Source organism: Mastacembelus armatus, chromosome 13 (assembly GCF_900324485.2).
Source record: "Mastacembelus armatus chromosome 13, fMasArm1.2, whole genome shotgun sequence".
NCBI classification, from domain to species: Eukaryota; Metazoa; Chordata; class Actinopteri; order Synbranchiformes; family Mastacembelidae; genus Mastacembelus; species Mastacembelus armatus.
Window position 1 is genome coordinate 24,564,063 of NC_046645.1, and position 119,618 is coordinate 24,683,680.

General features: G+C 43.7%; 12 protein-coding genes and 1 long non-coding RNA gene across 21 annotated transcripts; 5 read left to right on the forward strand and 8 right to left on the reverse strand.

The window, feature by feature from the left end:
* Positions 1 to 4,733: 4,733 nt before the first annotated feature.
* Positions 4,734 to 13,870, reverse strand: spint2 (serine peptidase inhibitor, Kunitz type, 2). The gene is made up of 9 exons (XM_026328703.2): positions 13,302 to 13,870; positions 10,731 to 10,901; positions 8,515 to 8,586; positions 8,345 to 8,416; positions 7,812 to 7,838; positions 7,158 to 7,319; positions 7,025 to 7,069; positions 6,637 to 6,742; positions 4,734 to 6,209 (listed from the first exon to the last, which is right to left on the reverse strand). The coding sequence occupies exons 1-9, from the start codon at positions 13,738 to 13,740 to the stop codon at positions 6,125 to 6,127; spliced, it is 1,179 nt and encodes a 392-aa protein (XP_026184488.1). The 5' UTR covers positions 13,741 to 13,870; the 3' UTR covers positions 4,734 to 6,124.
* Positions 13,871 to 15,078: 1,208 nt separating this feature from the next.
* Positions 15,079 to 29,697, forward strand: masp1 (MBL associated serine protease 1). 3 transcript variants are annotated; one of them, XM_026328682.2, is made up of 13 exons: positions 15,079 to 15,248; positions 15,691 to 15,893; positions 18,188 to 18,365; positions 18,866 to 18,997; positions 20,549 to 20,745; positions 20,821 to 20,968; positions 24,313 to 24,431; positions 24,973 to 25,051; positions 26,365 to 26,499; positions 26,729 to 26,803; positions 26,916 to 27,163; positions 27,632 to 27,820; positions 28,154 to 29,697. In XM_026328682.2, the coding sequence occupies exons 2-13, from the start codon at positions 15,729 to 15,731 to the stop codon at positions 28,622 to 28,624; spliced, it is 2,136 nt and encodes a 711-aa protein (XP_026184467.1). In that variant the 5' UTR covers positions 15,079 to 15,248; positions 15,691 to 15,728; the 3' UTR covers positions 28,625 to 29,697. The 3 variants fall into 3 exon arrangements, with proteins under 3 accessions (XP_026184467.1, XP_026184459.1, XP_026184476.1); XM_026328674.2 differs by having other exon boundaries at positions 15,084 to 15,248; positions 15,691 to 15,913; positions 28,154 to 29,696; XM_026328691.2 differs by lacking the exons at positions 26,365 to 26,499; positions 26,729 to 26,803; positions 26,916 to 27,163; positions 27,632 to 27,820; positions 28,154 to 29,697 and adding an exon at positions 25,339 to 26,065 and having other exon boundaries at positions 15,123 to 15,248; positions 15,691 to 15,913.
* An 879-nt stretch (positions 29,698 to 30,576) lies between these two features.
* Positions 30,577 to 40,203, reverse strand: LOC113124046 (coagulation factor VII). 2 transcript variants are annotated; one of them, XM_026296518.1, is made up of 11 exons: positions 40,043 to 40,203; positions 39,466 to 39,540; positions 39,014 to 39,186; positions 38,330 to 38,354; positions 37,690 to 37,803; positions 37,137 to 37,271; positions 36,683 to 36,993; positions 32,055 to 32,169; positions 31,502 to 31,698; positions 31,288 to 31,413; positions 30,577 to 31,026 (listed from the first exon to the last, which is right to left on the reverse strand). In XM_026296518.1, the coding sequence occupies exons 2-11, from the start codon at positions 39,530 to 39,532 to the stop codon at positions 30,784 to 30,786; spliced, it is 1,506 nt and encodes a 501-aa protein (XP_026152303.1). In that variant the 5' UTR covers positions 39,533 to 39,540; positions 40,043 to 40,203; the 3' UTR covers positions 30,577 to 30,783. The 2 variants fall into 2 exon arrangements, with proteins under 2 accessions (XP_026152303.1, XP_026152296.1); XM_026296511.1 differs by having other exon boundaries at positions 39,466 to 39,586.
* Positions 40,204 to 40,984: 781 nt separating this feature from the next.
* On the reverse strand, positions 40,985 to 61,291 carry dgkd (diacylglycerol kinase delta). Of its 3 annotated transcripts, none has more exons than XM_026320362.2 (31): positions 61,115 to 61,291; positions 57,290 to 57,400; positions 56,852 to 56,932; positions 52,296 to 52,400; positions 52,087 to 52,219; positions 51,816 to 51,922; positions 51,602 to 51,727; positions 50,704 to 50,806; positions 50,459 to 50,621; positions 50,256 to 50,364; positions 49,523 to 49,662; positions 49,136 to 49,220; positions 48,875 to 48,969; positions 48,689 to 48,788; positions 47,990 to 48,296; positions 47,746 to 47,910; positions 47,359 to 47,487; positions 46,873 to 46,969; positions 46,510 to 46,620; positions 46,338 to 46,434; positions 45,771 to 45,878; positions 45,571 to 45,684; positions 45,363 to 45,497; positions 45,090 to 45,253; positions 44,886 to 44,997; positions 44,716 to 44,808; positions 44,485 to 44,604; positions 44,274 to 44,391; positions 43,999 to 44,129; positions 43,733 to 43,832; positions 40,985 to 43,267 (listed from the first exon to the last, which is right to left on the reverse strand). In XM_026320362.2, exons 1-30 carry the CDS (start codon positions 61,250 to 61,252, stop codon positions 43,743 to 43,745), a joined length of 3,687 nt encoding a protein of 1,228 aa, XP_026176147.1. In that variant the 5' UTR covers positions 61,253 to 61,291; the 3' UTR covers positions 40,985 to 43,267; positions 43,733 to 43,742. The 3 variants fall into 3 exon arrangements, with proteins under 3 accessions (XP_026176147.1, XP_026176158.1, XP_026176167.1); XM_026320373.2 differs by lacking the exon at positions 61,115 to 61,291 and adding an exon at positions 60,567 to 60,803; XM_026320382.1 differs by lacking the exons at positions 56,852 to 56,932; positions 57,290 to 57,400; positions 61,115 to 61,291 and adding an exon at positions 56,006 to 56,759.
* Positions 61,292 to 61,808: 517 nt separating this feature from the next.
* Positions 61,809 to 68,003, reverse strand: LOC113138168 (S-arrestin-like). Its single transcript, XM_026320397.1, is given in 14 exon segments — positions 61,809 to 62,845; positions 63,459 to 63,468; positions 63,594 to 63,666; positions 63,863 to 63,944; positions 64,508 to 64,645; positions 64,871 to 64,943; positions 65,187 to 65,271; positions 65,438 to 65,573; positions 65,645 to 65,712; positions 66,080 to 66,139; positions 66,732 to 66,931; positions 67,515 to 67,559; positions 67,700 to 67,760; positions 67,875 to 68,003. Coding segments are annotated over 14 exon segments (1,173 nt in total). The 5' UTR covers positions 67,923 to 68,003; the 3' UTR covers positions 61,809 to 62,751.
* A 5,786-nt stretch (positions 68,004 to 73,789) lies between these two features.
* On the reverse strand, positions 73,790 to 78,449 carry ppp1r14ab (protein phosphatase 1, regulatory (inhibitor) subunit 14Ab). Of its 2 annotated transcripts, none has more exons than XM_026297325.1 (5): positions 78,331 to 78,449; positions 77,881 to 78,126; positions 74,958 to 75,038; positions 74,850 to 74,882; positions 73,790 to 74,729 (listed from the first exon to the last, which is right to left on the reverse strand). In XM_026297325.1, the coding sequence occupies exons 2-5, from the start codon at positions 78,079 to 78,081 to the stop codon at positions 74,667 to 74,669; spliced, it is 378 nt and encodes a 125-aa protein (XP_026153110.1). In that variant the 5' UTR covers positions 78,082 to 78,126; positions 78,331 to 78,449; the 3' UTR covers positions 73,790 to 74,666. The 2 variants fall into 2 exon arrangements, with proteins under 2 accessions (XP_026153110.1, XP_026153101.1); XM_026297316.1 differs by having other exon boundaries at positions 73,790 to 74,740.
* A 984-nt stretch (positions 78,450 to 79,433) lies between these two features.
* On the forward strand, positions 79,434 to 83,736 carry clrn1 (clarin 1). The gene is made up of 4 exons (XM_026297091.2): positions 79,434 to 79,897; positions 81,789 to 81,968; positions 82,306 to 82,619; positions 82,737 to 83,736. Exons 1-3 carry the CDS (start codon positions 79,645 to 79,647, stop codon positions 82,569 to 82,571), a joined length of 699 nt encoding a protein of 232 aa, XP_026152876.1. The 5' UTR covers positions 79,434 to 79,644; the 3' UTR covers positions 82,572 to 82,619; positions 82,737 to 83,736.
* A 4,906-nt stretch (positions 83,737 to 88,642) lies between these two features.
* mindy4b (MINDY family member 4B) lies at positions 88,643 to 93,806 on the forward strand. Its single transcript, XM_026332235.1, has 11 exons — positions 88,643 to 88,795; positions 89,353 to 89,496; positions 89,591 to 89,710; positions 89,812 to 89,909; positions 90,393 to 90,558; positions 90,642 to 90,707; positions 91,155 to 91,225; positions 91,321 to 91,393; positions 91,957 to 92,133; positions 92,563 to 92,743; positions 92,821 to 93,806. The coding sequence occupies exons 1-11, from the start codon at positions 88,733 to 88,735 to the stop codon at positions 92,961 to 92,963; spliced, it is 1,302 nt and encodes a 433-aa protein (XP_026188020.1). The 5' UTR covers positions 88,643 to 88,732; the 3' UTR covers positions 92,964 to 93,806.
* On the reverse strand, positions 93,101 to 96,461 carry tsen34 (TSEN34 tRNA splicing endonuclease subunit). Of its 2 annotated transcripts, none has more exons than XM_026332274.2 (5): positions 96,250 to 96,461; positions 95,553 to 96,164; positions 95,316 to 95,454; positions 94,976 to 95,239; positions 93,101 to 94,354 (listed from the first exon to the last, which is right to left on the reverse strand). In XM_026332274.2, exons 2-5 carry the CDS (start codon positions 95,802 to 95,804, stop codon positions 94,167 to 94,169), a joined length of 843 nt encoding a protein of 280 aa, XP_026188059.1. In that variant the 5' UTR covers positions 95,805 to 96,164; positions 96,250 to 96,461; the 3' UTR covers positions 93,101 to 94,166. The 2 variants fall into 2 exon arrangements, with proteins under 2 accessions (XP_026188059.1, XP_026188054.1); XM_026332269.2 differs by having other exon boundaries at positions 94,976 to 95,245; positions 96,250 to 96,447.
* Positions 96,462 to 97,173: 712 nt separating this feature from the next.
* On the reverse strand, positions 97,174 to 103,836 carry eif2a (eukaryotic translation initiation factor 2A). Its single transcript, XM_026332223.1, has 16 exons — positions 103,775 to 103,836; positions 102,642 to 102,711; positions 102,490 to 102,561; positions 102,239 to 102,357; positions 102,044 to 102,143; positions 101,152 to 101,234; positions 100,726 to 100,799; positions 100,487 to 100,631; positions 100,291 to 100,407; positions 100,015 to 100,171; positions 99,719 to 99,803; positions 99,177 to 99,509; positions 98,811 to 98,924; positions 98,450 to 98,563; positions 98,243 to 98,308; positions 97,174 to 97,850 (listed from the first exon to the last, which is right to left on the reverse strand). The coding sequence occupies exons 1-16, from the start codon at positions 103,800 to 103,802 to the stop codon at positions 97,785 to 97,787; spliced, it is 1,743 nt and encodes a 580-aa protein (XP_026188008.1). The 5' UTR covers positions 103,803 to 103,836; the 3' UTR covers positions 97,174 to 97,784.
* LOC113145493 (uncharacterized) lies at positions 97,746 to 99,314 on the forward strand. The gene is made up of 4 exons (XR_003297253.1): positions 97,746 to 97,872; positions 98,754 to 98,930; positions 99,025 to 99,066; positions 99,180 to 99,314. It is a non-coding gene; the product is annotated as an uncharacterized LOC113145493 (long non-coding RNA).
* Positions 103,837 to 104,737: 901 nt separating the features above from the next.
* serp1 (stress-associated endoplasmic reticulum protein 1) lies at positions 104,738 to 107,095 on the forward strand. Its single transcript, XM_026332096.2, has 3 exons — positions 104,738 to 104,966; positions 105,546 to 105,618; positions 106,384 to 107,095. Exons 1-3 carry the CDS (start codon positions 104,883 to 104,885, stop codon positions 106,422 to 106,424), a joined length of 198 nt encoding a protein of 65 aa, XP_026187881.1. The 5' UTR covers positions 104,738 to 104,882; the 3' UTR covers positions 106,425 to 107,095.
* A 1,266-nt stretch (positions 107,096 to 108,361) lies between these two features.
* mmp23bb (matrix metallopeptidase 23bb) lies at positions 108,362 to 116,548 on the reverse strand. 2 transcript variants are annotated; one of them, XM_026296280.1, is made up of 8 exons: positions 116,159 to 116,548; positions 112,712 to 112,836; positions 112,110 to 112,249; positions 111,560 to 111,727; positions 111,310 to 111,474; positions 110,832 to 110,942; positions 110,275 to 110,401; positions 108,362 to 109,712 (listed from the first exon to the last, which is right to left on the reverse strand). In XM_026296280.1, the coding sequence occupies exons 1-8, from the start codon at positions 116,228 to 116,230 to the stop codon at positions 109,520 to 109,522; spliced, it is 1,101 nt and encodes a 366-aa protein (XP_026152065.1). In that variant the 5' UTR covers positions 116,231 to 116,548; the 3' UTR covers positions 108,362 to 109,519. The 2 variants fall into 2 exon arrangements, with proteins under 2 accessions (XP_026152065.1, XP_026152074.1); XM_026296289.1 differs by having other exon boundaries at positions 109,679 to 109,797.
* Positions 116,549 to 119,618: the final 3,070 nt, after the last annotated feature.

A 119,618-nucleotide genomic window follows, 5' to 3' on the forward strand; every position in this document is an offset into this window, starting at 1 on the left:
TACCAAGTGAGACAAAATAGTCTCTATCTTGTAAGTAAGATTTTAGCCAATTTAACACTGAGCCAGTAACTCCCACCCACGCTTCTAGTCTATCAAGCAGCACATCATGATCAACTGTGTCAAATGCAGCACTGAGATCCAGTAGTACTAAAACAGAGGTTTTGGATTCATCATTATTCAAATGTAAATCATTTAAAATCCAGACTACATCTGGAGCTAAGCTGTTAAATACATTTTTTAAAAAATTTGTTGGTAAAATATCAAGGCAGCATGATGTAGATTTTAATTGTAGAAGAGTTTCTTTCAGAGCTCTGTGATCAAGGAGATCAAAATGTTCTAGATTCACTGGAGAACAAGGAGACACAGGTGATATTGTCATGTTCCTAGGACTGCAGCTAGATATAGTTTGTCTTATCTTTAATATTTTGTCTGTGAAAAAGGCTTTGAATGACTTTTTGGACAGCAGTTCAGAAGGAAGAGAGGGTGCTGGGTTTGTGAGTCTGTCTACAACAGAAAACAATGCGCGGACATTATTGCTGTTTCTATTGATAACCTCTGAGAAAAATGATTGCCTTGCATTTTTTTAGTTTTTGGTTATAGTTGTGAAGACTCTCTTGGTACAAGTCGAAATGAACCTGGAGTTTGGTTTTTCGCCACTTGCGTTCTGCTTGTCTGCATATTCTTTTCTGAATTTTAACCACTGTGGCTTTTCTCCAAGGTGACTTTGACGTTTTTCTTGCTGACAACACCTTGATCCTAATTGGGGCAATGGAATCAATAACAGTCTTTCCAGATAACTTTGGAACTGAAACTTCTTACAAGATCATCAACAGGGGCTGATGGCATGGTTGGTGATGGTGCATAAACCTGAATAAATAATGCACAGCTCTTCTCATTAATATTCCGCTTTTTGACTACCTCTGTTTCGCCTGTGTTCAAAACAGCAGGGGTGGTTGTTTTAAAAAAAAAAAAACACAGTAATGATCAGAAAGAGCAACATCGGTCACCACCACCTCAGAAATATTAAGACCTTTAGAAATTATTAGATCCAGTGTGTGTCCCTTGATGTGTGTTGGATCTGTTACATGCTGAGAAAGCCCAAAGTTGTCCAGGATGTTCAAGAGTTCATTTGCACTTGCATCTTTGAGGTGCAAGGGCACATAGGCGAGCTAGGGAGTATGCTGAGCAGAAGGCAGATGTGCGAAACGCCATACAAAATGAGAAAGTGTATTGCCCATCTGTTAAAATTGGTCAGCCAGTTTTTCTCCATTACAGACCAACAGGGAGGAATAAAATCCAAGATGCCTGGAGTCCCACAGTTTACAAGGTAGTGGACATACAGGGGACCACTCATACTCTTGAACCTGTTGAGGGGGTTCCCACAAAAAGAGTTCATCGGTCAGACTTGCGACCTTGTTTGCTCCCGGTCCCCAAGCCCAGGATAAAGAGTCGAGGGCAGATTAACACCCATCCAGTGCCTGAAGGGAAGGCAGAGCTGCCGGGCCAGCCGATCTGGAGTTTGTGATCATAGAAGAGGTCTGTGCTCCTGAATTGGTGGTGGGTTCGGACATTTTTGCTTCACCTTGGAAAAGTGACTTTAAAACTCCTGAGACTGATTTAACTTGTGTGGAAAACGTTGACCCAGAAATAGACAGTGTGTACGAGGCATTGCCTTCTGGAGATAGGGCCGGTGCCTCATACAAACAAAGGGACAGATCTACTGGACTGATGGATGGTGATCATGGACTCAATGTACCAGTTCCTGCAGTCAGGAGAAGCAAACGAGCCGCCGCTGGAGCTCATTCCAATCCGTTTCGTCTGCCAAAATCAGCTTGTAATGCTGTAGCAGTCAGCACAGACATGGTTTCACAGGTTTTAACAAGTCTGGGGACTGCTCTTTTTGAGAAGGCATTACAAGGAGCATTTGATTCAGTTTAAGTTTTGTACTCACCGAGGACGTTGACTGTTTGCAGGGGAGAATGTAGCCGGGTGGTAAACTTATGGTAAACTCATGTATAAGTAAATGACTAAGTAGTTTTCCACCTGTATCAAAATGTCCCCTAAACCAAGTTGTTATATTTTGTATTGTTCATGGTTATTTTACGTTATCACTGTTTAAAGTTGGTTTTCTGATGTGGGTAAATGTGCCTCAAGATGGAGAAAGCAGTGCATTACATTTGGTCACCAGAGGGCAGTATTGCATAGCAAAGGGAAAATCTGCAGCGAATTTCTCCAAGTGCACTCTGGGTTACTTCCTGTTTGGAATGTGATCCTAAAATGGAGACGTGCGGAGTATTACGCATGGGTTTTGTATCTGTAATGAGCCGCATGGTGAAGACCCCTGTGACGAGGAGTAGTGGAGCAGCGGTGTGAGCTCCCGTGTCGAGAAGTTAAGCCCACTGTCATATTTGTCAGATTTGTTTGATGAATGTGATTATCTTTCGGGATATTAGTTTTGTTTGCCATGTGTGGTTTTTGACGAAATGTCGCCCCACAGCGCTGTTTGAAATAAAACTGCAAGAACCCCAGTATTGTGTCTTGGGTCAGCTAATTACCCGGGCTACAAATATTTACGGTTTTCCTTTGACGGACCCCCCAGTTGACGTACGTTTTTGGCACTTTTGAGTTGTGGTAAATCGCACACGTTGTCGGATTTGAACCTGACCAATTGATGAATTTTAGATCCCGGGGGCCTGAATCCAGGTGATTGAACAAAATCACAATAGGCGCTATAGCGCCCCCTGTATAACAATTTGAAAATTTGCAAAAATTTTAATGGAGAGCCAAAAATTTAGTTTGTCAGAACATTACCAAATTTGGTACAAAAATCCTTTAGGGCATCCTGATCAAAAAACCCGTGCTCTATTTTCCAGGCTGTTGCTTTGGCGATGACCTAAATCCACCATTGTTTTTCTATGGAGAGCTGTAAAAATGAAATTACATGGAGAGCCAAAATTTAGTTTGTCAGAACTGTACCAAATTTGCTACAAAAGTCCTTTAGGCCGACCCGATCAAAAAAAGCCAATCAGACCCATGCTCTATTTTCCACACTGTTGTCTTGGAGATGACAGAAAGCCACAACTGTTTTCCTATGGAGAGCTGTACTGAGGGATGAAATGGAGATGACATTACATGGAGTGCCAAAATTCAGTTTGTCAGAAATGTACCAAACTTGTCTTAAAAATCCTTTAGGGCGTGATGATCAAAAAAGCCAATCAGACCCATGCTCTATTTTCCACGCTGTTTCCGTGGCTGAGATCCACCATTGTTTTCCAATGGGAGTTTTAAACTTAAAGGTGCAATAGCTGAATAAATGTCTGCTGCTGCTGCCGCCCTGCATTTCTGTGTGTCTGTATGTGCCTGTATCACTGTGGCTGCAGAAATGTGCCCTCTACAGCAGTTAACAAAATCCCACACCTCACCTTTTCGGGTGCAAATTCTCCTCTCACTTAAAAGGCTCCCAGTGAGGTGACAGGAACCACGCTTTGACCTTGGTATTGAATAAATCCTTTGTTTTTATGAGAGACAAGACTCTTTTCACTGTGATGCTGTGAAAAATGTGCCTTTTTGGTCCAAACTGTGGCCTCTGGAGTGCTTTGCAAAATCCCCCACCTCAGCTTTGGTACTCCTGTCAAATGAAAATTTACAATAAGTTTGCTGGTCTGTATGTCTCCACGGGTGTGTGCAATGGTGTGTTAATGTCTTAATATGTGTGTCTGTTTGTTTATGTGTCTCAGTACATCTGGAAATGTGTGTCTGTGATTACAACTACTGCTTTGGTTACCATGGAGTTGTAAAGTGTTTCAGTCTCTGTCTCTTAGACAAACAATAACCTGAAAAAATCCCCCACCGCAGCTTTCCGGCTTTGAATCCTGCTCTCGTTTGAAGGGATCCCGGTGAGCCGCTTCGTGCAGGAAGGCCGGCGGTCCGCTGGGAGAGGCTGTGCGCTCGACACGAGGGCTGTTCATCACCGTTTGCGGCTATAGGCTATTTACATTTACCCCAGTACATAGCAAAAAGCTTGAACCTTTAACAGGTGTGTTCATTTAATTGCCTGTAATTCTGCAGCAGGAGAAACTAGGCCTACTACAAGGCCACATTAACAGCCATTGTCATGCTTTAAGTCATGAGGCTAAAGTTCTGTCGGATGAATTCACTTATAAAATCAAGTCAGTAGATACGATCAAATGTCCGTTGAATGAAACCTCAGGAGCTAAAGTAAACTGAGGATGTGAGATATGTCAATAAAAGCAGTGAAACCTTGTTCATGACAAAATATGCATTTTTTGTCACTTCACGTTTGTTAGTTTCTGTTTAACATTAGTTAAAACAGTTTCACCAGTGTGAGGTAAAGTATTGAAATGTGTTAACAAATACTCCAAAAAATGTGTAATCTACTGTAGTCTTTAAGAAAAACAATCTCCAGCATTTTACTTTTCACGTGGTCATGATTTCATACTGGAATCCTAAAATATTTGTGTCATTTTCATTATGAAATAACTGACTAGTTTGTTGTTGGGAGGAACCAAATATTTGAAAGGACAGCTTGCAGCTGTGTGTGTGTGTGTGTGTGTGTGTAGTTGTGGTTTTCTAACTGAAACAGATAAAGATTTTAGAGGAAAATATGACACTGAGTTTATTTTTGGTAAGAAACTACTTTTTCATGCAGAGTTGTAGCAGTACCGTTTCCACTAAACTCCCCACAAACATGAAATGACGACGGGCTACCTGGAGCACAGGTGCATAAAACTTTATTGAAACACACCTGTTGGTAAAATCATCAGGTTTAAAGTGACTAAGATGATCCTTCCCTTTAATGATCAATAAAACACACTTCAATCAATTAGTAAAACAAAAAGGTTTGTACAGGTTACTAATGTGAGTCAGTGGTTCTCAGCCTTGCAGGGAGCAATCTGATAGCCCAGGTGCACCATGGGAAATATAGGCTCCTGTGTTGCTGTACACATCTGATTCTTGTATTTCATTTTCTTCATTCGGGTAAAACCAAAATTTTATTTCAGCAGTTTTTAAATTCAGTTAAGAATCAAAGTTTACTTGCACTAATACATTTTCCTCTTGTTGCTTCACCCTGATTCTGTTCCATGTGGCACTGTCTCCTCCTTCTGGATGAAGTTCCTTATTTTTAGACAGAACTAAACCAAATCCTGGAGCCTGAATAAAAAGCTTTGAAATGGTTTGTTTAAATTACAGTTAGTCTGTGACTTTGTTATGGCATCATACAAACACTATTCAACCTTAAAAATTAATTTCATATTTGTTCAGTCAAAAAATAAAAGATGATGCCCACCTGCTGTTATGCATTAGAGGTCGACTGTGAGTGACATCTGCATCTCACTGATTTAGTCAAAGTACAAAAGTCAAACATCCTCAGTTTATAAGACAGCAAAACAAAAACCTCTCAAATTAATTGGTTGAGTGTTTACTTAACAAATGACTTCAAATGGCCATTTAAAGCCATTTAGCTGTGCATTCCTGCTAATGATGAACCAGGTCCAGCAGTGCGGCTCAGAACCACTGAAATTCTCTAAACTTCAGGAAAATCAAATCAGGACAGGGAAAAAAAACAAAACAAAAAACCCCCTGAAACTATAGAGGTCAAAGTAAAATGTTAAAACAAATTGTTTCTGTAAAATGATTAAAAATAATCACATTTAGCAATGTGAGACTGAAATCTCTCTGAACATCTCAGCCTCAGAAAGGAGGAGACTAAAGTGATAAACTGTAAAATTGTATGTAACAAATGTCACTTCGTAAAAAGTTAAAGCATCAGATATTGAATTTCAGACCATCTTCACTCAGCTTAGAGACAGAACCCACCTCACAAGTGAAATCTTCATGTTGTTCCTGAAATTCCATCCCACATTCGGTTCCTTGCCACTGCTTTATCTTCTGTGTTTGTTTCCTCTATCGCCAATTTCTTTATCTTAGCTGTTTAGCCAGACTTTGGTTTGGTTGACCAATCATTTTCGTATTTTGCAGAATCACAAAAAAAAAAAAATCCCAACAACAACATCTTTGAAAATCAATTCTGAGGTGGAGCAAAACCATGAAACACCCCCTGGCCCCAGAGGCTCAGTGGCTCCAGGTGAGTCCAGGTGTCTCCTCAGGCCTTGTTTGGTTTGGGGCTCTCTGGGAGGGTTAGAGACTCCACAGAGCACTGCTCATCAGGAAGCAGCTCCTCCTTGTCACTGAAGGATCAGACAGAAGTAAATGTTAATGTCAGTGTAGCTGAACAACATTTCTCACAAATCACAGTTTCGGATTCATCTGCAACACAAATTGTTTCTTTGTGACTAAATCAAAAAAAAAAAAATCCTCAAACAGCTCTCAGCTCATGCTCCCACACATTTCAAGTCCTGAAAGCAGCTGGTGACAGCTTTTCTTTCTGCGGAGGACTTACTGTAGATTACTGTACTTTAGAGCTGGGTCCTGTAATCACAAACTGCACCACATCATTATTTTTCAGATCTGTGGAGCAGCTTGCAGCCAAAGAACCTTTGATTTATGTGACATCTTAAATTTTATGTTTTTTTTAAACCCACTGTGGATAAAGATGTGTTGAGAACACGGTGGCAGCACTGAGCCAGGTGTTACACACCAACACGTGAACATTACCTGACAGATGAAGGACGAGACCAACGGTGGCGTCTCAGAGACACGAGGACGAGTGCCACCAGCAGCAGAGCAGATATGGCGGCAAGAGTGACGAAGAGGAAGAAGGCTGGAGAGACCAGGGGGACAAGGATGAAGACCTGTTTCACAGCCTGAAACTAACTGGATCAACAAAAACTTCACTTCCTCACTTCAAACCATCAAACAGTTCTGTGTGTGTATTATATGAAATCCTGTATGAATGTGTCAGCCTTGACAAACCATTCCTCCCTGTCCGACCTTTTATTTCACAGGCAGAAAAGCATTATCATTTGAAAGAAGTCCTGTTTAAATATTTGAGTGTGAGGCCACCCACTCACCCAAACCTCAGACACTCGGAGCAGAAACTGACCTGCGGTCCAGTGGCTACGGACTTTGTCATGATGCTCCAACACACCTGAAACAGAAGAGCAACATTAGGACAGATGTTACAGGGGTCAGCGTCAGCACAGAGCTGTGGAGACACAGTCAGGTGTGTGACTCACCTGTACAAGCACTCTTGCAGCTCTCCTCGCTGACGTAGTTGTTCCTGTTGCCTCTGCAGCCGCCATAGATGAATGTCTCACAGCTCCCTGTCTTGCTGTTATAGTACCAGCGCTGAAATGCTGCTCTGCAGGGACCCGCCTTGGACTCCACCTCGCAACGCTCTGATTGTACAAAAGGGTGCAGTCCGGTGATTTCTATTTTATTTCTCCTTTAGTTAGATTCTTTTTTCTTAGATGATTTCATGGTATCACTGTCACGTGCATCACACCAGCAGAAACACCTGGAAACTAATTTCCCTCAGGAGCTGGATGAAAGGACGTCGATGTAGACTTAGTTTTGTAAAGGTCTGATTCTGTCATGACGTGGAATACGTTGACTTTCCAATATTTTTATATCAATTTTATGAAGAATATAGTTTGATATTTTATCAAAAACAAGCTTGGTCCATTTCACTGATGTTGGTTGTTGTGGGGACGTTTTTTGTAGTATTCTGATTTTAAGCTTAGATTGGATCTTCATAAAGCTGACCCATGAGGTTTCCAATTTGATGCAACAGTGTTTTATCTTTATGTTTGTCTGTTCCTGCAAAGTGAAGCAGTGAAGGGGATTCAACAGTGAAACAAGCTGAAAAGCGAAGATAAGCAGAAACATACCAGCGTAGTTGTCCTCCGACATCTTATCTGCAGCAGAAAGAGCAGAACACAGTTGTGTTTACTGACCGAGAGAGTCTGACCTCATTCTCACAAATGTTTATGAACAGGACAAAATGTTTCAACATCAACCTGCAGCTCTTCCTCTACTTCACTTTGTTTTTCTTTGACTTGTTGCTTGAGCATTTCTACTGTAAAGAGATTTCTCTGTATCCTGTAGATACTCTCTCTTAATTTACTCTTTCCTGTCTTTGTGTCTTCGATTTGTCTTGGTTTGCTTTAATTCCGTTCAGTTCTAACCTTCACATCTCTGTGTGAGCTAAAATGTCTCAGACATGTTCTCAGAAGTGAAACCACTTCAGAAACAGAGCAGAGAGTGTTTTATCGACTCAGAGCTGATATGAGGAGAGTCCTCTGTCCAGCAGGTCAGTTCTTCTGGCTGGAAAAACTATGTCAGGGAACTGACCATAGTTCACACACTGTTTCACTAAGTGTAAGGAACTTTCAGGTGTGCTCGTGCTCAGGTGTGCCATTACCTGTCTCCTTATTGTGAACGGACTTTGCAACTGCAGGTTCAGGTTTTGGATTCTCAACTTCCTCAGAAAGGTCTGGACACAAAGATAAAGAGAGATGTCAAATAAACCAGGGCTTGATAAATACTGCTACTACACTCTGCTGCTGCTGCTACAGTAAAAGGTTTGTTTACTTGAATCAAAGGATGGAGCCATCCGAGGAGCTTTAGGAGAAGGTGGAGTCAAGTCGTCAAGAAGAACCGAACCTGAACACAACCACACACAGGTCAGTTACACTGGTGGGACTGGTTTGACATTATTTTAACTTCTAAATAAAGATGGATTATGAAATTCACTCAACAACCAACAGATCAGCTGATATGTTGTTTCTAGAGTTCAGTGTTCAGGTCCAGAGAACAACATGATAAAGGGAGTGGTGCATTCCTGAGACAGTCCCTTTATTACACAACACTGACACACAATAACGCAAGAACTGATGATGGAATAACAAACTGAACAGATCTGACTGGACAAGATTTTTCTCAGTGTTGTAATTCTGTGGTGGAAGTGAACAAAAAAAAAAATCAAACATGATCTGAACAACAAAAACATGATTCACTGCACACACACACATAGGGTATTACTTCTGTCTTTGTGAGCACACTCACTGACATAATGCATTCCCTGGACCAGAGATATCAAACTCTAGTCCTCAAGGGCCACTGACCTGCTTGTTTAACAATACCTGCCCTGCCCACTGCTGATACCTGGTTCAGGTGTGTTCAGCCAATTAGAAGCTACGAGGGCAGGGAAAACAAGCAAGACAGTGGCCCTCAGGGACTGGAGCTTACCATAACCACTGCCTGCCTAACCCTAACCCCAATACCCTAGCACTAACCTCACCCTCACTTTAAACAAAGTAATCTCTTTAAAACTGAGTGGTTTACATAGTGGGGACCTGGCTTTTGTCTCCATGAGGAAGCCAAGTCCCCAGAATGTAAGAAAAACACAGTACAAACACACAGACACACAAAGTGTTGACTTTTCTGCCATTAATTCATACTTTTCCACCGACAGCTGGAACAATGAACAGAAAACTCTTTGTTCTTTAATACAAAGAAAGTTTTACTAATGTTAATGTAGGCGATTTAAATACGCTCAGTGTCTTTCATACAAAGGGCTTCATGTTACATGACACAGGTGAGATTATCTGACAGTTAACTCCAAAACCAAACCAACACTGTCCTGTGAAAACCACATCCCCCATATTCAGGTTCATTTGGACTGTTCCGAAGTTCTGGGTGGAGGAAAGTCTGTGTGGAAAAATTCTCTGAAACCAACGGGGTCCTTCAAAACGTCAGCAGCTGAATTGAGTGTGCTTACTGGCTGGTTGTAGATCTGATCAGGCTGCTGCTCAGAAACAAAAAGGGAACAGCAGGTACAAGCTGTAAACTGGGTTTTTGTACAGGTGTGTTCATGTGTGATTGTCTCGAGGATCAGAGAACTGGTCTGACCACATCAGCCTGAAACACACACACACATATATGTGCGTGTGTGTGTATATATACACACACACACACACACACTCTCTTGCATAGCTATCTTTGTGAGGAAACTCAGACATAATGCTTTACCTAGACCCTAACCAACACAGCCAAAGGCCTCACTCTAACACTAACCTAAACCTAATTTTAACTCCAACCCTAAAAACAAGTCTTAACCCTGAAACTGGAGTCTGAAAAACGTCAGGACCAGGAAAATGTCCTCACTTTGATAGAAATATGCTAAAAATGGTACTCACAAAGATGGCTATACAAGTACACACACACACACAGTGTTTATGAGAAACTTCATCCATCAGCCAGTCTGAAAACCAAATTTTTTTTTTTTTTTGTTTACACATTTACTGAACCAATCAGCTAAACTGTTTTTTGTCCACAGCACCAAAACCACTGTTTCCTGCAGCTCGATACAGTTTACTGGCAACACACACATCAACAACCTGTGTTGTAAGTCATGTCTTGTTGTCTGAGTCCTGTTAACGCTCCGTCTTGCAGCTCAGGACTTCACAGGTTGTGGGTTCGAGTCCCACCACAGTCGACGTTTTAAAATAACTCAAACATTGTTAAAATAATCATAATATTATTGTCCTCATACGATAATAGAATATTACTAAATGATTCAGCCTATTGGTGTTGTGGTCTGATAAAAATATGACTAAAAACAGCTGACAGTGTGAAAGGAAAACATGAACTCTGACATTTTGGCTCTCCCACTACATTACTCTGCAGCGATGAAAACAATGACCTAATTCACAGATTCATCGTTGGGTGAATACATGTTTGAAGAGCTCAGAAACCTGACACATCTGGCAGCATCAGCTGAGGAGCTGCTGATCAAAGAGTGTTACCTGTGATTCCGCTGCAGGCTGCCTCACACTCCTCCTGAGAGTCAAAGTTGTTGCCGTTGCCCTCACAGCCGCCAAAGATGAAGCTGCGACAAACCTGATTGGTCACATCGTAGTAAAACCGTGGGAACGCTGCCCGACATGAACCCACCTTCATTGGCCGACGGCAGCGAACTGAGAGGAGGGAGAAGAGAACATCATTGTGGGTTTGTCATGTTCAGGTTTTTGTCAGTCTGACTGATGTGGAGACTGAATGGTTAAAGCCTGAGCTGCTGTCCCTGCTGGTCCAGGTTAAACTATCCACAACTTCTTTCTCCAAATGGTCTTCTACTTTCCTTACTAACCCCTCTTTCTCTTACAGTTAACACCATCACAGGATGAAGCAGCGATGAGCGTGATGAGTGTGTGTTGATCTAAAAGAAGTCAAATGTTCAAACACCTGAACTCATCAGCAACCAGCGTTTTCCCTCTTCCACAGAAAAACTGAACTTCAGACTCAAGAACAATGTTTGTGAAGCCAAACATCATGATATTTATAATAAACATGATTTCTTCCCCTCAACTTTCAAATATGAACAATGACTAAAGCCAAATCCTTGAACTAGAAAACAACTTTAACTTGGTTTTATCTGGATTCTGAGCCTGTTAAACACAGATTGGAGTTCGGGCCTGTTCATTTAAAAGAGAAATGTGCCAGTGACCAGGAAACATATACAGACAGAAGGTGGAGGTGGTTCCTCTGGGGATTTCTGGAAATACTTGCGTGAACTGAACTCAGTTTTTACAGAACATTGCATCAGTCTTGTTATGTTCCTGTGTAGACACACGTTTCACTCAGGGGTCAGAGAAGAGGCAAAGGTTTTAATCCAGTGTTAGTGTGAGCGAGCAGGAAATGTTTTCAGTGTTTTCCTCTCAGGTGTTGAATTCACAGGTAAAACCAGACCAACCAGTCTGACCTGAAAGCCTCTAAAAAACAAAACAAAAAACACTGTTCTGATGGAGCCTGCAGATAACTGAGATGTCAGACAGGGAACCAGTTTTAAAACTACAGCCTGACCTGAAAACAATGACTGCGCTTCAGCCTGAGGTTCAGTCTGCACCAGCTGAACCATGTCACATCTGTGACTTGATAAATTAACTCCACATCAAAATACTGAGAGTAATTGGACATACCTCACCTGGCTAATTAAACATAAAATTATAACAAACCAAAATAATAATCAGCTCAAGTCATTTTGTTGTTGTTTTGTTCCCCTATTGTCACTTCCTGTTGGTGTTAACAGGAAACATCAGGCAGGAGTTTCACCGACACCAGTAAACAAAATGGAAACTGGAACCAAGGATTACAAAATAAAATCGAGTTAGTGAAACGCTAAATGAACCAACAGCTGCCACTAACAATTCACTTCATTATTGGCTCATTGTTTGGTCCATCCAGCAGTTGAAAAACAAACTGTCATAATAATAAAAAAAAAAAGTACCAGTTAATAAATTCATCCTGAATTAACTACATTTCAAAACATTTGATTTAAATATCCTGAAGCATCAAACCCCTTGATAAGGCAGACTAGTTAGCACTTAGCAGGTCTATCTGATCTGGTTTTCAATGACGTATTTAACATGTCAAACAATCATAACGAAAATACACAAGGGTTATGACCTTTATGACCCAAGTTAGTGACTCAGTTTATCAACATGAATCACCTCAACACATCTGCCCTTGACTGAACCTCAAAGCTACAACTAATCTCTGGAAACTAAAGGAGAAGAGAGAGGTCAACTACGACTCCCAGGGTGCACTTCACCTAACACATCCCATTACTGAGCTTATAGCTGTCATGTGAGAGGCTAGCAGCAGGTGTAAGCAACACGCTAATGTGGACAATGGTTTTAATTATAAAAATCAGCGGCAGCTGTAGGTGATTCTGGTAACCATGACGACGTGTTTACGATCTTCTGCAACAGCAGCAGAAGAGGTTTATGGGTATTGTAGTAGGCTACTTAGTTCCAGAAAACGACCAGTCTGGACAGTGATTGATTGATCGGTTGTTTGGTTGATTGATAGCCATGTTATCTGTCATTGCCCAGAAAAGCTTCAGCAACACGTGTTAAACAAAAATAACTTCCTCCTCTCAGACTTTTATCTTGAAACTTTTCACAGCTGCGACTCAAGTTTGAGTCAAACTTTTTCAGCTTCCATCAACAAAAAGCTAAACCCCAAAGACAAACTGTGACCTGAACTTTTCTGTTTCTTGGATCTGGCGGCTGATCTGAGTTGGAACATGGATCTGACTTTCAAACTGCTGAGATGAGACTTTTGGAAATGCCGTGTTGAAATTTTTAACATTTTATGACACAAACAATCAACTGGGGAAAATCCAATAATCAGTTAAAATACACAATGAGGATTTGTTAGTTTCAGATTTCCAGGAGTCTGAAGCATTAGAAATGTATGAGCTTTAAAGATTTCACTTCAACTCAGACCTGATCCGTTAACAATCAATAATCTTAATAAGCTTATTATCAAAGCAGGTGAAACTCTGTGTTTGTGCGTCTTGGGGGGGGGTTCCTTACTGTCGTTGGTCTCGTTGGCCCTCGGTTCCCAGGAGCCCATCAGCGGGACGATCCTCGGCTGATTCCCGGGGTCCTCCGCCTTAGGGCGGTTCTGGTTCGGCACCTTCTTGCGGTACGTCTTGTACTCTGAGCTGGACTGGAGGTCGCAGCCGTCCTGGCCCTGGCGCGTACAACTCACCAGGTGGCACTGCAGCTTTCCGCTCGCCGGGTAACTTATCCAGGCCAGCTCACAGTCCGACCTAGCGCAGCACGCCGCCTGGCAGCCCTCCGTATCCGACACATCCGCATCCCCCAGGACCTGCGCTCCTTTGCCCACAGAGAACAGGTCCAAGGTTTGGTTTGGATCGACGGTCTGGTCCCATTCACAGTCCAGAGCCAGACCGGACCAGACCAGGAAACAAAGCGCCAGCAAACTCATTCCGAATCCGTGTTTTTTCATTTTCCCTGTGGTACTTGGATAAGGTCGAAATCTCCTCAACAGACCTGAAACTGCCCCAGCTTCGCAGGAACAATAACCCACTTCCGCGTATGGCGGCTTTTTGTTGTCGCAGATAAATTTACCTGGGCTGCAGGTGAGGTCACTGTGACCACGCCCCCACTTACGTCATCCACTGACTTTTCTCGTTAAAGTTCAACACACACACATAAATCAATGTTTTCATTATACAAGTCTTCAGTCACTAACTTCATTTCCTTTTGATCGATTGTATCACGTGTTTCTTATTGATCAGTGAATTTGTAATAAAAATCTTCCTGGTATCTTTTTAAATGTCTGAGTAGGCCTATGTGTCTGCTGCGTAGTTCTGGACTCTGGGTCCAGAGGGTGAACGGAGTCTCAGATTGTGGACTTCAGCTGCTGTTTGTGGAGCAGCTGTAGGTCGTCCTGATTCAGACCTGCTTCCCACCTCAGGCTGCCGTCAGTGATCTCCGTGTTTCACTAAAAACCAGAGGTGGCAAAAGTACTCACATTCTATACTTAAGTAGAAGTACAGATACTTGTGTAAAAAAAGACTCCATTGAAAGTAAAAGTACTGATTCACCTCCTTTACTCAAGTAAAAGTAAGAAAGTACAGGGTCTGAATTGTACTTAAAGTAAAAATGGGTTTTTTTGTCATCAATGGCAAAAGTTTGACACAAAAAACAATTCTTCTTTTATTAACAACCTGCACAGTGCTGGTACAGGGAACAAAACACACATTCACCATGAATCATTCTTGAACAGTTCTTTTAAATCCGGCCATGGATGGGGAACGTCTGGCTTTTCCGAATCTCTTGCATCCTCGTCGGACTCGGCAACACTCCCTGGATCCCTTTCTTCCCCTATGTCGCACTGCAGGTTTTCTCGTTCATAACCTGTACACTCACTCTATTTCCTCCTCTAGTTAGTTACGTCTTTTACGTCGTGTCGTCATCCGCGGAGGCTGAAAAAGTAACGAGCCTGTTCTGATAATATAAGGAGTAGAAAGTACAGATATTTGTGTTTAAATGTAGGGGGTAAAAGTAAAAATGAATACTCAAAGTACAGATACCTGAAAAATCTACTTTAGTACAGTAACAAAGTATTTATATTTTGTTACTTCCCACCTCTGCTAAAAACTCAGAAACACAAAACGGAGCATTTCACTACAGATGTGCAGTTAGTCCATGTTTCCATTTGTTTCAGGGCTCTTACAGAAACAGATGTTGCTCATGTTGATTTCCAGATGTTTTGAATCAGAGTTTTAACAAGATAAAAATTATTATTGTTAGTGTTAGTAGTAGTAGTTTTTTGTCGTAGGTAGCACTAGTCAGGTGCTTCTACGAGTGTTCCGCACGCACCCCCCTAACCTGACGTGATGACGTCAGCCGTTCTCTCGCGTCATACGGTCTGCCAGCGTCCCTCGGTAAAATCCGCCAGACGGAGACAAACGGAGTAACGGACGGTGCAGTTAGTTTCTCCATCATGAGGTGAGTTTTCCACAAACCCGCAGAAACGTTTCTGACATATTTCATGGAAACGCTGTTAAAACTGAGAACGTCCAGGTCCTTATTCGCAGCTTTTGTTCAGGCTGCAGCTTGTTATTGATCCACTTATTGATTCAGTTATTGTGGACAGCTTCAGGCTGCACGAAACACCAGAAGTCATCAGTAACTCTCGATATTTGGGTCGACAGTTACATCACCTGTCAGAAGTTTTTATTTGTTCACGTGAACAGAAACTGAAGTAAATCTGAACTGTTCTTTAGATAATAAGTTTGAACAATGTAAAAACCATTTAAACATCACCCTAAAGAACAAAACCTACACATCAACTCTTATATTGGTTATAAAAACTAAACATTAGCGAGACTACAAACATTCCCTGCTGACAAGCAGACTGAATGAAACTCAAACTCTGTAACCGTTTCAGCCTCCTTCTGGCCCCGCTCCTCGTCTCAGTCGTGGTTGATGCTCAGCTGGTGTCTCTGGCAGGAATGTACGGCAGCCTGCACAGTCCAAACTTTCCAGAGCCGTACCCCAGAGAGACCGAGCTGCACTGGAACATCAGCGTTCCCGACGGCTTCCAGATCAAACTCTACTTCAGCCACTTCGACATGGAGCCGTCCTACCTGTGTGAGTACGACTATGTCAAGGTAAGGCACAAGGCATCATGGGACATTTTATAGTTGCTGCTGTCTAGTGAACTATCAACTGCACTTTGTGTTTTAGAGAAGATCCGGGTCCACAGGGAACCCAAGGGTCCTGGTTCATACATTGGAAACATGTCAGGGCATGAAGTGCTTTAAACTGCAGTGAAACAATTTTAAAATAGAGATGGACACTAACAACTTTAATCAGTATGGGAACTTCTGATCCTTGTCTGCACTCAGCAGCACCGTTCTGGATCAGCTGGACCTGATTTATAACTTTCCTATGTGGACCAGAGAAGACAGTGTCACAGCAGTCCAGTCTATGTCGCTCTCAGACAGAAGTGTCTGATAAAAACAGATAAAAACAGGTTTGGTGACAAACCTCTGATGAGCCTTAAAGCTCAAAGTCAAAGTGGACTTCAAGGTTTCGGGCCTGTTGTCACCCTGAAGTTCACTGGTTTAGACCAGCCTCTGGTCCCCGCAGTGTGATTAGAACCCGGCACACTCATATTCATATTCTAATGATGTCACTGGGCGCCACGACAACGCACTGTGGCAACACACCATGGCAACGCTCCGTGGCAACGCACTGCGGCAACCTGCTGTCAACTGCAAGTGGCTGTAACACACAAAAGAACCAGCTGACTTCCCACAGTGCACTGCTCTGAGTGTGTGTGGACTAACACTACAAACACACAAACGGTGCTCCTTTGAGTGATCAGAAGTTCCCACTGTCTGCTGAGGATGTGAATGCAGCACATTAACAGATTCACCAGGAGAAATTTTGTGGTTCTGCAGGTTCACACTGCTTACACACAACAACATGCAACCATAACACACACCACTTGACACTCTACCAGCTGCCCGTGACAGCCCCTGAACACACCACCTGACACTTCCAACTGCCTGTGATAGCCCCTGAACACACCACCTGACACTACCAACTGCCTGTGACAGCCCCTGAACACACCACCTGACACTCTACCAGCTGCCCGTGACAGCCCCTGAACACACCACCAGACATTAACTCTGCAGACTTTTACACAACTTCAGTCATAAAATCCTTATTTCTTTTTAATCCAAATACTGAATACTGTGAGTTCAGACTCAAGGTGCTGCAGTCCGATGGAAACAAGTCATTGTTACCTCTGGCCAATCAGCACCTGTGTTTTTGTCCTTATCAGCATCATTAGTTGTGATCGGCCTATCACTTACGCAGGAAAGTACAGCAACGTTTGTTGGGTCTGTTATTCACACAGGTGGTGGTTTGACTCCGCCTGTCCTGAGGTTCCTTACATGTTTCAGCTTTTCCTCAACGGTCTTCAATCCGGTCTCAAACATACATGGAAATGTTTGGACTGACACATGAAAACGTGTGACGTTATACGGCAGGTGTTTAAACTACTGGATCCCTGTTGTGATCTCACAGGGTTAATTTGAAGAAAACCTGTTACTGCTGCAGTGTACAGGTGTTTTCTTTTAAAGTCCTCACAGCGATGGTATTAATTACACTACAATTAGTCCAGACAAGCACAGAACGTACACACATTGTTCTCAGTAAGAGACACACACATTTTGCTGTGTGTGTCCTGCTGAACATTGACACTGAGTAAACTGTGGTGACCGTCAGATAAGCCTGGAGCCTGTTACGACACACACTGTCCTGCAGCTTTATCACAGCCTCTGACTGCAACACAGTCGCTTGTATCTCCTGACGTTTATGTTTTCCCTCCTCAGTCTCATGTGTGAACCAGGGCCTTTCCTCTTTCTCTTGTTTCTTTACGTTTCTTCCTGCAATAGAAGCTCCGGTGCTGCCTGAAAAACAGAACAGGAGCCAAGAGGAGACCATCCTGAAAACCATTGGAAGAGCAAAGAGTCAAACACAAACTGCTGACACAAAGCTGGTGTTGTCTAAAATGTGTGACATCTCAATATCAATCTGGTTTGTAGTAAGACCAAACAGAGGCTCAGAAACCTCTTTCAGAATCCTGCAGTTTTTTGGTTTCCTTCAGTATGACGGCGATCCAGTGATGATGGTTGTCTCTGTCTCCATGGGTTCACAGTGAGTTCTGTAAACTGTTGTGTAAATTCACAGCTAACTCACTCAACCCACAAACATTGTAGTTTATTTTAAATATCACACAAGTAGAGTTCTGTCCTTTTCTCCATGATTCAACAGGACTGGTTTTATTAAGAACAGGTTTTGTGGGTAGCTGCAGAGGTCTGACTCCACCGCCGTTTTTTTGGTGATTTCTCATGCTTTTGTTTGGTGTGCAGGTGGAGACGGAGGGGGAGGTGTTGGCGTTGTTCTGTGGGACACAGGAGACGGACACAGAGGTGGTGCCGGCTCAGCAGGTCATCACCTCCCCAAGAAATTCCCTCAGCGTCCTCTTCTCCTCCGACTTCTCCAACGAGGAGCGGTACTCTGGGTTCATGGCTCATTACAGCGCTGTGGGTGAGGACCGGGTGGTTTAAACCAGATCTGAAACCAATCCTCAGACACAAAACCTCCTGTGATCAGCTGCACCTCCTCTAATCTGGCACTTCTGTCCCTGAGGCTAAATACCAGAAACACTGTCAGTATAGCACAACCCAGTCCAGCAGTGAAACAGTCTGAACACAAACTGAACATTAGCACCTTCATGGAGGAGGATTTACTGTTGGACCAGACTGTCTCAGTCTGACACTGGGGATCCTACTGAATAAAGTTTTAGTCTGTTGTCTATATGTAAGAGGGATCACAGTGTGAGTTTGGACATTCTGTTAGTCTGTCACAGCTGCATTTTCTCCTCTGTCCAACCTCCATCTGCTGCCTCTCAGATAAATACTGGCTCAGGCTGGAGGTTCAGGTTTCTAAAAGCTCTGAGGACACCGGGGCTCGTTTTATTCTCAGTGATGCTGTGCTCTCTGATTCCTCCCCCACATCTGTCCCACCTTTTGTCTCCCTCTGTCCAGACATAGACGAGTGCAACGATCGCAGCGATGAAGACCTGCTCTGTGACCATTTCTGTCACAACTACATCGGAGGATACTACTGCTCCTGTCGCTATGGTTACCTGCTGCACACCGACAACCGCACCTGCAGAGGTGAGTCGTCTCCTGCAGGTCAAAGAACAGACACCATGTTAGATAGAAACAATCAACAAGACAATAAAACACAGCAGCAGTAGAGATGGAGGAAATGTTACAAATAACAAGTCACTTTAATGTATTAATGTGTTCTAACCATTACACCAGAAAATAGACTGATCCCAGACATGCCAGGAGCTGGATATCAGCAGCAGAACACAGGATAAATATTCAAATCCGAGTTCTGTTTCATTTTTTGAGAAGCTGCTTCAGAGATGTTTCTGTAAAATACTGAATGTGAAGCAGAAGCTTCGTGCTTTTACGTTTTTTACGTTCCAAAGGTGTGGAGTGATGTGTGGGACGTGAGCTGCCAGCAGCAGGCTGTAATCAGGATCAGGCTGCTGGAATTCAAATCTGCTGAGAACCGGTTCACATGTTGACATCTTTAAGCTCATTATGTTTGAAAAGCTCCAGTTTACACTGAGACTCTGGTATCTGACATCCTCTCGTGATCCAGAGCGCTCTCTGCGCTGGTGTTCACCGATAAATGTCTGATAACTTTTTGTTGTGTTTTCTCATGAATTCATCCCTCACACAAAAAGTGTGATCATCTCAACTGGGTTTGGAACATAGAGGCTTTTTTAAAATATGTGACTAATGAACAAAAACGCTTTTTCAGCAGCAAATTCAAAGAGAGAAATGTCCAACCTCAGATTTCCAGGTCAGATTGTCAGGAAATACTCTGGTGCCATTTTCACTTTCAGGACAGTCTTTGCAGATGCAGGATGTCTGGAGGGGCCTGATGAAGCAGCTGCAGCCGTGCAGTGTGCCTGTGGTTACATGTGTCTGGTCTGTGACCTCGCTCTGACTGATAGCAGCTGCTAATGGGGCTAAATGTTTACATGTTCTGCATGCTTCAGTGTGGAGGAGACACATACTGGGCTCAGTGCTCACTAACAAAGCTCTTCATGAATCAGATGTCAAATCTTCTGACAAACTGAGCTGAAGCTTCACCTTCTCACTTCAATAAGACTGGCTTTTTCATGGGACATCAGACGTGGTGAAATCAGCAGCACTGAACTATTCAACTCACTTTTATTTGTATAGCACCAAATCACACACTTCACATAGAACCCAACAAATCCCTCCTGAGCAGCACTTGGTGACTGTTGGGAGTAAAAACTCCCTTTAATAGAAGAAACTTCTCTCAGAGTGTCAGAAGGTTGAGAGGCCCCAACCGGATGGGGTGAGCTAGCTGAAGGCCCTGCCTCCCTTCTACTGTAGGAACCACAGGAACATTGTGTTCTACTGTAGGTACTCCAGGAACCACAAGTAGACCACTACTGGGATAATATGGTTTTTTTACTGGAAACATATTGTTGAATCTTCTAGACACAATGACGAACAGTGTGCTGTCAGAAATAGACTGTGAACTGTGTGCACCCCCTGTGTTGTGGGATATAAATCTCTACATAGTCGCACTGTGGGGACGCAGCTTCCTCTGGTTTAGGGTTAGGAATCTTCAGAACCTGAATTGACCTGATGGAAACACAACTGTTCATTTTTCAGTGGAGTGCAGTGATGCTGTGTTCAGGGAACGCTCTGGTATTCTGAGCAGCGTTGATTTTCCTGCTCCGTATCCAAAGAGCTCCGAGTGTCTGTATCGGATCGAGGTGGAGCTGGGCTTCAGGCTCCGCATCCAGTTTGACCCTACCTTTGACGTGGAGGATCACCCCGACGTCATCTGCCCCTACGACTATGTCAAGGTGAGAGGAAGAAACACACCTGCACAGACATATAAACACAGATATAATCTGTAATTGTGAACAATCATGTGTCAGATCAGAGCAGGCAGCAGAGAGTTTGGTCCATTCTGTGGAGACCAACCCCCAGGACTCATCGAGACCGACAGCAACAACGTCACTGTCATCTTCCACAGCGACAACTCAGGAGAAAACCTTGGCTGGAGCCTCACATACACCGCTACAGGTTGACATAGACCATTACAGCTTTACATACACCATTACAGGTTTACATAGACCACTACAGATTTACATACACCACATACTACAGGCTAACAAAGAGCATTACAGATTTACATACACCACATACTACAGGCTTACAAAGACCATTACAGGTTTACATACACCACTACAGCTTTACATAGACCGCTACATCTTTACATAGACCACTACAACTTTTCATAGACCACTACAGCTTTACATAGAAAACTACAGATTTACATACTCCACATACTACAGGCTTACAAAGACCATTACAGGTTTACATACACCACATACTACAGGTTTATATACACCGCTACCGGTTTACATACACCACTACAGGTGAACATAGACCACTGAAGGTTTACAAACACAGCTACAGCTTTACATAGACCACTACAGCTTTACATAGACTGCTACAGGCTTACATACACCACATACTACAGGTTTATACAGTGGGTACGGAAAGTATTCAGACCCCTTTAAATTTTTCACTCTTTGTGTCATTGCAGCCATTTGCCAAAATCAAAAAAGTTCATTTTATTTCTCATTAATGTACACTCAGCACCCCATCTTGACAGAAAAAACCAGAAATGTAGAAATTTTTGCAAATTTATTACAAAAGAAAACCTGAAATATCACATGGTCATAAGTATTCAGACCCTGTGCTCAGTATTGAGTAGAAGCACCCTTTTGAGCTAGTACAGCCATGAGTCTTCTTGGGAATGATGCAAGTTTTTCACACCTGGATTTGGGGATCCTCTGCCATTCTTCCTTGCAGATCCTCTCCAGTTCTGTCAGGTTGCATGGTGAACGTTGGTGGACAGCCATTTTCAGGTCTCTCCAGAGATGCTCAATTGGGTTTAGGTCAGGGCTCTGGCTGGGCCAGTCAAGAACGGTCACAGAGTTGTTCTGAAGCCACTCCTTTGTTATTTTAGCTGTGTGCTTAGGGTCATTGTCCTGTTGAAAGATGAACCTTCGGCCCAGCCTGAGGTCCTGAGCACTCTGGAAGAGGTTTTCTTCCAGGAAATCTCTATATTTGGCCGCATTCATCTTTCCTTCAATTGCAACCAGTCGTCCTGTCCCTGCAGCTGAAAAACACCCCCACAACATGATGCTCCCACCACCATGTTTCACTGTAGGGATTGTATTGGGCAGGTGATGAGCAGTGCCTGGTTTTCTCCACACATACCGCTTAGAATTAACGCCAAAAAGTTCAATCTTGGTCTCATCAGACCAGAGAATCTTTTTTGTCATAGTCTGGGAGTCCTTCATGTGTTTTTTGGCAAACTCTATGCGGGCTTTCATGTGTCTTGCACTGAGGAGAGGCTTCCGTCGGACCCCTCTGCCATAAAGCCCCGACTGGTGGAGGGCTGCAGTGATAGTTGACTTTGTGGAACTTTCTCCCATCTCCCTACTGCATCTCTGGAGCTCAGCCACAGTGATCTTTGGGTTCTTCTTTACCTCTCTCACCAAGGCTCTTCTCCCATGATTGCTCAGTTTGGCTGGGCGGCCAGGTCTAGGAAGAGTTCTGGTTTTCCCAAACCTTTTCATTTGAGGATTATGGAGGCCACTGTGCTCTTAGGAACCTTGAGTGCTGCAGAAATTCTTTTGTAACCTTGGCCAGATCTGTGCCTTGCCACAATTCTGTCTCTGAGCTCCTTGGGCAGTTCCTTCGACCTCATGATTCTCATTTGCTCTGACATGCACTGTGAGCTGTAAGGTCTTATATAGACAGGTGTGTGCCTTTCCTAATCAAGTCCAATCAGTTTAATTAAACACAGCTGGACTCCAATGAAGGAGCAGAACCATCTCAAGGAGGATCAGAAGAAATGGACAGCATGTGAGTTAAATATGAGTGTCACTGCAAAGGGTCTGAATACTTATGACCATGTGATATTTCAGGTTTTCTTTTGTAATAAATTTGCAAAAATTTCTACATTTCTGTTTTTTTTCTGTCAAGATGGGGTGCTGAGTGTACATTAATGAGAAATAAAATGAACTTTTTTGATTTTGGCAAATGGCTGCAATGACACAACGAGTGAAAAATTTAAAGGGGTCTGAATACTTTCCGTACTCACTGTATACACCGCTACCGGTTTACATACACCACTACAGGTGAACATAGACGACTAAAGGTTTACAAACACAGCTAAAGCTTTACATAGACCACTACAGCTTTACATAGACTGCTACAGGTTTACATACACCACATACTACACCACTACAGGTTTACATAGACCACTACAGGTTTATATACACCACATATTACAGGTCTACATACACCACTACAGGTTTACATAGACCACTACAGGTTTATATCCACATACTACAGGTTTACATAAACCACTACAGGTTTATATACACCACATACTACAGCTTTACATAGACCACTACAGCTTTACATAGACCACATACTACAGGCTTACAAAGACCATTACAGGTTTACATACACCACATACTACCGGCTTACATAGACCACTACAGGTTTATATACACTACATACTACAGGTTTACATAGACCACTACAGGTTTATATACACTACATACTACAGGTTTACATAAACCACTACAGGTTTATATACACCACATACTACAGCTTTACATAGACCACTACAGCTTTACATAGACCACATACTACAGGCTTACAAAGACCATTACAGGTTTACATACACCACATACTACCGGCTTACATAGACCACTACAGGTTTATATACACTACATACTACAGGTTTACATAGACCACTACAGGTTTATATACACTACATACTACAGGTTTACATAGGCCACTACAGGTTTATATACACTACATACTACAGGTTTACATAAACCACTACAGGTTTATATACACCACATACTACAGCTTTACATAGACCACTACAGCTTTACATAGACCACATACTACAGGCTTACAAAGACCATTACAGGTTTACATACACCACATACTACCGGCTTACATAGACCACTACAGGTTTATATACACTACATACTACAGGTTTACATAGACCACTACAGGTTTATATACACTACATACTACAGGTTTACATAGGCCACTACAGGTTTATATACACTACATACTACAGGTTTACATAGACCACTACAGGTTTATATACACTACATACTACAGGTTTACATAGACCACTACAGGTTTATATACACTACACACTACAGGTTTACATAGACCACTGCAGGTTTACAAACACCGCTACAGGTTTACAAAGACCACTACAGATTTTCATATAAGGGACATGTAAAGACAGGATCTAACACACATGCATCAAACTGAGCTTATGTTTTTTTTAATTAAATACTTTTATTTTGTCCTGACAGGAAGTCAATGTCCAGTACCTGAGATCCCGCCCAATGGCCTATTAAACCCTGTCCAATCAGGATACTCCTTTAAAGACCACATCCTGTTCAGCTGTGAGCCAGGGTACAGAATACTGAAGGTAGGGTGCACAGACCACAATACATTGATATTTTACATCAGTACAGCTACAGATCAGGACTGAAGTGGTGGAAAGGTGAATCTAAAAGCCAAAGGAGAAGTAAATCTACAAACAGAGTACACATCTACAGCAGCATCTGGGATCTAGCCCACCTCTTTCTCTGAACGGTTACAGGTGGTAACAGAACAACAAATAACAGAATCTGGTTCTGCAGACAGAAACCTTCCCTGGCACCTCAGAGATTAGGGATGCACCTGTAGCTTGGTCTATAAACATCCTGACAAATACTGTTAGTGAAATGTTTTCTCTAAACTGCTAGAAGAATACAACTATATGTGTAGTATTTAAAAATAATCTCCTACCTGGAGAGATCTGGTCTCAAACTGAAAACCTGGCCACCATGTTTTAGAAGAAATATATGGAGCACCAGAAGGGTCTGGTTTTTAAACTGATTTGATTTTTACCAGTGCATTTTTACATTGTGGGAACATTATGATTGTGTGCCTGTTGTGTCCTCTCTTGTTGTACGTCTCTGCTTCAGGATGGTGAGTTTCTGGATCATTTTCAGGTGGACTGTCAGGCCGATGGCTCGTGGAGCAGCAGTGCTCCTCAGTGTCAAAGTAAGAAAACGGTTCATTCTCCTCTGGGCCTCAGATAAATATGAAACACAGCCAGACAGTTTGGATACATCCAGTCCGTACAGCTCATCCATGAAACATCTGCTTTCATTCTTTCACTTCACTGAACAGGTCAAACTGAACAAAGATAGAAATCAGAGTTTTATCAGGATCTAATGCTGCATCTCTGAACACGTTCAGGACTCAGAGTGACTACAGTATTAAGTTAAAAAGCAGGATTCAGGTCTGTGACTGAAACGATGCTTCCTGCTCTGTGTCTTTGTCTCTAGAAACAGACTCGACGAGGAGGTGAAGATCTCTGTGCAGCATCGTAAATGATCTCAGTCAAGACTAGTTCAGACTCTGTAGGAACCAAGTTTTAGTTTAGTTCATGTCTGACATAGTTTGCTCCAAAGTATTTTTTAATAAAACACATCAAACCACAGTCTGCAGTCTCTGTGTCTGTGCAACAGCAGATGGATTGATTCGAATTATTCTACCTTTGTATAGGGAGTGTTACATAACATGGAGCATTTATGACCTGAGCTAATTAAAAATGGCCATAAACATCAGCACTGAAACACAATGACATGAAACCATCACAACAGGAAGAGTCACATCTGGGATACAGATGTGTTATGGATGAGTATCTGACTGAACTGTTGAGGTACGATGTTAATGTTGTAGTTCATACTTTCACTGACATAAAGCACCTCATTCCATTTAGACACATGTATTGATAATCAGTTGATGCCAAAGCTGTTTCTCATTGAACTCATGTTTGTCAGTCACTTATTAACTGAGCTCATTTAAAGGGACACTGTCATTTAAAAGGAATCATCTCCATCTAAAACAGTGACAGTGGCTGTTTTCTGTTTAATGCTGCTCACACTGACCATTACATTAGATACAAACAGCAAAAAGATGAATAAAGGCCAAATGAAAAAACACTTTGGCTGCAGGTAAAATGCAAGAAAATTTAATTAATCCAAATTTAATTTTCTGCCTGGACTAATTCAGTTTTTCATCTGACTGTGGTCAGTGTGACGCTGTGCTAAAACATGAGGCTCAATGTTTGCACCAAAACTGGACATGAACTCTTCTGGTATTCACGTACCCGGGGACATGCAGAAACCCTGCTGGGTTCTGTCGGGTCTAAAATGTAACAAAAACCCAGCTGAGACTCGGGTCCAGTTCAGTTTGGTCTGAGTCTTCATCTCTTCCACATCCACATCGTCCTTCATCATCATCATCATCATCACTCCCTATGTTGACACTGAAACTGATTGGTCTGTTCTGTCTCCTCAATGTGGCAGTGGTGGATTGTGGGAGTCCCAAGGTGGTCGACATGGCTGACGTGGTGTTTGGTAACCACGCCAACAGCACACTGTTTGGGTCGACTGTTCAGTATATCTGCAGGGAGGACGCCTTCCAGCTCCACCCCACCAACAGTACGAACACTAACGTTAACTGGGCTTTTTAGTAAAGTCACGTTTTTAGACAGCGAGGAAACTATCACATGGTTTTTCTGTTGTATTTGTGTTTCCTCTTTGAGGACCTTTTTAGTACTCGTTTCCTCAGTGACAGTCAGCCTTAGCTTTAGGTGTAGAATATGTTCATTGAGGTTTGCTGTGTGTTAGGTTTAGGGTCAGAGGATCACTCAGTTTGTCTGTGTTGTAGGTTCGTACAGGTGTGGTCAGAATGGACAGTGGATAAATTCAGATGTAGGAAGCAAACTGCCGATCTGCCTGCCAGGTACCTGTTGCCTTTATAAGTGACCCTAACTCAGCCACCAGTCTGCCTCTACTTCCATCACTGTAAACAGGTGGGCAAGCGGTTCACATTATTTTGTGACTCTCCTGTGCAGCCTGTGGCCGGCCCTCCCGCGCTCTTCCCTCTCAGGTGAAGCGTATTGTGGGTGGTCGGAGCGCTGAGCCCGGCCTGTTCCCCTGGCAAGTGCTGCTCAGCGTGGAGGACCTGTCCAGGGTCCCTGAGGACCGCTGGTTCAGCTCTGGGGCCCTGCTGTCTGAGTCCTGGGTCCTCACAGCTGCACATGTCCTGAGGTCCCGGAGGAGGGACACCAGCATTGTCCCCGTGGCCCCGGGCCATGTCAAGGTCAGGTCCTTTTCTTTACCTACTCCAGACATCATCTTTTCCCTGGTTTTATTATTAATTTACCCCAAAATGATTCTAAACATTTAGAAACACATCATTAACATATTTTTACAAAAACCTCAGCACTGGTGAAATAACTCAGAGCAGCTATAATGTGGATATAATGTATAGAATAAATCTGTTTCTGTTACAGTTTATTTAATATTTGACTTTTCAGTCAGGAAATCTCACTCTCTTCTAGAAAAGCAGTTTGTATTGGAAGGTAACAGAACATTTAGATTTACAATTCACAGAGAGAAGGACGCGCTAATAGACATGTTGAAGTGTAGACACAGTTGTCATGTAAAGACCAAATGTGTGAATCTACACGGGCTGAGATATGTGATCACACTGTGTCTGTAAGTGTGTCAGGTGTTCCTATGATGCTTCTGTTAATTAAAGGTGAGCAGTACCTGTATCTGTCCTCAGGTCTTCCTTGGTCTCCATAACACCCGAGACAAACGTCTGGCCACCAACCGCTCAGTGCAGGACATCTTCCTCCATCCAGACTTCCAACCCAACAACTACAACAATGACATTGCTCTGCTGAAGCTGAGGGACCAGGTGGAGTTTAACGAAGTCATCCGCCCAGTCTGTCTCCCAGCAGCTCTCAACAAGGTGAGACGAATATAATCGTTACTCAGTCCTACAGAAAACACTCAGGTCACATATGAGGACTACTGTAAGACACTTTCCCAGATGTCTAGAGACGTGAGAACATCAAATCAAAGAGATTAGAAAGCAGAAAGGGCAGCTTCATGTGGAAACTGAGGACGTTTAAAAAAAAACAAGGGACATTTTAGAAAAGTGTGGACGTACAAAGAAAGTGAGGATGTTTTTAAAAAGGGAGACGTCATTTTTAGAATAGTGAGGACACAACGGGGACATGAGGGCATAAACATATCCTCCTCCTGTACAAACTGCAAACTTTGACCTCTCTGTCTTATTCAGGACGACACCCCTACGCCTCTCCCCACCTCTCTGGGTGTAATTGCCGGCTGGGGGATCTCCAATCCCAATGCTTCCTCCTTGTCCACTGGGGACCCCCCCACACTGACCTCTGACCCGGCGGCGGCCACCGACCACAGGGTGACCTCTGACCTCCTGCAGTATGTGAAGCTGCCGGTGGTTGCTCAGGACGAGTGCCAGGCGAGCTACACGTCACGTTCCATCAGCTACAACATCACCGACAACATGTTCTGTGCCGGGTTCTTTGAGGGGGGTAAGGACACATGCCTGGGGGACAGTGGGGGGGCCTTTGTGATGGAGGACCTGGTCAGCCGGAGGTGGGTAGTGTTTGGGTTGGTGTCCTGGGGTGGCCCAGAGGAGTGTGGGAGTCAGAGGGTGTATGGGGTCTACACCCGAGTGCCTAAATATGTAGCATGGATACAGAACCACCTTCACAGTGCCCCCTGGTGGTGACATCACAGCTGCATCCCAGACCGAGGACGCGGTTTGCTGTATGAGCATCCGTATACCTGAAGGGAACCTCCACAGTCTGCGGTCATGTGATCATGTTCAGATTCTCGTCTTCTGGCTGTGGTTTCAGAACAACCCTTGGCTTCAGACTCAGTGTGGCTGTTTTTTCTTGGTCTCTGCAGATTCTTCGCCTCTTAGACAAAAATGAAAAGTTATTTAACTTCATCAGTTTTAATGTTGGTTACTGCAAACTAAATAAAAATCAGTTAAAATGAAATCAGACTGAGCAGTGTCCTCAAACTGACAGCGCGATACCCAGACCTGTGGTTAAACACAGCTAATGATGTTATTCCTGCCTTTAAAATGTTCTAGGTTCACTCACAGGTGAGCAGCCAAACATCTTTTTTCTATCAGGATGGAGCCTGGAAATTTGTCTGTTGTTGGATTTATTCCTGCCACATCTTAAAAACACTGACTCAGACTTCAGACTGTTGTGAAGGAACTCTGCGACCTGCAGGGGGCACTAACAGGACTTTTCCTAGTAACTACTGTGTGACACTGCAGTTAAGAATGTGGGTGAATCCCAACTCCACTAACTGCATCCATGTTTCCTTCACTTGTGTCTTTTCCTTGTGTCTTACAAGGAATGGACACAAGGACAGAGGAGCCAGGAAACATGTTTAAGAGACAGGAAATGTCTCCTTTGATCCTTACTGTGCAGCATCCAATCACAGACTCATTTCAGATAAAGGGACTTGTCAATCTGTAACAGATTTCAGTGACGATGCATTCAGGTACCCTCAGTTACAGCTCCCCCAGGCTCCTCAGAGCAGAAGTAAGAGCTTTGGGATGTCCTTCATCACGGAGGACCATGACGACTTTCAGTTCGACCAAGGAACAATAAAATAAGGGAATTAGGATTCACCCTCTGTTTGAGAAGACAATGAAGAAGAAATCTGCAACTAGTATATTATTTCTCCACTGACATGTATCATTTAAATACTGTATGTCATTTTATTTTACACAGAATTATATAAACAAGTCTGATTACTGAGCTGAAATAAACACTTTTGCAAAGAAATGTCACATATCCTGAAAACCTCTGATTTGTTTAGAGAAAAAACACATTACATTACATACATGTATACTGATCAGAACATATAAAGGACAGAAACTAAACTGTTTGGTCTTTGGAGCCACTGAGTGTGAAACAATGTCATCCATGTCATTTTACATTATTTTCCATCCAGTAAACAGACATGGGTGATCACAACCTGTGTAGAACTGTCCTCCTAATTCATATGTGTCGTTAATATGATCTCTAACATCAAACTATCACTACAAGACAAATCATGAAACTGTCTGTTCTCATTGCTATACATAAAAACTAGTTGGTGTCGGACTAGTCCCAGGTGACCTCAGCACCTGCTGACATCACCTATGTCCATAGACCAGCCAATACCAGAAGCTCATTTCAAGACCTGTTTTCACCAGCAGGAGTCAGATTTCACACAGGTCCAAGTCGAGGAGAGGATGGTGATGAGGAGGAGGATGATGTAATGATGAGATAAGGATATAATGAGGATGGTGATGAGGAGGAGGATGATGTGATGATGAGATAATAAGGATATAATGAGGATGGTGATGAGGAGGAGGATGATGTGATGAGATAATAAGGATATAATGAGGATGGTGATGAGGAGGAGGATGATGTGATGATGAGATAATAAGGATATAATGAGGATGGTGATGAGGAGGAGGATGATGATAATGAGGACATGATAAGTAAAAGGAAAATGAGAATGTGATGACAATGAGAAGGAGGACAAAAAAGATGAGGATGGTGATGAGGAGGATGATGAGGATGAGAATGATGATGATTAGAAGGAGGAGGAAGAGGAGGATGATGATGGTGATGATGATGAGGAGGAGGAGGACAATGAGGATGAGGATGTGATGATGAAGATGGTGGTGATGATGAGGATGAGATTGATGATGATTAGGAGGAGGATGATGATGATGATGAGGACAATGAGGATGATGATGGTGATGATGATGAAGATGCTCTGAATGACAGCCTCTGTCAGAACAGGGTATGGTTGCTGAGGAGGATCTAAAGCTGCACGTTAACACTCACTATCGGCTTCATCAGCCTTCATCTTTCAGCTCTCAGTATCATTCAGGTCCTGTCTCTCCATGGTTTCTCTGATCCAGCCTAGGAAGTTCCCCAGTCTGGTATAAACTCCGTACTTCCCCCTGGCGCCACATTGCTCCCCCCAGCTGACGACTCCGGTCAGAAACCAGGTCCCTCTGTAGTACACCACAAATGGGCCTCCGCTGTCTCCGCTGCAGGCGTCCATACCTGCATCGAGGTAACCCGCACAGAACATGTTGTCTGTGATGACCTGTTTGAGACAGCATAGGTTGAAACAGCATATTAACATAAGGAAGACATCAACACATGAGGGCCACAATTTCATGACCTGATACGAGAAGACTGAATCTACAGACAGATTAATAAATGTTTGCAGTAAAATGTACAATATTTCCTCCGACATGAAGTACAATATGTGAACATGTACTTCAGTACTTGAGTAAATGAGCTCAGGTACTGAGCACAGCAGGTGAGCTCTGTTCTCCAGCTGCTGTCAGGTGGAGGAGATCACCTGTTCAGTCGAAGCAGTGCAGTCTTTGTAGCTGACCACTGGGAGCACTACCTTCCTGAGGAAGCGGGAGGACTTGCCCAGGTACTGAGTGACCCCCCAGCCTGTCACCACACCCCTGTTCTCCTCCTGGACACAAAGACAAACAGTCAGATATACAATTCGCTTCTTCAGCAGATACACAGGGGTCAGTGGTTGGTGTGTTAAAAGAAGTTGCCTTCAGCAGGTATTTGGACAGGTGGGTGTCAGGCAGGCAGGCGGGCACAGCGGTGGGGCCCCTGATGACAGGCTGGGCAAGGTAAATCAGGGCGATGTCGCTGTCAAAGGTGAAAGAGTGGAAGTGAGGATGAACGATGACCTTCTGAATCTTTATCTGCTGCTCACCTGGATCAGGGCGCTCCTTATCCAAGTCTCCTGCAGAGAGAAACATGACTAATGACGCATCCTCCCTGACAGAGCTTAGGACATCAGGACCTAACAGGGCTGGACAAACTTTCAGATCTTTAAATAAAAGTAGTAAAATGACTGTGCAGAAATACCTGGTGTGTGGACTTTGTTTACATGCTGTTTATTAATCAAAATTAAGCGCCAAATACAAGAGATTAAAACTTTACAGGTGCTATTGTTGTTCAGGTACTTTTATGTGACGTATTTCTCACATGTCATTTCTGTCTCAATGGACCTGAGATACAGAGATGGTGAGCAGGGAGGGAACTGGTGGGTTGTTGGGCAGGAGAACTGGGTGAACTGGTGAAGGTGGAGTATGTTACCTATAGTGACGTGGTCTGCAGACTCCTCAAAGCAGTGAGCAGCAGAAACCACCCACTGATCAGAAACCAGGGTCCCTCCACAAAAACCATAACCATCAGACCTGCGGATCAGAACCTGAACACAAACACTGACAGTCAGAAAACCTGCAGCAGCTGAAGCTAAACCAGGGAACATGCTGCCACATATGTCTGATCAAATAAAATACTGGCTGCATTTATTCCGCTGTTCTCCAAAGTCTGTCCCAGCTCCCTGTCCACAAATCTCCAACTTGCAGACAGAAACCTTGTCTGGACAAGCCTCGACAAGGTCACACATGCTTTGCATTATTAGTGATTTTTAGTTTTTATTTAGTGATTATTACTGATTATTAGTCTAAATTTATATTCAGGGTTTTTATAGTATTCAGTTAGTACAAACAAGACCAGGTCATGTGGCTCCTGATTCAGCCTTCAGATTTGCAGTGGATCAGCTGTCACTGGTCACGTTTAACGTACGTCACTGTTTCGCTCACCGTTTATTCCCTGTTCTCTGATTGGCCACAGCCTCAAATCCTTAGACTCTGCTCATTGTTACTGGACCAGTACTAAATGGCCTCTAGTTTGGAACATCCTTCAATTCTACACAAACATTAATGTCAAGACACAGTTTTCTATTTTAATTTTCTGTTGTGTAACACTCTTTATTTATCAGTTTTATTTTGGTTCGACCACTTCGTCTATTCATGTGACTATGCTTTAAACATTGCTGTTTAAATTATATATTTTTATTGTTGGGATTGCTGTGCAAAGCAGCAATCCCAAGATATGTTCTTCGTTTTTTCTCTTTATTATAATTCCGCCGTTTTTCGGTCGCTATCTAGTCCTACACCGTTCGACGTAGAAACGTCATTCAAACACCGTCGCGTGCAGCTCGATGAGGAGATGGGTGCTTCTACTTTTCTCAGCGATATCTTTCATAATTTCCGAAATATTCCAGGTTTTGTCGGAATTTTTTCCCATAGGAATGAATGGAGAGTACGTTAAAATCTCCTTTCAACTTTGTCCTCTTTGAGCTTTAACTGTGTCAGCATACTTTCAGCTAGAAACACCATTCGACCTTTAAACGGGTCAGAAGGCATTAATCTATAAGTCTTGTATACAGCTTTTTGATATCTATTACGGTTTTTCTTCAATCGCGGTTTAAGTTTGATGGTTTTTTTAGGAAATTTCTGAATTTTACATTGGTGTGTATGGGAGAGGGCTAGAGTGCGTGATGTCATCGCTAGAGTGGGAGAAGCTGTTAAGTTTAGGGAAAATTTTTCTCTCTAACTCGCCGTCACGGCCACAATTTTGACTCTTCATACACCATTTTCTCAAAAGTAGTAGAGATTTTTGTCTTCTTTCAGGCAATGCTGTTCATAGTTTTATAGGACCTACGGTTTTTCCACAAGGTGGCCTAACAGACAGAGAGTGACTGCTCAATCTCTCATTCACTCCCATTCTAAAGATCTCTACAATTTTTGGAGAGAAACACAAATGAAGGCTGTTTCTAACTCGCCACCAATCCTTCATTTTTTGGAATATCTTCACAAAAAGTGGATCGATCTCTTTGTTGAAGCCTCCTGGCACTGTTAGTGAAAGAATTATATTGATAGCACTTATAGTTTTTCTGTAATCCTCCATTTTGTAAGGTGAAGTTTTCTCAGTTTCTCCACTCAGCGTGTGTAAAGTGCTGTCACTCCCCCTCTCACTCTGGGCTTTGATCACCATAGCAACTACTCAACACAAAGCAGCTCATTGCGCAATAGCAGCATAGCAGCTGTCTATGTTTGGTAATTAAGAATGACTGGCTGCATAATGTCACATGCTGTTACACATGGGGATAACTCAATACCACCCCCCCCCACCCTCACCCCCACTCTGGGCATAGGTGACCATAGCAAATACATACAATGCATTAGCAGCATAGCATCTGTCTGTGGTTGGTAATTAAGAATGACTGGCTGCCAAATGTCCACTGCTGTTACACTTGGTGACCACTCAGTCTTGGACCTGAAACAGCAACTCAATATTAAAATGGACGTTACCTATTGGCATACAGCTACAGGTACCAAGTGAGGCCATTTTCTTTGTCAGCCATGGTTTCTGACATGGTGAGATTTTCAAAATAAAAGTCTAGTCATATATAGGAAGATATTACATTTTTGTAAATTTTAAGGAATATTCAAAATAAAGTCCAGATTCTTGTATAAGGTCCCAAGAGTCTCCTGCAGCACCTTGTCCTTTCAAAATAAAAGCCCCGAAATAGCATTTTCTCAATAGAATAGCCCTGAAACAGCAACTCAATATTAAAATGGACGTTACCTATTGGCATACAGCTTCAGGTACAGAGTGAGGCCATTTTCCATGTCAGCCATGGCTTCTGACATGGTGAGACTTTCACAATAAAAGTCTACAGTTATTTATAGTAAGTTATTACATTTTTGTAAATAGTAAAGAATATTCAAAATAAAGTCCAGATTCTTGGACAAGGTCCCAAGAGTCTCCTGCAGCACTTTACCCTTTCAAAATAAAAGCCCCGAAATAGCATTTTCTCAATAAAAAAGCCCTGAAACAGCAACTCAATATTAAAATGGACGTTACCTATTGGCATACAGCTTCAGGTACCAAGTGAGGCCATTTTCCATGTCAGCCATGGTTTCTGACATGGTGAGATTTTCAAAATAAAAGTCTACAGTTATTTATAGTAAGTCATTACAATTTTGTTAATTGTAAGGAATATCCAAAATAAAGTCCAGATTCTTGTACAAGGTCCCAAGAGTCTCCTACAGCACTTTTCCCTTTCAAAATAAAAGCCCCGAAATAGCATTTTCTCAATAAAAAAGCCCTGAAACAGCAACTCAATATTAAAATGGACGTTACCTATTGGCATACAGCTTCAGGTACCAAGTGAGGCCATTTTCCATGTCAGCCATGGTTTCTGACATGGTGAGACTTTCACAATAGAAGTCTACAGTTATTTATAGGAAGATATTACATTTTCATAAATTGTAAGGAATATTCAAAATAAAGTCCAGATTCTTGTACAAGGTCCCAAGAGTCTCCTGCAGCACTTTGTCCTTTCAAAATAAAAGCCCCGAAATAGCATTTTCTCAATAAAACAGCCCTGAAACAGCAACTCAATATTAAAATGGACGTTACCTATTGGCATACAGCTACAGGTACCAAGTTAGGCCATTTTCTTTGTCAGCCATGGTTTCTGACATGGTGAGACTTTCACAATAAAAGTCTACAGTTATTTAGAGTAAGTTAATAAATTTTTGTAAATAGTAAGGAATATTCAATATAAAGTCCAGATTCTTGTACAAGGTCCCAAGAGTCTCCTGCAGCACTATGTCCTTTCAAAATAAAAGCCCCGAAATAGCATTTTCTCAATAAAAAAGCCCTGAAATAGCAACCGAATATTAAAATGGACGTTACCTTTTGGCATACAGCTTCAGGTACCAAGTGAGGCCATTTTCCATGTCAGCCATGGTTTTTGACATGATGAGAGTTTCACAATAAAAGTCTACAGTTATTTATAGGAAGATATTACATTTTTGTAAATAGTAAGGAATATTCAAAATAAAGTCTAGATTCTTGAACAAGGTCCCAAGAGTGTCCTGCAGCACTTTGCCCTTTCAAAATAAAAGCCCCAAAATAGCATTTTCTCAATAAAAAAGCCCTGAAACAGCAACTCAATATTAAAACGGACGTTGGTTATTGGCATACAGCTTCGGGCACCAGGTGAGGCCATTTTCTTTGTCAGCCATGGTTTCTGACATGGTCAGACTTTCACAATAAAAGTCTACAGTTATTTATAGGAAGATATCACATTTTTGTAAAGTATGAGGAATATTCAAAATAAAGTCCAGATAGTTTTGTGAGTTCCCATAAGTCTCCTGCAGCTCTATGTCCTTTCAAAATAAAAGCCTTTTTGTAGCATTTACTCAAAATAAAATCACCCTCACTACAGTCCATATTTCTCGATTATCGCAATCGGTCGATTCAAAACGTGCTTCGGCGACGCGGTCTGCCTCGAGCTTTTCGCGGCGATCGGCAATCCCAATGCAATTTCTTCAGAAATTGCATCGTCTAGTTGTGAATTGATCTGTTGAACCTATTTCCACCTCAGCTCCAGACCAACATGTTGATCCATGTGGACCAGTGCCTGAGTCCGCCTGCTGAATCTCAGCCCAGTGGACCCTCAGTTTGAGGTCTAGGTTTGGTCTCCACCACCTCCTGAGGGAAATCTCTGGAGCTTCAGCTGCTAAATGCTCCACTATGTTCACCAGCTCATCTATGACTCTGTCTGTCTGCTTTTTGCTGCTGAGCAGGTAGAGGACTGTGGCTTTATACAGCTGCTGAAATACTGAGGCCCAGAACCACTCTGAGAGCACTGACAGGGAACCAGAACAGGAAAGTTGGGTCTGGACACCATGATAATGGTGGAGACTCACTGTGAAGCATCAGATCCAGCTGATCCATCACTAACATATACCTGGCCATTACACTCTGGTCCATTTTGTTTGACACGCTTCTGTTAAAAGATTAATTAGTACAGTAACAGCTGTAAATAACTCATTTTTATTAAGGAATGTCTCCCATACCTGCCAGGGACTCTGTCCCTGTTTCTCCAGGACTCCACCCACAATACGAGGCATCAGCCCCTCACCTTCTTCTCCTCCTAGATCCTCGCCTCTCAAGTCCTCCCCCTCCTCCCCCTCCTCCCCCCTTGAGAGTGTCTTGTTCCCTCTTCTTTTTGTAAATGTTGCATTCACTGTCCTTTCCTCCTCAGTCTCTGTTAAATTCAGTTCAGGCTGCCAGCTGTTAGTCTCCATTGTGATGTTGTCCTCCTCAGTCCACAGGGTCCGGCTCCAGTACAAGGCCTCTGCCTGCTGGCGACCACAGGGAACTGACACTGAAGGACATGACAGTGACATCAAAACCAGACCACTACAGCCATTATCGGTGTCTATACTATCTGTAATATATAGGAGTTGTATTAGTGTAGTACTCTATGCAGTAGCTGTAGTAATATTAGTAGTACTGCAGTGCTGTTACCGGTCTGGTAGCAGCTCTGTCCATCAGGCTCAAGTTTAAATCCGTCAGCGCAGCCACATTGTACTCCAGCACCACCTGTGAGGTCTCTGCAGTACTGCAGACAGCCTCCATTTCTATAGCGACACTCAGATGCCACTACACACAGGACACATACAAGCATCAGTTCATACTGTGGTGTGCTGTTGTTTGTACATATCTAGTGTAAATCGCTTATTCTTACTTTATATCTTATTCATCTTCTAAAAGATTTTAAACATTTAATCAAAAATAAAAACAGTGGGCCTAGGAGGCAGCCCTGACAGACTACAGATCCTCGATTTGGAACTAAATGGTGTCCCAGTAACATGCACCCAGTTCAATAGAACCAATATGAGGACATTTATCAATACGCTCCTCACTTTTTCAGGATTTCAACTAAATTACAACTTAAACTATTGTTTACCTGACTCACAGGAGTTGTTTATCTGCGTCACAGGAGTTGTTTACCTGAGTCACAGGAGTTTTTTTACCTGTGTCACAGGAGTTGTTTACCTGAGTCACAGGAGTTTTTTACCTGTGTCACAGATCTTGCCGTGATACTTTGGAGGACACAGACACATGAAATCTCCTCGGTCCAGAGTGCACATCCCTCCATTCAGACAGGGGTTGGACCGACAGGGGTTCAGATCTATGACACACAGTTGACACTTGAACACATCACATCTCACTGATCCAGGTGTGGAGTGATGTCATCAGGTAGACTGACTGCAGGTGATTTCATTTATAATAAAATCCAAGTCTATATTATTCCAAAACATCTGAACGTCTGTGCATTTTTATCGGTCAACATGATTTCAGATTCTGTTTTAATGAATCAGACGCAGTTTAACATGAACACACATCAGATCTAAAGTAAATGTGCTTCGATAAACATTATTATGTGATAATGTGTAAACACACTAAAACTCCATCTGCTGCTGAAGACCATGTGATTTGATAGAAAGCTCCAGATTGGCTACTGATAGCCACTAGATGTTGTAATTAAGGTGATTTTTAAATGTAGATAAAATGAGTTTGGATCAGGTCTGAATCCAGATCTGTGAAGACACGTGAAGTTTTAGGTTCACATCTCAGATGCAGCACGAACTTTGATATGACTCATGTTCTTTTAATAATAACTGATGATGAGGGATGTTAATGGTGAATGTACTCACTTGTGTATCGGAACCAAAACTCCAGCTGTGGGACAAAAAAAGTTAAACATCTGCATCAAGCTATTAGTGTCTTGTTTATTATTTTCACAGCAAAACATATGAAGTTGATTCAACCAGGACAAAACAGTGACAAGAACTTGCCACCAGCCTCAGCCCAGACACAAACATAAACTAGTGCCTACAGAGAGGACACAAGCTGATCTTAAGGACGAAATCTAAATATTTCATTATACCACAGAAAAAATGGAGGTTTATTGTGAAAGAATAAAGAAGAGGACTAACATATTCTTATAGAAAGCTGAAATAACACCCACTGCCTGAACAGTATGTGTAACCTGGGAACTTAGTTTGTTGCTGAAGATGTCTCACAGTCTATGTAAAGTAAATTATTACAGATAAATAATTATTTGACTTCATGGATGTATAATCACTTTGCTTTAGTTTCCCCAAAGATTTGGTCATTAGTTAATAGTTTCTGCTCTCACAGAAACTATTAACTAATTCCTTTTTTACGGGAGTTCTTCCCTATGAAGATTCTTTGCTTAAATCTGGGAAAGCCCAGCAAAGTAAATGTCTGAGCATGTGTTTGACCTGAAGTGGTTGTATTGAAAAAGAAACTATGTCACATTGGTGACCTCCTGTGGAGTCCCTGCCCTCAGTATGGATCATGGTGGTGGTTCTTACTGTCTTCTCCTTGGTCTGGAAGATCTCTGCAGCCTCCTCCTGAGAGCAGTTCTCCTCATAACACTCCCTCTCCAGATTCCCAGGTAACATCTCCTCCAATAAGGAGTTAGCTCGACGCCTCCTGGAGGAGGATGAGTGAAGCACCTGACCTGCCGAGGACTGATCTAGGAACACTAAGGAAGAACAAACCTTATTCAGTATTTATCCTATTGAGACAAGAACCTTACAGAAAACTGTGGTCTCCAGTTATTTAATACAAAATAAATAAATAAATAAATCCACAATAATTTTCTAAAAGAAAAAATCATCTTCAATCCACAGGAAGTGAAGACAGACAAAACATCAATAATTTAAAAAAATCTCTTTAAAAAGTAAAAGCACCAACAGGATCAGAATAAACCAAATCATTCAATATATGAAGGTGAGTCTCTTCACCTGTGCATCTGTCTCACCTGCACACTGGATCAGTTCCAAGCAGATGAGCAGTGAGCAGAGACTTAGAGCTGAGGACGGCAGCATGTCTCTGTCTGAGGACAAAGCGATTCTGAGCTGAGGACGGGTTCAAGTTTATGTCTGAGGACAAAGAGTCAGAGTCAGAGCTCAGGACCCGCAGCACATTTCTGTCTGAGGACAGAGGCAGAGTTGTCCATCTAAAAACAAAAGCTATTTCATCCTATAGTAGTTTTCAGTGGACTCCTGCTTGTTGTCTAGTCTCCATAAAAATTAACCTGGTCCAGAATATGTTCAGGTTTCCAGGTTTTACATCTCCTGAAGGGATGTAATGTGATGTCAGATTTTTTTAGTTTTATCTTATGATGTTCGCTTTTAATAGACCTCGAGCTGGGTCACATTCTCTATAAGTTGTGTACATAAAAAATATCTCAGTTCAGTCCTGAGATCTCTGGAAAACTAGTTTCTGTATCAAAGAACCCAGCGTGGAACCATGACCATGAGCCTGGGAACCTCTGCTTTTCTATGAATGTGAGCTGAAGAACCAGAACCTGTTGGGCAGCAAGTCAATGGTCCTACCTGTGTTCTGTCGTGTCCTGCGAGAGATTTGATGTGTGTTTGGACGTAAAATGGAGGACAGAGATCGAGTGGATCGATGGTTAACCTGACTCCAAATATTGACACACACACGTCACATCAGCAGCAGGGAAGGCTGCACTGCTGACGGACTATTGTCAGAGAGCAGACAAACCTAAAGAGGAACACAGCAGTACCCAAAGGTCAAAGGTCACAGCAACATCCAACTGATTTTAAACTTCAAAAATATAAAAGCTTCTGACATACACCAGGAGTAGTAAGTACATTTTCTGATGTACGTAAGTACAATATCCAGGTATTTTACCTGGGTATTTCCATGACCTTAATAACACTGTAGTAAATTAGATTAAGCAGAAAATCCATTAAAAAACATCCCAATCCATTCATGTATCAGTATTTAAGCCCAGATTTGGAATGAACTTGTGAATTGGCAACTTGATTGAACAATTAAAGTGTCAGTTATTGATACCTGTTTTTTTATTGCAAACGTTTTTCCAGTAACATGTTATAATATTAAATAGTGTTTTCTTCACTAGCCTGAACAGAAAACTTAACCAGCAACCTCCTGTATCACTGAATGAATCTTGTCTAAATGCAGAAAAATTAAAATTACCTTCACCTGGAGCTGAGAATATTTTCTGATGTAAACAAAGATCATTAATGGCAGAATATTTACAATTATACTGTAATTTAAAGGAGAAATCATTTATTTTAAAACCATTTACTCTGCTGGTTTAGATGTTTGGAATCACAACGAACCTTAAACCAAACCAGGAGCTGAAAGAGGCTGAGGAAAAAAGTAGTTTGTTCAACGGACACACCGACTTTATTTCCTACTGATGTTTCTCTGTACACAACAGAATGTATTTACACTGAAAGCCCTGCAGGGGGCGCAAGTACAAACAGAGGTATGACAGCATACAGTTTCACTGTAAATGTATAAATTATTTAATAAATACACCGGACAGAGCAGAGACGGCAGAAACAAAGAGCCCTGGAGCAAGGCACTCGTCACTGATGTTCAAACACACTCAACCTTCTGTTACTACTCAGAAAACAACAGTTGGAAACTGCAGCGAGTGAAGGGAACCAACAAATCAGCCTGAACGCTACAGATCTCACACAGATCCTGGATTTTTCAGACCCACCTGCAGGTTTCTGACACAAACTCAACTCTCAGCTTCTTACAGACATCCTGAGGACATTTTCCTGTGCAGTGGAAAGATCTTAACTTTGGCTACAACATATGGATCTTCTGTGATGGCCCACAGGTCGGTGTGATTATGTTGTAAACACATGAACAATAATTTGTGCGCACAGATGATCTTGGTCCAGGCCATTTACACAAAAGGCAAGATACAAAACTGTGTAAACGTACAAGAAAAACCTGTATTCATGATGTGTGCTCATGTTGTGATGGCCGAGTAAGGAGCTGAGCAGAAGATAAAAACCTTCGTGGCTGGTGTGTGTGTGTGTGTGTGTGTAGCACACACTGATGCTCTGGCAGCAGAATCACTTTAAAACCACACCTTCATTTACAAATAGAGCATTGTGTTGATGATGGAGACCAACAGGTCTATTTCTGTTCATTTTGACACTTTGAACTTGAGGTTGCAGCTCTGGGGAAACTCGTCACATTTTCACATCATGTGATAAAGAAAACAGCCAATTTCTCCTGGTGAGAGAAGCTGGAGTTCCACCTGCTGCGACACCAGCAGAAACAAAGTCAGACTCAGTCGACATGACTGAAGATTTGATAACAGACACACAAACACAGTGATCACATCTGAGACTCAACGACCAGGGAGGACAAATGCGTTGGTTAATGAACTGAACCCACCGGCTGTCAGATTCACTGGATCGTTGTTGGATCAGAATAATTGGAACATTAAAGCGAAGCGACTGAAGGCAGTGTTTTAATTCAGCTATAAAATTTATTTTCCGCATGTCAGAGTCAAGGTCGGACTGACAGATATGTGACTGACGGGAGGTTTAAGGCAAAGTCTCTTAAAGTTTGGTTAATTCCATTGGGCAGCTTCAGGTTTCTGAAGCAAAGAACGCTGTAAACTCTAAATCGCTGCTGTTTCTTCTGTGAAAATCAGACCACACACCTGAAACTCACTGCTCACCCATCACATTATCTGCATTCAGGGTTAGCTGCATTTTCCTTCTCACTGACACAAACTTCAGCTTCTCAATTATAAAACTACTGACTTGGTCCATAAAGGATCAACTGAAAACCAGTCTCAAGATTCAAACTGCCAACGTTGATGTGAAACAGGAACAGCAAAGAGCAGCTGCAGTTTCCTGGAGAAAAGGTTGAAATGATTTGTGAACTCAAATCAGCTGCAGTTAAGAAAGTCTTGAGGTAAGACTTAGACCAGGTCTGTGGACTGGGAGAGATGAGTCCACACAAACTGGTTTAAAACAACAACGAGTTTGTACAGACAAAGAAAAATCTCACAAAAATATCAGAACAAACAAGCTACAACACATTTTGTTTAAGCCTTTTGTTAGTTTTCTGCACTAACAACATCTTCAAATATGTTTGTTTGGTCCCTGAAACCGTTCTGGACCCGCACACATCGACAGTTTAGACTGCTGAGACACAAACGTATAAAAACCTGCAGACACACGGACAGAAGCAGAAAAATATCCAACAGGAAATGTAGCTCGTCTTCATCGACTCATACGATTGTCTTCCACAATCCATCAGACCTCCTGATCGGTTCAGGAGCATCTCCGATGGCTCCTCGTCAATTTTAACCACATCCTGCTCTGACAAAAACTCTAAACTCTGTCGATGCTTCAGTCTGCTCAGCAGGAAGGGGAAAAACTCTCCCCTGTCAAAGTCCTCAGGGGCCCGCCCTCGCTTCAGGGGCCTGCCCCCCTTGGGCCCCCCCACCACCTCAGATTTGTCCTGTCTGTATATGGCTCTGGTCCTCACACACATCCTGAATGCTGATTGGTTGGTGGGTGAGATTAAAAGGCACTAGTGGATCATCTGATTGGTCCTTCTTCAGGTGCTCTGTGCATCACTGAGAAGGTATGACAGGTGATTGAGGACCAGCACTGACCAGAACTGGTCCTAGTCCTCATGTATGAAGTTTGAACCCGATTTGGGTTCAGGGTCAGAGATCAGAAATCAGGTCAGGTGGGTGAGGCAGTTGATAGCAGCAGAAGTAGGAGGAGAGCAGGCAGTGGTGGCTAAAATAAACAACAGAAAATAGATCAGGATCAGATCAGTGCTGGTTCCTGGACTGGCCAGCTCAGATCAGGACTTTACAGTTTATACAAAATATGAAACATCTTTGAATGATGAAAAAAGGATAAACATTTTCATGTTTATGGCAAATAGGCCCGTGTCAAACTCACGATTTCATTAGAACCACAGTGAGTTTGTGTCTGCAGGAGCCCATGTGCACGTGAACTTGCCAACAGGCTATAATGGTTTAACTGTGTTTAGACAATTCTCCGAGTTACTGCTGTTGTTTCAGGTGTGGCCAATAAATACAGGAGTCACTAAATGATCCTGAGCCTGGTTGGACCCTGTTTCTGTCAGCTGCTGTATCTGAGACCAGCAGGACTACAACTGCACCTGTATCTAGGTTGAGATCTTGGACCTGCACAGGTTTCAATCCTGAAGACAGGCTCTAAAATAACATCAGTCACCTGACAGCACTTAGGCCTCGCTGGCACTGCTGTTCCTGTTTAGCTCTCTGATGCCCTGCAGGATCCTCTTCATGTGACCCACCTTGGTCACTCCCAGGTCCTGAACACGCACACGCACACGCACACACACAGACACACAGACACACACACACACAATATTACCAGCTGTGTAACAGGCATCCTTCATACAATCCAACACCCATTATGCAGCCAGGCCCCCCACACAGCTCAGCAGCGTGTTAGCTGTTAGCAGTTAGCGGTAGTACCTTCAGGTCCCTCCTCTCCAGGTGGATGAGCTCAGCTCCACGGACATCATGTCCGATAAAAATGTCCTTATATTCAGTAAGACAGAGAAAGTCCAGCCACGCCCCCACCTCATCCGTCCCCCACTGTTGAACTGAGACACCGACAGAAGTGATTCAGAGACAAGAAACCTCAGCACAGAGAAACCACAGACCCCACCAGCAGTGACTTTTACCACCAGGGAGCAGGTTTTCAAAGGGTGAGAGAGGATGATGATGAAGAGAGAGAGAGAGCTCACCTGGCAGGGAGAGAGTAGCACACGTCTCCCTGTTCTTGTTGTTTTTGTCTTTCTTGAACTTTGGGACAAGACGAAACTTTGCACTCCTACTGCGCTTCGAGAAGTCTGTCAGAGGACCCTGAGGACAGATAGGTAGAGCGACAAACAGGTAGAAGAAGACCAACAAGACCATTACCCCCAGTGCTCCCAGTACAAAGAGGTGGAGTTTTACCTCGTGGTCTGAGGGGTCGATGACAGGACACAACCAGGAGATGTCGGCCAGTCGACGGAGCTGCTGAGCCACGGCATTCAGAGCTGCATTTAACTGTTCCTGCTGAGGAGGATCCAACTGCTGCAGACATACAGAGACACCAACTGTCAAGACCAGGACTGGGACAAGGTCTGTGAACGAGGAGCAGGTTCTGAACAATAAGATCAAACAAGAACCAGAGGACATTGTTACCATGGACATCTTTCCAGTTAGAAGCAGCTCAGTCTCGCTGAGTAAAGCTTTGACGTCCCCGACCATCTGAACCACCACACTGCAGCTCAGAGCCTGGACACAGACAACACAGGTTATTCATCACACAACGCTCAGCAGTCACGGCTGACAGACCAAGCACTGTGTCGTACCCCGGAGCTCTTGGAGTTGGCGTAGACCACGTCCATTGCCTTGGAGCTGGCGTTGACCGCGTGGGCCAGTTCCTGTTCCATACTGTGGTGACACTGAGCAACCTCACGGATACTGAAACATCAAAACATCGAAGTACTCACATCGGCTCACATGAAGCTGGTCTTTGAGACTAAGACAGTAACGTGTTCTGCTGCTGTATGTACCTGTGTATGAGTGCTCCTGCTGCCTGGCCAAACTCAGTGATGAGTGAGGCCTCCTCCTCAGAGACAATCTCTGGTTGTGACGACAGGGGGGGCTGTGGGGGCGGAGTCCGGGGAAACTCACACTTCTGTTTGTCCTCCCACGATTTCAGGGTGCTCTCGAAAGCCTCAAACACAGACAGAAACACTCAGTAAAGGCTTTCATACTGAGTCTGACAGAGCTGGTGTTTCTGTTTATCTGTCCATGCCATCTCTATCACAGAACTTCACACTCACTCGGTCTCTGGTCAGAGTCTGGGTCCGGTTCTTGTGGAGAATCTTGATGTAACCTGGAGGCTGGATCCACGCCTCTCCGTCCACCTGGACCGGGACACCTTCATCACCCAGGATGGTGATTTTCACCGTCCGGCACTGAGACAATGACAAACAGGTGGTCAGACGGATGGACAGACACAGACAGATGGACAAAGACAAACAGACAGACCTGTGCGATCCGGTGGTGCTGCAGGTTGATGACTCGGGACACGGCCATCTGCATGCTGCCGAATACCGCCACCACCTCCAGAATCTTATCGTCGAAGGACGGAGCAGTGAAAGTCTGACAGAAAGAGGGACGCAGGTGTTATGACAGCACTGATCACCTGACAGAAAGAGAGAGACAACAGGTACAGATGGAATTCTTACGTCATCCTCTTTGGTTCCTCCCCAGAAGTTGGTTCCTCCTGCGTAACTGGGGATGTTCAGCACGGCGATGCCCTGCAGACTGGGCAGAGGGATGGGACGCCCATCACACTGCAACACACACAGCAAACGTTACTGCTGGAGCATATACTGCATGTACATAACTGTAGACATAATATTTCCTCTTTCCCTATAAACTGAGATCTTAGTCAAAGCTGCATCCCAGCTGCTGTTTTCCCTCCATTGACTCAGACCTGATGTTTCCAGAGTGTGAACAGACCAAACCAAATGTCAGATTAGATCTGGGCCACTTGGATGCATGTTCTTCCATCGCTTCACTTTGTGTTGCAGATATTTTAAATGAGACAAATGTTTTTGCAGAAGTTTGTTACCAAGGGAAACCAGATCTGAACAGTGTAAACAGCTTCTGGACTTCCTGCCCTTGTTTCTGTCCTGACATGCAGTGTGAACTCTGGGGCTGTATATCCACTGGTGTGTGTCTTTTTTTTTTAAGCTGAACCAGCAGATCCATGTCCAGCCTGGTCCTGTAGTGCTGGTTCAGCATCTCACCTCCAGTAAAACTCTCTGTTCCAGATTCTTGTAGGTTCTGTGCAGCAGTTCTTTGGTTCCTAAAACTCCATACCACATCATGTTCTTAGTCCGGCTCCTGAAAGCACAGAACAAACACGAGATTCAAATCTGTTTCTTTCTGTGAAACACGTGAAGATGGTTTTTGTTGTACCTGCACTTCTCTGGATGTTCGTCTCTCTTGTTGTTGAAGTCCAGAGAGATTTTAGCATCGAGGCCGATACCAAAGTAGTTGTTCATGACACATTTCTCTGTGTAGCAGTCCCTGACAGAAACAGACACACACTGGGTATCACTTTCAATTTGAAATAAAGAATTAACAGCATCCAAAAGATGTCAGAGGCATGTTTCAATATTAATATACACGGCAATACAAAACATAACATTTATCTGTAAATTATCCATAAATTCCAACCCACACTCCACCATGCTGAGGCCAGAATCATAGAAACATCTGTTTTTGTTATCAGGGATTTAAAAATGGTGCCCAAATGTAACAGCAGGGGGAGACACTCACATGTTGTCGGGGTCACAGCTGAACGGGTCGGCGGTCACCAGCAGCCGCCTGATCACAGAGCTGCCGGACAGAGTGCCTGAGATTCCTGCTCTGAGACCTGCACACAAGGAAACAGCCGACCATGCTGCGTTCACATCACATTGTTTAAACCAGAACTCTGAGCAGCTGGTAACTGAGTGAGATGTAGAGAATGTCTGCCTCTTGCTGAAAAGAACATGTCACTTTAAATGCACCACCAAAATAAAACTCAATAAAGAGACCAATGCAATCCATGCAGCTCCTCTGAAGTGCTCTGTGCAGATCTATCGTCACTGCAAAGAGTACAATGTAACTGAGTGTCACTCCTTGGTGCATAAACGTTAGAACAAATAAGAATAATTAGATATAAACTGAATCTATTAATCTGCTGTGGTTAACATCAGAGCAGAACAATAACTGTCGTTCTGTTACTGCCACAACGTTAACTCTGACCTCAGATCATCTTACCAGGATAGAGGATCTTTGTGTTGAGCATAGGCATGTTCTCCCTACTTCCTGGCTGGACAGGAAGTGATGCAGAGCTGCCCAGTGACAAACTGCCTTTACGGATGAGCTTCTCGCAGGGCGTCTTACTGACTGCAGACACAGACAGAACACAGGGTCAAACCACCTCCCTGTTGTCAGACCCACTACACACTTCAGTCACACAGAATCAGCTGTGCTACCGAGGAGACCTGCTTGATCAGGTGAGGCAGGGCTGTCAGATCAGTGGGACCCGGTGACGGCTCAGTTTGGGGTTGAGAACCTCAGATGTGTTCTGTACATTGTGTCTGCACAGACGATGAAGAAGGGTGGTAACAGAACTGGTAGCAGTAGAGAACCAGTGTTGCTCACCTCTGCGTGTGTTGCGGTGTTTGGCGCTGTAGGACGACTGCAGTGACATCTTATCCTCCTCCACCTTCTCCTCCTCTTCCTCCTCCACCAGACCCTCATCTTCCTCAGCTCGGCTCAGCGTGAAAACCTGCTGCTGCTGAGTCTGAGCATTCTGCTCATCCACAGCTGGAAAACACAGAGTGTGAATTGGAACACCGACCCCACAGGAAGTACGACGTACACTCACCTCCCCCCCACACCCTACCTTTCTCAGTGTGTTCGATGATCTGCCGGATGGCTTTCTTCAGACTGTTGGCTCGCAGCATCAGCTGCTCTCTGGGCTTAAAGATGGCTGCCGCAGAAGAGGTGCCGGTCCTTGGGGAGCAGGAGACGGAGCTGGGTGGGACTGGAGAAGGATGAAGATGAGGAGGCGGAACCACTATGACACCCTCAGCCTCCTCCTGCTCCTCAGCAATGGTGGGGGGAGGAGCCGGGGGGAGGACAGTGGAGGCCTGAGACTCCTCATTCAGAGTCTTCAACAGAGAGTCCAGTTTCTCCTTCAGGACACCGCACTGAGAGAGAAAGACGCTTTCAGAACCTGGACCTGACTGACAGACGCTTGGTGGGCTCTGGCTGATAGGAAGTCCTCTCCAGAGACTTTTACATCTTTTTCTCAGGAGTCAACATGTTAATGTGAGTGAGTTTCTTGTTTCTGATAGTCATTAAAAACCAGCTCCATTACATCACATTCATTGCTGCTGTCAGTCTCTGGATGGGATTTGGACTCAATGATACACACACACAGAATGACCGGTCTTATTCATTAATTATATTAACAGTCTAATCGACTTCTCATGTAACCAAACGCCATCACACAGCCTCACTGGACCTTTACAAATGGAAAGGCTGGATCCAAAAGTATTTTACTGGCAGAAGAACAAATGAGAATGAATGTGGGTTGTACCTTCTTGGCCATGGCCTCGGACTCCTCTGAATTCTCTGTGTTCTTCTCGTAGGCTTTACCAACACGAGCCACAAAGTCCTTCACTGTCTCACACAGAACCCTGAACAGGAAGACACAGAACTGATCTGGTAATGAACTACAGGCATGAGAGGTGTCTGAAGCCACAACACACAAACAGGGTCGTACTTGGCAGAGGAGATGACGACAGAGTGCTGGTCTGAGGTCAGGATCTTGGACAGATGAGCAGCGACTGAGTCCTCGTAGGTCAGAATCTGCTGGACCTGGATCAGAGGACACAAATACCAGGTGACACACAGTCTGCAGTTGTCATTTTCTGGAAACTATCACCACCTGCGCTCACAGCAGCATCTTTTCCTCCCGACCTCTTTAACGTCCTCATACACTCTGAAGTGGGAAACAGCAGGAAGTGGTGTCATTTCCTTTTACCTCAGAGTCGTCACTGCAGTCCTCGGTGACGGTAGAGACAGAGTGTTGCCGTGGAAACTTGGTCTCGTAGACCATGATGCTCCACCTGCAGGACGAGGACAGAAAACTATTAGTATTCACATTATCTGATGTGCTACTTGTACGTCACCTGTACACCTGTATCTCCTCGGACATCAGTCACCTGTTTGACATCAGTTACCTGAACGTAGTCCGTCACCTGTCCGACATCAGTTACCTGAACGTAGTCAGTCACCTGTCCGACATCAGTTACCTGAACACTGTCAGTCACCTGTCCGACATCAGCTCGGTCTCAGTCACCTGTCCAACACCTGCCCGAAATCAGCCCACCGTCAGTCACCTGTCTATCATCAGTCTGACTTCACTTACCTGTCCAACATCTTGGTGCTGGCTCTCTCCAGTTTCTCCAGTATCTGAGGCAGCTGTGTGTCGTCGTCGCAGGCTGAACCCCAGCCTAGAACCCGAGCCAGATCGTTTCCAGTCCCCAGAGGAAGAACCCCCAGCTGACACTGAGACAGAGACACATCAATTCAGGTAAGAACTTTACATTCCTGTACATTCCAACTCCTGATGCTTCATTTCATATTTTTCTGACCCAGTGTCTGCCCACGTCCTCACAGATTTAACACCTGCACTGTGAGACCAGCTGAGGTGCTTCACACTTCAAAAAAGGACGGTCAATTAAAAAAAGCATTGACTGAGCAATTACATCAACTCTACAACAGAAAATCCCACTATTTGTCTGATAGTGTAAACCAGCACTGACATGAGAAATGAACCAACAACAATGATGGTGTCAAATTCTCACAGACATTTCTGTTTATTTTGCAACCAGTTTCCCAAAGTACAGTTTAACTAACTCAAACTTTATTTATACAGAAAATTAGACACAGCTAGTCCAAAGTGCTTCACAGTAAAGACAGTAACTAAAACAAAGCACACAGAGGCAGCATTAATACCTGCTTTATTCAGGGACAGCTCTAGGTGAGATGAATCCTCCACTTTGAAGAAGCTATAGACAAATTCCTAAAGCAGTAACTGCTACTGTACAACTGAAGCTTAGTGTATCTGTGTGTGTGAGCGTGTGTGTGCACCTGCAGACCTGTTTATGAAGTATCAGAGCATCAATCTCAGACAGAACCCAGCCAACGCTGCCATCTCCTCCACAGACCAGGATCCTGAATGTGTCAAACTTCTGGAACAGCCGCAGACTGACAGAAAGATTAATGACAGACAGGTTAATGCTTCATATAAAACACACAAACACCCACATACACGCAGACGCACACAGTCTGTGTGTCTCACCCCAGGTGTGGACCTCCATTCATCAGGTCGAACACCTGCGCCGGGTTCAGCAGCTGTTTGAAGCGTCGCAGGAACTTGACACCCTGGTTGTCTCCGCTCTTGGAGTTGACAAACACCAGCAGAGGACTGGTGCAGGACGGGGGACACGACGCTTTCCAGAAACCTGAACACACAGTTCATGTTAGTGTGAAGCCCAGACAAACTCAGGCCAATAAAACATCAGGTGGACCGTGTGTTTGAATCACCATCAGAGTCGATGCTGTTGAGTGCAGTTGGAGGAATGACAGACACTTTACACTGGCCCAGAGGACACTTGGAGGACAGCTGGTCCTTACAGCCTGAGTGCACCTGCAGGACAGGAAGGAGTACACTCACCTGGTGTCTCACATGGTGTTTCTTTCACATGTAACCTAAGTAACACCACTGCGTAAACACACTGTCTGAAGGTTCAACACTATCGTCAATCAAGTCAAACTAGAAGAATCATTGCTCTGTTCTCTGTTTTCATTTTCCGTTCTAGCATCAACTTTTCTGCACACGATCAAAACCAAAATGCTGCTGACACAAAGGAATGATCCACGGTGAATCTTTACAATAAAATAAAGAAAAGAATCAAATCTCAGTGTACTCAAGATGAAACAGCAGTTCAATCAACTTGTCTACTGGCAGAACAACACGACAGGTTTTTGTGCTTTCAGAATCAGAGATACTTTATTAATCCCTTGTGGGAAATTGTCTGATTCTCAGGTCCACACAAAAACACTCAAAAAACACACACATTAAAAAGAAACACTGACACCAGGGCACATCCCAGGTCCCTACACAGATCAGTCCTCACTCGGTCCAGTCCGCCATCTTAAAGAGCATCCCTGAGCTCCGAGCTCTGCTCCGTGGAGCCATGAGACGCCTGGAGGAGACATGAATGAGGACACATTCTTCACTGACCATCCTTCACTGAGGTCTAAATGGCCTAACACTCCCCTTTGTCAGAAATCAGAGGAAAGGGCGGCTCATGTTTCCTCAATTCCTCTCTCCTATCTTTTCCTCTCATCTTACATGGGCAGGACTAAGATGCCAGTGAGGGAACCGAGGCTGTGGTTAAGGGAAGTGGGATGTTCCCTGGACAAACAGCATGTGTCTTACCATGGCTTTACACCAGAGACACCTCCAGTCCTGCAGGCGCAGCACACTGCCACAGGTTTTATCACACACATTACATTTAGCCGACACCGGAAGGTTCCCCTCCAGCCACTGATGGGGCATCGACACCTGAGGACAGTGGGGGGTCAGAGGTCAGGTGAGACGAGGCGTTTAGTGACACTGATCAGTTCCAGGAAAACATGCATGCGTGTCTCACCCCGTCCTCGTCCTCGATGATGTCCTTCCCAATAGAAGCCAGGGTGGTCCATTTACAGTTGTTGGTGGCTCTGACCGCACAGCGTTTATGAGCCTTAAACTTACACACTGTAACAGACACACACAGTCAGTACACACAACAACAGCTACACTGAACTACACTTCAGACAGCAACCACAAATACCAATAAACTTATCAGCCGATGTCTGTCCTCAAATGTTTGTGCAGGTGCATGTATATATGTTTGTGTTATATATATGTTACGTGTGCACCTTCACAGGACAGGCCGTGGGACGTGACCCCTGACAGAGCTTCTCTGCAGACGTTGCAGTAGGTCGGTCTGGCATGGGAGCAGGCGTACCAGTTATGCATCCCACTGAAATGGTCCATGCTGTACTGGGTGGACTGGGACAGACACACACAGTCGGCACCTTGTACTGGAATTGTGGGGAACAGTGGAGTAACACAGATAAAGACACACCTCATAGTTCTGTCGGTTCTGGACACTGCGCAGAGCTGCCATCCACTCCTCCATCTCCTTCCTGTTGTCTGCACACAGAATCAGACGCCTGCAAGGTGTGATGACCTGCACACAGACAGGGTGACACATAAACAGACGGTAAAGAGACAGGTGGACAGGTAAACAAAGAGCTAATCAGTCAGTAAAGAGAAAGGTAAACAAAGAGCTAAACGGATGGCAAAGAAACAGACCGGTAAAGTGTACATGTTGTTGTGTTTTCCACACAAACAGATGAAGACGTCAACTTCCTGTTCATCTGCTCTCGTGTTCCCACGGCGACAGAAATAGACACAACCAGCTTCATCCACCATTTAAGCTACCACGCACAAACAAAACTCGCTGCCATGTTTACATTTATACAGATTTAACACCAAGTTAATGCACCAAAAATCAATCAGCACCTGTATCGATAACTGATTTTTAGTCCACACCTCCAGAAAACTTCTTTGGGTTCTGGATAAAAACAAGACTTCTTGGACATTCTGAGTATAAACAGCTTCTTCTGTCAGACCAACAGTGCAAAAAATAAAAAAAGATAATAAAAAAATATATATTATCAACTATATAAAAGGAAAGCATACAATCCTCATAATTAAGAATGTGGAACAAGGGATTGTTGGTATTTTTATTTGCAAAGCAAACTAGTTAATTATAATGACCATTTCACCAATCGACGATGCAGAGCTGTAACTAAGTCCAGGTCATTCCTCTGTGTTTACTTGTTAACTTCACAGAAGCACTGGACTCTGTAGAAACTCTACAGCATTCAGAGGATTTGGTCTGATTTGGGTGTCAACCAGCTCAAGCTTCCTGACAGAAGTGTTGACACCACATGTTTGCAGACCTGTCATTTTTAAAGTAAGTTATCATCCTGTGACAGCAAACCTGAATCTTTCTGATCATATGACATCAGCTAACATGAACAGACAAGTGAAGCTTCACCTGAACTGGTGCAACCGGAATAAAATTAGCAAATATTTGAACAGAGCTGAGAACTGAGCTCAGCAGAAGATGGAAACAAAGGATTTTACTGCAGGTAGAAATGTCTGTGGTATATCATCAGCCAGTAATCCTTTTCGTGTGTACAACTGAAATCACAGTATTTAAAAAAGCCACTGGATCACAAAATAACCTTTTTTATGCAGAGAAAAAGGAAATCACTAGGCAGAGATTTGGAACAGTTGAACTGAAAAGAGAGGAACAATATCCTCATGTTTTTGTTGTCCTGCAACATCATCATCAAAAAATGCTGGCATCATCAAAATGCTGGCATCACCTGCTTCATTTGTAATGTTTTTACAACACATACTGGGGCTGGGGTAACCCTCCAGGCACTGTCCTAGGAACACTGCTTCTTTCAGTGGATATGAAACGAACTTAAAGGTTCGTTGTTATGCAGATGATGTCCGCATTTATTGTCACATCCTGCCTGGAGATATGTTCTCCTACAAAACCATTGTTTATGTGCATTTGAATCTCACCTTAAAGTGAACTTGCTCCATCTAAACACCAAATTCCAAGCCAGTTTGTCTTGTTCATGGTACTATTATTACCTGACCCACATTTCTGAAAGACGTCAACAACATAAATAAAGCCATTTTCTTTAACCTTCATTATACTGACAATCCACCATACAGTGCCCTCCACAATTATTGGCACCCCTGATTAAGATTGGATTTTAAGCTTCTAATAAATTCATTTTCTTTTTAAAAATAGAACCAAAATTCAGAAAAAAGAGAAAAATCCAACCTTTAATTGAAGTACATTTATTCAGCAAAAAACAAAAATAACATTAACAAATAACTGACTTCATATGAAATCATGTGTGCCACAATTATCGGCACTCTTGATCTTAATAATTCATACAACCCCCTTTTGCCAACAAGACAGCAGTTAATCTCTAACATCTCACAAGATTGGAGAATACAGAGAGAGGGATCTTTAACCATTCCTCTTTTGGATCTTTCCAGATCATCCAAGGTCCGGGGTCCTCTCTTATGTAGTCTCCTTTTCAGTTCACCCCATAGGTTTTCAATCGGGTTGAGGTCTGCTGACTGAGATGGCCATTGGAGGAGCTTGATTTTATGTCTGCTAAACCATTTTTTAGTAGATTTTGCCACATGTTTTGGGTCATTATCCTGCTGAAAGACCCAATAATGACCAGTTTTACCACATCTTAATCAGGAGTGCCAATAATTGTGGAGGGCACTGTATATTGTTAAAATGGGGGTGGCAATAAAATAGGAGTTAAAACTATTAATAGTTTAAGTGTATGTTCAGGGGTAAGGAATACTAAATACATGAAAACACCTAATCTATTATCATATCAAATTATATGAGCAAATAACTTGTACACTTCAAACTCCAAATAGCCATAAACAACAAACAAAAAGTGCTTTTTGTCTCAGATCTTTTTTTTATAATCGTTTTGAATTTATGTATTTCGCAAAAAAAAAAAAAATCAAAATATACATCTCACATATATATTGGTGGCAGATGTTACTTTGAGCTTCAATTAACACTGTTGGGGATAGACAGCAACTATAGTACATATACAAATATCAGGCCAAATTGCAAAATTATAAAGTACTTTGAATTTGAGAAATAAACAACATGAGTGATTCATTATCGTTTACTATATCAATGATATTTGTTAAGTGGTTGTTCTGTGTTGTGCTAAATATTCTATTTTTCATTTCAGCACAGGCCAAGAAAGGTCCCTCTCCTGACTCAGGGCTGTGCTACCTCTGCCCTCCCCCAAAGGATAAAGCATGAATGAGAGAAACTCATTCATGCTTGTGAGTAGGCGATATGCTGTTCTTCTCACACAGTAAGTTTCTCTCAGAACGAACAGAGGTCTCAGTGTTTCCTCTCTCTGCATCATTCCTGACGTTTTTCCGGCCTTCACTCCCAAACCAAACCTGCTCTTTCTGCCTTCCTGCACACTAAAAACAGGTTGGAGATGGTCCAAACACACAGCAGCCCACAAATTCTGATTCATCTTTTGGTCCTTTACTGACACAAACAAGGCGAATCACTTTCTGTGCTGCTTTCGAAATGTTACAGACAAAACATACTTCACAGTACTGATGAATCAAAACATTTTTTCTCTGGTATGAAATGTGACTGTTGGCTGAAAAAATACTTGGCAGACTAATCTTCACTAAAGGTAAAATAGGTTTCATTTTAAAAACATAATTATTGTATTTAAAGCTCATATTTCTATGTGGAAACAACCAAGAAACAACCTGTGCACAAACATCCAACGACTTCTGTGCCTTTCTCGGTGACAGAAACCGTTTCTGTTTCACTTGTGATTTAATACAAACATTCATTTAACACGTGTGTTGCAGGTGTTCACGAATCAGCGTAGTGCAGTTAGACGTACAAAAATACCAAGAAAATGCAAATAAATCCTTAAAAACTTGTTGCCAGATGTTTCAGTTGAGACCTTCCCACACATCATGTCTGCAGCCAAAATGAGCATCTTTAAATTTTCAGTCAGCCCATATGAGTGAACGTTTTTGACACAGGGGTTGTGTGACAGAAATGAGCATCTGTGGAGCTCGGTCCACCAGTCTGACCTTTACACAACATGATCTTCACACGTCTGAAGTCAGAATGTAAACGATAAAACCTGAAACATGACGTCAGCAGTCTGACAGTCTTACCGTGTCTGAAACAGAGAGCCCAAAGTCTTCAAACCCAGCGCTAATCCACTTCAAAATCTGGCCCAAGTGCAGCTCAGAGTCCTGATCTCCACTAGACTTGTTTCTCATCTTCAGCCTGCTGTGCTCTCTCACTCTGTTTTTCTTTATGGCTCTCTCTCCTTACTAACCCCTCCCACATCCTCTCGTATGAGTCAAGCCTACATCCTGGCTTCAAGAGACCCAACACAGAAAAACCAGCAGCAGCACAAGTGTGTGTGTCATATAAAATAAATAACATAGCAGCCCAGTGGTGACCGATCAAAGCTTCACACCGGTCATGTGCACAGTGTGATGCAATGTGACCGACCCTGTTGCTGACCTCCATTGCAAAACACACATCAAAGCTACAGGAAGTGACAAACATCACCAAAATAAGACTATGTGTGACATAGATTAGGGCTGGGGTTAAAACAGGTCAGAACACACAGTTATCACAGTGTGTCCAAGTAGTCACAGTCTACTGCAACTACATCCATGTACCTCACTGACAATTAGAATAACCTTTATATGCATGAGCTCCATGGCTTTTCAAGGAGAAATACAAAAACTGAGTTTGTACCTGCGTGAACCATAAAAATGAAACAGTGGAGCATATGAGTCCTGATCCAGGTGTGATCGAGATCTGAAACCCCATCACACCTGAGAGAACTGGTTTGCCCTCATCATGTCTCATCAGCTTGAACATTTTTCAGGAAAAACTGTGACTTTTTATATATTTTTTGATAAACTGGAGCTTCATTGGTGTTTGTCTCCGCTACAAACTGCTGTTTTTATTGTTTCCTATCAACTTTAAGACTGAAGACTCACAGTGAAGCTGTTGTTGACGTTCTTGGTGCTGGACTCGGCCACGCTGGCATCAGTCAGGTCCACCTCATCGAAGATGATCGACTGGAGACACAGAGCAGAAACACCAGCAGCAATCAGACCTGAGTTCAGCCTGTTTCTTGCAAACTAACCACGGGTGAATCCCAATTCCATTAACTGTATCCATATTTCCTTCACTAGTGTCTTTTACTTGCATCCCAGTCCTTTCCATGTAAGATACAAGGAAAAGACAGAAGGACAGAGGAAGCAGGAAACATGTTTTATGAGACATGAGACGTCCTTTCCTCCAAGCGTACAATCACAAACTGATTTTCAAAAAAGACATGTCAGTCTCCTCCGGTCAGCCTCCTCACTCCTCAGAACAGAATTAAGAGCTTTGGGACGTCCTTCATCATCTACCTGAGCAGCACAGTCAGTCACCTTGGCAGTCTGAGCGTAGTACAGAGTCCTCCCTCTCAGTTTGAAGTATCGTCTCTTCCAGCGCTGGAAAGAGTTGGTCTGTTTCATCAGATTTCCCTCCTTCAGCACCGTCTGAAACACAGAGGATTTAAAGACACTGTCAGAACCCACAGTGAACCACACTGGACAGAACCTCAGACGCACATCAGCTGGTCTCAGGTTTAGGAGTCACATTCTCCAGGGGAACTTTCAGTTCTACCAGATCAATAACCTAAACTGATCAGCCCCAGTTTGGAACCAGAACCTTCAGCGTTTGGATCAAAGTGAAGACTCAGATTAATAACAATAATACATGTCCGTGACAGACATGGATGGGAATGAACAAACACAAACAGCAGATCTGCTGTAGTTGTAAACTAGTTCAACACAAATATAAGATCAGATGATGATGTTTAAGCTGCAGAAATCGGCCTCATGGATTTTGATGTTTCTGAGATTTTGTCCTGACAGTAGCTCTAAAGTCAAAGGTCTCTGAGGAGGATCACTAACGTTACTGTCAAACCTGTGCAGCACTTGTACAGACTCTCAGTTTCTGAACCAAACTGCTGGACACAGAGCAGCCATGCGGTCTAACTTGGTCTGGCTCTCTGGGGTCAGATCTTTGTGTGCAGGCGGCCTGAAGCAAAGCTCATGCTACATTCAACAAACCTCCTGGTTCAGGGAAGAGAAAACAAACTAATCTGAATAAAGCTTTTCTTGGAACGATTCGAGAGCCAACTGAGTCCTGGTCTTATGACAAACTTTAACAAAAGCAGCTTTCAGATCCAGAACACAGGAAATATGTTTAAATTTAACTCATCTGTCACCCGACCGCTGTTATCCAGCTTCTTATCAAACCACATTACTGACACTGATGACGTCTGAAGTATCCCAGCTTACACAAATGTGTACTTTTATTTTTGTTTAAATGTCACTATTCTAAAGGCAAAAGTTAAAGTACAGCTGGTGTTTCAGAGTAAAAGTTAAAGTACAGCTGATGTTTCAGAGTAAAAGTTGAAGTACAGCTGGTGTTTCAGAGTAAAAGTTAAAGTAGAGCTGATGTTTCAGAGTAAAAGTTGAAGTACAGCTGGTGTTTCAGAGTAAAAGTTAAAGTACAGCTGATGTTTCAGAGTAAAAGTTGAAGTACAGCTGGTGTTTCAGAGTAAAAGTTAAAGTACAGCTGGTGTTTCAGAGTAAAAATTAAAGTACAGCTGATGTTTCAGAGTAAAAGTTAAAGTACAGCTAATGTTTCAGAGTAAAAGTTGAAGTACAGCTGGTGTTTCAGAGTAAAAGTTAAAGTACAGCTGATGTTTCAGAGTAAAAGTTGAAGTACAGCTGGTGTTTCAGAGTAAAAGTTGAAGTACAGCTTTGAATGGAAAGTGATGTAGAATTATTTTGAAATGAGGTTAAACATACATTTAAATTACCTGAAGTTTCCTTTGGGGATGAATACACTTTATCTTCTCTTACTTTATTTTAGAAGTGAAATAAAAGAACAGCAACAGAAGTAAAACTGTCAATAAACATTTTTAACTAAATGCAGCAGTCAGACCTTAAACACACCATCTTTAATGTTTTCTGGCTGTGTTTCCTCCTGACCAGAAATAGCTTGTTATTTCCCACATGAGTCACTTTTCATGTTTTGTCTCAGACTGAGGAATCTCCCAGAGCAGCAGCTTTAAATAGAAACGGTGAGGCTCCGAGCCAAAACCCTTTCCTGTGACTCCAAACATCCACGTCTGAACTGCTGCTGCTTTCAGGGACCGACGCAATAACAGCACACAGCTGTAAAAGGTTTTCTCCGAAATACCAACTGTGACTGTGATATGAGTTTTACTTAAACATACTTTTGTGTTTTCTATAAAGATCTCATTGCTGTTTCAGATGTTTGGTAATCAAACAATTAACCAATTAGTCACTGTCAGTCTTTCCTTTTTAGATCCACATGAACTAATCAATACAGGTCTAATAATTATTACTACTAATTAATATAATGATCATTTAATTAGCTGATTAATCATTTTCTCTAAACGGACAGAAATCTGTGTTAAAAGCCTGTTAAGACCCCGAGCCTTGATGACATTTCAAATCTAAAACCCAAAGAGATTCAGTCCTTACACTGTCCAGAAACCTTGAACATCTGACACCAGAGGAGACTAAATGTTTTTACTTTTACTCAGGTAACAGGTTAACAAAAGCCCTGTACCACTGAGGTATTTCCGAGTATATAATAGGTCCGTAAAGGCAGCACGCCGGCTAAGGACGGGAACCGGAAGTCCTGGGGAGACGTGTCTTTAGTGCAGCGGTACAGCCGTAACACCAGCCACTCGGTCCACCTCCTCAAAGTCCCTTAACTTTTGGAATTAAACGTAATGTTTGAAAACACATCCACTACAACACAACCCGCGGTGTCTTCTTCGTTGGTAGCGGAGCAGCGGCTCATTACCGCCCCCTGAGGCCGCAGGGCGCCGGTACAACCCGGTCCCTGAGCCGCTGTGGCGCTTTGTACGACTCAAACCGAAAACCATGAGATTGTCTCGGTTTAAAGTTATTTCCACCCGCAATTTACATGTTTGTGACAGAAAAAGGACGGAGGAGGGCGATGCTGATGCACCGCTGGTTAGTCGCCCCATCAGCCGCTGCCCCACACCTTTCCCGGGGACAGTCTCCAGTCCTGGACCAGGGACCAGTTTAACACACAAACCCCGCTGTAATTAAAACCGATCTGGGTCAGAAACGCACCGCTTATCGCGCTGGCTCCGTCACAGAGGAGCCGGTCCACTAAGAAACGACGTTTCTGATTAAATTACCGAATAAACGTAGCTAGATCTGAAGCGGACCCACGACCCTCCCCGCCTGAGTCCGCACTCAGGACCGTTATGTCTCGAAAGAAAACACCGAAACAAACCACCGAGCAGTAGAAGCTTTTACCGGGTTTTCTGCTCTCTGTCCCCGGCATGTTGTCGACGGTCACCGCGGACTGCTGCCCGTCTGTCCCGGGTGTGGGGCGGTGGGAAACGGCAGGGTTGCCCCCCCGGGCCCGGGACCCTCCGACTAGCAGGAGCAGTTAGCCTATTAGCCGAGCCGGTGTCCGTACAACGGCGCAAACAAACACCAAGACCCCGGACACCGTGTCACATCAGTCGGTGTGGACTGTGTCAGAGAAACGTTCTTCGTGTTTGACCCGAGTATTTGCTAAAACGACATGTTTCATAATTTTATTTACCGGCCGCGTTAGTGTAGCAGCTGTGACCCTTACCCCCAAACATACGGCTGGTAGCACTTCATCCAAACTCCATTAAGAATCCGTCATGTTTAAGGTTTTTCGCTAAATAGACAATGCATGCACGGTAGAAATAAGAATAAAAATAGTTTACGGTTCAATCACATTCACTCTTCAAGTCGGCAAAACTTAAAGCCTCCAAAAACACCACATATCAATAAAATGTCCCGTTTTATAAACGCTGTACGCTTCTCCGTATATTCGACCGCACCGAGTAGTGCAGGAAGTTTAAGTAGGGAAAAGAGTCAAACCGGTTGTAAAAATTTAAGTTTGACGTGCACGTGTGTCGTGTGGTGTGCGCCGTATGAAATAACGGTCCGTGTTTCTATGAGAAGTGTCTTAACTGAAAATGTGCATTTTATTTAACCTCTCTTTTAACTCCGCTAACATTAAACTGACAGGTTTTACTACGAAGTTCTGTGCACCGTCCTCTCCGTCGAGCAGCTCGGGGCTGCGTGTGGCCCACCCCCGCACACGGAGAGACACTGACCGCAGATAATGTGCGGGAACAAGCCCCTCTCTACCTTGCTACGGATCTGGCCGGATGTGGACACTTTTCGGATCAGTTTCTGCGGAGTTCCGGGCTCCTGCTCCGGCTCGCTGTCCGACGACTCGTCCGGGCACCGGGCCGCGGTGGACTCCGGTCCCCCTGCCTCCGCCATCCTGCCATCAGACCCCCGGGAGGGACCCAGGGAGGGAGCGCCCCCCAGCGGCGGAGAGCGGACAGCACAGGAGCGGGGTAAAGCACTTACTGCCCTCCGGTGGTCACAGCTGGTACTACACCAACAGTCCGCCTCTGAATAAAACCTGAACTGTTTGTTTTGTCGTTGACAAACTGAAAATCTTTGTTTGTAGAGACCGAGGTCACATTAAAATAAAACAAAACAAGCACACCTGTCTGTTCGTGTGTGGGGGCGGGGCCTCAGGTACGAAGAACTTTAAAATGTGCAATAATTGTAAATATGACATTTGTCTGAAGCTCTTTCTCTGTACAATATGTTTTATTTTGATTTGAACATCATTATGAACATTAGGAACATCATTAGGAACATTAATAAAACAAGTAACAATAAAAATATTTTTAAGTGCTTGAGATGAAGATAAAAAGGTTCTTAATCTATTATAACTCTACAAAGTACCAATAATCTAAATTCAGTCCTAGTTATATTTATTTTATCCATGTTTATCAACAATAACTTTAAGATTTCCCCATGTTTAAACACTGAATAAGCTGAAAATAACTTTGTGTTAATGTATTGATTTTTATAACTGATTGATTATCAATAGTTTTCTCAGCTCAGTAAAACAGAATTAGCTGTTTTTACTCTCTAAGGAAAACATCCTGATCTGAACTTTGAACTCAAACTACACTGTCTCAGCCTCACACCATCAAATGTGTCTGCCCAGACCATGTCCATGCAGCTCAATGGTAGCCAGTCTGCACCCACTGGTCCCAGTAAACCTCACTGGTTTACAGCTGTCTACCACCAAAGACCAGCTCTCACATGACCACACATGTGACCCAGGTCTCAGCTCGTCCCTCCAGGTTTGGTGGGTTTATGTTGGTAGCTGCACATTTACAGTTTCAGAAATAGTCAGTGGTTCTGACACCTTGTGAAGATTTGTCCTCACTTTACAAACAAATTCCCACTTTATTGATTTTTGTAAGATTGGACAGTAAGTCTGGAGCTCTGAGACACAACACTCACACATTTTTTTATTTCAGAGCTATTTGTTCTCAGTGCCTGAGAAGCATCAGCTGAACAGTGACTGTTAAACAAAATAAACAATTCTACATCTGCAGGTTCACTCTGCAGTAACAATAATGAACAGACGGGACCAAATAATGAGTAAAGACAGACAGACCAGGTTTCACTACATCTGCACCATAATCAACAGACTGAGGTCTACCCACTGGCCTTTTAAAGGTAGAGTTAGCTAGCTGATGCGGCTTCTCTGAAAATCTGTTCGTTTGGGTGAGTGTAAAGCAGCTTCACCAGTTTGACTGCAGGTGTGATGCTCAGCTCCAGCGCCCCTTAAAGGCCCCACAGGTCATCACAGCCACAGTTTTCGTTTCAGATTTTCTCAGTAAATATGATGTTTGTCCTGAGGGTGGCGCTACAGGACACATCATGTGTGGGTCTTCAGCTAGTCGTAGTTTTCAGGCCTCAGTGGGAGACTCGTCATCATCTCCATACACAACCCCCTTCAGGTAGACTCGTTTAAACTCCTCAAACACCATGTCGTCGGACTCCCTGCAGCACACAGGAACAGCTCATTCCACAGCTGGAGATGATTCACATCAAACTACCTGCCCTGCTAACAGGGTGCATCATGGGACAGCGTTGGTCCTTCATGTCGTCAGACACTGACACCAGCTGGAGATTTTTCATGTGTGTTTTCTGCTTCTGATCTGAGTCACTGCTGCAGCTCCACGTCATTTCAGTATGAGATTAAAAAACAAATTTAACCTAGAAGTTTACCTGTTGAATAAATCAGGTGTTTTGTTTTGTTTGGTTCACACAGAACATGAGAACTGTTCTCTGTATAAACCTGTTTGGGTCAGTCTGATCCACCTGAGCTGCTGCTGATTATTGTGTGTGAAGGGTGAGGAAGCTGCAGGAAGGTGAGAGAGCCACCTATTTAGGTGTGTTTCAGGAACAGAGCCCTGACATTGCCAGAACAAACTGAACAGAGACTGAGTCCAGGTCCACAGGCCTGATCCTCAACACCAACTGATCAGGCTTTCACCCTCTCTCACCCTGTTTTATGGTAAATACCTGACCACCAAAAGCTTAAAGAAACTTTAAAACGATTTAAAATAGTTAAATTACCACATTAATAAAAACAATATCAAAGTGAGCTTACCCTTCTTTCGCTGGAGACGTAGCTCAGACAGGAAATAATGAAAAAAAAGAAAACAGTTATTAACTGTGAAGAAAAATGAGGCTAAAACCTGAACCCAACAACCAGGTCCTAAATATGAAGTGGGGCGGACTGTACCTGGTTCAGGTTTAGGATGCATCAGTCTGAAAGGAACCTCCAGGGACACCTCACTGTAAAACAGAGTAACTAACTGAGAAGCAGCTGTGACGTCAGAGCAAACACAGTGAGCAGAGTGTGATGAAGCGTACCTGGATCCGACCGTTCTGTTGCCGTGAGCAATGACACACACACACACATTAGATTTCTGCTGACACAACTAAACCCTGCTGTATTTCTAATTCAGTGACCAGGAACCCTGACTTCCTAGCATGCCGAGTGGTTCAGACTCACCCAGAGGCGATCATCCTCAACACCACCCTGTAGGAGACCAGGATACCCTGCACCTCCTTCAGCACCTCCTGCTTCACACTGAGACAGAGACACTTCGTTAGGATGAGGTGATGCATATGTCAGCAGGTACAACAGTTTCATGATGTGTTCAGGGTCAATCACGCATCCAGGATTTTAGAAACACAGACCCTGCTGTCACCTGGGCATCTATGATCAGTGATTCTCACTTTAAGGAGCAAAATCAGTCAAAGTCAGATAAAATAGGACATTTCTGTTGCTAAAACAGGAACATTCGCTTAATTTCAAGTGGTTTTATTTGTTTTTCATCATGATGTAAAGTAACGCAGTACATTTACTCATGTACTGTACTTCTGTACAAATCTTGTACTGCATTTATCTGACAGCTGCGTGTACTTTGAAGGTTTTAGATATAAAACATATGAACTACTCTCCACCTCACTCAGATAAAACTTTAGGAAAAACCCTCAATGAATTAACAATAATCCTGTGATGTAAAAATGTCAGAGAGAAATCCTGTGTTTTTTCTGTCGAAAGCTGAAACCGGCTGCCTGGTTCCTGCTGTCCCTTCACTAAATGGGGCGCGGTGCAGACAGTGTGTCGCTGTGTCATGTGACTCTGACATGCTGGATGAAGCCAGGTTGGTGTCTTCATGTTTGAGTCGTCCATCCAGAGCAAGTCCTCTCCGGTCCTTGTTGTGAGCCAGCAGAGGATACAGGGTGTACTCCTTCTTCAGACTGGTACCGGAGGGAACCGAGTCACTGCAAACACACATATTTTCACTCAAACACAAACTGGTACTTAAAGCATCATGAGGCTGGAAATGAACCGGGCTGCTGGGAAGTGAAGGGGGGACTGGGAAACAGGTGAGTAGTTGAGTGGAGAAGGAAGGAAGGCTGGAGGGCATGGGGTGGAGAATAGAAGTGAAGAGGAAGAGGAGCAAAATAAACAGGAAGGAGACAATCTGAACACGGTTTCAGACTCACTTCGTCTCTTCTTTGGCCACTGATTTGACGTATCTGTCGTTGGAGTAAAGCACGATGTTGGTCACCTGCTCGACTGTAGACACAGACCGACAGAGCAGCTTAGTGAAAACAGCCTGTGGTGGCGTTTACTCTGCAGAACACACACTGTCACATCCCTCTGAAGACTTTAAACTCAGCTGGTTCAGAGTGGTGCCAATAAAACCAAACTGGTCTCAGTAGGTTCAGTTTAAAGAACTGGACTGATCTCTGATTACATGTTACAGCAGCAGCTCAGAGAGCTGACAAAGCATGTTAGAAACTACAGGTGTGCAGTCACCTGACACGCTGAGGTCTTTGATGTTCCTGCTGGATGAGTTGATGATCTCTACGGTGGCAGTGAGCAGTTCTCCGTGGTAAAATGTCTGCACACACACAATCAGGCTTCACACACTGGATTTAAGCTGTTTCCACCAAAAACTCAAAGTTCAGTTGGTAAAGTGGTCTCAGTGAACCCGCTAAATGCACACTAGGACCTGAACCAGAACCGGTCCAAGACCTCAGGCACACAAACCTCGCTGACAGACTGACCTCTTTGGGCAGGCTCAGTCTGACGTGCAGAGGTTTCTCAGACATCAGGAACTCGAATGTGCTGTCTGCCACTGGGACCAGGTCACGGTCCTCTGGACTAAACTGGATCTTCCGGATGCTGAGGCGAACTGAACTCCTGCAGAGAAGAAAGCGGGTGACATATCACAACATGTAGTCATGGTCTGGCTGAACTGGTCCTGGACTCACTGTTTGTCAGTCTGGTCGTCCTTGTGTTCACCACAGAAAGCTTTCAGCTCGAACTCCACCGCACATTTCTGTCGGCCACAAACGGACATGATCAGGATCCAGCAAAGTCAGGAAGCAGGTTCACAGAGTTACCTGGATAACTTTCTTAAACCCGTTAAACGCGGTTCATACATAATGTGTTGAGTTTGTTGTCCTGAAACAACATTTTAAAGAAAGCGTGATCTGGAGATATGAGAAAGACTGGCTCATTATCTGGACTTTATCTTCTGCCACATTTCACTACAGGAATCAAAGACAGACAGATAAATCCATCAGCGGAGCACAGAAGCCTTAAAATAAGTGTAACCCCTTGGTGCTGTGATCCCAACACTGTGGGTCTATAAACATTGTCATATTCACTCCAAGCTGAGCGCAGACACTGTGAAACTGAGTTACCTTTCCCACGTCAGTCAGTCCAGGCTGCAGGGCCACAGAACACGGCAGGTTGTCTGGAAACTGAAACACAGACAGAAGCTTATTGAAAGCTGCTAAACAGTGATTTCCACTTGAAGCAGCGTCTCTGGTAGTTTCAGACATTTTCTTTCTGCTGGGAGGAACGGGTGTAGTGTTGTTTTTGGAATGATGTGAATTTATTAAAATCAGTTTTAAAATCAATGAAAATAACAAGGAAAAAAGCTTTTTCTACACACTATGCTACAATACGTGACTAGACTAGACATGGCAAGAGGAACCAGATTTTTAAGTTTTTCTGTCACAAAACCTTTTGCTCTGAACTCCACTGATAAGTGAAGATAAACAGGATGTCCAAGAACAGGTGAGAACAGGACAGTCATGCAGACAAGGTGGTTTATGTACTAGGAAGTAAAGCAGAGTGTTAGAGTCAGGGTGCTCAGACTTGTTGCTGAACGTAGTCAGTTACATGGTTGCTGAAGTCTGAACTGGACTCCTCCTGGAATCAGTTTGATCCAGAACAAGCCTCATCTAGAACACGTTGCAGGGACTGTAATCCCTCAGGAGCTGCAGAGCTTCCAGACATATCCCAGACCAGCTCTGGGAAATGGTTGGATGGTTAGATGGAGTGTCTCACCTCGAAGAAGAAGGGGAAGGCGTTGTCGCCCAGCTTTCTCAGCAGCTTCTGCTGGATCTTAGTGTGAATCAGTTTCTCCTTGTCCTGCAGCTCGGGGTACACCTGCCGGGTCACCAGGAACAGGTCCCTCCTGAAGGCCACACCCATCACATCCATGTCCTGACGGCCGTACCGAAAAGTGCAAGACAGCATCACGTACACTACAGACACACAAAGACCTTACGTTAATATGAATAACAGACACGCAGTCAGGAAGATGTCTCATTTTAACAACTCGAGCCTGTAGACTTGGACCCCTATGGGATCAGGTCTGAGACTTAGTTTACTGGTCTGACTGGCCCTGTTTGGTTGACTGTGTGACAGGAAGTACAAGTCGGGTTTTGGCCAGTTGTAGATCAAATTTAAACAAGATTTACACAAAATGTTCTAAGTTGTTCTAAGTTTTGCATCATCTGCATAAAATAACAGACAAACCCCAGTTATGACTATTATGGTCTGAAGGAAGCAAAGAGAAAACAGAAGTTCTTTTTTATTTGCTGAACAATATGACCACTGCAGATTAAAGGATCAGTTATTAAAAATGGATCTAAAAGAATGTCGACACCCCACACGTGTAGACTAAATAAATCATTCCTGTTGGTCTGTTTAATATCTGCTGTGTGCTGCACTAGTGACAATATCCTGCTCTCAATCCTGAGGTCAGGTTAGGGCTTCACATTTAGAATCGTCAGGGATCATCATGTTTGGATTTACACCGAACGTAAACAACATAAACACACCAACCTTTCTTTCCTTTGAGCCGCACTGGGTCAATCACAATGACTCCATCTGAGAGACACATTAAGAAGAGTCCATATCAAAACATGGGTCTAATATATTTTCAACATCTGTCTGCAGCTGGAACCAGAGTAACATCAGTACAGAGACAGACCCAGGACTTCTTTTTGGTGGTTTTCATCAAAACTCACCGACTGGATCCACAAAGTCACAGTGATCCACAAAGTCTCTTTTGGCCATGTAGACCGCCACCTGGAACACATCGGGGTGTTTAGTACTATTATTATGGTAGCTACTACTACAATTACTATCACTACTGCAACTATGACTGACTATTACTACTACGAGTACTTTTAAAGAACTCACCGACTTATCACGGGAATCCTTCTTAAAGACGATGTGTTTCGGACTCATGGTCACTTCCTGGTGTGACGACTTGCAGCACAGACACAATGTCACATGAAAACTAAAGTTCAGATCAGAGAAACTGTTCAATTACAGCTTCACTTTCTAACTTTTGACGCATTTGTAAACCAACATGTTTCTGTCACAGGCATTTAACTCTAAATTAATTAATTTTTTTACTAATTCTTCCTGACTGGATTATTTGTTGTTAGAAGACTGGTTCATATTTTTTATTAAAACAATACTGACATGTCCACATATTTCGTGAAAGACAAAATAAGCTGTAAACAGTCAGAGTTATTTAATATCCTCAGCTGAGCCTTAGGTTTTGTCCCATCACCTACTTTGAAATGACATTAAGAGGAGAAATCTCTGCAGCCAGCACAAAGAGAAACTCACCTGTAGCAGCAGGAGATGAGGTGTTGAGCAGCAGCAGGTCTACAGGAGCTGATCACACTGAGCTGCATTTATTTATATTTAATCTGCACACACAGCGTGGTCAGCAGGCCGATCATTACACAGATAATCCGGTCAGAAAACACTTCCACTAAACATTAGAGCAGACACAGACCTGAAACACGTTTATTACCAACTGAATAATTAGAAACTGTGTTGTCTGTGGATCTCAGTCATTTCCCTCCTCAGGATATTTTAGTTCAATCACCAGTATCAGACTGAAGAGGCAGAAACTTTCAGGATTCCCAAGAACAGACAAGAAAAACAAACAACACTTGATCAGTCTCAGTAAAGATCCTCTTACTCTGCTTTCTCATCCAGGACTGAACTTTTCAGCTGACATGAACAAAAAGTCCTAAGTCCTCAGACTCAAAGATAGTTTGAAAACCTTCAGCTGCAGCCGAGCAGGTTCCATCTGCTGATGAAGACCAACATCAGATAGGTGGACCTGAGTTAATATTCTGTTGTGGTTTGTTTTATTCGGCTATTTTTTCTTGTTTTTCATCTTACATCTGCTGAGATCCAGTGACTTGGATTGACCTCAGGAAACTTTATGAGGTTCAATGTGTATTTAAAGTGATCTATTAGCAGAAATGGAATTTAGGCTTTATAAATATCTTGCCATTAGTTTGTAATCACCAGAACATACCAACCATTGCATTTCCTTAATCTGAAAATGAGCTTCTACATAGGGAACAGGTCTCTACAGTGCTGCAGATACAAAACACAACCAAATATAGAAACACACTGCAAAAACAGAAAACACAACCAAATACAGAAACACACTGCAAAAACAGAAAACACTACCAAATACAGAAACACACTGCAAAAACAGAAAACACATCCAAATACAGAAACACACTGCAAAAGCAGAAAACACAATCAAAGGCAAACTGTAGAGAATTGTGTATTTGGAGTTTATCTTATCGAGTATTAAGTGAGTGAGCTAAGAGGCTTCAAAACGGAGGAACAGCTGTCAGTTGTGATTGCCATGGAGTTTGTGAACAGGTGTTGAACAGTGTGCGTCTTTGAAGACAGTGAGTGTTTTTCTTCCTCATCTCATTCTACTAATTATTACCTGATCAATAATATGTTTTCTAGTATTTTATGTATATATATATTTGGATAAATTAACGCTCTGTAAGACGAATATTTTAAGTGCTCACGTTGCCTTGTGTGCTTCAAGTGCTCCTCACATGGCTGCTTCATGTGATATTAGTAGAGCGCCATTCTGTCATCAGAGTCTGAGACTGATTTGAGTTTATTCTTTATTTATAGAACCACACACCCACATTCAAATACAAACACCTCATGGTGAGTGAATAAACACCTGGCAACACACCACAGAAGGTGTCAACACAAGGAGCAGTTCATTCGGTCACTAATCAGCTTTGTCCTGGATTGCCATCACTTCCTTCATCTGTCCACGAGGGTATTGCAACGAACTCAATAACATCTTCCGTCGATTTCAGCGAGGTTTGCCCTGAAACTATTGGGACTGACTGTGAGACTTTGACCTACCTCATTGTCAGATCTCAGTTTGTTTTACACTGCTGTTTATTTCTATTTCTTGTTATTGTTGATTCACGCAGGCCTGCATATTCTTTGTGTTTATTTGTGGTGAGTTGCATAATTTTATTTGCTTAATTTTATCCAAATAACATTTCATTGCATTTGTTTATTTAATACATTTATTTATTTTACATCAGACTTGGTCTATTTCTTCCACTTAGTTATTGGATGTAATTTGAATATAAAGGTTCTCTAAAGTGATTGGTACCGTAATAGTAAACAGCACATTCATACAGTCTTCATTACAGTCCCTTTGGACACAATGCAGACAAATTGCTGCAGTAATTTGTGATGCAGAAAGTTCCAGGACTAAGCCAACAGTTGTGGGTCGGAAAATGAAGTAGCTTGAGTTTATGATGATCTATTTTAACTTTCCATAAGTTAGTGTACACATGTTATGATGATTAAATCCACACACTGACTGTGAAAGAGTCTACGTTAGGTCTATTGCTTAGGTCAAATGTTTCTACAGTAGCCCAGAATGGACAAACCAAACAGAGAATTGTGTGTTGTTTATGAGAGGAATTGGGAGGGGAGAGGCAGCCCAGTCAGTGACCCCCACAGGCCGCAGTCCAGTCCAGTCAGTGCCCTCCTACAGGCCACAGTCCAGTGCAGTCAGTGACCCCCTACAGGCCACAGTCCAGTCCAGTCAATGCCCCAACATCAGTTGACTGGAGATGTTCAATAGATGAAAGACAGAAACAGGTTTGTGCTGATCTACAAGCCCAATTCCAAAAAAGTTGGAAATCTGTTTAAAATCTACATAAAAACAAAATGCAATGATTTGCAAATCTATACTTGAGTCCCTCTCATTTACACACATGTACTCTGTTTTACTGCTGCTAACCTTCATTCCTCTCCTTTCCAGAGCAAACCTCCACCTCTCTAGATTTTCCTCCACCTGTTCCCTGCTCTCACTACAGATGACAGTGTCATCTGCAAACGTCATGGTCCACAGAGCTTCCTGTCTAACCTCATCTGTCAGCCTGTCCATCATCACAGCAAACAAGAAGGGGCTCAAAGCCGATCCTTGGTGCAGTCCCACCTCCACCTTGAACTCCTCTGTCACCCCTACAGCACACCTCACCACTGTCTTACAGCTCTCATACATGTCCTGCACCACTCGAACATACTTCTCTGCCACTCCAGACTTCCTCATACAAAACCACAGCTCCTCTCTCGGCACCTTGTCATACGCTTTTTCCAAATCTACAAAGACCCAATGCAGCTCCTTCTGGCCTTCTCTGTACTTCTCCATCAGCATTCTCAAAGCAAATATTGCATCTGTGGTTCTCTTTCTTGGCATGAAACCATACTGCTGCTCACAAATGCTCACTTCTGACCTCAGCCTAGCCTCCACTACTCTTTCCCATAACTTCACTGTGTGACTCATCAGCTTTATTCCTCTGTAGTTTCCACAACTCTGCACGTCTCCCTTGTTCTTAAATATGGCCACCAGTACACTTCTCCTCCATTCCCCAGGTATCCTCTCACTCTCCAAGATCTTGCTAAGTAGCCCAGTCAAAAACTCTACTGCCACCTCTCCTAAACACTTCCATACCTCCACAGGTATGTCATCAGGACCAACTGCCTTTCCACTCTTCATCCTCTTCAACACCTTCCTCACTTCATCCTTACTGATCTTTGCTACTTCCTGCTCCACAAGTCACCTCTTCTACTCTGTGCTCTCTAACATTTTCCTCATTCATCAACTCTTCAAAGTATTCCTTCCATCTTTCCATCACACTTGGCACCTGTCAACCAGTGTTAATTTTGACAGCAGATTTTAATTTAGTTTTAGTCATAGTCTTTTGACTAAAATGCAATTTTAGTTTTAGTCATATTTTAGTCATCTGCTTTGTTTTAGTTTTAGTCTAGTTTTAGTTGACTAAAATCTATTGGGTTTAATTTAAGTGTAATTTAGTAAACCTATTGTAATATACAAAATATTCTAAATTAAAATGAAATGAAAAACAAGTTTCATTAAATATATGGAATATGGCCTTTCCATAAAAGACCAAACATTAGATATACATTGTTTATAACCTGACATTCTTCATTCTTTAAAGCAAAAGGTCAACTCCAAAATATTTAAGAGAAAAACTGTATTTAGCAGTAATGCCATTGTATCAAAGATCAAACTGACCCATATATCTTCTCTTTGTTTTCTCCAGCTGTTTCCATTTCATTATAGTTTAAGTCAGACACAAACCCAGTGTAGGCTATGATGATGTCGTGTACTCGTGTACTCGCGCATCCCGCGTCACTAGGTGGATCAGTTACTTTTCATATGTGCGTGTGTGTCTAAAAAGATTCATTCTGATTGGATCTTTTCTAAAAACGTCCCTCACTCACATTTTCGTCTCGTTTTTATTAGTCAACGAAAATGTCAGTATATTATTTAGTTTTCGTCGTCATCATTTAATTTTTATTTAGTTAACATCTCATTTTCGTCAGTGAAAACTTGTCGTTGATAAAAATTATAATGAAAATACTTTGTCAACAAAATTAACACTGCTGTCAACACATTTCCATCCCTGTCCTTGATCACCCTAACCTGCTGCACATCCTTCCCATCTCTGTCTCTCTGCCTCGCCAACCTGTACAAATCCACCTCTCCCTCTTTAGTGTGCACCCTATTATACAAACCCTCATACGCCCTTTGTTTGGCCTTTGCCACCTCTACCTTCACTTTATGCTGCATCTCCCTGTACTCCTGTCTGTTCTCTTCTGTCCTCTGTGTCCCACTTCTTCTTAGCTAACCTTTTCCTCTTAACACACTCCTGAACTTCCTCATTCCACCACCAAGTCTCCTTATCTGCTTTCCTGGATGGAATATCATGAACGTCATCATACCATGATATCCTGGATGGATATCACTGCATGGGCTCAGAAATACTTCCAAAAATCACTGTCTGTGAACACAATTCACCGTGCCTTCCAAAAATGCAAATTAAAGCTCTAACATCTGGGCCAAAGCTCGTGGAAAATGGTCTGTGGTCAGACAAATCAAAATGTGACATTCTTTTTGGAAACCATGGGCGTTGCATCCTCCGGACTAAAGAGGAGAGAGACTTTCCAGCTTGTTATCAGCGCTCATTTCAAAATCTTGCATCTCTGGTAAGGGGGAGCATTAGTGTCCACGGGATGGGCAGCTTGCACATCTGGGAAGGCACCATCAATGCTGAGATATATCCAGGTTTCAGAGCAGCATATGCTCCCATCAAGACGATGTTGTTTTCAAGAAAGGCCTTTTATATTTCAGTAGGACAATGCTAAACCTCATACTGCATCTATGACAACAGCATGGCTTAGTAGTAGAAGAATTCGGTTGGTGAACTGGCCTGCCTCCAGTCCAGACATTTCACCAAATGAAAATATTTGGCACATCTTGACATGAAAAATGTGACAAAGATGACCCAGGACTGTTGAGCAGTTAAAATCCTACATCAGGCAAGAATGGACAATACTCCTTTCCCAAAGCTCCAGCAACTGGTTTTCTCAGTTCCCACAAATTTACAGACTTAAAAGAAGAGGGGATGCTACACCGTGATAAACATGCCCCTGTTCCAACTTTTTTTGGAATTGGGGATGTATCCAGATGTGACTGTTCAGCTCCTCCTTATAGCTTTGTCACTTTCCATTGATATTCATATGAATGTTATTGTGCTGTCACATGACCTTTGTGTCACATGATCAGCTCTGAGCCGCTAAGTTCATCTCAGTCAAACTCAGCAGTCTGTCTGCTGACATCAGCAGCTTACACACCTGCAAACAGACCTAAGACCTCTACACACTAGACACACCCACTGAAACACACACCTAAACATAAACCTCTACACGCTCTATACACACACCGAAACACACACCTAAACATAAACCTCTACACACTACACACACTCTGAAACACACACCTGAACACACACACTGTACACCTGTATCAGTGAAGTTTACCATGCTAAGTCAGAAACACAGACTGGTTTACCTTGGGGTGTGGCGGGTCTGAAACCTCTGCTATGATCTGTGCAGGATTTGGATTCTGGACCAAACATGGTCCAAAAACCAGCAGGGAAGGTCATAGACACTGGTGGATAGAGATCTGAAGGAGTGATTTCCAATGCAAGGATTTATTTTAAATCTTGTACAAACAATACGGAAGATATAAATCAGCAGCAGGAGACCCAGGTGATGTTACATCAAAGGAAATAATGAGGGAAAGGTTTGTGGTTCAGACTCTTTCATAAAGGATCAAAATGTCCAGCACAGGATTGTTTACCTCAAACACTGCAGCAGTGTGAAGGATTTCAGCTGTTTACACTGCAAACAAACCTCAGTCTGGAAACATCTCCAACACACACACACACTCAGCAGTGTTTGAACAATTCTCAAACTGATCGGATAAAATGTCTGAGGGGCAGAAAACTTTACTGATAAGATAAAAAAAAGACAAAACCACACTAAGAGAAACATCAGTTCAGTGTTGAATAAGAAAAGTCAGACATGAGGTGTGCTTGTTTTATGTTGCAGCACCTCCAGGAAGGTTTATGTGGGTGGATAAACTTGGGACAGTTCAAGTGGGTTCAGACATTACATGTGTTTGTTTTGTATTATAGCTTCTCCTGGTCTGGTTGCAGGTGGTGTGTCAGGGTATGTTTGCTGTGTCAGTGCAGCACCTCCCTGCCAGCTGATCCGGAGCGGGAGGGGTAGATGTGGAGCTGAGGGATTTCAATGCCGTCGTTGTACAGCTCCTCCTGCTTCTGTATCCCCTGCAGCTTCAACAGCAGCTCGCTGATGAACACCTGGCAGGTGGGGACACGTCAGTTCAAGACAGTCTGAAGATATTTACTCCAGAAACTCATTTATGATCAAACAAGAAGCCAGTCAGCTTCATCTTTTCCCTTTTCCTACCTCAGTGTTGCTGTTACAGGAGCGAAGGATGTCCTGCAAACATGACAGAACAACACGTGAGAAGTTCTGTCAGGATCATGTCACCTGTTATTATAAAATCACAGCTACCTGCAGCCTGAGCGTCCTCTCCTCGTCCGTCTTCAGGTCCAGCAGCTCGTCGATGTTCACCTCCTCTGGCATCTCCTTCTCCTGAATGACACCACAGATGCTCTCATTACTTTCACTTCTTAGAAACTCCAGTCCTGCTGATGGCAGTCTGAAATAACCTCTGCAGCCTGTGAGTGGTGCTGCCTTTAAACCCTGTGAGCTAATCAGCTCTGCTGCAAATGTGAGGGTCTCAGAAAACGCATGAAAATAACGTGAAAATATTCATAGTACTACTAATAATACACTAATACACTAATACTGATACTACTAAAGCTTGCATAATAATACTGATGCCACTAATATACTAAGATTGTAGTACTAATAGTAATTACAGTGATATTACTACACCAACACCGATGCTAATACACTGATGTGAGCAGAAAACGTCAAAGTGACAAAGAAGCTTTGAAACATCAACAGGAAGCAGGAACTGCTGCTTTCATCCGAAAGGCCACACGACATTTGTTTCAACTTCAAATGTCAAACATACACACAAACAGAACACACACACACTATTTTTATTTATTTCCCTCGTTAGTTTCCATACTAGTTTTATAAGTCTATGGTTCAGTCCTGGGCCAGCAGGACTAGTTCCCCTCCCTTCTTCATCAACACCACTAACCAGGTCCCTGAACCCCCCACTGTGGTCTGTCTGGTGACATATGGGGCATTAAAACCCCTCCCCCTGTCACAGCTGTTTATGTCCTCCTGTTTCTTCATTGTCCTTCCTGCCTGTTTGGTCCTTCTAGACATCAGAACATATTTTCTGTCACTTTTACCTTTTAGAAACTCACAGATGAAACAGCAGATAACAGCAGGAAGCTCCTTAATGACCGCCACATTATCACATTATCACGACCCGCAGGAAACAAGATGGACTCTGACATTAAAGGAACTGCACAACATTTCTTTAATTTATCTGCCAGTCAAGGTTAGCCTAGCTTAGCATAAAGATGGAGCAGGGGGAAACTGTTAGCTTAACTTATCATAAAGACTGGAAGCAGGGCAGAACTGTTAGCCTAGCTTAGCATAAAGACTAGGAGCAGGGGGAAACCGTTAGCTTACCTTAACATAAAGACTTGGAGCAGGGGGAAACTATTAGCCTAGCTGATGTCAGAGAACAAGAGGATTTAGCTAAATATTGTAATGTTCTGTTAAACCTCACTGAGAAAGAGATTTACTGAACCACACGTATATGTGTTATTGTGTGTGTGTGTGTGTGTGTGTGTGTGTGTGTGTGTCCAGATGACATCTCTGACAGGAAGTGGCAGATCAATCTGATTATCTATTTATCACCAAAGATACACACACACAGTGACTGAACCTGTCTAATACCTGGAGACAAATCAATACTTCCCTCCCCTCACCCCATACATTCACCCACTTTCCACTAATGCAGTGCGTTCGTCACTGTCTGAACCTCAACACAAAGACCCCCCCCCCCCCCCCGTTAATCAGCCTTTACCATCTCTGACACGTCAATAACTCCACCCTGCCCAGAGCTTCAGGCTCATACATCAAACCCACCCAGTGGTGGTGGGCAGATGCAGAATAAAACCTGCATGTACCCATGAGTCTTCAGGTGTGACATCAGTCGGTCACATGATCCACCTATGCAGCAGCTAAACACGAATTATGTATTTTGTATGAATCGTCCACTGTGATTCTGTCAAAGGATATTAAAGTCACTCTGCTCCAGCTCCTTGTCCTGTATGGATCCTCCACCTTTACCAACAAACCTCAAAAGAAGTGAGTCCAGGCGTCAGAGGTCTAAGGTGAGACATCTGTGGCATGGACACACCAGGACAAACAAGCCTCCGACCCCATTTACATTCATCTGCAACAGTAACTCCAACACCGACAGACCTGTCAGGTCCCAAGGTGTTGACACTGAAAATATTCAGTCCAACATGTTTGGTTTGCTCGTCCTTGGTTCAGCACATTTTAAACTCAAACAACACGTGACCTCACGATGGAATCAGGACAGAAGCTGCTTCCATTTTCAGCCCCTGCTCTCGTTAATAAAATTTCTGTTTGTTTGGTTTGTCTTCTTGTTTTGGTAGAAACTGACTGAGCTGTAACACACACACTAAAAGACAGTAACACACAATAATACAAAGTAAAACACAGTAACACACAGTAATACACACTGTAACATACACAATAATACACAGTAACACACACTACCACACTGTAACACACAATAATACAAAGTAACACACACACTAATACACTGTAACACACACACTAACACACACAGTAACATACACAATACTACACAGTAACACACACAGTAATACACACTGTAACATACACAATAATACACAGTAAGACACACACACTCATACACTGTAACACACACAGTATCACACTGTAATACACAGTAACACACACTGTAACACACACACTAACACACACATTAACATACACAATACTACACAGTAACACACAATAAAACAAAGTAACACACAGTAACACACACACAGTAACACACACTGTAACACACAGTGTAACATGCACAATACTACACAGTAACACACAGTAATACAAAGTAACACTTTGCGGTGAGTTTCCACTGACTGTGTAGTACTTCAACACAGTGTAGTAGTAGTTTTAGTAGTAGTGGTGGTAGTAATAGTAATAGGCTACAGGTAGTGTTAGCTGCAGTAGTACTAATTAAACCAAATCAAACTTTATTGATCCCACAGCTGAATCACTTGGTACAGCAGTTTACAAAAACAATATGAAGTACAAAAGAGCAGTAGTACTCAGAGTAGTATTTACCAGTACCTCTGCAGTTCTTAGCAGTACTACTTTTGTATATCTTAGCTGTAGTACTGGTTGTAGTACCTGTAGTATTTAGCAGCAGTACTGCAGTACTCACCCGCCCCCGGTACAGCTGGTCCAGTCCACAGTCGATCCACTTCTCCACGTCCAGTCTCCGCTGCAGCTCCTTGCGGTTGTACTTAACGGTGACCCGGGCCTGGCGCCGCTGCAGACTCTGACCTGGATCCCGCCCGCCGCGACTCGGTGACGGACTACCACACACCTTATTGACCCGCCGGCACACCCGGTTAGCAGCCATGTGGACCCAGCAGACCCGGACCGGCACAGTCCGCTTCAGGAGAGTCTGATGAATTAAGTCCAAAGTAAAAATCAAATTAAAAAAATCCAAGAGTCTGGTTTATGAAATCTCAGCACTCTTTGACTAAAGACACAAATATCAAAAATTTAAAAAACTGTAACGGTTACTACTACTACTAGTAGTAGTAGTACTAGTACTAATACTACAATAATACAAACATCTATTTCAATAGAAGAAGAAGACACCTACAAATCGTGTATTTTCTTTAAAAACGGGACTTTGGACTAAATAGACATGTGAATTGTCCGAGTCGGTGAAAACAGAAAATAATAGAAAAATAAATCCCGTCAGAGAACCGGGACCGTGGGTGCGGCGCGTGCACAGTGACAGAAATTAGAGCAGGGCGGGGACCGCGCCGCCGCCGCTGCGTTCAGGGGAAGTTGGAACTGGAATACACGAACCTCCGCTGTTTGCTACTAAAATATCAAGATATGATGTGACGTTAATTCTGATGTTCTTATGTGTAAACGCTCTAAATTCAGTTTTCATCTAAAGTCCTGGTGTAGATGTGTCTCTGTTTAAAAATCTCTACGTGTTTCTGGTTTTATCTTCATATGAATCTTTTAGGTTCCATAACTGATGGATTAGACGAGCACAGGACAGAATAGAAAAACTCAAACATGCTTGTTGAAATGTCTGACGCGTATTTTACCGGCCCCATGTGACTTTTCTGGCTCAGGTCAAACTTCACATCAGACCTGAAGCTCCACAAATAGGCCTAAACACAAGTTCGATCAAAAGCAGCTGTTTAACGTGTTGTCGAGGTTTACGAAGGGACCATAAATGCACCATAATAGGACTCCGCGGGGTCCTAGTGGTCCTGGTTCCCTGGTCAGGTGATTGAACCTCCATTCAAAATGTTACTAAAGTAAAAGTAAATGTATGTGAGTATGAGCAGGAAAATACTCTGATATTTGAACCACACGTAGTTATTTATTTTCTTTATGGATCAATAAGCTGATCATTTTTTCAATCAATCGATTCAATCAGAAAATCAGTTTTAGTTTAAACTGGATGAATCTAAAGGCTCAGACTGGATCAGACGTCATGGCTTGATTCCAGGGGTTGCTGCACCGTGAGGACGGGCTGTCCTTAACCGTTAGGATCACAGACCGTTAAAGGGCTAAGATCAAGGTTCAGGTTAGAGGCTGGATTGGGGGGGGGCACTGAAGGCTTCTTCAGTGGGTAGAGAAGAACAAACGTGTGTGTGTTTATTGGACATTGATGACCGGATGCTCAGACTCCTCCTCCCCCTCTGCGTTGTAATTTAACCTCTTGTTGCCATGGTAACCTGAAACACCGGGCCAGGTGTGCTGTTGTACACCTGTTCAGATCCTGTTGTTATTATCAGCTCCTGCCGCGGAGTTTACTACTGAAACCTGTATTGAAACCGGTATTGAAGCCTTCCCCTCGGTGGTCGGAGCGGATGGAGGTGGCATTCCTGGGGGTGATGCCCTCTTCCGGATCTCCTCCCACGGCTCCTACAACCTGAACCGTCCCGCCATGCCGACCCGACAGAAGCAGCTCCTCTTTTCCGTCTCCGGCCTCTTCGGCTTCTCTTGCGCCCTGACGGCCGCGGTGGCCACCGGCCTGCCGTTCTGGATTAATGGGACCGTGTTGTGCCGGACCGGGGCCGAGCTGGTGAACGCCACCGGACCCGAGCTGGACAAATTCCTGGGAGACCTGAGCTATGGGCTTTTCCACGGACAGAGGGTGAAGCAGTGCGGGTTAGGAGGCCGGCCGTCCCGGTTCTCATGTGAGTCCACATCCACCTCCCAGAGATGGCTGGGTCCGGGTACTGGTACCGGCTCAGGCCAGGTGTAGGACTAAAGATTAATCCGCGCACCTTCAGTTTACCTGCGCGGTTCTGCACCAGGAAATGTACAGGTGGGCAGGTGGTGAACTCACCTGTACATAAATTATTCACAGTATTACTCACAGATACAGTGAATTATTCACAGTATATTGAGTATTTCACTATATTCCACAGAAATTAAAGAGCTACAACTTTCCACATATAATGATACAGCCAGTACAGTAAGTACATTTACCTTTGGTACTACAAGTTATAATGTTTTTCTTAAATTTTGAAAGCAGGACTTTTACATAGGAGTATTTGTAGACTATGGTATTAGTACTTTGACATGAGATAACAGTGAGTACTGCTTACACTACTGACTCCTCAGTCACATTTAAAGTTTATAGGTTTTAACACAGAAACTTCATGGGAGAAAATCATTTCACTTTCCTGTAAAATGTGCAGATCAGTTGCAGTATCCTGGAGTAAAGAGGCGAAAATGCAGTAAACTGAACTGCAGTGAACAGAAGTAAACTGGGGTATTTTAGAGGAAATGGAGTAAAGTGCAGTAAACGGAGCCTCCCTCCCTAGTGTCAATAGAGAAACTCACACTGAATGACCAGAATAATAGAAAGCCCTGTAGTAACTGTGGTTCTTTGGTCTAGATCAGTCCAGGTCCCAGAGTCTGAGTCGGAGCATGTCTAGAGTAGGTCTAGAGCAGGTCTAGAGCAGGTCTAGAGCAGGTCTAGAGCAGATCTAGAGCAGGTCTCGAGCCAACAACATGGAGCACTTTCACTGACATGTCTCAGAGAAAGAAGAAAAGATAATTTCATCAGTGTTACAGTTTCAGTGAGGACTAGCTGTAATGAACCTGTCAAACAGTAGGTCATCAGGGGCTTTCTGGGTCTGGGATCCAGGTCCAGAGGCTCTTTTGTTTCTGCTGTATAATAAAACCTCTGTGAGGTCTGGGCCCAGAGCAGAGCGATAAATGTTTCCAGTAAATGAGATCAGCCAAGCTTCACTAACAAGGTTTCTGCCTGACGGGACAAAGCCATCCTGTTCCAGCCTCAGGTCCCAGAGTATGAAGAGGGTTTGGACTGATGGTGATTCGAACTGAAGGCGGAATTATTTATTTTAGCAAGCTCACAGAATCCAGACCAGTTTACTGTTTCCAGCCATTCACAAATAAAACCAGAGCATGATGCATGGACCCAGTTTCCTGCAGCTTTTCAAAAACTTCATGATCTGTCAGAACAGAATGAAGTAAACCAGAAACACACAGTCTCTGTCCATCCAGTATCAGCACCTCAGGGGAACACCTTTACTTTCCTGCTGTCAGAAGAACAGAAACAGGTGTGACACACTTCCTGCTTCTCTTCCTGAAACGTTTTTATATTTTTTCATTTTTAGGATTTTATTGGATATTAATGAGTATTTTTTTATGTTTTTCTATACTTTTAGCTCTTACTAGGAACTGGACCATGTCAGACTGAACATGAGGGTCAGCACCCATAGGAGTCACCGACTGTTCCATTTCATAGTGCTGCATCATTAAATTACTGTCGGTACTAATCCTGCAGGAAGAGGTGGAGAAAATGTGAAGTATAAATACTTTGAGTCCTTCATCGTGTATTTTACATGTGGACTCTGATTCTGAGCAGCAGGGGGCGCTGCAGGTTCAGCTGACAGCCGGTCTGTAGCTTCAGACGAGTTCAGTGCTTATTAGCAGACTCCAGATGTTTGCAGATCCAAGTAGTTCAACAGCTGGAGCAGACAGAGGTTAGGATCAGGTGGAAGAACCTGGACAGGGGAGACCTGGTTGACCTGTAGCTTTTTGTTTTCTGTTCAGTCTTCCCAGACCTGCTCACCACCATCCCAGCAGGCCTCCACATCACTGTCATCTTCTTCTGTGGTGCTGTCATCCTCTTCTCCTCTGTGGCCACAGGCTTCTTCTTCTTCAACGCCTTCGGTCGACCCTACGAGACGCTGCAAGGCCCCATGGGACTTTACCTGTGGACCTTTATCTGCTGTGAGTAACACACCTGAACCGTTAACTGACAGTGCTGCAGTTTTACTGTTTCTACTGCAGTTTTACTCTCTTCTGTGTGATCATCGCTGTCATTAGACAGTCATTAACAGTGGGTGAGGCAGGACAGTGTGAGCTTGAGGATTAACGGAGGAGGCCCCAAAGACACATCCTGAATCCTTTATTGGCATTTAACAACTACGTGCTTGAGTCCTCCTTCACTGCATCCTATTTGTCTGCAGGTCTAATGTGGACTCTGTTTATAGGTCTGAAGTGGACTCTGGTCTGTATGCAGATCTGATTTGTCTGCAGGTCTGATGTGGACTCTGTCTGTGTGCAGGTCTGTGCAGCTGTCTGGTGATGGTGCTGTTTGCGGCGGAGGTGAAGCTCCACCATCTGACTGAGCAAATTGCCAATTTCATCGAGGTGAACTTCGTGTTTCAGACGTACCGCGAGCACTATGACCGATGCTTCTGGCTCTTCTTACTCATTTTCCTCGTCCATGGACTCAACATCCTGCTGATCCGACTGGCGGGAATCCAGTTTCCCTTCCAGGAGAGTAAGGAGTCAGAGCTGGGTGGAGGGGCAGCAGACCTCATGTACTGAGGACCCTTCAGCAGGTTTCATCCTGAGAAGCAGAAGCTGCAGCTAAAGGTGGTTTGATCCTCAGCTCGTCTGCACGTTATTGTATTAAAACCCTTTAGTCAGAAAACACTGAGACTCATCTCATCAGCTAATCAATGAATCAATGTATCAATAATTTCTTTTCAGCTCTAGAGTTCTGGTTGGTTTCTGGGCTTCTGCTCTGCTCAGCTGGTGGATCCAGTTCAGGCATTTTCCAGTGACAGAGACTGAAGAAAAGCAGCAAATACTAAATATTTCATCACCAGGTGTTTGCGGTACATGAAGTCTTTGTGTGACTTGTCAGACATTTAAAGTTTCTTCATGGCATCGACAGAAAACAGACACCAGTTGTATCAGTTGTATAGAAAAGGAAGAGAAGGCTCAGGTCTGTCTTGACTCTGTGTGAAAGCTGAAAAGGCTCAGGACCCCGTTCACAGCATCATCTGTTTGGATCCTGCCGGTTTGGACTCATCCTCAGCTGAGTTTATACTGCAGCTGCTTCCAGAAACCAACAGAACCCAGCAAAGACATGAAAGCCTGCAGAGCGTATGTTCTGTTTCTGTCCTGCCTCTCCCGTTTCAACGGACCTGGTCAGGTGGACTGAAGGATGCAGTCCCAGGGTTTGTTGTGGTCACGGTCTGACAGGCCTTTCTTCCTCTGGGCCCCCACAGTGACACCGACACTGGTGCTCTGTCTTTAGACCTAGACGTGTTGACAGGACACAGTGAATCAAACAATCTGGTCTGAGGAGGATCTGGATCTTGCTGTGTAGACCAGGACCACATGGTCCCACGGGAGGTCGGTGTCATGTTGTTTCCGTCATGTGTTTAATTGTGGTGTCTTGTTCAATAGAGCTGACAATTAAAGTCCAGGATTACAAGAAACTGAGGCTGAGGCGGGCTCCCTTCAGGGCAAAAACCTCTCAAAAAGGAGCAGGAAACCTTGTAATGGGACTGTTCTGTTGATTTATTGATAATTATTAATAACTGTGATAGAAGAAGAACTCAGACCCTTTACTGCAGTAAATAAAACAGTAAAAATCCTGTTTCAAGTAGTTAACTACCTTATACTTCTAATTTTAAGTACTTTATATACTGCTGGGTAGCTGATGCTAACTACCCTTTATACTTAGAATTTGAAGTACTTTATATACCGCTGGGTAGCTAACGTTAACGACCTTATATACTTCTAATTTGAAGTACTTTCCATACTGTTGGGTAGCTGACGTTAACTACCTTATATACTTCTAATTTGAAGTACTTTCCATACTGTTGGGTAGCTGACGTTAACTACCTTATATACTTCTAATTTGAAGTACTTTCCATACTGCTGGGTAGCTGACGTTAACTACCTTATATACCTCCAATTTGAAGTACTTTATATACCGCTGGGTAGCTGACGTTAACTACCTTATATACTTCTAATTTGAAGTACTGTATATACCACCGGGTAGCTGACGTTAACTACCTTATATACTTCTAATTTGAAGTACTTTATATACTGCTGGGTAGCTGACGTTAACTACCTTATATACTTCTAATTTGAAGTACTTTATATACCGCCGGGTAGCTGACGTTAACTACCTTATATACTTCTAATTTGAAGTACTTTATATACCGCCGGGTAGCTAACGTTAACGACCTTATATACTTCTAATTTGAAGTACTTTCCATACTGTTGGGTAGCTGACGTTAACTACCTTATATACCTCCAATTTGAAGTACTTTATATACCGCTGGGTAGCTGACGTTAACTACCTTATATACTTCTAATTTGAAGTACTTTATATACTGCTGGGTACCTGACGTTAACTACCTTATATACTTCTAATTTGAAGTACTGTATATACCACCGGGTAGCTGACGTTAACTACCTTATATACCTCCAATTTGAAGTACTTTATATACTGCTGGGTAGCTGATGTTAACTACCTTATATACTGCTAATTTGAAGTACTTTATATACTGCTGGGTATCTTGGGAATTTCCCACCAGGGATCAATAAAGTTTGATGATCAGTCTGTATTTTGTTTCATCCATCTGATTCTGAAAAGTTATCAGATAAATGTAGAGCAGGAAAAAGTACAAGGTTTGGCTCTGACATGTAGTGAAGTCCAAGGATGAAGTAGCACAACATGGAAATACTCAGGTAAAGTACTAATACCTCAGAATTGGACTTGAGTGTGTTTATCACATGACCCATCTCAATCCTGGGAAGAACCTGATTGGTGGAGCTTGCTGTGGGCGGGACAGGTGAAAGTCACCTGTAAGACACAGCTCAGGTGGTGTGTGTGAAGCTTCACCTCGATCAACTGCAGGTAAGACTGATTCTTCAAAATAAAACTCAGCGGTTTTTCATCTGATCGTAGAGCAGCTCTGATTTTGAACATCACAGGAAGGAGTTGAGAATTTCTGTTTGAGGACAAATTAAAGTTAAGTGACAGTGACAGCAGCGAATCTACAGAACAACCCAAAAAATGTTTAATCAAGAAAGTCAAAAACATGAAGTTTTTATTGTGTGGATGTGTTTAATTTTAACCCAAAGATAAAAACAGACTGAATAGTTTTATTTCACGTGACGTATCTTTGTTGCAGAAACATGTTTGTTTCATATAAATGAAAATCATCATATATAAAAGTCTCACAATGTCTGTGTGAACAGGGTCCGATCAAAGTGCAGGAACATGAGCTCAGAGCAGGGGGTGAGTTGTAAATACAGTCAGTGACTCCCCCGGGGGGGGGGGGGGGGGGGGCCTCATTATGTCACAGATGTTTGTTTGTCATGTCACTGCAGTTGTCAGTAATAATAATAATGTGTGCTCAGATGGAGGCGGAGCTACAGCAGATCCTGGCCCAGGTGTCTGATCTGCAGCACTGGAGGAAAGTGAAAAAACATGTAAATTTCAGTCAGATTGAAATATGATGATACTGATATTCAACTAAACACATCCCATGGTCGAGTTAATGATTTTTATCAATGTCAATATTTTCTGCAGGCTGCCAGCAAAACACGGGGTTGTAAGTATTATCAATACATCAATTATTATTATTATTATTATATTATCAATTCTCTAAATGTATCTACAGAGCAGTGCATGTGTAAATGTGAAAACACACTGTTACACCTGTAAAGCTACATATAAATCTATGCACTTAAAAACTTTAAATCCCCCAAACATCTTGGCATGTTTATGTAAATCAAGAAAACTACATCAGAAACGTTGAAAACGTCTACATGTATAAATGTGTGGATTTTACTCCCCCATATATTGTCAAATTTCAGATGAACATGAGCACTGCTTTAGGACAGAGCTAAAAAATGATCAACTTGTCTTTTAAAAAGGAAGAGCTACCAGCAGGAGACGCTGCAGGAGGAAACTGCATACTATTCATCACTAATAGAGGAAAATAAGAACAATCCCAGGTTTCTTTTCAGCACTGTAGCCAGGCTGACAAAAAGTCACAGCTCCGTTGAGCCCAGTGTTCCCTTAGCTCTCAGCAGTGATGAATTTATGAGTTTCTTTACAAATAAAATCACAACTATTAGAGATAAAATTCAGCAGATGCTTCCTATACCTGCAATAAATGAATCTTTTACTACAGTAGCTCTTGAATCATCTGTAGGACCTCAGTTATGTTTAGACTGCTTCTCTCCTATAGATCTCTCTGAATTTACATCAGTAGTTGCTTCATCGAAATCATCAACGTGTCTCTTGGACCCCATCCCGACTAGACTGCTTAAAGGCACCCTGCCATTAATGAACTCATCTTTATTGGACTTGGTAAATTTATCTCTAGTATCAGGCTACGTACCACAGGCCTTTAAGACTGCAGTAATCAAACCTTTACTCAAAAAGCCTAGTCTTGATCCAGGTGTCTTGGCTAATTATAGACCAATATCCAACCTGCCATTTATTTCTAAAATCCTAGAAAAAGCTGTTGCTAAGCAGCTATCAGACCACTTACACAGGAATGAACTATTTGAAGATTTCCAATCAGGATTTAGAGCACATCATAGTACAGAAACAGCACTGTTGAAAGTTACCAACGATCTTCTCTTAGCCTCAGATAATGGACTTGTTTCGATACTTGTCCTCCTAGACCTTAGTGCAGCATTCGACACCATTGACCACAACATCTTATTACAGAGACTGGAGCATGTGATTGGTATCAGAGGAACAGCGTTAAAGTGGTTCCAATCCTATTTATCGGACAGATTCCAGTTTGTTCATGTCCATGATGAACCTTCCACACGAACAAAAGTTAGTTATGGAGTTCCACAAGGTTCTGTGCTAGGACCGATTCTGTTCACCCTGTACATGCTTCCTTTAGGATATATCATTAGGAAGCACTCTATTAATTACCACTGCTATGCGGATGACACTCAGTTATATCAATCTATTAAACCTGTTAACACAAACCAGTTAACCAGACTTCAAGCCTGTCTAACTGACATAAAGGCTTGGATGACCAGTAACTTTTTACTTTTAAACTCGGAGAAAACAGAAGTCATTATATTTGGGCCTAAAAATCTCAGAAATAACTTTTCTAAAATTATAGCTACTCTAGATGGCATAGCCCTGGCCTCCAGCACTACTGTAAAAAACCTTGGAGTTATTTTTGACCAGGACATGTCCTTTAACTCACACATAAAACAAATTTCTAGAACTGCATTCTTTCACCTGCGCAACATTTCCAAAATTAGGAACATCCTGTCTCAAAATGATGCAGAAAAACTAGTCCATGCGTTTGTTTCCTCAAGGCTAGATTACTGTAACTCATTACTATCTGGATGTCCTAATATCTTAATAAAAAGCCTCCAATTAATCCAGAATGCCGCAGCCAGAGTCCTGACAGGAACTAGCAGGAGAGATCATATTTCTCCTATATTGGCTTCTCTTCATTGGCTCCCTGTAAAATATAGAATAGAATTTAAAATCCTTCTTCTCACATACAAATCCCTTCATAATCAAGCTCCTTCATACCTTAAAGACCTCATAGTACCATATTATCCCAATAGACCACTTCGCTCTCAGAGTGCAGGCCTACTTGTGGTTCCCAGAGTTCTCAAAAGCAGAATGGGAGGCAGAGCCTTTAGCTATCAAGCTCCTCTCCTGTGGAACCAGCTCTCAGCCTGGGTTCAGGAGGCAGACACTCTCTGTACTTTTAAGGCTAGACTTAAAACCTTCCTCTTTGACAAAGCATATAGTTAGGGCTGGCTTCAGGCAACCCTGAACCATCCCTTAGTTAGTTATGCTGCTATAGGCCTAGACTGCCCAAGGACCATTGGTGCACTGAGCTCCCCTACCCTACCCGCCCCCCCCTCCCCCTTCTCTCCGACCTCATGTATATTCCACCATTGAATGTTACTAACCTTGTGCTCTCTCTCTCCCCTAGTTTGTGCTCTCTCCCTCCCTCTCTCTCTCTCTCTCTCTCTCTGTACCTTCTGCAGGTGTCCCTGGTCCTGGAGCTGTTTATCGCTGATGTGCAGTTACTGGCCCCACCAACTTGCAGTGTCTATTTGTTGTTTATTGTTGCTGTTCTTTTCTCTCTGCTCTATCCACTCACCCCAACCGGTCGAGGCAGATGGCCGCCCAAACTGAGCCCGGTTCTGCTGGAGGTTTTTTTCTTCCGTTAAAGGGAGTTTTTTCCTCTCCACTGTCGCCAAGTGCTTGCTCATAAGGGAATTGTTGGGTTTTTAGTTTTAGTTTTTGTAAAGTGCCTTGAGATGATTTGTATTGTGATTTGGCGCTATACAAATAAAATTGAATTGAATTGAATTGAAACTCCATTACAGCCAATGGGAGATTTAACTGCACACCTGTCAATTCAACACACACATTTACACTCAGACAGATGTCAGTGTGAGGGCGGGGCTAAACACTGAGTGTGTTTGATCAGATATTAAACTGATCAGACAATAAACTAATGATTGAGCTGAGCTGGGACTCAGCGCCCTCTGCTGGAGCTGCAGCTGGCTCAGTTTTCAGACCCTGATCCAGTGTCACTGAGGATCAGTTTCAGTGCTGCTGCTCAGCACCTTTTAAACAGAATCTCCCAGTCAGGACTGTGTTAGTGTGGTATTAACTCTTCAGCTGTGCTAGAAATACTAGTTCTGCTTGTAGTATTCAGTAGTAGCTGGTGATGTCAGACTGCAGGCTGGACTATATCGAGCTACTTCAACAGGTGGTCAACAAGAACCCTGACGTGAGTCACAACACAGTATTACTGGAAGTACAGAGACTACTGCTACTGTTACTAATTCTACTGCACCTATTAGTACTACTGTGACAACTATTGCTGTTTTTACTGCACCTACTGCTGCTAATGCTACTACTAATCGTACTATTAGTTCTATTGCTGTTTTCAATTCTGAATCCATTACTACTACTACTCCAACTACCACTACTACTGCTAGTACTACAATAACTACAACTATTGCTGCTACTACTACTACATCTAATAGAACTACTACAACACATACTACTGCTGCTATTATAACTAATGCTTCTTTTGTTTAGCAGTACTGCAGTTAATACCACTACTACTTCTAATAACTTGTCTTTTTACTAACTTATACTGCTGCCACTAATTTATCTGTGCACTTTTGGGTTCAGTGATTCCAGGTCAGGTGTACTTCCTGTTAGTGTGTGATGGTAGATGACTGAGCCAATCAGAGTGTGTGTGGGTGGGGCTAAAGTGACGACAGTTTTCAGTCATGCAGATGTTACTGTGTGTTAATGTGCTTCTCCTCTGCTGTTCAGAGGCTGCTGGATGTGGGGAAGGATGAGGAGCAGGAGGAGGTCCCTCAGCCCTGCAGGATCCTCCCACTACCCTGCTCCATCCCTAGGAGGCTGGCAATCTCCCCAAGCCTGGGGGGGACGCCGGTCACCCCCGACCTGGCCAAGGTAACTTTACTTGAGGGAAAACATTCATTTTACTGCTGTGAACCAGCTGCGAACCAGGTGTGGCCAGGCTCATTTTTCTGCTGTTTCCTAACAGAGCCTCAGGAGGATTCTGTTTGGAGGAACGTTTCACGTCTTCAACTATGAGTGGAGGAAGTCGTTCTTCCAGTTCAGAGAACCAAACTCGGAGTTATGCTACGCTCTGGAGACTGACGGGGTGAGAAGCAGCTGCAGGTGGAAGTACTGTTACTTCAACACCTGTGCATTCTGTATATTTACTGTTGAAATGTAAATCTCACCTGGTTAGGTGTGTTTCAGGGCGGGGCTCAGGCCATTCAGATGGTCGTCCAGGCTCGTATCATTAAACACCTGCTGTTCATGCGTCAGAGTGGCTCAGAGGGACGGACCCTGTCCAGGTGAGACAGATTTCATTTACAGCATCCTATTTGACACGCTCAGGTGACACTTCCACCTGTTCACGACATGGAAACACATCTGTAACATGAGAAGCCCAAATGATACGACACACTGAAGTGCTCAACAAACACCTGTCAGTACAACAGTCCACTGACTGTGACCTGTCCTGGTCTGTAGATCCACTTCCTCTCCAGGTCTGACTGGAGTTCCTTCTGTGCACCTAGGGATTATTAAGGATTAACTTGGCAGCAGACTCAAAGACTTCCTGCAGCGGTGCAGCTGTGAGATCTGCAGGAGCCCACAAACACCCCGATCAGCCAGAATTCATGGCTGTGTGGTCTGCACTTGCTGCAGTACTACATCCACATTCTGGGTTCCAGATCCAGAGGTTTAGAGGGTTTGTTTCCACCTAGTCAGACTTGGTGCTGCAGAGCTCAGCTCGGCTGCTGGAACCTGCTCTAAGCTGTTTCCCTCTGTCTCAGTCTGAGCCAGGTGGGACAGCGGGTTCAGGAGAAGGCGTTGGCGGCAGCGCTGTCCAGCAGCCTCTGGTTGGCTGGTCAGGAGGTTAGTGCCACCGTCACTTTGGTATCTGAGGAGTACTGCATCACCCCTCACCTGGACTACAAACTGGATGTCTTCACGGAGAAGGTGCCACACAGCACCCAAACAGATTTCATTAGCACACAGGCACCTTTCCATTTTTCTACATTCATATTATTCTCAACTTTCAGCTCCAGCTGTTCACATTCTACAAGGAAGAAGATGTCAGGAAGTTCATTCTGGATCACATACAGTGTGTGAGTACATGCAGAAATCCAGCACAGACTGGCCCAAGACTCCTGCAGCTTCACCACGTCTCATTGTCTTTTTCGGACAATTCAGCAGGGCACAGACTGAATTAATCCATGAGACCTGGACCCATATTTGTTTACATTACTGAACAGAACTGTGGGGGACAGGACCAAAGACTCCCAAACTGACTCAAAACCACAACAGAGACAGATGCACCTTTGTAGTGGCTTTGTGTCTTTCAGTCCTGTATAGGAGGGTCAGAACTGCTGTTTTATAATCCCGATAAGAGGCAGAAAACTAAAATTCCAAAATGAAGCTAATTTGTTCATTTACATTTTCTAGACATTTGTCTAAATGTGAAAGTTTGTTTGTTAGAGCAACAGACGCTGTGACATCAGTGGAAAATAGATAAGATATTCAGCCAGGACAGTTTGTGACTTGTTTTCATGCAGTTTAAGGAGGAGGGCAGTCACGGAGTCATCCTGTTCCTGTACAGCCTCATCTTCTCCCGCTCAGTCGACAGGTAACAACACAGAAACCTGATGCTGCCGTTAGAGTATGAGAAACTACTGAAAGCTTCAAACAGAACATAACCACGTGTCCTTATCTTCCTCACAGGCTGAAGGAGGACCTGGACTCCACCACCTCCCACCTGCTCCACCTCAGTCTGGGCAACTTTGTCTGTCGGCAGGTAAGGAGCTCACCTCTGTGTCTCTGGACACAGTCCTGTGCTCAGAAAAACCTGGTTCAGGCTTTAATGTCGAACCAAGTGACAAGCTCAGGTGTAGAACAACAGACACAGTCTAAGAAACAATTCTGACAGAGGTTCTTGTTACTATTGACTCTGTGGCAGCATCAGGCCTGTGACATGTCCACATCCTTCACACTGTCAAACACCCCTCCATCATTTCAACTAATCGCGTCCTCAGCTGTAAACTCTACAATAAGTAGTTCGATCACAAAACTGCAGTTCCTGTCAGAAACATCTGGACTCATGACTCTGGCAATCTGGGCTCTTCAGAGGTTCCTCTGGGTTGCCTGGTGGTTCTAAAGTGTAGAACTTTTAACAGTGACAGGGATTTCTACTTGCAGATGATGTAAGGTTGGTCCAGTGTTCAGGGCCCTACGGTGCTTCTGGCCCCTTTGCTGACTGTTCACACAGGTTGACTCGCGGTGCTTCAGCAGGTCTGGGGGTGCGTGGGGTTCCTGGAGACTGTGGCGGTGAAGCCAGCCCGTCTCTTTGTGTGTCTAAAGGCTTTGCTGAACCTGTTGCTGACAGGCAGAGCCAGTCCTCAGGTCTGCAATGGGTCAGTGCCCAACGAGGGTGAGGGCCAACCACTGCAGCGCCCTCTGCAGGGTGTCCTGACCCGCAATGATGTGGGGTATCTGCACTGGAGCCGTGAGCAGATGGAGAGAGACACACTGCCACAGGTGAAGTACTCATATTACTGCTAGTATTATTACTATTACTCCTGCTTCACTACTGCTCTTCCTACTGCCACAGGTTTTGATACCACTAATACTATTACTACTATTAGTACTACACCACTACTTTTTATCAAGTATCCTGTTTTACAACTCCAGACACAATAAAGCAGCAGGAAATCAGCCAGTTATTTCAGCACATTCAAGTACAGAAAAAGCAGTGGCGGACAGTACTACTACTACTACTACTACTACTACTACTACTACTACTACTACTACTGAGGTGGAATTACCTGTCACTGTGTACACTGCTGAATTACAACTGACAGGACAGGATCTGATTTCTCTCATTATCGTCACTGCAACACTACACGCGTATATATCAAACGTGATCAGGCTGGGTGTGTCATGTCTGGTTCGTGTCTGTGTCTGCAGGTGGGCAGTATGTTGAAGACCCCCATGTTTCCAGTCTGGGTATGCTGCATCAACAGGAGCTTCTCTGTTCTGTTCAGTCTGAACCGCTCGCTGCTGTCCGACTGGAAGATGGAGCGCCTGTTCCAGCTGTACTACTATAACGGCCAGAACTCGCAGAAAACTACAGCCAGGCTGAGCGTCGGTGAGCACCGGCGCCGTAAAGGCCCGTGTCTGTCCAGGACCAGCGTGTTCACATCTGATTATGTTTTCTGCTTACAGACACACATTCCCACCACTGGGAGGCGCCATCCAAAGACCAGGATGTAGAACCAGAGAAGAGGTTTCCTTCACTGGAAATGACCATCAGAACTAAGTGGGATGGAGCCGCCATCGACTGGAACGGCACATTACCTTTCTACTGACAAGTCGACAGGGTTTCACCTGGAAAACGGCCATGACGCTCAGCTGATAACTGGATTCAGACGGGTTTAATGGTCAATCATTAGGATGTGCTGTGGGCTACAGAAACAGATCTGTAGAAAACACTAGACACAGGAACTGAGAACATAACCTTTATTTCTAGTCTTTGTTCTGGTCCACTAAACTTTTAGGTTTTCACAAATCAAATAGATGTTTTAAGAAAACAGCTGCTGTGGTTTCTCCAGTAAATTCAGTGACTATTGTCAAAGAGAAGGTGGTACGGTTGCTGTGTTTGTGTTAGTCCGCACAAATCCCAACCAGAGACTAACAGCAGCAATGAAAGTGGCTTTGGTCTCGAAAACCAGCTCCAGATGTTGCTGTGAGCAGAGAGAAGCTGCAGTAGAAACAGAGACTAAACAGTGATGGCTGTTCTCAGCATCTGGAGCTGGTTTTTGGAAAAAGACGGGCCTCCCATTGTTGGTGAGGAAAAACCATGTGAGCCAGTGCAGCGATGTGGCTCCCTGCTGTGTTTTTAACAGTTTTTGGACAACAAAGGAGGTCTACGACACAGACTGATAAGCTGAACCAGGTTCTGGATTCACACACAATCACGCTGTGGACACCACAATTATTGTTGCTGTTGGCCTCTTTGATGGGACCTGGACTCAGTGACACACACACACACACAGAATCACTGGCCGCTTCCTTCAACACCAACAGGAGGTCTTGGTTTTTGGACTGAAACCTGGCTCAGGTACAAATTTATTGTGTAGGTCATGAAACAAAAGTGGTTTGTGAGACACAGCAGTGGCCAGTAGTGAACGTTCACACTGTTCTTAAAGCATCATAACCTTGTGACTATAAATGAGCTTATAAAGCAACTTCCTTCCAGTCTGACTTCGGATCTTTCTTCCCTCGCTCTCCGTCATAAAGACCCTTGGTTCTCTTTAATATCTTCATAAATGTCTTGTGTGGTTGTTTGGTAGAAATCTGACAGTCCAACATCATCTGCTCCAGAAGCTTACACCTGCTCAGTGTTTGCACTCTGCACCAGAAACTAAGACCTGAGGAGCAGCAAGGCTCCTGAAAGAGGAGGAGTCTTTTTTGTTTCACTTTAAAAACAAAAACTCCAAAATTAAAAAAAACAAAACAAAACAAAACCTGAATCTCTGTTTGAAGTTGCTGTCCAATTAGCCGTCAGCTTTTTAAACCATCCCGCTCCACTGTAAGGAGGTGTACACCACCTCACCATCAGTCCCAGGCGAGCACAGCAGCACGGTCTTCTTCACATTAGATCCCAGACGCGCCACAGTGAGGACGTCCAGCAGACAGACGGGCTGGTCCAGGGACTGACAGATGGCAATGAAGTGAGCGTGGAAGCGAAGGGGGTCACCTGAAGACAGACATGAAGACAGAAACCATGAGGACCGGCACTGTGTGAGGACTGCAGGGGTCCACATTCTACTGAATTCACAATGACAGAAATTTACTGCAGTTTATGAAGCAAGTAACAGCAACTGTTCGTTAAACATATTCAGGTGCTGGTTTGGTTCTGGTCCAAAAGGCCCGAGCTTTCTGTCACTTCAGCAGACAGAACACTAAGCTGCTAAATGCAGCACTCCAGTCCGATACGTAACTGTTAGAGAAATTAAAATGTTTACCCTCCTGTGACCTAATCCACCTTACTTTAGTATAACTGAAACCCTTCTGAATAGGGCCTATTGTGTATTGTGGAAATATAATTGTTGCTCTCAGTGAGAACAGTTTGCTCTAACCTTGACTATTTGATAAGGGCCCAGCTGTCTTTCTGTGAGAAATCACCTCCCTTTTTGTGTTATCATGAAAACTGATGTGTTGGGCTGCAAGCAGCCAGTGATCCTCATGCTGTACTAAGGTGCTGTGTGACTGTTACTCCTTACAAGTAAAACTTCTATATGATCTTACCTAAGTTCGTCCTCTGAGTCTATTTGTTAAAGGATTTACCTAACAGTAACCAATCACAGCAAAGACTAACCTGGATACACAAGGAAGTCTCCTCCAAATTTCCCGGCTGACGTCAGGTAGAAGCCCCGCCCTCTCAGGTCTCTGAACACCTGGTACTTGACGTCACTGTGCCGGTCATTCCGTGCTCTGATTGGCCAGTTGGCCTGCAGGAAGGCCCGGGCCTCGGAGCAGTAGGTCAGCCCGGCCCTCGCCGTGCTCAGCTGGACCGCCAGCGCCGACCGAGGTAAAGTGAAGTCCTGGTCAAAGGCCTCCAGTCGCCCTCGCAGGGCCTCATCTGCAGCTGCATGCAGCAAACCTCAGCATGCAGGTACACAGTACCAGGTGAAATGTTGTCATGGTAACGGTCTCACCTGTGTGTGATGAGGTCATGGCTCGAAGCAGTGCTGACTTTCTGTCCTCCAGGGCCAGGACACTCTGCTCCTCATAACTCCTCTGCTGCTCCTCCTCATACTGCTCCACTTGCTGGGTAAGCTCCGCCCCTCCTCCTTCCTGCCAGAACACCACAAATCAAACACACCCTCTCTAGCGGGTTAACTTACCTGCTGAGCGGGAGGTTAACTCACCTGGTGAGCGGCAGGTTAACTCACCTGGTGAGCCGCGGGTAACGCAGCAGCAGCGTGGCATTCACTCAGCAGCCTTTCCTCCTCCGGCAGCAGCAGCAGGGGGCGCCCCAGTCGTCCATTCTGTCGGGGGGTCCGGGCCAGCGAACCCAGCAGAGCCCCCACTAGACCCCGAGACCTGACCGTTCTCAGGTCCTGCACCCTCCACAACAGGGGGGCAGAGTCACACAGACCCACACCCACAACAGGAGACGAAGACCAGTCCTCCTCCTGCTCCATCGCCAGGACCTCTGGAAGACCCACGGGAGGAGCTGTTATTAAACCGGGGACAGGTCCGTCAGGACTGGGTCACTGGCAGGGTAGGCAGGCCAGGGTCATTTCCACTAGGGAAAGTTCCAGATCCATTTCTTCTAAAATACTGGCCTGATATGGTCTGTCTGGAAAAACGCAGTGACTCGAGTGTTTTCACAAGAAGAATCTGAACTGTGTTTTAAAGAGAACTTAGTTTTGGGGGGTAATCGAGTCCAGATCTGAGAAGTCTAGTCAGAGAAGAAAGGTTTCAGTACTTTCACAGACCCTGGAGTGTGTCTGTTAACCGGGTCTTGGTTTGAGTCCTGGTCAGGTCTGGTCTGATGTGGTCTAGATAAAGAAAACGCATCATCTCTCACATTTAACATTTCATAAACATTTCAGTCAGTAGAGCAGACAGTCAACCAGTGTTTACCGTTAGCTGTGGACACACGTGTGACACTTCCTCACGCTCCTCTTCACGACATGCCATAAACCGGTGCGACTGTAGTTTGACCTGAAGCTGATCTACGACACTGGAACAACCAACACCGGAAACCGGAACCAATGGGTCAACGAGCAAACACGGCGGACTGAGCACCGCTCGGCTCCATGTCACCGGTACACTCGGTTATACAGCGTCAGTGCGCGGCGGGAGGACGGGGCTTAAACTTTACAGCGGGCTGAGACGTGGCAACGCACCCCGCTCACCTTAACTGCCCCGAGACAGGAGGAAAATAAAATAAAAACAGGCAGAGCATCGAGCCAATAGGAACCATGATACCTTTGATTGACAGCGGCATTAACCAATGGCAGGTTGTAAACGCCCCTATGAGTTTCAGTTATAGACAAATGACACCACAAAGCAGCGAAAAACATTTTTTGTGATTCAATCGTTAAAAGTACGAAACAAAGAAAGTATATATATATATATATATATATAAATATATATATTAAACCATTTTATATGAACATTTTCATGCAGTCACATTTGACCGTTTCTTTTTGCATAACAACTAGATGTGTTACAGACTTACCTTTTAAAATAAGTTTTCATCATGAAGTATTTTTGGAGCTTTTCCCACATTTCATAACCTAAAGCAGTTTAATCGTTCGTCATATTAATCTCGACAAATCAGATAAACCCACCTGAACACATCAGCTGATGATGAAACAAAAGCAAGTGAACCTCGACTTTGTTAAACTGCAGTCTTCCAGTTTTCCATCAGAAGCGATGTGACAGCAAACTGCGTTTAAATGAACTGAACCCAGTGATTTTCTGTCTGTTGCCACGTAAACGTCGTAAACATAATCTGTGTCCGAGCTGCAGCGTAGAAATGACTGGTAAACAAACTGGGACTGGATTTCAAAGAGTTTATTGAGCTGAACTTAAAAGCTCTGAGCTGAGATAAGTCGCAGTTTAGGGGGAATGGGTAGCAGGCTTTTATTCTGAAAGAAACTAAGGCTTCAGCATCTGTCCAGATGTTGCACAGCAACAGGGTTAGATGGACTGTTTAATATTTTATGTCTGTCACACACCTGCTGTTAAAGGGGCAATCCAACATTTTGATAAAAGCTGAAATGAAAATGTTGAACTGCTCGATCATTTTTTAATTGACACACGTCACTTCCTTTCTTTACTAATCACAGCTCAACATCTTCCTACATTTCCCACAATTCCCTTAACAGCCTCCTTTCTGCCCCGTGCTGTCAGAAGCAGGCAGGTGAATGACAACAGAAATCTAACTGGTCGGTTCATGACTGTAGGGCTCTGACAAACCCCATCCCTCGCTCACCTGTGCGGTCAAGTGTCGAAAACAAAGGAAACTTAAAATTTGTCAGCATTAAAGTTCAGAAACAATCTTCAGTCTGTTGAAGCATAACACACACTGACCCACCCCCCTAGGTGTTTACAAAAGAGTGATGGATTGTGGGATTTGGAGGCATGGCCTGTTGCTCCTGCAGTGCCACCTACTGTCCGAGCTGCAGCTCCTCCAGCTCCTTCAGCAGCAGGTGCTCCTTCTGGATCTTCTCCAGCTGCAGAGAACACAGAGCCCAGGTCAGTCCAGCAGCACAGACACAATCACTTTTAGTTCTCATCAATCACAAATTATGCAGTGGAATCCCACAACAGAGGAAATATTTCACCTTTTTCAATAATCTCTGACAGTCATTCTAACAATGAGTCTGATATTAATGTTTTGTGCCTCAGGGTCCTGCAGGAAATTAAAATTTATATTTCCCCAACTAAAAACCGTCCAGGTTGCACGTGATCGACAGCAGGGAAACATTCACATCTTTACTAGTACAACCACAGAGTGCAAATACTGTAGAATGAGACCAGACAGGAAATGAGTCTATAGAGAGTCAGCGTGAGGCCTAAACGCCACCGTACACTGAACTGTTGGAGGATTTACACAGGGCATCACCTGGTTCTTCTGCAGGACTTTTCCAGAGGCCTGCTGATCCTTCAGCTCCTCGATGGCTTTAAGTTTCTGGAACACAGAAACACATCACTGAGCCACCAACCAATCGCAGCAGAGTCTGGTCACATACCTGCAACCAGTGATGTAGGATAAAAACAACCTCACCAGCAAGTTTCTAAAATAAAGAGACAGATTGTGTGATCTCTTCACCTTCTTTAAATTCTTTATTTTCTTGTCTGTCTCTGGGTCACCACTCGTCAGCTCTGATTGGCTGTTGGTGACGGGGGTGAGGTCAGATGGAGGTTCAGGTTCAGACTTGGACTCCTGCAGAAACAGAAACAAGCACGTTAACACACACAGGATGATGTCAACTTGATAAGAAACAGTAATGATTCTGATCATCAGCAGAAGACAGAGGCTGAAAACACCCACAGAGTCTCAATTTAGTTTTGATGTATTTAGCTCAAAAGATTAGACTAAATAATTCTGAATTCAGGGTTTCTTCATCTGAAAGATGTCGCAGACTGGGAGCTGAGCTCAGGTCAACAGGTGAAGACGATCAGACCTTCACCTGTTTAGCAGCTTTCTTTGCTTCACGCTTCCTCTGATTCTTCAGAGCTGTTTTGGAAAGACTCTTCTCCCCTGAAACACCTGGACGCATGCTCTGAGGAGGCTCCTCCTCATGCTGCAGGTGAGAGACAGACAGTTTTAATATTCGTTATTATGAGTCTGACACTCACATCTTTGTTATGAAATGTGACAGATTCTTCTTATGGTGTGAACAGCAGGAATCATGACTGAGATTCTGGTACACACTTGCAGACCAGGTAGGAAACAGTCGTCATTGTGACATCTGAATGTGACTTGATTTCCACTTTGTTAAAGACAAGCCAACAGAAAAAAAACACTGAAAACCAGTCTAACTCTGTGTCCTTACCAGTTTGGCACTGGGCGTGGCCGGCAGATGTCTGAGTGCAGGTGGGCGGTATGCCTGTGTAGGCGCGGCCTGCGTGGACCCCAGCTCGCTGGGCGCTGCCTGGTACTTCACAGTCCGCTCAGTGAAAATGCCTTCGGGGAAGGGCTGCCAGAGAACCTCCCACAGCTCCGAGCCGTCCGCCACGTCCCACTTATGCAGCACGGAGCCTGTGTAATGCCAGATCTTATACCCGTTACAGACCCGCAGCCGAGGAGAGCATGTCGCAGTTACCACGTGCTCTCCGTCAGGACACCAGGAGAAATGTGTGGCATCTGGAGCCTGAGGTTTGGACACCTGAGAGGACACAGACTCTGCTGTGTCAGTGCAGTTTCTCTTGGAATTTTCTGTTTGATGTTAATATGCGTGTTCAAATGTAAAAATTAATAAACTAAAAAAAAAACTCTGAACTCTGATCTATCTGCTGACTTGTTCATGACATGTTCACGTGAACTCTTGTGCTAATTCTGTGTTAGCACAGTTGTGTTAATTCTTGTGCTGCTCACCTGTTTATATTTTTTCACGTCCCAAACCTCCATCTGACCTCGCAGGTTCCCAAAGCCAGCCAGGACCAGAATGTGGCCCTGAGGGCTGGACAAGGAGGCCCCATAGAGCCAGTTATTATTAATGACTTTATTATTACTATTTTTCTTATAAGCTTCTGAATACACAACATCTGTCACTTTATATGCACATTTGTAAATGTGTGAAGCCCAGGGAATCTGCTGAGAGCTGAGCTCACTGTGTGACGCTTCAACAGAAGTGACAGACTTGTTTGAAAACAGGACAGGGGTGTTCTCACCTGTAGTAAGCAGCATTTCGTGGTCCGGTTCCAAAGTCAAACACGGGGTCACATTTGAGGTTAAAGATGGTGGCTTTGGCTGGCATGAAGCCGTACACCACACAGAACTCTGCAGAGTATGGACTCCAAGCCACGTCGTAGATCGGACCATTCTTCGCTGTTCAAACAGAGAAAAGAGTCAGACCATGGAGCTGTGTTCACAGAAGGTTCTGCTGTGGGTTTCTGGACTGGATACTGGACACAGGGACAGCTGGTACACAGGATCCAAGCACTCACACAGCTGAACCAGGGCAGTCTCCCCGTTCACAGCGATGTAATGCAGCGTCTGCTCGCCATAGTAAGAAGCTCCAGTTTTATCCACTTCAGTGCTCGCTGTGACCAGAACCGCTGAGGCTGAGAGACACAGATTTTATTCAACACAACAAGAACACAGACTGGTTTCCTGTCTGCTACAGAACTCTGCAAACTGAACCTTTCTTGTTCCACTGCAGGCTGACTCTGTCGGCCTTGAAGAAGCTCTTGTTGGCGAGTGCCGCGGTCGGTCCACCCAGCACCGGGTACTGATACAGACGAACAAAGGAGGGTGCTCCTTTGCTGCCTGGGACGTAGACCGCCACCTGGAGGAGACCAAAAAGATGGAAGACCAGATCAGACAGGCTGTGAGTGTTAAAGCTGCAGCTCTCCATGCTGTTTAAAGCTGCAGGCCCTCACCTTACTGGGCTGACCTCCGGGTGACAGTGCGAAGTCGGAAACTTTCTGCATGTGCAGCTTGTTGGCGATGGTGTCTGCAACGAGAGACCGGCTTCAGCATGTGAAAGAACACCTGCTGTCTCTCCTGGTGGAAGGTCGATTATCAGTGTGAGTGCTTTTATAAGCAAACATTGGTGGAATAAAGACAACATGACGGCAACATGGCAGTGAAGGTCCCCACGCTGTGAACACAGAACATAACCTAAAGAGTTCCTGAAATCCTGGTCGGTCCTGGAGAAAAACATCCCACATGGTCCAACTATTCATGTGATTTTGCAGAACTTTGTTTCTGTGTGTTAGAGTCACGCTTTAGGGAAAAACTGTGTGTATGTGTGTGTATGAGTGAGTCAGTGTGTGTGTGTGTGTGTGTTGAACATGGGTTCTTACTAAAGTCATTGTTCTCGTAGAAGTGCAGCTCGTTGCTGACGCTCCTGACAGAGACCTTCTCGTCTGCAGACCAGCTGGGACACCTGCACACAGTCACACACGCTGTTGAGAAGCAGTCAGCTGCTGGGCCTGCAGACTGTGTTTTTGTAAAAGCAGCATAGTGAAGTCAGTGGACCTGCCCAGTGTGTGTTTAAAGGGGGCACATCTGGCTCCCCTGGGTACAGAAAAAACACATTAGGAGACAATATGGTGGATCAGATTCACTACTTTGACCCCTTTCAGACACAGGGCTCTGTCCCGACACACTGACAGTTTGACACTACTTAAAGTTTCATTCAGTGAGATTCAGCTGTTTGATGTGGCTAAATAATCTGTGTAATTGGGCAACGATGCAGAAATAAAGCAGTCTGTGAGGAGTACCTGTAAGACCGCTCACATCGCCATAGCAACCACAGACCTACCTGTGCTGCACCAGCACATGTCTGCATGTTACTTTACGTTTGTTAAGACCATAGCAAACAGGTGGAGATCAGGTTGGAGATGTCATGATAGAGTTACTACCAGAGAACGGACAGACTGTGGGAAGTGTCAGCAGCAAAAGCTTGAATGACTGAGCAAAAGGAAAACGTAGGTTTCTGCTCTGCTGTTAGACAGAGCAGCTCAACAGGGGACTGGACAACAGGCTTTTTTTAAGCCAATTACAGAAACACTGAATGATTCCAGTCCAGGTCTATTTAAAGCTGTGTTTCCCCATATCAGGTGCATGAAAGAAGCAGAAACAAGCAGCGATGGAAGACAAGACACAGCACAACAGACTCACTCAGGGTTCTAACATTAATTCTCACCAGCCCAGCCCAGCAGGGCAGAGCTGAGTTCTGTGATTCAGACTGACCAGGAGTCTGCCTTCTTCTGGTACAGAGCTTTGATCAGCCGAGCGTTCGCCAGGTCCCACAGCTGGAGGTTGGGTTCACTCTGAGGACTGTCAGGACCCTCTGCAACAGACACACCATGCACATAGTACTCAGCGTGTGGACTGTGACTGAATCAGAATCTTTTCATCATGTCTTTTTGTCTGATGGTCTCTTACTGCTGTATGGCTGCCAGGTGACCAGGATGTTGTTGAGAGGAGAGAAGTCCATCAGAGTCGTCTTTGGGAGGTCAAAGGTTGACACCAACGAGCCATCTGAAGACTTCACCACAGAGACACTGAGAGACAGATGGACAAGTGACACTGGAGCTCGTATCCGTGAAGATATGTATCCTCGTATCTGCAGCTTCAAACGCTGCACTTCAAATCAAATGAGTAATAATTCTCAGATCAATGAGCGTTATAGTTACTTGCGTCCGTTGCACCACCCGAACAGCGTCCCGTCTCTGCTGAAGGTGAACCACCTGCTGCGCAGAGGGTCCCTGGCAAAAACAGGTGTCAGGTTCAGTAAAGGAAACATCAGTGTGAGGCTGTTTAATGAAGATCAATGCAGATGTTTTACCTCTGGAAGGTGGAATGCTGCTCACAGTGAGGAGGACCAGAGAGCAGAGACGTACCATCTGACCCTCGCACTGAAAACACACACACACACACTTTATTTTGGCTGAGCAGCTGGTGCCTTTAAATGACAAGTCCACACAAACATCTCTATTTTAGTCTGTCCATCTACAATCAATAGGCCATTTTGACAAAGCCAAACAGGATCTTAGACATTTTTGCAAATACTTAAGTTAAATCTTTCACTTGCAAAAGTCTTAATTCCTGTTTTTTAATTACTAAAAACAACAACAATAATAATCAAACAGTTTTACTGCCACAAGGAGGTTAAGGTGGAATGAACTGTGGCCACTGGGATTATTATTGTTATCCTTTTATTTTATTATTTAGTCTTTCACCGAATAATATACACACTAATTTATTTATCTTCCTACTGGACAAACTGGAATAATTTTTAGTGGAGAAATGAAGCAGAAACTAAGATCAACCAATTCATTCTTGTCCTAACTGAGGTACTGATTATTCGGTGATTCGATCAGCCTGAGCTGACCCTGTGTCTGACACACAACAAACATGTGACAGATGTGGAAATGAAGTCAAACTGAGGTTGTGCATTAACCTGGGACGCTAAGAAACAATGTTCTACAGTCAGAAGCCGTTTTCAGTCTTCCTGTGAACCGGCTGGTCATTTACATAAAGTCGTTCTGTAAACAGAGGGGTCCCTTTTCAATTCGGCCTTCACACGATGCTTCAACCAATCACCATGTGACTTTTCACTAACTTTATCTCGCTGGTCGTTTATGAGAAATCTGGCATCATGGTCCTGTTTCAGGAGACACTGTATCTTAATGTGGATGTTATTGAAGCCGAATGAATCCGAAGGCTCCCGTCATTTTCATGAAGTGAGAATCTTAATTTCAGGACGTACGACTGTTTTTAAAAAATTAATCCGCAAACACAGCTGGACTTTACACTGAGCTTGGCCTCGTGGTTATTTAGCCTGACAACGGAAAATAACCAGCCGATACCAAACGACGACTGACTTTCAGCCTGTAACCGGTGCTGCCCGGTAACATGTCGGCGGAAATATTGAGAAACAGGGAACAACCAAGTTAAATCAAAACTTCAATTACCCACCTGCCAACAGCGGGACGGGGGGCGCCATGTTTACGTGTGCCGGAAAAAAAAAGCAACTTCCCGGAACCACGTCAGACCCAAAAGAGGCGTGTGTCTCAGTGCCACATCAGCATACAAACATTTATTTATTTTAACCACGTCTTTGTCCTTAAAATGATTATTCTAACGTCTCACGTGTCCTTGGATCGCAAGTATTGTCTGGCGTTTTCAGCAAACCAGAAAACCGACTTGTTTGTATTATTGTTTAAAGTTTAGTTTAGGTCGAAGCTGCGTCAAGTGGTGGAAATCGTCTGAAAGTTAGGTCACTTCCGTTTTCAAAGTAAAATTAGGTCTTTGCCAAGAAAACGTTTGTAGTAGAATTAAAGCTTCTGGTTATGCTTAAGAAAAACCCCAGACCACTTACTTACTCTCCTAAACCATTGTGTTGTCAATTTGTGACTGGGCTACTTTGGTGACAGACTTTAATTCCATCAATCCAGCCATCCATTTTCTTCCGCTTATCCAGGACCGGGTCGCGGGGGCAGTAGCCTAAGCAGGGATATGCTGCTTAGACTTTAATTCCATTTTGAATTCATCATCTTAACGATAGTACGTTCAAGGTAAAATTACAATCTGTTAAAGCGTAAAAAGTACAATCAGTATATTAAGATGATACATGATGCTATCTTTGACATTTGCAATATTCTAATGTCAATGTTTAATACTATTATTTTGATATGTTTGACCTTTTTTACTAGTTAAACTTTAATAAATAATTGAAATAGGACAAATCCACAAAAGAGTGAAAGAATAAACGAGGAAAAATGAATCAATGTTTTCATTTCTACAAAATCTGGTGTCATCAAAAGAGCGATATGGGTTTACATTTGAAAGCGTGGACAGGACGTCTCGTTTTGACACTCGGTAACTTTACGCGGGAAGCGTCAGCTTCCGGGGGAGGGCCGTGGGCGGGGCTTCAGGCTTTTGAGTACGTAGACAAGTTGAGGATCTTCCAGTTGGTCAGGCTCCGGAGGAACCATCACAGGGACAGTACCGAACCAAAAAAAACGAACCGAGCCGAACAAAAAGCTTCTAAACAACCCGGGAAGACGCGAGAGAAGAAGACAAGATGGTGGCCAAGCAGAGGATCCGCATGGCGAACGAGAAACACAGCAAGAACATCACGCAGCGAGGAAACGTAGCCAAGTCAACGGTGAGTTGAACAACTGAGAAACTGACAAGAAACACTGATCAAACCCACTGAAAACCGAAAATCAGACACAGCTCAGGCTTCTGCCAATTATCTGCTTTAATCTGACGAGCTCGGGGCTGATTCTGGACCAGTCAGAAACCTGAAACCCAGTCCAGACCCAGTTAATCCCAGTCCCAGTCTTCTGAAATAAGGAAGTCCTGTTTTTTTTAAATGTCCTGCAATCAGTAATCTATCATCAAACTCAAAGTGATTGATTATTACAGTGGTTTACATTTAGATTAGGGGAGGACAGCGTTACCATATGGATTAATACTGAGCTGAAACTATCGATTAGTGTGATTATTGATAAAAATGTTGATTACTTTCTCATCAGGGATTGTGAAAAACGTCCATAAAGACTCAGTTTCAGTGATTCGGTGATAGTTTCTCCACAGCCATGTGTGTTTGACTGATGTTGGGTAGACTCAGTTTAATCACATGAAAATCACATTATTTATTAAAATGAACAGCAGAGTAAAGACACAGTAGGAACAGGAGCTGTGATCTGATGTTAAATTTAATGCTCTTGTGTGTTTCCAGAGGAATCTGGCCGATGACAAAGGTGTAGGTCCTTGGCTGCTGGCTCTCTTCATCTTCGTGGTCTGTGGATCAGGTGAGTCCTACTCTTCGTTGACTTCCACAAAAAGCACATCCTGTTATTTTGAACTTCATCCAATTACATTAAATGAATTCGTTTAAAACCCCACCCCAGTGACGTCAGACAGGGGCGGGGTAATCTCAGTATAAATGTCACTGCTCTCAGAGTTCACTTTGACCTCAGGTGTGTGCCCGATAAGCTGGACTTTAACTGAGCGTGCTCAGGTGTCACAAAGACCAGTGAGTGAACAGAGGTCTCACTCTGTGAAAGAGCCAAAAGTTAAACAAACACCAAAGTCTAACACAAGCGAGGACGGAGTAACTTCAGATAAAGCATGAAATAAACAAAAGCTAATGAACATCAACAAAGCCTCACGGAGGAAATTAAAGTGTCACAGTAACAGCAACACACACAGAAACTTAACTGGTTAACTATTGGTAGTCAAGTCAGATATGTGTCACATGTAGTTTTGCTTTTTTTAATCAAAGTAAATAATCACTAATTAAACTGTAAAAGCACGTATCACTAGATAAAAAGTTCATACAAAAGAGCCGATACAATAAAAACACACATTTAAAAAGTCTTAAGTTGGGAAAGTTCCAGTTATTTCAATACAAAAAAATTATAAAAACAATAATAACCTGTGTACATTCATACGTGATGTTTTTCATCTCCAGGAACTTAAAAAAACCAAGAGATACAAACCAATAAAACAATAGTAAATTTTAAACACTGCACAGGAGAAAATATGTCTGACTTTTCCATATTTTTGTTCTGCAGCTATTTTTCAGATCATCCAGAGCATCCGGATGGGCATGTAGAGTGATGTCACCAGCGGGGGCGTAGCTCGACAGCAAGCGGCTGAAGATGATGATGATGATGATGATGAAGGAGCTGCGAACGTCAACATCATCTACAGATCGTCCAAGCCTCAAAGTGAACCAACCAAAACATTCCTGAACTCTGACAGTCAAGCAAAGCTCCTGAAAGCCAGCCTCCACCTGCCCCGCCCACCTGACCAATTAGCCCTGCCCACCTGAAACCCAGCGTTTCTTCCTGTTCTCTACATTGACTCAAAGTGCCACTGCCGGCTGACCTTCTTGCCGTTTGTTCTGCCTGTAAACAAGTCACACATGTGCCTCTCTGTTTACCTGTGCTTTAACACCACCCCCCGATTACACTTTATCAGTCCATAAGCAGGGAGGGGGGAGATCATAGTCCAACTTGCTGCTTAGCTCGGACCAAATGTTTTCTACTTGTTCCCAAATGAGTTTGCAATTTTCCAAATGTGTAGAAGTCCAGAACATCTGGAGTGACATTCCAGTTGTGAGTCTGACGTGAGGTGTGGTCTGTCCTCTTCCTCCGCAGTGGAAATGAGAAATGAGATGAAGGTCTTTTGAATCAGAAGGTCTGGAGGTGCTGACAGGTGTGTCTGCACTATGTGCAGCTGCACCTGAACATTTGCATAATAAAGTTTGATTTTGAAGAAGAACACTGTGTTTGTTTCATCTCTGAACATTAAGTGTTCATGATGTTGTCCAGACTTTGAACCTGTTGCTGTTTGAAGTCCTGTATGTTAAATGTGTAAACCAGCTGTTTTTAATTTGACCACGTGTAGTTCTTCATCCAGATCCTTGAGTCAGCCCTTGGTAGATTTTTTGGGATTTGGGAACTCTGGTCTTGGGACTTGGTCTTTATGTGGGACTTGTCTGTGATTTGCAGGACAAACACTGAGTAGATTCTGGTCTGTCATCTGTGACTGATGCAGCTTCTGAAAAACAATGACCTCCTCTGGTACCAGATTCTGTTTCTGAAGCAGTTCTTATCTGGTCCACTAGAGGGCGCTGTTGGTTACTGGTGCCAACAGATCAAACCCTATTCAGACATAAAACAATTTAAACCAAAGTTGTGTTTTAAAGTCAATAGCCTTAAGTTATTCTGCTTTGCTTCACTGTGTTTTCACTGCGGCCGATTCCTTGACTGTGCCGTGTGTTTGTCCTGTGTTGGCCTAAATGAACCGGATTTAATGTCCCTGTGTGGATGGAGCCACACTGACCTACATGAGTGACGGCGTCAGAAAACAGCAGATCTGGGTCAGAGAGGGTTAAAACCAGGCCAGACTCTTTGTCTGCTGTCTTTTGATTCCTGTGTCTGGGAGGAGATTTTATAACCGCATGGCTCCATCCATGACTAATCCAGTTTTATCTTATTCTTTTCTCCAGCTTATAGTATTTCGTATATATATTTTGTATTTAGTCTGTTTTTATTTCATTTACCTTTACTCATTATTGAAAAGTGACGTACCGAAACATCTTTTCCCTGAACTCTGCTCTGTGTTGTTCAACAGGCCCATTTAAAGCAGCTGAGGATCAGCTCTTACTGTAATTGGTTTAGTCTACAGTCCTACAACAGTCACATTCAGATTAATTACGTGTCTGATTTTATCCAGAATTACAGTTAAACGTTAAATCTGCCTGTGTTCCTATGTAGAAAAAGGACAGATCATTAAAGAGTGAGTTGTTTTCATTGGTAAACTGAACACAACATTACTCTAAAGTTTTTGATTTTGTTTGTTATATTAGGTCACATTTCCTCTGTGGTCTGCCTGACCTTTAAAGTCATATTTGTGTTAAGTTCTTTCTCTGTTCATTTCTTGATGTGAAATAATTTAGAGAAGCATTTGCTCAGTGCTGGAGTTTATTTTTGTTCAAAGGAAAAAGACAAAGATAAAAGCTGAAGGAAGAAAACAGTTGTGGGTTAAACTAATGAAATATTGGCCATAAAATCTTCTGCACACGGTAACTGGGGCATGATGGTTAACAAAGTACAGATCTGTCCACGTCTGTACTGAAGTAAATCATGAGCTGCACAATCGTCCAACATGGACGTAACGTCAGGATGATGCAGCTTCTGACTGAGGAGAAACACATTAAACTGAGTTTGGAGAGTTTCATCTAGACACTTTAAAAATATAAAATATTAGAAACTGTGACTCAGCTCAGGATGAAGATGAGAAGTTTCTACCTAAACGTTTTCTAGATTCATATTTACTATGAAAACTAAGATTAGCCACTTCAGAGTCTGGTGGATCTTACCTCAGCTATGGAGCAGTTTGTTTCTCATCACATGTTACTAAATGATAAAAAAATGCTCTGTGGATACACTGATCTCTTGATTCCTCACCAGAACTGTGTACTTGATACCCCACTGGAATTATGGATACTAGCGTCTTCACCAGGAGGATTATGGGTACATGAGTTCTTGTCAGAAGGGTTATGGGGACAATATGTTTATGCTGCTGATACATGACATCATGCTGTGAAGATAAAACCTATATGACCTTCTACAGGATTACAGGGACATCCTGCCACAAACGCTCTACAGGCTCAGGTCAGACACGAGCCAAAAGACACATTAACCTACAGGACTACGAGAACAGGTACATGATGTTCTGCGGGCTTAAGGAGACATTGAGACCTATCAGGACGTTTATGGGAATGTGAGAATTACAAGGACATGACTGATATTACTGTTTACGTGCTGATGTTACAGGTTACACTGCCCCGCAGAGACAAACCAGGCCAAGAGAACCTCTTCAAGATCACAGGTGGTTTATGTTTTATATACGGTCCTTCATAACATTTTGTTTATGACAACAGGGCACCTTAAGGAGTGATTAGAGACGCGACATGAAGACCACAGTCTGTTTCCAGAAGTCTTTCATGAAGTCTGTTTTCACTGTAGTAAAAAGTTCAATCAAGTCCAGTCTGGAGTCATAAACACGGTGTGTATCGGTGAACAAACCACCAGAAATACCTGGGAACGTGTTAAAACCTTTGAGGCTGATGACAAAAACCACCTGGTCTTCTGTGCTGATCCAGTTTTGTAGCCACTGATGTAAAAACCAGTGGGCTGCTTAGCTGTTGGACGGCTGCTCTGGTTTCAGTCGGATGGCCCAGGAGTTGGCAGAAACGACGTCACCCTGTAGATGGATGCGACAGGTGTAAATGCCCTCGTTGAACTCGTTGGCAACAATGCGAAGGTCTCGGCCCTTCATGACGATGTAACCGGGGATAGACGTGAGGATCTGCTCGCCGTCTTTGTACCAGCTGCAGGAAACGGCCAAAAGGACAGAAGGAATCAGGTGTTTGGTTCGTTCCTGTCCTCCACTAGATGAACTCGTTTCCTCCAGCGCTTCATGGACAAACATAACACCGTTTGCTCCACCACAGGTGAGAACAGGTAAATACTGATGCACTCATCTACAGCCTCATGGATTTAAAACAACTAATTCCACTTCACATCTTTATCTGCTTGTCCTTTATCAGAGCTTCTGTTTGTATTTGAACATTTTTATCATTTGTCTGGAACAGTCAATTAATCAGTTACTTAACAACAACCAACCTGCATTAATTTATAATGAATTATTCTTTTCAGTAATATTTAAGTATAAATGAAAAAAAATTCTCAGGTTCCAGTTTTTCAAATGTTTCAGATGTGATGTTTTCTAAACACATAAAAACAGAACATCTCAACATCTTTTTATAGACAAATTGATCAGTTAATGGAGAATCTGATCAATAAAGAAAACAGTTCTTTGTCAGGTTTCAGGCCTCACGTATCAACAGACCTCAGCGCTGAATAATTCATCACAAGTATTGATCAGCTGACCTGACTTTGGGTGGAGAGCGGGGGTTTTTGGCTCCACAGCGGAAACCCACCACCTTCCCCCGAGGGACCATCTTGATCTTGACATTGGCCGGAGGTGGAGTTGGCGTGGTAACTGCTTCCAGAGGTTCTGAGGCGGGAACACGATACAGACAGGAAATGAATGCCATACAGATCTCCGAGAGACAATCTGGTTTCTGCAGCTCATGCGTAAAAACACCAGCAAACAGTTTTTGTTGAGAGAAGATCCTCAGTCCACCAGATCCTCAGACCTGGACTCAGGTGTGATGGGGACTTAGGTCAGAGGTCAGGTGTCATGTGGACTCAGGTCAGAAGTCAGGTGCGTAGTGGACTCAGGTTAGAGGTCAGGTGTGATGTGGACTCAGGTCAGAAGTCAGGTGTGATGTGGACTCAGGTCAGAGGTCAGGTGCGTAGTGGACTCAGGTTAGAGGTCAGGTGTGATGTGGACTCAGGTCAGAGGTCAGTTGCGTAGTGGACTCAGGTTAGAGGTCAGGTGTGATGTGGACTCAGGTCAGAGGTTAGGTGCAACCTGGACTCACCGTAGCAGAGGTCACAGCGTTGTGGACAGTTCTTTTTCATGAACGTCTTCCTGCGCTCACAGAATCCGAGTCGAGCCCACGGATCACACACTCGCTTCTTATCCAGACATCCTGCAGACACACGGGCCAATCAGAACTCACACAGAAACTCACCCATACCAAATGAGGGCAGTTCCAAATGTTCTGGGACTAGTACAAAATCACCAACAGCAGTTTAGATTTAGACCAGAACACCAGTTTATTCCAGGTGTTATTGATGATGTGGTGGACATAAAGGAAGGTTTTGGTCAAAACATCACTGCACACACATGAACAGACTGTCAGCTGCAGTGTTTATGGACTGAAAAGTTTATTTTCACTTTGACACGTGGAATAAATGCATGTCTGTGACTCCTGACAGCGTCTTTGGAAAGACCTGGATTTAACAGTGCAACAATTCCAGATTTCATTATGCTGAATTAAGACGTGTGTTACAGACCATAAAGTCTCTGAATGCCCCAGACGTCATCCTGAGCGACGTTCCTCTGTCCAGTGTAGGTGGCATTAGGATGCATCAAGGCCTGAGGGTCTCTGGAGTGCCACAGACCCAGGGCATGGCCGATCTCATGAGCCGCCACCTGGACCAGGTCGTTGAGCCACACCCCTGCAGAGAGACGACCCCCCAGTCACATGACAATCCCAGTAGTACATGTACTGCTGCTGGGGTGGTACTACTGCAGTAGAATTACCTTGTTTCCAGCTGAACCTGGACTTCCCAAGAATCCAGAACTCGTGGTTGTCAAAATGGATTTCTCCTCGTGGCGGCAGGAAGGCGTGAGCCAACTCGCCGTTCAGGCCATCGAAACATGGGTGGAGAGGAGACCACCAGCAGTCGGTGTGGTTAAAGGTGTAGAAACCTAACACACACACACACACACACAGTCATGTTTCCATCACTTCAGACACTGACCTTTAACCTAACCCCAACTGTAACCATAAACCAGGTCTTCACCTTAATACTGGATGATTTATTTCATCAAATATAAACTTGTTTTGAGTCCAGGTCTGTGGTTGCTGAGCAGTCACTCAAAAATACCTAGAGTCTGTCTGGACCCTGGACTGTCTGGATCCTTTAGGATCCACATGGACCACCTGACACTAAAGGCTGAAACTGTTTTTTTTTTTTGTCCCCTTTAGTTCCTTGGTTACCCAGTGTGATCCGTCTGCTCTTCGTTCTGTCTGCACAGTCTCTGTTCTTTTAGTCTTCCTACTGTAATCCAACCCATCTCTCGCTCATACCGATGGTGATGTCAGCGGTGGCGTTGCCGTCGGTAACCTCTGTGAAGGTCAACGGAGAAACGTCACTCCACTTGGTGAAGGCGATGCTCATGGCCTTCCTGGTGTCCTCCGCATTCAGTGTGTTGGGGAATTTGGTGATCCTGAGGAAACAGAAGAGAGTGACTATTTTAGTCTCAAAGACAGAAAAAGTATTCAGGTATTCTCTTACTGAAGTACTTTTACACTGACTACTTTGACTTCCATGATCTGAGTATTTCTTCCAGTATTTCAGTGACTGAAGCGATGAACTGTACTGCAGAAAACTGTACAGTCACACTAAAACTCTGAGTTTGTGCCGTTTGGATTTCGATCTTTTTAATTTGTTTGGAATTTGTCAATCATAATTAATCCCCCCTTATGGTGGTTTCTGGCTAACGTTTGGAGAGTGTCTGGTCAGGAGTCAGTCCTGCTGGATTTCATCAAATCGTCACTGATCCTGGGCCTCCAGATGTTCAGGTTTGTCTATCAGCAGCAGATCTGATTATGCTCTAAGACTCAGCAGCTGTTTCTCACTGAAAGGTAAGAGTATTCCAGGTATTACAGTGTTTAACCCCGCCCCCTACCTGTATGTAATGTTGTGGTGAGTCCACCTGTGTCCCAGTGGGTTGATGGCGTAACGTTTGCTTCTGGCTCCTCTGTGACCTGAAGCGGTAGTGAACGTCCTGGTCTCTCTGCTGCTGCCAGACACCTGAAAACACACAGAGCAGCAGGAATTGAACCAATTAGCTGCAGCTCCTGGTGCCCTCCAGGTGTTGCCTGACTCAGTGTCTGTGGACATAAGCTACAAACCCTCAGGTGGACGTTTATTCAGCTCATGGTTCTGTGGTAGCCCTCAAATGAACAGTGTTTTTGGTGGTCTGTGTGGAGACGTGGCAGTGGACCGATTCCATCCAGATGTGAAACTTCTGTCTCTATGTGCTCCTGCTTTGATCCCTGTCTCAGATATCTGCCACCCACATGTGAGGTGGACGGACAACCTCCTCCATCCACCCAAACTGTAACACACACACTGCTCGCCGTGCATGGCTGTTCACTGGCTCGGATCAGTTCTCTGTTAGAGTGTCACAGGTGAAGCTCACAAGTTCCTGATTCCAATTTCTAGTGTTGAAATGTTTAGAGTACAACATGTACCAACATGTGACTGGACTCTGTAGTTGCAGATGCAAATGAAGCAGTGATGATTATTATGTACTGCTCTGCAGAAACAGGTCCAAGGAGATAAAAACAAGAATCCATGATACATCCTGCACTAAATCTCCACCCCTCGTTCTTCTTAGTGCTGCTGTTACAGAGCCAGCTGTGTGTTTGTGGAGGATTGATTCCTCTCTACTTCCTGTGCCTGTCACAATAAACAGCTTTACTTCAACACAGATACTGTAAACATCGTAAACACAGTCAGGTCTGCTGAGGGAGAGGAAACTGTCGGTTCTGCAGCTGATTTATCGTTTAAACCTGAAAACAGCTCAGAAACAGTAGCAGTGCTGCAAAGCAACACAGTACAAACTTTATTGATCCCTGGTGGGAAATTCCCAAGATACCCAGCATTATGGAAAGTACTTCAAATTAGAAGTATATAAGGTAGTTAACGTCAGCTACCCGGCAGAATATAAAGTACTTCAAATTAGAAGTATATAAGGTAGTTAACGTCAGCTACCCTGCGGTATATAAAGTACTTCAAATTAGAAGTATATAAGGTAGTTAACGTCAGCTACCCGGCAGAATATAAAGTACTTCAAATTAGAAGTATATAAGGTAGTTAACGTCAGCTACCCTGCGGTATATAAAGTACTTCAAATTAGAAGTATATAAGGTAGTTAACGTCAGCTACCCGGCAGAATATAAAGTACTCCAAATTAGAAGTATATAAGGTAGTTAACGTCAGCTACCCGGCGGTCTATAAAGTACTTCAAATTAGAAGTATATAAGGTAGTTAACGTCAGCTACCCGGCGGTATATAAAGTACTTCAAATTAGAAGTATATAAGGTAGTTAACGTCAGCTACCCGGCGGTATATAAAGTACTTCAAATTAGAAGTATATAACGTGGTTAACGTCAGCTACCCGGCGGTCTATAAAGTACTTCAAATTAGAAGTATATAAGGTAGTTAACGTCAGCTACCCGGCGGTCTATAAAGTACTTCAAATTAGAAGTATATAAGGTAGTTAACGTCAGCTACCCGGCGGTCTATAAAGTACTTCAAATTAGAAGTATATAAGGTAGTTAACGTCAGCTACCCGGCGGTATATAAAGTACTTCAAATTAGAAGTATATAAGGTAGTTAACGTCAGCTACCCGGCGGTATATAAAGTACTTCAAATTAGAAGTATATAAGGTAGTTAACGTCAGCTACCCGGCGGTCTATAAAGTACTTCAAATTAGAAGTATATAAGGTAGTTAACGTCAGCTACCCGGCGGTCTATAAAGTACTTCAAATTAGAAGTATATAAGGTAGTTAACGTCAGCTACCCGGCGGTCTATAAAGTACTTCAAATTAGAAGTATATAAGGTAGTTAACGTCAGCTACCCGGCAGAATATAAAGTACTTCAAATTAGAAGTATATAAGGTAGTTAACGTCAGCTACCCGGCGGTATATAAAGTACTTCAAATTAGAAGTATATAAGGTAGTTAACGTCAGCTACCCGGCGGTATATAAAGTACTTCAAATTAGAAGTATATAAGGTAGTTAACGTCAGCTACCCAGCAGTATATAAAGTACTTCAAATTAGAAGTATATAAGGTAGTTAACGTCAGCTACCCAGCAGTATATAAAGTACTTCAAATTAGAAGTATATAAGGTAGTTAACGTCAGCTACCCAGCAGTATATAGATACAGATACATTCATGTGAAATGGGCCATTCTGCACAATGACTACTTTCACTTTGGATACTTCAAGTACATTGAGATGATGGTACTTTTGGACTTTTACTGCAGTAAAGACCTTAAACCCACCAAACAAAGTGAAGTGTGTGGGCAGATATGAAACCTGCCGTGAGCAGGACACAAGAATCTAATATGTGAGAAACTGAATCTGCAGGACGAGGCTGAACTTTCATCAGTCGACAACACAAAGACTCTGAGCTGGGCTATCTGCCAAAGGGGGGCACTGAGACCTGAATTGGGAGGGGTCTTCTACACATGTCACACTTTCTGTTTTTATGTTTAACAATGGGGCATTGAAATGAACGAAATATGTGGCTGGACCAAATCCACAAACAGCTGTTTATCTGTGCTTCTGTCTGTGTGGAGGCCTGTTCTCTGGTTCTGTGTCCGATTCATTGATTTTGGTTCAGTCCATGTTTTTAAAACTGCATGTAAAGAGCAGTTTATGCAACCCCCAACAGACGCCAGCTTCAGCTAACAGGGACCTGTGAGGGTCTAAAGTGGGTCCAGACCCATGGGTGGTCTGTTCCCAGTGGATCGCACACATCTGGTTTTACTGGGTTCTGACTGGTTATGAAGCTGCTGCCACACTTTCCTTCCACTTCATCAGGAACATTCAAATCGACACTAATCTCTTGTTTTCTGTGCAGCTGTTGATTCCTGCCATTTAATACCTGGATACTTTCGTTTTAAGCACCTGGACTCACCTGATGACGTCACTGGACACTGGGATAGAATCGCCTTTTTGACACTGGTGCCACTTGAACTTGTCATTAGATCTAGTTCTGTTCTTCTCACACCTGCATCAAACCAGCTACCTGTGCACAGCGTCAATATGATCTGGTCATCCTTAGAACGTCATTAAAAAGCCTAAAATGTCCAAACTGCCCAAAGAGGTTCAGTTCACTGGGACAGGACGAGTCGGGCCCTGCAGCAGCGGAAAACAGGTTTTGAACTGAAAATAACTCGAATGGATTGTTATTTTTAACTGAATCAAACTAGTTCTAATGTGACTGAACATGTGGAAACAGCTGGACTTAGAATAACCTGGTGCCCGTTTAGGATTCAGGACTGTACAGAACCTTGTTTTAAAAACTAAAGGTTTAAAACTGATCCATTTTCACTGACCTGCGGCCGCACAGCAGCTCCGCTCAGCTTCATCATCACCACCATCACGAGCAGCAGCTGAACACGGTCCATGGTGAGAGCTGAACTCCTATATGGTCCGACACATGACCCGCCAGTCAGTCAATCAGTCAGCCAATCAGCCCGTCATCCGAGGGGACACGTATCCAAAACCGCTTTCCAAACGCACACATTTACGCACAGAGGGTTCAGGTTTCCTCTGCTCCTTTTTGGTTCTAACGAACCGAATCCGAGACGCCCAAAAACCCGCAGCTGCTTGAGAAAAAAGACCCAAAGGGTCCCGATAAGTCCGGTCTGCCTCTTCGTTTCCCCAGTCGCCTCCTCCCTGTCCCCCTGTCTCAGGACCAGATAACCCGGGCAGATCAGTCCCGCTCAGACTCTGGAACAAAGTGGGGAAGTTCCCGGACAGTGCGCTGGCTGCTGCAGTAGGGCAGGTCCAGAGGGGCGGGGTCAGGTGTGTCCATTTACACAGAGGGGATGAATGTGGAGTTTAACCCTTTCAGAGTCCGACTCCCAGAGCAGACCACACAGCTTCATTTCCAGTCATTGTCCATTAAAACCTAAAATACTTTTACTTCCTTTTTACTGGAATTGTTTTCCGCAGCGAGGCAGCTGTTTCTCTGTGCCCGAGCAGCAAACAAACAGCCCCGGAGACCCTCGGGGTTCAGGGCCCCAGGTAGGGCCACCCCGAGGTGTTTTCTCACCAGCAGGAGTCCAGATGTGCAGTGTTTGTCATCTCTGCTAGAACATCTGTCCAAACAGCTGCTGCTGCTGCTGAAAACCATGACCTGCCAGGTCCAAAAGCAGACTGCAAAATCTGAAGTACTCTGAAAACTCTGACACATGGAGAGGGTAGGTCTTCCAGCCAAGTGGACCTGTGAAGCCCTGTAGTCAGATCTGCATAACTTCAGTCCCTCGTGGACTCGAAATGTCTACAACTACAGGAGCTGCCGACCCTCTTGCAGTCACGGTTTAGTTAGGCAGCTGAAACTGTTTTACTATTTGACACGAATAAACCCTGACATATACAAATCACATGACTGAAACGTTAGGTGTAGCCATGAAGACAGTAATGTCAGAATTCATCATGTTTTCCACCTGATTTTTATCTTTTAATCAGCTGCTCTTGTGTTAAGAAATTCAAGTTCAGTTAAAATCTGAGATCATTTTAGATGAAAATCTGAAGGCTGACCAGACTAACCAGTAATTGGGTCTCAAACCTGGTCCTATGGTTGTCCAGGTCTGTAGGACCTGAAAACTCTTGAACAAAGTGGTCTGGGACAAGATGTGGAGTTCACCAAGGCTTAGTTGTTGGTCCTCTATTTGTGATTCTCTACACTTATATCTGGACTATTAACCTTGTTTATTCATTATTTCAGTTTGTAAAATTAAATGTGGATCAGTCAATCCCCTTATTCCTACACAGGGTCACACAGATCTGCTGGTGCCTATCCCAGCTCTCTTTGGGTGAAAGAAGGCAGGGGTACACTCTGGACAGGTCACCAGTCCATTATGGGGCCTACTAAGGATCGGTCAACAGTAAATGAAAACTTTTTTAATGATTTAGTAATAAAAAAGCTCAGGTGAAGATGCTTTTCCTCACAATAAAGTGAAAAATGTTGAGCTTTACACTGGTGGTGTCACTTTGGGCCCCAGGTACCTGTGACATTGTTTCTCACTATTTTCTTAAGTTTTATAAACCAACCTGTCAACCAATCAATCACCAACTGATTCCATAATGAACATAATGATCAGTCCTGTTAAACAGTTCACTTTGCTCCAACAGGAAAATGCTGCTTTGAAATACATCAATAATAATCTGACATTGTAAGTATAGTTACAGAGGACTTTTACTTTGAAGTACATTCTGTATGACATTATACACGTCAGTGCAGAGTTTTACTGTGGTATTAGTACTGTAACTGAAGTTCTGCCTGCACACTTAAGTGAAGCTGTGGTTTCGATGGAAACTGGACCTGGTTCTGTGGAAACAAGTGAGTGTGAGCAGCTCTGAGCAGAACAACAGGAAGACAAAGCTGTGGGAAGTGCTGATGCAGATTTATTTCACAGACTAATCTGAACTCATTACATGCAGCCTCATCATCGCCCCCCCCCCCCCCCCACAGCTCTCATTGTGTTTATTGTTTGTTTGGTTGCATTGTTGTCGTGTTTATCTGTCCGCCCACACTCGGCGTCCCCGCTCGGTCACCTTCATCCTGACAAACTGCCAGGAGCCGCATCTTTCACACGCATCATCATTCGCTGCATGTTAATCAGCCGCTTGTTGAAGCTGGGGCCTGGCACACTCCCACCATGCACTGCAGCACTCACACCCTGGGTTTGCTGGCAGCAGTGCTACAGATCAATACATTGATCGAAATCTGAGTCCAGGACCATCAGAGACCAGGACCATCAGAGACCATGAGATTTAGAGAGCAGGACCATCACATATGGACTGGTGACATGTCCAGGGTGTACCCCTGCCTTTCACCCAAAGAGAGCTGGGATAGGCTCCAGCAGATCCCTGTGACCCTAAATCAGAATTAGCGACTAAAGATTATGGATGGATGAACCATCAGAGATCAGGACAATCCCTACATTCGGGCTCCAAAGTATCCCAGATAATCTGAGACATCAGACAATTCGTGAAAAAAGAGAGAAGAGACAGAGTCAGCAGAGACTGAGTCCTGATCCATAATTTACTGATTATCCTGGAACCTTTAAGGTGTTTGAGTGTGTGTGTGTGTGTGGAGGGGGGGCTGGAGCCAATCCCAGCATGCAGTGGGTGAGAGGCGGGTCCCCCCCTGGACAAATCAGCACCCAATCACAGGGATGACACACAGAGACAGACAGACACAATTTAGTCACCAACCAACCTAACCTGCATGTGTTTGGACTGTGGGAGGAGAAAACCCACACAGACACAGGGACAACATGCAGACTCCACACAGAAAGGCCCCGGGTCCACCAGGGTTCAGACCCTAATCCTGACCTGCATGTGTTTGGAGTGTGGGAGGAGAAAACCCACACAGACATGTGGGCAACATGCAGACTCCACACAGAAAGGTCCCGGGTCCACTGGGGTTCAGACCCACAACCTACTGCTCGGAGCCTTTGCAGGAGTTTCCCATCATGCCTCAGTGTCTCTGGCCAGGGTCCCTGGCCCCCGGGGGCCTCCTGGCCTCCGACCAGCAGAGAGCTGTCACTCACACAGGAGCAGGGAGACGGAGGAGGAGACGGACTTTCAGCCTGAGCTGAAGGACGAGGATTTAATGACATGTCTGTCTGTTCACAATCAACACACAAACACTGAACACACACTGAACAATCACAGACACACACACCCACACACTGTGGAGGTCGGTCAGCAGCAGGTTCCCACGTCTCTGAGTCACAACGTGTTGTTTTTACAAAGGGATGCAGGTCGTCATGGAAACGTAAT

What these genes read in the sequence shown, in the direction of transcription:
- spint2 (XM_026328703.2), bottom strand. Translation starts at nt 13,740, where the DNA reads ATGAAAAAACACGGATTCGGAATGAGTTTGCTGGCGCTTTGTTTCCTG. An exon ending in CGTTCACAATAAGGAGACAG is followed by an intron (nt 7,839 to 8,344) that starts GTAATGGCACAC and finishes TTTCTGCTGCAG; the next exon opens with ATAAGATGTCGGAGGACAAC. An exon ending in TCTCGTCCTTCATCTGTCAG is followed by an intron (nt 6,210 to 6,636) that starts GTAATGTTCACG and finishes CTGATCCTTCAG; the next exon opens with TGACAAGGAGGAGCTGCTTC.
- masp1 (XM_026328674.2), top strand. An exon ending in CCTCACATACACCGCTACAG is followed by an intron (nt 20,969 to 24,312) that starts GTTGACATAGAC and finishes TTGTCCTGACAG; the next exon opens with GAAGTCAATGTCCAGTACCT. An exon ending in TGGCCCCGGGCCATGTCAAG is followed by an intron (nt 27,164 to 27,631) that starts GTCAGGTCCTTT and finishes ATCTGTCCTCAG; the next exon opens with GTCTTCCTTGGTCTCCATAA.
- LOC113124046 (XM_026296518.1), bottom strand. Translation starts at nt 39,532, where the DNA reads ATGCTGCCGTCCTCAGCTCTAAGTCTCTGCTCACTGCTCATCTGCTTG. An exon ending in GGAACTGATCCAGTGTGCAG is followed by an intron (nt 39,187 to 39,465) that starts GTGAGACAGATG and finishes GTTCTTCCTTAG; the next exon opens with TGTTCCTAGATCAGTCCTCG. An exon ending in TGTCCAAATACCTGCTGAAG is followed by an intron (nt 31,414 to 31,501) that starts GCAACTTCTTTT and finishes CTTTGTGTCCAG; the next exon opens with GAGGAGAACAGGGGTGTGGT.
- dgkd (XM_026320362.2), bottom strand. Translation starts at nt 61,252, where the DNA reads ATGGCGGAGGCAGGGGGACCGGAGTCCACCGCGGCCCGGTGCCCGGAC. An exon ending in GTCTCTGGTGTAAAGCCATG is followed by an intron (nt 50,807 to 51,601) that starts GTAAGACACATG and finishes CCTGTCCTGCAG; the next exon opens with GTGCACTCAGGCTGTAAGGA. An exon ending in GTCGTCATCTCCTCTGCCAA is followed by an intron (nt 48,789 to 48,874) that starts GTACGACCCTGT and finishes CTTCCTGTTCAG; the next exon opens with GGTTCTGTGTGAGACAGTGA.
- ppp1r14ab (XM_026297316.1), bottom strand. Translation starts at nt 78,081, where the DNA reads ATGGCTGCTAACCGGGTGTGCCGGCGGGTCAATAAGGTGTGTGGTAGT. An exon ending in AGAGGACGCTCAGGCTGCAG is followed by an intron (nt 74,883 to 74,957) that starts GTAGCTGTGATT and finishes TCATGTTTGCAG; the next exon opens with GACATCCTTCGCTCCTGTAA. An exon ending in CCTGTAACAGCAACACTGAG is followed by an intron (nt 74,741 to 74,849) that starts GTAGGAAAAGGG and finishes CCCACCTGCCAG; the next exon opens with GTGTTCATCAGCGAGCTGCT.
- clrn1 (XM_026297091.2), top strand. Translation starts at nt 79,645, where the DNA reads ATGCCGACCCGACAGAAGCAGCTCCTCTTTTCCGTCTCCGGCCTCTTC. An exon ending in CCGGCCGTCCCGGTTCTCAT is followed by an intron (nt 79,898 to 81,788) that starts GTGAGTCCACAT and finishes TTTTCTGTTCAG; the next exon opens with TCTTCCCAGACCTGCTCACC. An exon ending in CCTGTGGACCTTTATCTGCT is followed by an intron (nt 81,969 to 82,305) that starts GTGAGTAACACA and finishes GTCTGTGTGCAG; the next exon opens with GTCTGTGCAGCTGTCTGGTG.
- mindy4b (XM_026332235.1), top strand. Translation starts at nt 88,733, where the DNA reads ATGTCAGACTGCAGGCTGGACTATATCGAGCTACTTCAACAGGTGGTC. An exon ending in TGGTCAACAAGAACCCTGAC is followed by an intron (nt 88,796 to 89,352) that starts GTGAGTCACAAC and finishes TCTGCTGTTCAG; the next exon opens with AGGCTGCTGGATGTGGGGAA. An exon ending in GAGGGACGGACCCTGTCCAG is followed by an intron (nt 89,910 to 90,392) that starts GTGAGACAGATT and finishes CCTCTGTCTCAG; the next exon opens with TCTGAGCCAGGTGGGACAGC.
- tsen34 (XM_026332269.2), bottom strand. Translation starts at nt 95,804, where the DNA reads ATGGAGCAGGAGGAGGACTGGTCTTCGTCTCCTGTTGTGGGTGTGGGT. An exon ending in CGTTACCCGCGGCTCACCAG is followed by an intron (nt 95,455 to 95,552) that starts GTGAGTTAACCT and finishes GTGTTCTGGCAG; the next exon opens with GAAGGAGGAGGGGCGGAGCT. An exon ending in CATGACCTCATCACACACAG is followed by an intron (nt 95,246 to 95,315) that starts GTGAGACCGTTA and finishes TGCTGCATGCAG; the next exon opens with CTGCAGATGAGGCCCTGCGA.
- eif2a (XM_026332223.1), bottom strand. Translation starts at nt 103,802, where the DNA reads ATGGCGCCCCCCGTCCCGCTGTTGGCAG. An exon ending in CACCTGGCAGCCATACAGCA is followed by an intron (nt 102,144 to 102,238) that starts GTAAGAGACCAT and finishes TGTCTGTTGCAG; the next exon opens with AGGGTCCTGACAGTCCTCAG. An exon ending in AAATAAAGAATTTAAAGAAG is followed by an intron (nt 98,309 to 98,449) that starts GTGAAGAGATCA and finishes TCTGTGTTCCAG; the next exon opens with AAACTTAAAGCCATCGAGGA.
- serp1 (XM_026332096.2), top strand. Translation starts at nt 104,883, where the DNA reads ATGGTGGCCAAGCAGAGGATCCGCATGGCGAACGAGAAACACAGCAAG. An exon ending in GAAACGTAGCCAAGTCAACG is followed by an intron (nt 104,967 to 105,545) that starts GTGAGTTGAACA and finishes GTGTGTTTCCAG; the next exon opens with AGGAATCTGGCCGATGACAA. An exon ending in CTTCGTGGTCTGTGGATCAG is followed by an intron (nt 105,619 to 106,383) that starts GTGAGTCCTACT and finishes TTTGTTCTGCAG; the next exon opens with CTATTTTTCAGATCATCCAG.
- mmp23bb (XM_026296280.1), bottom strand. Translation starts at nt 116,230, where the DNA reads ATGGACCGTGTTCAGCTGCTGCTCGTGATGGTGGTGATGATGAAGCTG. An exon ending in GAGCTGCTGTGCGGCCGCAG is followed by an intron (nt 112,837 to 116,158) that starts GTCAGTGAAAAT and finishes GTGTGTTTTCAG; the next exon opens with GTGTCTGGCAGCAGCAGAGA. An exon ending in CAGGTTCAGCTGGAAACAAG is followed by an intron (nt 111,475 to 111,559) that starts GTAATTCTACTG and finishes GTCTCTCTGCAG; the next exon opens with GGGTGTGGCTCAACGACCTG.